This window comes from Coffea eugenioides, chromosome 4 (assembly GCF_003713205.1).
Source record: "Coffea eugenioides isolate CCC68of chromosome 4, Ceug_1.0, whole genome shotgun sequence".
Lineage (NCBI taxonomy): Eukaryota > Viridiplantae > Streptophyta > Magnoliopsida > Gentianales > Rubiaceae > Coffea > Coffea eugenioides.
The window spans coordinates 25,030,966-25,175,144 of NC_040038.1; the positions used below are offsets into that span (position 1 = coordinate 25,030,966).

At 38.9% G+C, this 144,179-nt stretch overlaps 2 protein-coding genes, 1 long non-coding RNA gene and 1 other non-coding gene across 14 annotated transcripts in view; 2 read left to right on the forward strand and 2 right to left on the reverse strand.

Moving 5' to 3' along the window:
• Positions 1 to 33,801: 33,801 nt before the first annotated feature.
• Positions 33,802 to 33,908, reverse strand: LOC113769689. The gene has a single exon (XR_003468237.1). It is a non-coding gene; the product is annotated as a small nucleolar RNA R71 (small nucleolar RNA).
• Positions 33,909 to 55,668: 21,760 nt separating this feature from the next.
• Positions 55,669 to 62,828, forward strand: LOC113768300 (phytochrome-associated serine/threonine-protein phosphatase). Of its 2 annotated transcripts, XM_027312588.1 has the most exons (10): positions 55,681 to 55,970; positions 57,268 to 57,414; positions 57,511 to 57,578; positions 58,485 to 58,542; positions 59,372 to 59,482; positions 59,594 to 59,644; positions 60,823 to 60,966; positions 61,032 to 61,127; positions 61,221 to 61,292; positions 62,275 to 62,828. In XM_027312588.1, the coding sequence occupies exons 1-10, from the start codon at positions 55,881 to 55,883 to the stop codon at positions 62,356 to 62,358; spliced, it is 921 nt and encodes a 306-aa protein (XP_027168389.1). In that variant the 5' UTR covers positions 55,681 to 55,880; the 3' UTR covers positions 62,359 to 62,828. The 2 variants fall into 2 exon arrangements, with proteins under 2 accessions (XP_027168390.1, XP_027168389.1); XM_027312589.1 differs by lacking the exons at positions 60,823 to 60,966; positions 61,032 to 61,127; positions 61,221 to 61,292; positions 62,275 to 62,828 and adding an exon at positions 59,995 to 60,815 and having other exon boundaries at positions 55,669 to 55,970.
• Positions 62,829 to 69,046: 6,218 nt separating this feature from the next.
• On the forward strand, positions 69,047 to 80,092 carry LOC113767571 (DEAD-box ATP-dependent RNA helicase 35-like). Of its 10 annotated transcripts, none has more exons than XM_027311712.1 (6): positions 69,047 to 69,122; positions 69,707 to 69,769; positions 69,867 to 69,918; positions 73,954 to 74,043; positions 76,323 to 77,245; positions 79,077 to 80,092. In XM_027311712.1, exons 5-6 carry the CDS (start codon positions 76,338 to 76,340, stop codon positions 79,939 to 79,941), a joined length of 1,773 nt encoding a protein of 590 aa, XP_027167513.1. In that variant the 5' UTR covers positions 69,047 to 69,122; positions 69,707 to 69,769; positions 69,867 to 69,918; positions 73,954 to 74,043; positions 76,323 to 76,337; the 3' UTR covers positions 79,942 to 80,092. The 10 variants fall into 10 exon arrangements, with proteins under 10 accessions (XP_027167513.1, XP_027167511.1, XP_027167512.1 ...); XM_027311710.1 differs by lacking the exon at positions 69,047 to 69,122 and adding an exon at positions 69,164 to 69,607; XM_027311711.1 differs by lacking the exon at positions 69,047 to 69,122 and adding an exon at positions 69,164 to 69,512 and having other exon boundaries at positions 73,926 to 74,043.
• Positions 80,093 to 141,341: 61,249 nt separating this feature from the next.
• The window catches only part of LOC113768850, a 3,233-nt gene continuing 395 nt past the window's right edge, over positions 141,342 to 144,179 (reverse strand). The window contains exons 3-5 of the long non-coding RNA XR_003468150.1: positions 143,781 to 143,850; positions 142,343 to 142,408; positions 141,342 to 141,696 (exon numbers count right to left, since the gene is read on the reverse strand). This is a non-coding gene — a long non-coding RNA (uncharacterized LOC113768850). The remainder of the gene's footprint in view (positions 141,697 to 142,342; positions 142,409 to 143,780; positions 143,851 to 144,179) is intronic.

Here is a 144,179-nt window from a genome sequence, read left to right on the forward strand (position 1 = left end):
GACCCGAACAGAAATTTAAACGGGACTGACCCGAACAAGAATTTAAACGGGACTGACCCGAACAAGAATTTAAACGGGACTGACCCGAACAGGAATTTAAACGGGCCTGACCCGAACAGGAATTTAAACGGGACTGACCCGTGTTCATTGGTGATACAAATGAAAGAAGTGAAATGAAGTGTTAACGGGACTGACCCATGTTTGTTAATAATGCAAATGAGATGCTCGCTAGTGGGACTGACCCACGGCTAGCGGCGATAAAAAGGAAATGCACACTAGTGGGACTGACCCACGGCTAGCGGCGATGAAAATGCAATGCACACTAGTGGGACTAACCCACGGCTAGTGGCTAAGTAAATGAAAATGCTCACTAGTGGGACTGACCCACGGCTAGTGGCTATGAAAAATGCAAGGCACACTAGTGGGACTAACCCACGGCTAGCGGCTATGAAAAATGCAATGCACACTAGTGGGACTGACCCACGGCTAGTGGCTAAGTAAATGAAAATGCTCACTAGTGGGACTGACCCACGGCTAGTGGCTATGAAAAATGCAATGCACACTAGTGGGACTAACCCACGGCTAGCGGCTATGAAGATGAAATGCACACTAGTGGGACTAACCCACGGCTAGCGGCGATGAAGAATGCAATGCACACTAGTGGGACTAACCCATGGCTAGTGGCTAAGTAAATGAAAATGCTCACTAGTGGGACTGACCCACGGCTAGTGGCTATGAAAAATGCAATGCACACTAGTGGGACTAACCCATGGCTAGTGGCTAAGTAAATGAAAATGCTCACTAGTGGGACTGACCCACGGCTAGTGGCTATGAAAAATGCAATGCACACTAGTGGGACTAACCCACGGCTAGCGGCGATGAAAAATGCAATGCACACTAGTGGGACTGACCCACGGCTAGTGGCTAAGTAAATGAAAATGCTCACTAGTGGGACTGACCCACGGCTAGTGGCTATGAAAAATGCAATGCACACTAGTGGGACTAACCCACGGCTAGCGGCTATGAAGATGAAATGCACACTAGTGGGACTAACCCACGGCTAGCGGCGATGAAGAATGCAATGCACACTAGTGGGACTAACCCATGGCTAGTGGCTAAGTAAATGAAAATGCTCACTAGTGGGACTGACCCACGGCTAGTGGCTATGAAAAATGCAATGCACACTAGTGGGACTAACCCATGGCTAGTGGCTAAGTAAATGAAAATGCTCACTAGTGGGACTGACCCACGGCTAGTGGCTATGAAAAATGCAATGCACACTAGTGGGACTAACCCACGGCTAGCGGCGATGAAAAATGCAATGCACACTAGTGGGACTGACCCACGGCTAGTGGCTAAGTAAATGAAAATGCTCACTAGTGGGACTGACCCACGGCTAGTGGCTATGAAAAATGCAATGCACACTAGTGGGACTAACCCACGGCTAGCGGCGAAAAATGCACACACTAGGCTAGGCTAGTGGCTAAGTAAATGAAAATGCTCACTAGTGGGACTGACCCACGGCTAGTGGCTATGAAAAATGCAATGCACACTAGTGGGACTAACCCACGGCTAGCGGCTATGAAGATGAAATGCACACTAGTGGGACTAACCCACGGCTAGCGGCGATGAAGAATGCAATGCACACTAGTGGGACTAACCCATGGCTAGTGGCTAAGTAAATGAAAATGCTCACTAGTGGGACTGACCCACGGCTAGTGGCTATGAAAAATGCAATGCACACTAGTGGGACTAACCCATGGCTAGTGGCTAAGTAAATGAAAATGCTCACTAGTGGGACTGACCCACGGCTAGTGGCTATGAAAAATGCAATGCACACTAGTGGGACTAACCCACGGCTAGCGGCGATGAAAAATGCAATGCACACTAGTGGGACTGACCCACGGCTAGTGGCTAAGTAAATGAAAATGCTCACTAGTGGGACTGACCCACGGCTAGTGGCTATGAAAAATGCAATGCACACTAGTGGGACTAACCCACGGCTAGCGGCTATGAAGATGAAATGCACACTAGTGGGACTAACCCACGGCTAGCGGCGATGAAGAATGCAATGCACACTAGTGGGACTAACCCATGGCTAGTGGCTAAGTAAATGAAAATGCTCACTAGTGGGACTGACCCACGGCTAGTGGCTATGAAAAATGCAATGCACACTAGTGGGACTAACCCATGGCTAGTGGCTAAGTAAATGAAAATGCTCACTAGTGGGACTGACCCACGGCTAGTGGCTATGAAAAATGCAATGCACACTAGTGGGACTAACCCACGGCTAGCGGCGATGAAAAATGCAATGCACACTAGTGGGACTGACCCACGGCTAGTGGCTAAGTAAATGAAAATGCTCACTAGTGGGACTGACCCACGGCTAGTGGCTATGAAAAATGCAATGCACACTAGTGGGACTAACCCACGGCTAGCGGCTATGAAGATGAAATGCACACTAGTGGGACTAACCCACGGCTAGCGGCGATGAAGAATGCAATGCACACTAGTGGGACTAACCCATGGCTAGTGGCTAAGTAAATGAAAATGCTCACTAGTGGGACTGACCCACGGCTAGTGGCTATGAAAAATGCAATGCACACTAGTGGGACTAACCCATGGCTAGTGGCTAAGTAAATGAAAATGCTCACTAGTGGGACTGACCCACGGCTAGTGGCTAAGTAAATGAAAATGCTCACTAGTGGGACTGACCCACGGCTAGTGGCTATGAAAAATGCAAGGCACACTAGTGGGACTAACCCACGGCTAGCGGCTAAGTAAATGAAATGCTCTTGACAATCGGACAGTGGGATCAAACCCGAGCCTGCCGTGATGAACTTGATTTGATTTTTGATTTTTGTTTGGTGATTTTTCTTTCCGCTTTTCTTTTCGACTTTTGAGAATCTTTCCAAAAAATTAATTTGCCCCAGTATGACGGATTTTTGCAACTTGAGTCCATAGTTGATTCTGTATCGCCATGCTGTTGCACCTTTTGATCAAATTTGCTTGCAATATTTTCGATTTGCCTTTGTTCACCAGAGGACTCCTTCCAACACCGATTCCAGTGCGAGGTGTGATTGTTTCCGTCCATGCATGGAATTTTTCTGCAAAAGAGAAAAAACAAAAGAATTGCCACCATCATTTGATCCGTTTGCCTTTTGAGAATCGTGTAAACATAAGCCCTTTTGATGCCTTCGTCAAAGTTGGCCGCGGCATCTGACTTGGTTGGATTTATCACTTCAAATGTCTCTGCTTTTCCAGACTGACCGGATAAGCATTTTGCCATATTGCAAAGCCTTCGTAATTGGCTTGGCTGCACCTTAGCCCTTTTTAAGAGATGACTGAACCCAAGTATGCTTCGAGTAAACCACGGGGGTTGTCATTTACCACAATTCAATGATAAAGAATGAGGTATGCAAGAAAAATTCACATGTCATGTAAAAATGAATATGCACAAGAATGCACTCACAACTATTTGTGCTTAAATTCTATAAAAATGCCATGAATGCAAGAAATTTGGTAAAAAAAATGAATTTCCTAAGAATGTATTTGCCAAAGAATGTTTTACAAAATGACACAGCTTTGGCCAAAGGATGCGTATTCGAATCTCTGAATATCCTTGTTCTGGAATTCAATATTGGCAGAGGTATGACAAAAATGAGGAGAAGTCCAAATGGACCAAACTACCAGTTGTTCCTCCTTGTGCTTGCTCATTGCAGAAATCCTACCTTGACGCCCTTTCGGGTTTTCACCAAGGTTCCCCCCCACTCCTTTTCTTTTGTTTTGTTTTTGTTTTTGTTTTTGTTTTTCTCTTTTTCTTTTCTTTTCCTTCTCTTTTGAGGTGCCCTTTCGGGTTTTCACCTAAGGAACAATGGAAAAACTCAACCATAATCGACTCAGGAGTATGAACTGAAGATTGCTGACATCAGTAAAATGCGCTTCCCTTGTAAGATTAGGCGAAGGCATTATGGACATCACTTGCCAGTTGATTAGCAAATTGCCTAATAGAAAATACGGCAAATGACGAAAGCCAGGACTTTGGGCTTTTGAAATGAAGTCAGGTGGGGTGTTTTTCAAGAAAAGTTGAGGCTTGAAAGCAAATTTTGATGAGAGGGGTGTGAAATAGCCTGAGATTGCATCATTTTGAAATTATTTCCAATTTTGAACGAAACTGAGGAAAATTTTGCCCCAGTTTGATTGGATTTTCTTTCTTTGCATTTTCTTCATTGCATTCTTCTTACTTTTGCATTTTTCTTCAAAAACTAAATTTGCCCCAGTGTGGGGTTCTTTTCCTTTTCATCTCTTTTCCAAAATAAATTTGCCCCAGTATGGGGTTCTTTCTTTTCCTCAGATCTCTTTCAAAGATAAATTTGCCCCAGTGTGGGGTTTTTCTTTCCTTTCTGATTATTTTCAAAATGAATTTACCCCCCCAGTGTGGGGTTTGCAATTCTCAGGGGTTGCCAAACGAAGATTATTGTTCTGATAGCTCAAAGGGGATGACTAGGGATGAAATATTTTGATTGGAAAAGAAGATGGCCTGACTTTTGCCTCGTCTCTTGCATCATTTCCTAGAGGGCATTTGCATAATCAAATAAAGAACTTCTTACACACGTCCGAGTTGATAGGCTGAAGGAACGTCTGTCTATCCGCCTTTGTTAGGACAAGTGCTTCGCTCGGGAGCCCCTTTTGAACGACAAATGACCTTGCCAGTTTGGAACCAAATTCACCTTTGACCTCATCTTGCAATGGCAACTTCGCTTTAGAGCTTTGTCCCTTTTTTAAAGGGTCGCTGGTGGACCTTTTTGGGCCAAGTGTCTTCGACAGCTTCGGTCACAGCACATGGCATTAAACTGCTTTTCATCAATCAGAATCAATCGTTTAATGATACTGCTTTAACCAATCAACTTTCTATTCGGCAAGAAAGGGATTTTCCTTATGAAGGGATTTTTAATGAAGGCTTTTCTCAATGAAGGGATTTTTTAATGAAGGCTTCATCGGATTCCGGAACAGTGATATTCAAAGGGTCAAATAATTTTATTTTTGGCCACCGAAAGAATTTAGAATGAAATTGAAAATGATACTCAACCAATATAAACAAAATGATATCAAACAAGCAAGCAAAAACAATGAAAGGATATAATTATGCATGCTATTGACAACACAAGAGCTTGATAAAGTTGTTTTAGTCAAAACTTGAAGCTGACAAAGCTATTTACACAAAACCAGTGAAAACTTTCATGAATTTTTGGCCAATGACAATCCCCAGATTTACGAAAGTCCCTTCAAGAGGAAAAACGCTCGATCATCCAAATTGCGCAAAGCTCCTTTAGGACTTTCAAATTTCGTCTTTGGAGGTGGATGCTTCAAAGGCGCCTTTGTGTTCGGGAAAAGGATTCGTACTTATGCTCGGCCCTTGTTCTGCATTTCTTCTAATCACTATTTCCCCCGCCTCAATCATTTCTTGGACTTTCTGTTTAAGTGCTCGACAACCAGTAGTTGGGTGGCCAGGTGCTCCCGAATGATAGGCACAAGTATACTGTGGATTGTAGTCAGAACGGACGCCATGAGGATAAGTTGGAGGGGGAATTTCGTTGATTTTACCGGCGGCTTTTAATTGTTCATACAATTGGTCCAAAGGCCTGCCAAGATTGGTGAATGTTTGAGAATGATTTTGATCGTAGGCTTCAGCATGTTGGGGATAGTTGTAGGTGGGTCTGTTTGGTGGTGGCATTCTTGGATTGAGTGGAGGCCGATGACGGTTTTGGTGAGGATTTGGTTGAGAAATTTGGAAAGGGGCTAAAGGCGATTTGGTGTAGTTAAGGTGAGGTCGAGGACGAGTGGTATTGGTATGGTAAACAGGATGAGGGTTTGGATAATGGGGGTAAGGGTTGGAGTAGGTAGGGTTTTGTCGAAATCTGGGTTTTGGGGTAGGGTTTTGATCCCAAACAAAAGCAGTTTCCCCCTCTTGCTTCTTGAATTGTTGCCTCTTCCCATTACTACTTTGGCTTTGCAAAACTTCCACTTGAGTTTTCAGGGCAGACACATTAACAATCTTTCCAGCCTTCACGAAGTCATCATATTCCTCCAGCTTATTGACAATAACGGCAAATGAGCATCCAGTCATGCGAAAAATTTCCTCAAAGTATGGGGGATCGTGCGCCTTAATGAAAGTTCGTATGATTTCGTCCTCAGTCATTGGTGGCTCAACTTTGGCAGCTATTTTCCTCCATCTCTTGGCATAAGTCTTGTGATCCTCGGAGGGCTTCCTCTTTGTCCCCTCTAGTGTGGTCCGTGTCGGAGCCAGCTCGCAATTATACTCGTACTGCTTTACAAAAGCGTTGGACAAGTCCAGCCAGGTCTTTGCTTCTTCGGGTTTCAGCTTGGAATACCAGTCGAGTGCATCCCCCTCCAGACTTTCTGGGAATAGCCTCAAAGGCAGATTTTCATCATCTGTTGGCCTACCCAACTTGTTGGCGAACAATCGAAGGTGTGTCTTGGGATTGCCCGTTCCATCATACTTGCTGAATTTCGGGGTTTTGAACCCTTCAGGCAATTGCACATTTGGGAAAAGACAAAGTTCATCGTAATCCAGGACTCCTTGCTTGTTTAAGCCCTGACTTTTCCTCATAAACTCATCAAATCGGTCCAGGCGCTTAAGCAATTTCATATCAATTGGAGCAGAAGATTCTCCCATTTCTGGCTTGTTTTGGAAAGTGTGCTCCGGTATCACAGGCTCTGCGGTAGTTTGATAAAAAGCTGGATTCGGGTGTATGTTTGGGTCACCTTGAGGTGGAAACCCTTGCCCGTAAAGAGGATTGAATGGAGGATTTTGAGTGTAAGCATATTGCGGGTTTTCAAACGTGGTTTGATTTGGAGGAATAACAAATGGTAAGGTGGTTTGAATCGGAGGAATAACAAATGGTTCGGATTGTGGCTGTGTGGCAGGCCCAAGCTCAGGTTGCACTCCGCTACTAATGAGCTCATTGATCAATTTCTTTTGAGCGGCCATTTCGGATGCCATTTCTCCAAATCTTGTGAGCAATTCAGTCAACTGAACCCCAGGACTTGCGGCTTCCGGCTGGGTAGTTGCAACGGCCTTATCGGATGATTCTGGCGGAGCACTCATGTTTACACGATTCCTCTGTGCTTGAGTACGGGATCGCGTTATGATGGGGCTTCGACGAGAAGCTATGTTTAAATATTACCTGAAAATTTTGAAAGATTGCCTTTAGATTTAGCCGTCGTTTAGCTATTCCAATAAAAATAAAGAAAAGGAAAAGAGAAAGACAAGAGTTAGTAAATATCCAAAAGATTCGGATGCATGTCCTATGGGGGAGCCCTTTTTGTGCCAAGGGTAGGCCTAGAATGAAGATGCAATCCTCTGAGGTAGGCACCATACCATACCTGATGGATCTGATCAACTCATTGAGTGAAAAATAATTTTTTGAAAGAATTTGGTCAACGAGAGATTTGTCAAAATGAGGACAACGTCCGAATAGATTGATCACCTTTGATTTGCAAAACGCACGGGTTTGACCTTGACGAACCTCCTATCGAAGAGATTGGAATTCGTTGACAAATTTTCTCAGTGAAGCATGAGTCAAAACCCCAACTGATCAAATAGTTGGATACAATGGATGGTTTTCTCAAAAATCGACTAGATTTCCCAATTTGGAATTCGACATTGAAATCCTGATTGGTCAAATGGGTTGAATGAAATTGACAATTTATTAAAAATCGACCGGATTACCCTAAAAAGGGAAACAGGTCAAATGAATTGAGTGAAATTTAATTTATCCAAAATTAATCAGATCACCCTAAAAAGGGTAAATTGATCAAATAGATTGAACGAAACTTTATTTATTCAAAATTGGCTCGGTTGCCCTAAAAATGGGTAAATTGGCCAAATGAATTGACGATTTATGCAAAATCGACCAGGTGACCCTAAAAAGGGTAAATTGGTCAAATGAATTGGTGATTTATTGAAAATCGACCAGGTGACCCTATGAATTGATGACTTATTGAATGAACTGGCAAAATGGATTGGTTGAATTGTCCGGCCATTGATTATTTCAAAATTATTGAGGTGCATTAGGCTATGACCTTCTAAAAATCAAATTTTGGCCTCAATTTATTTATCGTCTCAACAGGAGGAATCATTTGTGAATTTCTTCAAATTAATGTCCTTCGCGCAAGGGATTTTTACCAATTTATGATAAAATGGCCAAAAAGTGATTATTAGATGCTCATATTCCAAAAATTGCTTCATGAAAATGATCGGATCTTTACCTTACCTTGTGCACTACCCCTTCGGACGGTACGAGAAAGGTAAACGTGCAAGTCTCATTTGGATTATATATCCGAGACATGGGGTGGTTTATTCCTAATACGGGATCCCCTATGTGGCATTCCCTTTCTATGGTTTATGCATGATGCCAATTATTAAAGCGATGTAAATATGTGACAAATATGGCTTAAAGGACATAAATAATGCAACGGGGGAAAAAGGTCTAAACATGAAATGTATTTACTGAAAAGTAAGTGCAAAGACTGAAATTTAGACATGTGAGCTATCTAGTGGGTGAGTCACTAAAAGAGTGCCCAAGAGGCCTCTTATTGCTAAGGCACATGAATGCAAGCCAAGAAAACAAAAGAAATGGTTAGTGCAGTTGATAGTACACATAACACATTGGGAGCAATTAAAAAAAAGAAATACAATAAAGCAGGTAAAAGGGGTGGAACCCCTTCCCTCGTGCCTAATGTGCTTAAAATAGGGTGAGGCTGACTCTAACCTAGGAAAATTCTAATATGGATGCATGAGGCTGGGGTTCACTAATGCCTAGACTCGATAAAGCTTCGGTTCCCAAGCCTTCAGACCTAAAGGCGAAGGGTCATCACTCCCAGGGCCTTTGGTCGGTGGCTCGAGTGATCCCTTAGGTAGCGCTATGGGCGCAGAGCACACCAGCCGCCTACCCAAGGCAATCGATCCTAATCCTACAAGGCGGTGTGGGATGGCGCCCACGAAAATAAAATAAAATGGGATAAAGCAAGTAAACGTGCACGTATGAAGTGCTCCCCTATTTTGAGGGAAGGGGTGAGAACCACGCGAGGCTCTAAAGGTGACACACCCCCCCAAATGCAATGCAAGCGCGAGATAAACAAGTAAACAACATCCAATCAACCAATCACACATACGTGAGTGAGGGAATAGTTGGATACGCGCGCGAGGCAAATGACCCTAAAAATGGAAAATGCAAGCCTAATATCCAAATGCAATGCATAAAAAGGGTAGAAAAAGGGAAACGAATGGCTAAGTCAAATGCTTGGACCCACTTAGGAAGTCCCCAGTGGAGTCGCCAACTGTCGCGCCCCACTTTTTGAATGAATGAATGAGTTGTGTGCGAAGTGTGGTGTGTGGTGTGCAATGTGAAAAGTAAAAGGCCATGGGACTTATAATGCGACGATTTGGCCAAGTGAAGTTCAAAAGGGTTTTTTGTATCAAAAATGGAGTCGCCACTTGGTATAGAGTTAGGGTGTACCAAGTCACCCAAAAATGATTTTTGTTTTTGAATAAAAAGTAAATAAACCCTTTTTGAGAACTTTTGGGTCTGCGTAACCAAAAGAGGGATCGGGGGTCACATTTGACGAAGGGGAAGGCAAGGATAAAAATCCAAGGCACCCCTTCGACCTAGCCAAGGCTAGTTGCGTGACTTAAACCAATTTTCCCTAATTTTCTACCCAAGGTATGTATCGCGTGTTGGATATGTCTATATGAATGCAAAACCCTAGACCTAGGGGTATTGGGGGAAATTTCTCTTCAAAGGTTGAGTGGTGCCAATCACATTAGTTGTGAAGCCCAATAATGATCCTTTTGGAGAGGTCACACCTAAACCTAAATGACGTAAAAAATGAGTGGAATGCATGCCATGTGAAAGTGTGAGTTTGTGTGAAGTGAGAAAAATGATAAAAGTAATAAGATAAGAGTGAAGGTGTGCAAATGTAGATGAAAGTATTCGTGTGCGAGTGAAGATAAAAATGCTCGTGTGCAAGTGAAGATAAAAGGGTTCGTGTGCAAGTGAAGACAAGAAAAGTGTTCGTGTGCAAGTGAAGGTGATAAAAAGGTGCATGTGTGCAAATGGGACAAAAGTGAAAGTGTAATGATAGAGTGGATTGAGAATGCATGAGCTTAGGGAATTTATGCATATTGGGTACGGGGAGACCTAAATCGTGACTCAATTTGCCCTTTGATAGAGGGAATACAAGCGTGCTAAGGCTTAGAAAAAGCCACACTCGTCTATATCCCATATTTAAGGGGACTCTTCAGGCAAATGTACCCTAACTAGCATGAGATGCAAAGAATCCTAAAATGAGGGAAAAGGGGCTCGAGGAGCATGCCAAATGATAAAACTAAGAAAAATGCATGACATGTAGTGAACATGCAAATATGTACTAACAAAAAGGGATGGCCTAATGAGCCACAACTAGCATTGGACTAGTGTGGTGACGTACATTCATCCATTCCATTCATTCATGGTTATGAAAGCAAGTAGACATGCCAAAACGCTCGTAAACACGTAGCACGAAGCACTTAGCATGCTCGACTAGATGCAAGAGCCTACTAAAGCAATTAAACATGTAGCAACCAAAAACAAGCAACCAAGGGGAAGGGGAAATGGACCAGATGCTCTACGAGCCCTATCTATTACAAGCCAAGAGGTGTACACATACCCCATAAAAGCATAAAGGGGAAGGGAAAATGGACCAAATGCTCTTCGAGCCCCTATCTATTACAAGCCAAGAGGTGTACACATACCCCATAAAACTTAAATAAAAGTAAAAGCAAGTAAATGCATGCAAGGAGGTAAGGAAAGCGAAGTAGACATGCATTTTCACATAACACATAAGATCACATAGGAGAGACAAAAAAAAGATAAAAGAAGTTGTACCTTCCCCCCGTGTGTAATGCTAGTAAGGTGAACAAGACTCAACTTGGGCTATAGTCGCTAAAGAAGGAGCTAATTTGGGCTAAAACCATTCAAAGGAAAGGATTAATGCACCAATGTAATGATAAAAGACAAATATGACAATCGGAATCCATCAAACATCGAATTCGTCCTCACTTTGCAACTTAGAAATGATCAAATAAATAAAAAAACAAATTAGACCAACCGATCATCTAAACCATCTCAACATGAATATTAACAACCCCTCAAGTCCAATTAATTATTATAGAATTTCAAGGGCCCAAGATCAAATACGGGTCAATGAGTGGTTTCACTTGCATTTTAGGACCCAAAAGCAACCATCAATCAATCAAACCAAAACCAACTAAAACGTTTTAAGAACTTTAAAGGTCCAAAAGCAAGAAAAAGTCAAGTAATCAACTTATTTTAGGGAAATTAAGGGAAATAGGCAATCACAAGCTCATTTAGACACAAGGTTCACTAATCCATGCATTAAGCATCACCTTAGCAAAACATGGTAACCAATGAAAGCAAACAAGCGATTGAATTAAAACATTAATGCTACCAAATACTCAAATGTGAACACTAACCAAACATTCAAACTTAATTAAACACTTTTAGGAACTTCAAAGGTCCAAAGGCAAAGAAAAGGTTGAGGAATGGTTCAATTTCAACTATCATAGGGTCTTATTGCAAGAAAATGGAACCTAGTTGGGTCTTCGTAGCATTGCTGCAAAAACATAGGGCCCCAATTGATTAATTTTTCTAATTATTTGGGCCATAGTGAGTCAAGGGGAAACTTGGGGGGTCAAAATGCAAATTTTCTTTGGTTTTTCATGCAAGTTCATGCAAATGACGTGAGAAACACATTCTGCAGCAGAAATTTCAGCAACATATGAAACTCTCGGCAAGGTTTTGCAGCAACATTTTTCATGCACAAGGCTCCACAATTCCAGCCAAACAACTTCAACAATTAGCTTTGCAATTACTTCAATTAAAACATAGCTAAACATCTCTTAACAAGGCAGCTAGTTTGGAAGAAATTCATGCAAAGTTTTCATGAAGATACAAAGGAAACAAGTTTCTGTTATAGCAAAGGAAATTCCTGGTCACTAATAAAGCTACCGCAAACTCCACACCGTAGTTCAAACAGACCAAATGACACAGCTGAAACCAACTTTCCCCACCCCTTAGCATCTAGACATTTTGATTACCCCAAACCAAACAAACAAAACTCAGCAAAACATCATGCAAAAATTCTAAAAAACATGCGTGCAACACTGGTTTGACAACTTCAATCATTCATTTTCCAGCAAGCATTAGATCCTAAATCAGGAACTCTAGCCCCCAAACATGTGAACCCAGCATCAAACTTCAATCTAAACCAGAGCCTACACTTCTCATTTTGCATCATAAAAAATTCTGGATATCGAACACAAAAATTAGAGAAAAAGGAATGCAAACATCGGAATAACATTCTGAAAAATTTTCCAGCCAACGGCCCTTTTCCTTTCCATGGTGCAGACCAGATTTTTTTATTCAAATACAAAGCTTCGATTAGATGTTTTTCAACCCAACATCATAACTTTAACTAAGCAACAAGCTACTTCAAACAAACACGAACAATGAAGGAATTAATGCATCACAGAAATTCTGGACAGGACATCCATGTAAAAGGGTTAGCAATCTGAAATCCATTTTCCAGCAAAGTGTTGTTTTTTAGACCCAAACTTGCAAACTCAAACATCAAACTCTCATTCCCTCCCTTCAACATAAGATTAGACATGCAAATCAAGTATGAAAATTCAACAAACCAGCCACGGAGAAAAAGAAGAGCACAAAAAAATGCAACTGCCCTTGTTGTTGCTGCGAAATTTAGCAGCTATCGGTTCATGTAGATTAAAATGTCGAAACACTGCATTAGACTCACCATTTATCTACCACACTCACACATAACTTCAAATTTTAGTCGACCATTAGTTCATCATGGCTATCCTCCCCCCCAAGCTATTCCATGAAATTCAGCCAAGGCATCGAGATAAAAAAATGCAGCAGCTCTTCATCATTCAAACCAGAATTCCAGATTTCCATTTTTAACTACATCTAATGATGAAGCATGATATGAGCAAGGCTTAAAACAGTAAGGATGACCCCAAAATCATAAAAACAGCATGAGGGAAAGATATACGAACCCATGACACTAGCTTACGGGGAAGGCCCCAAATTTCTATCTCAAAACACAAGCTGAACCAAACCGCCCATCAAAGTTAGAAACTTTCGGTCATTTTCTCTCGGCCAAGACACCAATATGCAGGAGGCCGACTCCTTACTCAAACCCCCAAACTTAGCAGTACTCAAACAAGAACCATTAGCTATATTGAAGCAAGACCATAACCAGTAACAACATAGAAATGCAAACAAACAACTAAAGGAAAGAGCTTTCAACTTAAAGGAAGAAATCAATACCTGAATCGAGTAACGGAGAACAGGCTCAGGTGATTCGGCCAAAACCTTCTGGCCTTGCTTTCCTTCAGCAATCCGCAGCCCCCAGCAATCCTCCTTTCTCTCTGGTTTGGTTGCTGCTCCCCTTCTCTTTCAGCCGTAGCCTCTCCCCCCCTTTTTCAATCTATCCCAGCTTCACTCTCCACTCTCTTTCACTCTCAGACCTCAGCTCAGATTTCTCCCCTTTGCTCTCGGTTTTTTCTTAGCCCCGAAAAGCTTCCTCTCTTTTTTTCTGTTTTCTTCTCAGCCGCTAACTCCCTTCAACTCCCCGATTCTCTCTCTCGCTTTCTTGGATCTTCTAAGCCCTTTTTCTTCCTACCACCCCTAACCCCAGCTCTCTCTTTCAGTTTTTCTCTCGCTGTCCCTACTCTCAATCCCTCAGCTCTCAGTTTTTCTTTTTTTTGCCGTTCCTTCTATTTTCTCTCTCCAAAACCCCTTGCGGCTGACCTCCCTTCTCTATTTATATCGACTTCCCAAACTCCTAAACCCTTGCTTGAAAGGTGAGGATGAGGGACAAGGACAGGCCCTCACATCCAGCCCTCCAAAGGGCAAGCCTGGCCGTCCTTTGCACGCTGCAAAAAATTGCAGCGTGCATGCTGCGACAAAAATTTTCTTTTCTTTTTTTTTTTTATTTTTTAAAGAAAACTAATTGATTAACATTGATAATTAATTAACAAAATACATAATAATAAAAGAAAACTTAATGAAGAAAAGCTAAAGTAAAATGAAATGCCAACGCTAATTATCTTTTTTCTTTTCCCTCTTGTTTTTTCCGAATTAATAGATGAAATGGTAAAATAAAGTAAAAAAACAATAATTTACTTAATCATCAAGTGAAAATGAATAAACTAAAAATAATAAGCGGCAAAACTGCTATTTTCTATTTTTCGCTTTCATTTTTATTTTCCACCTTCATCGTTTGTTTCTTTGCTTTTTTTTTTTTTTTTTTTTTCCTCTCTTTTTCAACAAATTCTATGATAAAACTTAAAAATAAAAATAAAACTAGAAACTAAAAACTAAAAATGAACACAACAAATAAAAACTAAAAATGAAATTTCACCAAAAATTTGGTGTCTACACTTGGACTTTCTTTTTTTCTTTGTACATCAATTCTTTCCTCTTCCATTCCTTATTCATTACTTGAGCTTTCCATTTCTACTTTTTGTTTCCTTGTTCTTTTGATACAATTGGGAGCTATTTTGATTAAAGTTTGATTGAACTTCCTTGATAAAATTTCTGATTTCTTCAAAGGAAACAAACAAGTGGTTTGAGCAGTGAATTGGTGAGATCATTAGAGTGTTTTAAACACTTGAGCAAAACACGAGAGTGAACGAAATCTCACTAGGGGAAAATCTCACTTGACACCCAACTAGGTCAATCCATTATGACACTGGTAGGTCGAATCTTCTCGTTCATTTCCGACTCATACCTAGCACTAGGATTCCATTGAATTACATAAGACCATCCATGATCTTAGTTATGCCTAAAGTAAGAAATAAAATAATTACGCAAGAAAATACTTGATATACAAGCCAACTTGAAACATCAGAAATAACAATAATTAACATGTATTTACACTTCAAAGTTCATACAATTAACAAGTCATGGGGCATTTGCAAAATATAGCACACAAGTGCCACAAAAGTACTTTTAGTCGTTACGACCAAAGTAGAGCCAAGTGCCTCAAAAGTAGGCCACACAGTTAAGCAAAATACAATGACCTTGGCACTAGCATCACCCCATCTATTTCTAGCTACAAAAGTCAAAAGAGAGTCATCACTCTAGTCTAGTCCACAGTAAGGCTATCAAGTGGAATCTCCTCCTCAGGATCCTCCTCGAAAGGCTCCTCCTCAGTACCCTCTTGAACTGGGCTCTGTACAACCTCCATCACCTCATCAATCAGCATAGTAGCGTCTGCCAAGATCCCAGAAGCCCTATCTCGGACCTCCTCACCTATCCTAGTCAAACGAGCTCTAACCCTCCGAACCTCATCACGAGCGGCCTCAGCCCCTAGCTCTCTTGTCTACCGTCGTCCCTTCGAGCTCAACAATCCTAGCACCCTGTGCATCCACCATGGCCCCTTTATTCGGATCAAAGTTACCTTTTCTTGTCAAATGGAGACTTTAAATTTCACATTACAACTCCTAGTTCAAGTTTGTAACATCTCAGCCAAATCATACAAAGACTATTGGGTTCAAACTTGTTCTTCAAAAACGCCAAAATTTGAAACCCTAGATCCAATTTCGGGTTTGCTGCTTGATAAAAAAAAAAAGGGAAACATCAGCAGCTTGATTCATATAAATAAGTTTTTAGGAACCTTAGTCTTGAGCCTTGTATAAAAAAAAAAAAAAAAAACCCAATAGCAAGGGAACGAAATAACCAACCTTCTCCAAGTTTCCAAAACGTGGTCGATGTTCAACTCCTCAATCTCCTGATGTAAAGATTTGTTGGTATTCACCAACTGACGACGCTCGTCGTCGAGGCATAGTACGAGGTCATTAGGGTAAGTGTATAACACCCTACAAGGACATCGAGGAAACCTAGTAGAAGACGAGTAACGCACACTGTAAGGATCGAAGACAACCTAAGAGGGGGGTGAATTAGGTAGTTTAAAAACTGGCCAAATTGTGTGTCACTTTTTTGAGTGCTTGCCATCTTTTTCTAAAAGACCACACAATGGAGCAATTGATGAGAAAGCACAAGTGCTTGTGAATAGAAGAGATGAGCAATTTATATATCAAGACAGTAAGTAAAAGAGATAGAGTATCATACCAAGTACCAAACTCCTCTTGAGTTTGAATATCACTTTATAGAGCAAGATTCTTCAAGTTGATCAACTTACAATCAATCTTTTGTGTACAAAGGAAGGATCACTTCCTCCTTGCCCCAAGCCACACTTGGTCAAGTAAAGAAGTTTTACTATCACTCGGATAACCCTCACAAAGCTACACTATTGAAGTAATTGAATCACACTAGAAAAACTTATCGAAAATTACACAACTAAGAGTACAAATCTTCTTTGAAGAGTATTTTCACACTAAAATCACTCTAGATCTCATGTAGTCTCAATGTACAGAGTTACTTTGAAGTGGTTGACTTTGTTCTATTTATATGGGATCAAAAAGTTCCTCAATTAATTCTTCCAACGAATAGAAGGCAGCTAAAGAGTCAACTAGCCGTTGGTAGTGTCGGACGTCCAGTAGACCAACTTCTTGCATCCGAACGTAGGCAGTGAGCTCAAGAAATTTTTTTGAATTATTTCGGATGTCCGGTACCTTCAATGTATGCGTCCGAAGGTAGGAGGTGAAACTGAGAATTCTTCTACAATTCTTTTCGGACGTCCGGTGCCTCCAAGTGTGAGGACCTAAAAATTTACTTATTTTAAACTCATATTATTGGCTTATTTAAATAATTAATTGCCCATTTTCTCTGAATAATTTATTTCAACCCTTTTGGAACCATTTACATGGAACTATGACTTGCATATATTTTAAAAATGTCCAATTAATAAATTTAATTTTTGGAACCTCATTTAGCGAGATTTAGTGAATACGCGTTTGGAGGCAATAGTCGATTTGAAAGTACAGTGACCTTGAAAATTTGAGAACTCAGGTGTTAGTCTTAAAATAGGTATTTTTATGATTAATTACCCTAGTATTAGTTAGTTATATTATCATTACAAAAATTCTTAGAAATTGTACTTTATCGCGCATAAGTCGGAAGTTCGCGTTTTCGCGCGCGCGACTAATTGAAGGACTTTGAAAAATTATTGTCAGACTACTAAGAGTGGATAATAATAGTATTAAAGGAAGTGCATTAGAGGTTTAGTGCACAAGTGAAACAAACCCAAGAGGAAACGGGCACGAAACGCGCGCGTACGCGCACTATTGAGAGTTGACTTTTGTGCCAAAATTTGAACTACAACTACCAAGCTTCTTTGCTTCCAAAAGAAGCTTCGGCATCAGCAAACCCTCTCTCTTTTCTCTCCTATGCTGTCCGAAACTCCAAATGAGGAAGAAGGAGCAAGTTCATCTCATTTCACCTCAAATCATCCAACCATTTCACTCCAAAATCATCACATAAACCCACAACAACTTGGAGACTCATTTGGACTAGGAAGAGAGCACCTTTCTCACGGTTTCTTGGAGCTCTTAGTGACCAAAATTTGTGAGTTTTCATCATCCAAGAGGTGATAATCATCTAACCTTTTAAACTTGGTTCTAGTGAGTTAAATTTGACTTGGAAGCTTGTAGTTTCATGTGGGTATCTTTATTTGGCTGAAAATCATTTGAGTGGGCTCTATGAAATCCTACAATGGAAATTTAGACTGATATGATGATTATGGGTGTTATTTATGTTGATTAAGTGTTAAACAAGTAGATATAAGTTGAAAAAGTGGAAAGAAAATCAAAGGAAAGTTGCATGAGAAGCTTAGCCGATTCTGCCCTGTTTTTGCAGAGCCCTTGGTTACATTTTTTTGTGATCAAATAACCTTAAATTTTTTGTAGATATGTTGTAAAGGTTGTGTGGAAAGTTTCCATAAAAAATTACTTGATTTGGTTAAGAAAAAGTTGAGTTTTGAACAAGAACAAACTGGAAATTCGCGTATCAGGGGTTCTCTGGCAGTGAACTTTGAACGATCATAACTCTTTGCTCCGATGTCAAAATCAAGTGCCATTTGTGGCATTTGAAACTAGACACTTCCAGTTTTCTAATGGTATAAAATTCATCCCCTGATTCGAAGTGACTGAGCAGTACTAGTTCACTAAAGTTACCTGTTCTGTTTTGTTGCTCTGCTCGAGAGTCAGTGATGTGCTGGGACTTGTTGCTTGAATGTGAGCTAGCGATGAACTGAATTTCAGAACTCTTTCTTCTGAGGAATTGTAACCTTATGAATTTAGTTTCCAACGCCACTGACCATGCTTAATTTCAAGTTAAATTGACTGAGTTATGGCCAAATTACAGAAGTGCACCAGTGATAGAAAACCCTAATTTTGGCTAGCCGAATGGCCTAGCTTGACTTGGGACTTGTTGTTTTGCAAATTTCAATGTCAATCACCCACGAATTATATATTAGATGTTTCTTAGACTTTTGTTTCATAAATGAGCTAGATTTTAGTCGTTTTCATTGTACAAAATGTTTGAAAAAAGGAGAAGAAAGCAAAAGACAAATAATCTTGGGATTTTATTGAACTTTGGTAGTTTGGTACACTACCTTCCCGTGTGCATTTTCAAATGAAATTTGGTAGAGGAGTAGTCCTCATATGTAAGTTGAGTTGTACCAATTTGGGTATCAAACCAAGACCATTTCGATACCCAAATGATGGTCCAAAGTCGTTTTTCCAAATCTGGAAAATGTGCAATCTGTCCTTATTTTTAGCTAACTTTGGACTGCTATATCTTGATGATCGAAACTCTGATCTTAGTTCCGTTTGTTGCGTTTTAAACTTTGATTGTAACTATAATTGAGTTTCACATTTTAGAGTCTAGTTCACATTCTGTGAATTTTGCCAAATTTCCAAAGTTTGCCAAAAATCAACCCCGAATCTGTCTTGGAAGTGTAAGTTAGCAACTTTAAACCAAAATTTGAGTGTCTTCCATTTAAAATCATGGAAAAGTGTCTTCTAGGAACTTTTAGTTCTTGGGAATTAGTTTCTAACGATACCAAGTTTTCCAATTTTGGACCTACAGAGAGTGAGATATGATTTTTCAAAAATTGCACCTCAAATCTGGAATTTCTGAACTTGAAGGGAATTGAGTTTTTAGAAACTCTCCATTACCCTTCGATATTGCTCGACCATTTTACACTTGATTTTCAAAGATGAAAATTAGTTTTTCCTTGTATTATTAAACCCCACTTTTGAGTCTCGATTTACGAGTAATTAAGACTCTCTTTCATGATATTTTCTTAGATTGTACAAGTGTACAATCTCCCTTGTTAACTAGGGATTTTTAAACAATGGTGTATGATAGTTAATTATTAATTGCTCAGGCACTCAAGAAGACCTCAAGAGAATCTCACAAGGGTCGCCTAAATACTTGATTGTGCACCACTCTTATTTTGACTAGGTGAGTGTCAAGTGCCTGTTTTGTTGCAATTATGTGAATTGCTTCTCATGAACTGAAAATTGATAACTGCTGAGTCGAGTGTGTACTTTATCGCACTCGTTCTCATTTAAATGAATCATAATTGAATTGCCTGAATTGAATTGGATTACCTGACCTGAATTGAATTGAATTACTTGACTTGAATTGAATTGAATTATATGCTATGGCTGCATATGTCGTTGGAGTGAAACTCCTCGACTCACACTTGACCTGGGGGACGCCCAAATCTCATCGGCCGATCTTGGTCTCGAGCCGGCACGGGTTTGGTCGAGAACCTTGGTAAGTCATGAGAAAACCTGTATAAGTTTAATCTATTGGAGAGATCTTGCTTTGCCTACTCGTGCAGTAGTGCCTTTATCGAAGTTCGGGCCCGGTGGGGTATGTATGGTGGACGGAGAACGGGTAAGTGGAGTTTCTATGGATTAAATACCGATCCGGCTGACGGAGTGTCATCGCGGGGAGGTAATTGATAGTACATTGACAAAGCAAGTGGAAATTAGCTCCTGAGAGCTCCCATATCATTGAATTGTTTCTGTTTACTTTTCTCACTCGAATTGTAATTAATTGAATATTACTATTTTACTTGCTAAATTGGGATTGCTACTTGAACTATGTGTCTGCATGTGTGTTTCTTGGCCTAACGAGCAATCGCACACCCCGTAGATTTATTTTCCTTAATAGGTGGATTGGAAGATTTTGGAAAAACCGACTAGGTTATATTTTTGTTTGGAATCTGGGTTGTAAATGTTTAGTCGACTGTTAATGGTTGTGTTTTGGGACTTGATATATCTTTTGAGAACGTGATGTAAGATTTGGATATTCAGTTAAAGAAGTGACTTTTCTTCATTTTAGACTTGTATTATTTTGGTATGTACCGTTAAATTTGAATTAAATTGTCTTGAGTCCTGGCGAGAGTTGGGCAGGCGTCCCATGGATACCCTTCGGTTCGCCCTTGGGAGAAGTGGGGGTGTCACAGTTGGTATCAGAGCACTAGGTTAGAGACCTAATTGGAAGATGTGTTAGGGACTTTACCCTTAAAATTTGAGATGAGAAGACTTAGTCATACCCTAAGTTATATTTGAGCAAATTCGTAACTTTAAATTTCTAATCTAGAAATTTGGGTTGTTTTGCAGGGATGGAGAATGGGAACAGAGGACCTGCTGTCATGTAGAGTCTCTTAGATCCATTTACTATAGCGCACGGGGCGGAGGAGCTTGTGTACGCTACTCACCCTCTAATAGGTTCCTCAGATATGTCTGTAGGAGGACACATGCTTATCCGAACCACCTTGTATCCGTCAGTTGGTGGATGCCAACCGAGATCTACTCCAGGAGGTAGAGGAGCTGAGCATTATGGTGAATGCTCAGAGCGCTAGGATTGCTGAGGTGGAGGGGACACTAGTGGACGAGGTGGTTAGGGCTGAGGCCACCCGTGATGAGTTTCAGAGAGTTAGGGTTCGACTTACTAGGATAGGTGAGGAGGTCCGTGATCGGGCTTTCGAGATCATGGCCGATGCCACTATGTTGATAGATGAGGTGATGGAGGTTGTCCAGAGCCCAGTTCAGGAGGAGGATCAGGAGGAGGATCCAGAGGAGGATCCTGAGGAGGAGGTTCCACCTGATAGCCCCTGAGGACTAGGCTTAGAGTGACCGACCTTTTGACTGATGTAGTTAGAATTAGTTGGGGTGATGCTAGTGCCAAGGCCATTGTATTTTTGTTTGACTGTGTAGCCTACTTTTGGGGCACTTAACTTTACTTTAGTCGTATGTGACTAAAAGTACTTTTGTGGCACCTGTGTGCTATATTTTTGTAATTCACCCATGACTTGCTAATTGTATGAACTTTGAAGTGCTAATGAATGTAAATTATTGTTATTTCCAATGTTTCTCGATTGACTCTTGTTTTGAGTATTTTCTCGCGTAATCACTTTTATTTTTGCATTAGGCACCATTAAAATTATGGACGGACGAAGGAGTGGGCGAGGGTCTAGGCAAGCCCAACCTCAAGGAGATGACCAGGGATCGGCAACTGGACCGACCTAGAACAAGAAAATTTAGAGGGTAATCAAGTGGCTACTGCCATTAATAGGATGATTGATATCCTTGAGCGGTTAGCTGAGAGACAGGGTCCAGGACCACTTAACCAACCTGGGGGCCAGGATAGAAGGGAAGATAGGGCTTCGGAGAGGTTCCTGAAATTTAACCCGCCTAAATTCACTGGAGAACCCGACCCCGAGGCCGCGGAGAATTGATTAGAGAGAATGGCCAAATATTCGCCGCCTTAGACTATACCGAAAATAGGCGAATGAATTTCGCTGCTTTCCAATTTGAGGGAATCGCACGTGCCTGGTGGGACATGATAAAGGGAAAGTGGGAGAGAGCCCAAACTCCTTGGACTTGGGAGAATTTCACGAGGGAGTTCAACGAGAAGTTCCTTCTGCCTCTGATCCAAGAGAAACGGGAGGACGAGTTTATAAAGTTGAAGCGAGGAACTCTTAGTGTAGCGGAGTATGAAGGGAAATTTACTAAGCTTTCTAAGTACGCTCCCGAATTGGTGACCAACGAGCAGAAAAGGATAAGACGTTTGTACAAGGACTTAATGTAGAAATCCAGGAGGGCTTGGCTGCGGCCCAAATCTCTACATTTACTAAGACTCTAGAGAAAGCGTAAAGAGTTGAGAGTGCAACAATACAAGTTAGGGATTTTCATAATAAGAAAAGGAACTTTTCTAGTCATACTTCTGGATAGGCTAGTAAGAGTACACACCCTTCCAAGATAGGAAGAGGAATGGGAGGAGTAAGGACTGCTAGAGTTTCAAGGGGAGCTTTACCCAGAGGAGGTCGTAGTGGGCCAGTTCAAGTGAGAGGAGTACCTTCTAGTGGTTCGGCAGTGACACCTCAAGTTACTTGTGGTTACTGTGGTAAACCAAATCACTCAAAGAATGATTGTTGGAGGAAGTCGGGAAAGTGTTTATTCTGTGGTAGTACCGAGCACCAGCTCGCAAATTGTCCAAGTAAGCTGAAGGTAGAAGGTAGCAATCAAAGGCCAAAAAAGTCAACCTCTAAGCAGACTAGTACTGGAGGGAGTCGACCAAAAATGTCTGCTAGGGTTTACGCACTAGATCATCAACAGATACCCGAAACGCTTAAGTTTCGAACCTTAGTTGATTTCAAAGCTCTTAAACGATGTTTTATCGCAGATTTGGACTCCAAACCAGGAGTAATACCTGAACGTGATCCGAAGAAGCACTAAATCTTTGGTGAGTGCTTCCAAATACCTGATTGAACTTGATACTTGTTTTCAATACTTGACCAATGTGATCGAATGATATGTGATTGATTTGATCGGGTAAGGGTGTACTTTATCGCACTTGCCCTAATATGCTATATTCTTGTTCATTGATTGAAAGTGAATTGATGTACATGCATATGATTCGTATCTTGTCTGGAATTCCAGAAACCCCGTGGCTAGTTAGTCGAGTCGAGCCGGCAAGGGTTTGGTCGATTCAATAACGAACCCTGGGTCATTAGTTTTGTCGAGTGGAGTGTTATCTTCTCGACTAATCGGTATACTCGAGTATTACCACCAGTGTTTATCTTGGAGTGCGGGCCCGGTAAGGGGTTTGGTTGGTGGACAGGGGTTGCAGTTAAGTGGTGTACTACTGGACTAGTTACCTTACTTGAAAGATGACGGAGTGTCAACTACTATACGATCAAGCTGTGGTGGAGTTAGTTTACAAGAGCAACTGTATCCTTTTACATGAAATGCTGAATATTTAATATTTGGTCATCCGAAGTGTTATTGCTCATTTTCTTGATTTGTTAATGCTCGCTACTTTACTATTATGATATTGTCACTTGTACTTACTGGTCAACTTGCTATTTGGAATCTCACTAAGTTTTAGCTCACTCTATTAGTTTTGTTTTCCTTACAGGGGGTATGAGCGAAGCGTGAGACTGGTACAGGCTAGCATAGTCTAGTTTTTGAAACTTTTACGATTATATTCGCACTAGTCGCTCAATTAGGGTTGAATGTATTGAGAACTTAAATCTTGTGATATATTTGGGATTGTATGGATGTTTGAGATAGAAATGATTGTATTTGTACGTTCCAAACTTGGAAATTGTTATTTCTTTTATTCCTGAGGTTGCACCCTATTTTCTTGACGTGAGTGAGTGAGTCCTAGCGAAAGTTGGGCAGGCGGTCCGCTAAACCCTGGGGTAAGCCTTAGAGGGAGATGGGGCTATCACAACATCGCTCCAATCGACTTAGGATTGTTTATAGTTTTGAGTCGACATGAGAGGTACCTCCCACCCAAATCGGTGTGGTACATATTATCGCTCCGAGAACCAATTATAGCACTGAGACGGTATGAGAGGTACCTCCCACCCAAATTGGTGTGATACATGCTATCCGCTCAGGGATCACGAGTTAAATATATTCATGTACAATTACCAATCATATGTACAATTACCAATTATTGTTTATGGTTCTGAGTTGACATGAGAGGCACCTCCCACCCGAACCCGTGTGATACATGCTATTGTTCAGGAAACCGATTTTAACACTGAGACGGTATGAGAGGCACCTCCCACCCGAATCGGTGTGGTACATGCTTCCGCTCAGAGCTCACGAGTTAAACGTGTTCATGTACAATTACCAATCATATGTATTCAAGTATTAAGTACCACGTAGTTCAGAGAGAGAGAGAGGACAACGGCGTCCCCACAAGTAAAATACGATTTGTCGATAAAATTTACTTCGATCGACATCGAGTCAACACAAATGTAATTTGCAATGGCGACACTTCACTTAACTCACATAACAATTCACTTCACACAATTCGAATATCAATTCATATAGTACAATTCAATTGTAGCATCACTTAAGGGAGAACGAGTGAGATAAAGTACACACTCATCTCGATAAGTTTACGTATCATGTATAACACTTTTACAATTCACATTTTAATCACATAAGCATTTAACATGCACTTGACACTCACCGATTCAAAATAAGTGAGCAAACAAAGATTAAGTGTCCGCACCGAGATTCCCTTCAAAATCTCCTTGAGCGCCTGAACAATTAACAAGTATTTCTCACTCACAATCACGTATTAATCAAGAAAGAAGGTACACTCATTTAGACTAGTCAATACCTCAAACAAAGAACCTTAGCCACTCAAAATAAAGATTCAAAAGTGAGGTTTTATTAATACAAGAAAAACTGATTTCCTTCATGAAATCAAGTTTAAAACGGTTAATCATTATCAAAGGGTAGAAAAAAGTTTCCAAAAACTCATTTCTCATCAAGTTGGAAAATTTCAGTTTTACGCATCGAACTTTGGAAAATCAGAACTCGCACTCTGTAGGTCCAAAAATGGAAAATCTTACACCGTTGGAATTTTGGTTCAAAGTACTAAAAGTTCCTAGAAGACACTTTTCCAAGATTCTAAACGGAAGACAATGATTTTTCAGCTCAAAGTAGCAAATCTAATAAACAAGGCAGTTTCAGTCATGTTTTTTGGCAAACTTTGAAAATTCGGAAAAATTCACAGGAAGTGAACTAGCCTCTAAAATTCATAACACATTAAGAATTCCAATCAAGTTTTCAAACACAGCAAATGAAACTAAATTCGGAGTTTTGAGCATCAAGATATAGCTGCTCAAAGTTGGCCAAAATCAAAGACAGTTCAGTAAATTTTCCAGCTTTGAAGAACAATTTTGGCACATCATTTGGGTATCGAAATGGTCTTAGAATAACACCAAATTTGGTACACACCTCTTCCATATGAGAACTACTTCACTATCAATTTTCACACAAAAAATCATATGGGAAGGTAGTTAACAAAACTACCAAAGTTCAAGAAATCTCCCAAAGCAAATCTGTCTTTTTTATTTTCTTTCCTTTTCAAACATTTTGCCCAATGAGATCAACTCCAATTTGATTCATTTTTGAAACCAAGGTCCAAGAAACATTTCCTATGTATTTGACAAGCAATGGACATCAAGATTTTCGAAACAAAACATCCCAAGTTAAACTAGACCAGTCAGCTAGCAAGAAGGAAGAGTTTTCCAGATTTCCAGCTTTGCTGCGGTTTGAAAATTGAACCATATCTTACTCAATACAACTTGAAATTGAGAATGGTCAATAGCTTTGGAACTAGAATCATAAGGCTACATTTCATTAGAACAAATTGTTTTCAAAATCAATTCATAAGTGAGAGAAAATAGAGCCACAAAGTGCAGCTTCTACCTTTCTCTCGGATAGGCCAACAGAACAGGGACACTCAATTTTGATGTCTGTACAAAAAGATATGTTCAATCAAAGGGACACTGTTCAAGCTGTCCGAACACATTTTCCAGGTTTCTTCACATTTCGAAATTTCAAGTTTTACTCAACCAATTCAAATGATTTTTGGTAGAAACTTTCTACACACCATATACAACATATATACATCAGTTTTACAGTCATTTGAGCATCAAAAATTCGAAATAAAGGCACGGTAAAGACAGGACAAATTCGGCCATCACCCAAATGAAATCTTCCTTTGATTTTTCCTTCGTTTCTCTATCCATAATCATCTTAAACAATACTTAAAAAACTCAAACCAAACATTATATCATCATATCAGCCCATACAACCAAGGTGGAAATTCATAGAGCCCACTTCAACCAATCCAATCCAAGTAATAACAACAATAATGAAGCTACAAGCTTCAAAGCCAAGGATAAAACCCATTAAAGCCAAGAATGAAAGATTAGATGGTGTTGGATGGTTACCTCCTAGCTTTGAGAGAAACCAGAAATTTTTTGGCACCAAAAACTCCAAGAAAACTGCCAAGATGAAGTCTTTCTTCTAGTTTAAATGAATTCCCAAGTGGTTTGTGAGTTGGATGCAAAGTTTGAGATGAAATGGAGGAAAATTGGTGCAAGAATGAAGAAGCTTTTCTTCCTTTCTTTTCTTTGCTGTTTGGTCGGCTAAAATGGAGAAGAGAAGATGAGGGTTTTGTGTTTTGTGAAGCTTCCTTGAGAAGCTTAAGTGATTGGTGGCCAAAATTCCTACAAAAATCAACTAGGAATAGCGCTCGCACGAGCGCGTTTCGTGTCCGTTTTCTCGCGGGTTTGTTTTACTTGTGCACTAAAGTTTAATTGTAATTCCTTTAACACTGTAATTATTCACTCTTAGCAACCTAGTATAAATTTCTTAAATCTCCATTTAGCCGTTCCGACTCGATTTACGTGAACTTCCGATTCGCGTGCGATAAAGCGAAACTTACAAGAAATTTATGTAACGGTGATATAATTAACTAACTCTAAGGTAAATAATTATAAAAATAACTATTTTTGAGAATAAACATGAGTCCTCAAATTTTCAAGATTATTGCACTCTCAGATCAAATTTTGCCTCGAAAAACGTGTACTTATTATTCCTTACTAAACGAGCCTCCGAAAAATTAAATTTGCTAACAGGATGTTTTAAAAATGTAAGTGAGACATTGTTTCGTATAAATGGTTTTAAAACGGTTGAAATAAACTATTCAATGAAAACGGGTGAATAAATATTTAAATAAGCCAATAAATAAGATAAAAATAAGAAAATTTTTCGGGTCCTCACAATATACAATAATCATAATGTAAGAAAAGCAGAAGACATACAAATACCAATGAATAAGAGAAACGATTAAAATAAATTGAATCTCATAGTTGTTTGTAGAATCAAATCTTCAATTTATCCTTTGACTGGAAAGAAGAACTTAGCCATGTCTCATGAGAAAAGTGGCTAAGAAAAATATTGATGTTTTTATTTTATTGTGAGAAAAAGAGAAAAAAACTACTAACTATAATATTCTACGATGATAATCTAAACAGAGAGCCAGAGTTATATTGATGTTTCCCACTCAAAAGATATCTCCTAGTTTTCCTATAATTTATCCTATTAGAAATATATTGTTCTTTAAGTTAAAGCAAAAGTTGGAGTGAAAATCATAACTAATTATCTTAAATGAAAATAGAGTTTTCCAATGAGAAATAGGATTCTTGGTTTCTTCCCAAAGTTGCGGAGAAAAATCGATCGATCTTCTGATATTAGTCTCGAGTCTTGCACTTCTAAATTCTGAACCACATGCACCCCTGCTTCACATCAATTAATCTTCTCAGTAACCCTTTTTAAGCTCTTTTATTCCAAATTCCTGAAATATCAATAAAACACAAAACCTTAATAGAATCCATACACTAACGAAATAATTTACTAAAATAAAGAGCGAATTGGAACAAAATATATATCAATTTAGCACCCTATCAAACTCCCCTCATATCTAGATAATGCTTGTTCTCAAATCTAAAAATTACAATCAAAACAGTAAGTACTTCATAGAATATTCTACCAACAGAAGTACCCCATCTCTTTCACAATTTCCCCATCTCTTTCACAATTTCTTCAAAATCAAGATGTGCAAGAATTAATAAACCTCACAAGGATTTTAGTGTATACACACAACACTCAAAAGTGTTTAGGGGTTAATTAACTCTCAAATCAACACAATGAAATGATATTACCATAAGCTTGCAAATATATCATATCTTCGCCACTACATAATAAATTTAAATGCAAAAATCCAAGGGTCTTTACAGTGGGTTGTAATGGGGCTTAGGCAAAGGTTAGATAAAGAAGGAAAGGTGTAAATATGTCAAGGGAATATTAAAATTCATTGCATAAATTCAATCATCATTTTCGTACACATTCATTGTCCATGACACTTCAAAAACTTCATTACACTTGTAAGTGCAAACATGGCAATTCATAACTACCACAACGCCACAAATATCTACATAATCACTGCACAACATTTTTTCCTTTTTTTCCTTTTTTCCTTTTTTGACATTTTATTCAAAACTTTTCATTTTTTTCAATAAGACATAAATGAAATTGAAACACACATACTTGGTAGCTCTACCAATTCACCTTGCAATAGTTCTCATAACTTTTAATGCATACAAATTAAACACCCATTTGATAAAAGGTTCAAAAAAGAGAGCACTAACAAAAATGTTCAGGTTATATTTATGGCTAATAAACAACAAAAAAAAAAGTTAAGGCTCAAAAGGGTTTAACAAAGGTAATTAGAATAATGCTGAGCTTTTTAAGAAAATCAAAAGAGGTTAATCCTAAAGTGCCCTTGTTTAATGCATTGAATCCAACAAAATGTGGTATTGACATGCATAACAGAGCCACTCCTAGAATATTATGTTCATGTTAATAACTACTAAAAAAACCATGAGCATAAATGATTAATGAAATGCTCTACAGGTTCAAAAACTCCCTCAATGGTTAAACATGTATTAATTTTGGCACATCTATCAATTGAATTAATTGCTAAGAAAAAAAATACTCATGCCAACAAAATTATACCAATTATATTTGCATTTTGACTACATTTTCACCAAAAACAATGAAAAAACTAAGAAATTGTAAAAATTAAAAAATTTTCACAGAAATTCCATAGAAATATCCCCTTCCCCACACCTAAATCAGACATTGTTCTCAATGGATGAAAATAATGAGCAAAATAGAACAAGAGGACTCCCCTGATTATAGAACCAAAAATTGAGGAGGGGTAAAAGGGAAGCTGAAATCTAACGTGGGCAAGGCAGGTGGTGTGGTTCTGGGCCATCATGGAATTCTACTCAAGAGGAAGGTCATCAAGCTCGCCACTAAATTTGGGTACAGGTACTTTTAGTTGGTGCAATCTTTTGGATGAGCTCGCATTGCTTTGGTTCGAGAACGGATGGAGTGGGGGTGTAACTGGAATTTTGGTCGCCTTCATGGCCCTACTTGACTTTGCCATGGTAAAAAGTGCAAACTTAAAAGAAGAAACAATTAACCCATGAAAATGTTCATCCCCAAGTAACAATCAAGCCAATGTAGAGACAAAGTTTCACAAGCTGGCTAAGGTCAATGATGAGAACAATTCACCAGCAATCACAAAGAAAGGAGATCAGGGCTTTCTCCTTCGGGTTCACTCCGGTACCTAAGTCAAGTACTTATTGGGAAAGGTAAGTTTAGATAAGTAATGTTACATATATCACAAGTTAGCAAATGGCCAGTATTTATATCAGTGCAGCTTAGGGATGAAATCATGAGATCTAGTATTATAGTTTGATCTCATGGAGTAGAGTAGAGCAATGGTATTAGAAGTAGGCTTGAGTCATAGGATGGCTAGCTATCATATAAATCATGTCAAATATCAATGGAGTATTCACCTTGGTCACAATTTTGGCTAACCATGATTTCAAGGGACAATGACATTATAGTGACCTTGGACAAGTTATGAAAATTTCAAGATGAAGTCTGATTTGGGATGAACTAGTTGAAGTGTCCACAATCCTTCCAGACAAGTTGGTAGACGTATATGCCGACCAATTGCAAATGGGCCTAATAATGTTGGTATCTTGATTGTTTCGAGACAATTTACGATACTAGAGGACTCAAATCATACAATTAACCCCAAATGCTATTCAGGCTTTAGTGGGGTTTGAGATGTTGTGTTGAGAGCCAGGAATTGTTCCCACTATAGATCCCTTCCAGAGATTCTACACTGTGAAGAATAGTGGGAACAAGAAGGGCTTGTTCTATTTTGGTACCCGATTCAATAGGATAAAAATACTAGTAACTGATGCGCCTACGTCCATCAAGAGTTGGGAAAATAATTTTTTGTTCGTCTCTGCTGAAGACTTTCCTAGGGGATTCTAGTGGAGGCTCACTAATGTACCTACTAATCCTTCAGGAGAGGTTGAGGAGGCAAACTTTCAAAAGCTCAAGGGGTCGAGCCTTATGATAAACAGTTGGTTCTTTCTCGAGATAGTTTTAGTAAATAGGGGCATCAGTCTAGCCCTAATATACCTGAGCAAAAACCTTATCACTCATTTAGGCTCGGCAAGACTTGTAAATTCCTTTTTTTTACTAAAGTGATTTTAGTATTCCAGCAATGACTAAGGCTCTGTGGTGAAGAGGCAAAAAATGCAAGGCCATTGCCCAAGTTGGAGATAAGAAGAAACAGTATAAGAGCAACTCAGCCCTTACCCAATCTACTCCCATGGTGATTACTTTCAAGGGAACCTCAGCCCGCCCCATATACATTCCAAAATGCATCTCGACCTGAGGGTTACGATATCTTCTTCGTGTTACGAAAGAGGGTAATCCTTGCAATCCTTCCTCTCAGTCACATTGGGGCCTCCTTATGGAATAGGTACCCTGTTCCACCGCTGAAGCCCTCCAATATTGAGGTCAGACATATGGGGGAATATTTTTGCCCACCTTAGGCCCTCTACATCAGCAATCGATGCATGAACTTGCAGACAACTAGAGACCTTCTCCTCAATTCTGTGCTGCCTCGGGACGCAAACTACACAAAGCAATTATCCAGGCCAGAACTCAGTGACTACTTAGCCATAGCATAGGTTTCAGCCAGTGCTTTCATCACTAACATGCTCCACAAATACACTAGTGATTAGCATTTATTTTACCTAATCCTAGTTAGGTTTTAGGTAAGTTTTTGGTGTGTTTTAAGTTAAAATGAAAGAATTGAATTGTTTTATAAGTTGCTTATCATGCAAGTAATGTTAGTTAACCAAAACATGTAAAAGTGTGGGTTAATATGCAAATTTGTGTTGTTTTTGTAGGTTTTGGTATCCTTTAAATTGATTCAAGACAAGAAGAGATTGATAGCTTTGACACATCTTGATATTTTGGCTGTATCTTTAGCTACATGTATCGAATTGAGATGATTTTTAAGCCATTTTGAAGCTAGAACATAGCTCTACAATTCCTATAAGACATTGAAATCCTATTCTTTTATTTGCTCGGTCATTGAAATATAGTCAGAAAAATTTTTGTCAAAATCTGAAACACAGCATCAACCAATTAGGGGTAGTTTTGTCATTTCTCAGTATACAGAGATTCAAATGAGATGATTCTTGATTCATTGGAAAGATAACTCAAAGAGATATAACTTTAATGTCTTGTGTAAGACTAATTCGGCTTATATCATTAAGAAAAATCCAATTGAATTTGGTACAAAAACAGAGCAAAGTTCAGATTGGAGTAGAAAGTGCAAAACTGAGTACAAAGCAGAACCTCATGGATCTAGGCTCGTAGATCCTTGAAAAATAGCAACAACTTGATTTTGCAACTTACACTCATTTCACACTGCTTTGTGGACCAATTTTTATGATAGAATATGATTAGAACCAGCTAATCTTGAGTTGTAAAAGTGAAGAATAATTTTATAACCACATTATGAGCACATTTTCTCATCAAAAAACATCTATAAATACCCCTTGTATCTCATTCATTTCAGTAATCTTTTGCAATCTTTTAGCATCTTGTAGTTTGAAGTAGAGTAGAGTAGAAGTAGAGGTAGAAGTAGTTTAGCTTTAGTTTTATATTGAGAGCTTCTTTCTTAGTTTGAGAACTTTGAGAGAAAGGTGAAAACACTCTTGTATCAAGCTTATTTGAGAGATCAACTTGTGAAAGAATTCAAAGATTCAAACTTCAAGACATTGAATAAGAATTTTTCTTCCTAAACTGTCTCTTATTCTTATTTGTCATGTTTTGTTACAAGTTTGATTCATGCTTATATGTTCTTAATATGATGTGTAACTAAACTTTTTCCTATCTTAGGGTAAAGATGAACTTGTTATAGTTTTGATTTGAAGTAGTTAGGGGTTGATTATGTTTTTTCATGATTTGTTAGTTTGAAAACTTGTGCTTATGCTTTATAGTTGTTTGGCCACCAACTATGAATGATTTGATAATTGTTGAGCAATGAAAGTTGCCTTCAAATATATCTAAATTCTTAAATGTTAGCTTTATTCTCACCAAAGTAGTGAATAATGGTTGGTTGAATTCATATAATAACTTCATTGAGCTTATTTAACTTGTTTCTTACATTTTTCACTACGAACGTAGGTGAAGGATGATTCAAGGAGTTAAAGAAATTGATGAAAATAATTTCTAGAGAAATTAGTCAAGGCGGTTTCTCTCTAGAATGTCTATTGGTGAAAGCAAGAACATCCATTTGGAAGTTATTCCTTGACAATTCATGGAAGAATAAATATAATCACCTTAACTAACTTTTAATCTTGATATAACAAGAGATTCTAATCCCTAGGATTCTCTCTCTAAATCTTTAAACAATTCTGATCTAACTTGTCTTTACTTTTATTTACTTTCTTGCAACATACTGCCTATATGATTGGTTTTACCACCAATGGTCAGTTTTATATTTATTACTTATGTCATATGGCCGGTTGTACCACCTAAACTAACATTTTCTATGGTCGATTGTGCCACCTAAGCTAACATTTGCTATGGCCGAGTTTACCACCTAGTTCACTTTCTTAGTTTTTACTTTCTTAAAACTTTGATTGTCTAGATAATAAAGTAAGCAATTAAACTCAAGTGATTGCCATATTCTGTCCCTGGGGCATTGACACCTATTATCCCTATACTCAAGAAATGAACTGTGCAGTTGGAAAAAATGGGATAATAAGGTTTTAAAATTTGTAGAGTGCAGAAAGACCTTATCAATTTTTGGCGCCGTTGTCGGGCACTTAGGTGCAACACTAGAGTTAAATTTTTATTAATCTGGACTTCGTTACTTTCTCTTTATTTTGCTAATTTTATAGTTTCTATGTTTTAGTTGTAATTTTGGTTATTTGTAGGTACTAAATTCTTCATGAAAGGCACAATTTGCCTTCAAAAATTAAACACGGTGAGAAATGGAAGAAGACGTGCCCAACAAGAAGAAATTGAGGTGGAAAATATGGGTGAAACTTTCTTCAAAATGGAGGAGCAAAGGCTAAGACCTTTGAGGGATTGTGCATTGCCAAATGAATCGGGAGCACAAACTAGCATCACAAGGCCAGCAATTAATGCAAACAACTTTGAAATCAAGCACTCACTCATACAAATGGTTCAACAAAGTCAATTTGGAGGAAATGCAGTGGAGGATCCCTACACTCATCTAATCAACTTCATGGATTATGTGGTACAATTAAAATAAATAGAGTAAGTGATGGTGCAATTAAACTAAGGTTGTTTCCTTTTCACTTTATGATAAAGCGAAGGTATGGCTTAATTCTTATTCACCTAATACTTTCACTTTTTGGGGTAAAGTGATAAAAGCATTCTTGAATAAATATTTTCCGCTTGAAAAAATGGCTAAACTTCGTATGGATATTACAAGTTTTACTCAATATAAAGGCGAGTTGTTATATGAAACTTGGGAGAGATTCAAGGATCTTCAAAGAAGATGTCCCCATCATAGCCTCCCCGATTGGTTGGTTGTTCGAACTTTCTATAATGGACTCAAATACCCAACCCAAATCAACATAGATGCCGCCGCTAGTGGAGTTTTAATGAAAAACTCAACCGAGAATGCTCAAGTTTTGATAGAGAAAATGACTTCTAACAACTATTAATAGGCAAATGAAAAAGATAACTCAAGAAGAGCGGCCGGTATGTATGAGATTGACACTTTCAACTTTTTAAGTGCTAAATTAGAAAAAATATTTAATTCTTGAATGGATAACGTTGAGAGGTTGCTAAATAAACAAGGAAAAAATGGGTCAACTTCTCATGTAAGTGTTGCTTATTGTTCAACATACGATGGTAATCATGATAGTACTAATTGTTTTCACATGGAGCATATCTATAATGGTAATGATATGCTCCTCGATCAACGCGTTTCGAGACACGTAGCACGTTTGCCCAAGGATCTAGCGAGGTTGTCCAACGTTTGGTTTGTGAAACCCAAAACTAAGACGGACGACACGACTTGATTGAAGGTGGTAGAACAACGACTCCAATCGAGATGAATACTCTAGTGGATAGGTCGGTAGAACAATCAAGGATAATCACGAAATTGCTCAAGAACCCTTGCCAAAAGCAAGTAGAGGATCAAGTTTCTCACACTAGAGAGAATCGAAATAATGAATTTTATTGATAAAACGTCTAACCCTCAACTCATACAAAGTAACCCTTTATATAGACTCACGACTAAGAAACCCTAATGCTAGGGGAAAAAGGGAAAGGGAGGTTCGGCCATCCCTTGGACTAGGTGGGCCGAATCCATGACTCAACTAGTAGCTAATCTAAACAATGACTTGACAACTCAAGACTTTGAAGGCCCAACAGTTGGCCGATTCTACTCAGGGGACCCGTGGACTCCACTTGGCTCTTCATGGGCTTGGAGCAATGTGTAGACAACTAGATTATCACTTTTCAATCCTTCAATCATCCGATGGACTCCTTGTTGGTCTTGAACATTTCGCATAAGGTATTGAAGTGACTCCTTGAATTGCTTAACCCGTGCACGTGTGACTGGGCCCAACGACACTCGAATTGGATCATTTGGATCATTGCGTGGGATAAGGTCCTTGCACACATCAGTCCCCTCCACTTGAGAAGGATTTGTCCTAAAATCTGGATGATCTCCCTCAAGGAACGGGCTCAAATCCGCGACATTGAAGGTCGCGCTAACATTATACTCCCCAGGTAGCTCCAATTTGTAAGCATTGTCATTGACTCGTTAGAGCACTCGGAAGGGTCCATCACCCTTTGGGGATAGCTTGCTTTGTTGTTGCTTAGGAAATCGTTCCTTCCTTAAGTGTAGCCTGTGACGCCCCGAAAAGAATGAGTGTGAGAACCCGAAAATTTTCTAATTTTCTAGGGTTTATTTTATTTAATCGCCCGCCTTTTCTACATTTTCTTTATTAGAAAAATTCCCCAGATAAAGTTTATGAGCAAAGATAGTTTAAAAATGATTTTTCTAGTATCGGTTAGTTTTTGAGAAATTAAGAGCGTATTTTGAACGTGGGACCCGCAAGTGCGGTAAATGCATTATATTTTTGACAACTTGTTGGAATTTTGTATTAAGTGATATTATTTTACAAAGTGTTAAGATATTTGTATTGGAGAGACAAAAAGATAAGTTTTAAACCAAAAAGGTGACAAGTGTCACCTTGTGATTTAATCTTGGACTTTGACCATTTGACTTTACCTTTACCTTTACCAAATAAATACGAAAAAAAATTGATCAAAATAAGCTTCATTTTGCAAGCTTCTTGGCCGAATGTTCTTGCTCAAGAAAGAAAGAAAAGCTCTCAATTTCTTCCTTCTATTTCTTGCTCAATCTTCAAATCCAACCAATAAAACTCCAAATCATTCCATAAAATCTCTTTGCTAAGTGGTCTTGAGGTGTTTTGTGGAGTTGTTTGGAAAGCTAAGGTGATTTGTTACTCTATCTCTTGTATGGCTAAGGTGAGTTGCGAAGAACCACTCTCCTCCCTTAATTGATGTTCAATTCATGATTGGTGGTGGTATAAGATGCACTTTTATGGATTATATCTTGATTTTGGTTGAATTGGTGAAGTTTTATAATTTTTGGGGATTTTTCTGTTTTCATATGGATATGATTATGGGGTCATGTATGATGATTGGAAATGATGTTTAATGACTCTAGGAGGTGGAAAAGGTGATTAATTACAATCAATTTCTGTTTTGGAAGGAAAAGTGGAAAACTAGGTTTCAATGTTCTTCATTCTGTCCGAATTTTTAGCTCATAGATAGAGGCCGAATTGGCCTTGGCTTAAAACATGAAAGTTGTATAGAATGATATTTTAGAGGTGCTTACAAAATTTCAGGTCAATCGGAGTAATGTAGAGTGAGAAAAGTCAAAATTACTATTGCTGTTCTGGTTTTACCCGAATGTAAGAATTGCGCCTGTAATTGGTTGTTTTGGCTGGAATTGCTTCCGAATTGGTTGTTGAGGCCTTCTGATAAAATTTATCCCTGTTTCTTAGCTTTCAGGTGGTTTTGGAATTTCTGGATTTGGACTTGGATAGCCTGCTTTATGATGTTTCCGCTAGAATGCGTTCTGTGAATCTGTTTTTGTGATTCTGGTATGGTATCTTGCATTTTTGACCTGGTTACACTCGAAACTGGGTTGAGTGACCTTCTGAAATATTGTAGCCCTGTCTCTTAGCTTCGAAACGGTGGGTCTTGTACCTTCATCCGACAATCGTAGCGCCTTTGGTACCATTACCGCAAAATGACGTCAAAACCTATTTTTCTGGTTTTGAGCTTAACTTTCATTTCCGGACTTTTCCCTAGCTTGACTTGTACTAGTGGAGCTTGCTGAATGGCTATTGGATGAACTTGTTGTTGTGTGTGTACCTTTGGGTTGGAATGAGGAAATAATGAAGCCATGATGGCTGGAAAAGTTAGCAAATTCAGGGGAAGTGCTGTCCGAACTTTGAAGGGATTTGTTTGCATTGAATTTGTGATCTAAGACTTGGATTTGAGCAAGGCAATGTTATATGCTGGATGATTTCTGAGCCGTGGAGGTGAGTGACCCCAAACTATTGTTAAAGCTTCTTATGAAATGTTTCTTGCATTATTTACTCGACTGCATATCATGCGTGCTTGCATGTGAGTTCATGACATGTTTTGGCTTGAAATGAGTACTTGGGGAGTCTTGTGCTGAACACCAACGTCTCCTCCGTGTGTTTATGTTCATGTTCATCTGGAGCTCAAAAGGGGCTCCCTCTTAATGTTAATGTTAATGTTAAATGATCTATTTGAGCGTTGGGTGTTCAAGTGCAATGATTTCACCGGCTCATGAGAGCAATAAACGTACATTTGATTTCTGAATCATGACATCATCGAAATGATCGAAATGCATTATTGTGAAATATATTTGATTTCTGATTTTACTGGTTACTCGCTGAGCTTCTAGCTCACCCCAAAAATATTTTATTCCCCTCCACAGGGCTCTTGGCGAAGGAAGGCTTGTTGTGATTTTATTGTTGTGGAATTCCTCTTGTATAAGAATTGGGATCATGGATCAGAGTGGCGCAGTGGAAGCGTGGACGCTTCGCTTTTGATATGTAAATGTTGGAACATTTGATATAATATTTGAGTTTTATCTTGTAATCTGTTTGAGGAAACGACTGAGTCCCGGCGAGAGTTGGGCAGGCGGCCCGCCGAACCCTCTGGTTCGCCTTAGGGGGAGGTGGGGCCGTCACATAGCCAAACCCAATCTCCAGGCTCGAAAGTCATCTTACGACGATGCTTGTTAGCTTGCTGGGTGTATTGCTGAGTACGCCTTTCGATGTTTGCTCGAACAGGTTCATGTAACCTGGGCACAAAATCAGCTTTCTTTTTCCCATCTAAGCTTGTATGCTCAGAGGAAGGTAATGGTGCTAGGTCAAGAGGGGTCAGGGGGTTAAAATCATAAACAATCCCAAATGGTGAGTAGTATGTTGCACTATGAACAGTTAAGAACAAGTTAGCAATGTGAGATGCATCATCAGTTTTGTGACAAGGGATGAAATGAGCCATTTTAGAGAATCTATCGACTACTACATAGATAGAATCATTACCCCTTGGTGATCTAGGTAGGTCCAAGACAAAGTCCATAGACAAGTCTACCCAAGGATAATGTGGAATGGGCAATGGGGTATACAAGTCATATGGATTTGTTTTAGACTTGGCTTTGTGGCAAGTGGCACATCTACCAACCATGCGTTCAACATCCCTATGCATATGAGGCCAGTAAAAATGCTCTTGCAACATTGCTAAAGTTTTAACAATGCTAAAATGTCCCATGAGACCACTACTATGTGCCTCTCGAACCAAAAGATCACGAATAGACGAATTAGGCACACACAATTTATCCACATAGAACAGGAAACCATCATGCAAAAAGTACTTTTCATGTGGACTCTTAGCACAGGAAGCATATATATCACCAAAATCAAGATCATGTGCATACAGTTCCTTAATCATCCCAAACCCTAACAACTTAGCATCAAGGAAAACAAGCAAGGAATGTCTACGTGATAAGGCATCAACTACTACATTCGTTTTGCCAGTCTTGTACTTAATGACATAAGAGAAGGTATCAATGAAACTTACCCATTTGGCATGTCTCTTGCTCAACTTTGGTTGCCTCTTGAGAAACTTCAATGACTCGTGATCAGTGTGTATCACGAATTCTCTTGGGCGGAGGTAGTGTTGCCATGTCGCCAATGCTCTCACAAGTGCGTACAACTCCTTGTCATACATGGGATAGTTCAAGGCAGCACCTCCTAATTTCTCGCTAAAGAATGCACAAGGCCTCTTGTTTCGCATGAGAATAGCGCCAATACCTACACCAGAAGCATCACATTCAATTTCAAAGGTCTTGTTAAAATTTGGTAATGCTAAAACAGGTGCATGTGTGAGTTTGTCCTTGAGAGTAAGGGATGCTTGTTCTTGGGTTTCTCCCCAATGAAATTTATTGTTCTTCTTTGTCACGGCGGTCAATGGAGCAGCAATAGTGCTAAAGTTTTTGACAAATCGCCGGTAGAAACCTGCCAATCCATGGAAGCTGCACAGCTCAGGGACGGATTTTGGTGTCAGCCATTGCTTGATGGCCACGATCTTGGATTCATCTACCTTGATGCCCTGTGAACTCACAACATATTCTAAAAACACAAGCTCGTTAGTACAAAAGGTGCACTTCTTAAGATTAGCGTATAAACGCGCCTCTCGAAGTGTATTAAGAACTAATCTCAAATGCTCCATGTGTTCTTGTATGTTGCGACTATAAATCAAAATGTCATCAAAATAGACAATCACAAACCTGTCAATGAAATGTCTCAAAACATGATTCATTAATCTCATGAACGTACTAGGGGTCTTAGTCAACCCAAAAGGCATGACTAGCCACTCATAAAGACCATGTTTTGTTTTAAAGGTCGTTTTCCACTCATCGCCTTCTTTCATAATAATTTGATGATAGCCACTCCTTAAATCAATTTTAGTGAAAATAACAGCACCATCAAGTTCATCAAGCATATCATCTAGCCTAGGAATGGATGAATATATTTAACAGTAATAGCATTAACGGCTCGGCAGTCAGTGCACATGCGCCAAGTACCATCCTTTTTAGGGACAAGTATCACGGGCACAACACACGGACTCAGACTTTCCTTTACCCAACGTTTACCTAATAGGCCATCGACTTGCCTTTGAAACTCCTTTATTTCCTCAGGACCCATGCGGTAAGCGGGTTTGTTGGGTAGTGGTGCTCCAGGAATCAGGTCTATCTGGTGCTCAATCCCTCGAATGGGTGGTAAGCTATCAGGGATCTCATCAAAGAACACGTCCTCGAATTCCTGCAAAAGAGCAACTACACTCGAAGGCAATGCCTTATCGAGCTCATCAACATTTAGCAGCACGTGTTTACAAATCATGAGTAATACAAGCTGGTCAGCATTCACAAGTTTTCAAACATTCTTAACCTTAATTATCATGTTTTGCTTCCTAGTGTTTGTTTTAGTCAATGCATGGTCATATGGTACACTAGGTGTGCTCACTTGACCCTTGGTCGATTGCTCACTTGTGGAAGTGGAGCAAGTGCCAGGATCGACCGTCCTTTGCTTACTCTTTTAACGGTCTAAGTCACATTCTCTTTGCAATTTTAGTTGGTCCTCATAGACTTGTGCAGGTGTAAGTGGTGTTAGGATCAACGTTTACCATTGTGCAAAAGAGTGTACTTGTTTGCCCTACCATCAAATGTGACATGTTTATCAAATTGCCAAGGTCTTCCTAAAATGACATGTGTCGCATGCATGGGGACACCATCACACACAAGTTCATCGATGTAGTTGCCAATTGAAAAGGGAACACGTACCTGTTTGTAGATACGCACTTCTCCTTCTTCACTTAGCCATTGAAGGCGGTATGGGTGTGGATGTTTAGTTGTAGGAAGGCCCAAACTTTCAACCATGAGTAAGCTTGCAACATTGGTGCAACTCCCACCATCAATGATGAGACTGCACACCTTATCACTTACTTTACATCGAGTGTAAAATAAGTTCTCCCTTTGCAATTGCTCGTCCTCCTTGATTCGGGCGGTGAGCACACGTCCTGCCACCAAACAATCGATTTTTCCTTGCGTAGGAGAGCATTCTTCCTCAGCCGAGTCGTCCTCAAAGCAATCACCCATGATCAATCCAGGCATATCCTCACAATCATCATCATCGGACACAATTTCTCCATTGTGAGTAACTAACATGACCCTTTGGTTTGGACATTGGGACTAATGTGTCTAAACTCTTGGCACTTGAAGCACTTTATATCTCTACTCCTAGTCTTAGGAGTCTCATGAGGGGTCTTAGAAGTGGACCTGGATGCATCAACTAGCTTGTTAGGGGTAAATTGAGAATTTCGGTTAGGAGCACTACCTTGAATTCGACTAGAAGAAGTTGGTGTAGCCGAAGTTCCAGCTTCATGGTGATACGCTCCTCGATCCAACTCAAATAAACTAATCCAGCTTTATTTGAGTCACTCGTTTCGAGACACGTAACATGTTTGCCCAAGGATCTAGCGAGGTTGTCCAACGCTTGGATTGCGAAACCTAAAACCAAAATGGACGACACGAATTGGTTGGAGGGTAGTAGAACGACGACTCCAACAGAGGTGATTATTCTAGTGGATAGGTTGGTAGAACAATCAAGGACAGTCGCGAGATTACTTAAGAACCCTTGCCTAAGCAAGTGAAATGATCGAATGCTCTCAATAATTGGAAGAGAAACAAACCAGAACACTCCTTGGACAAGGTGGGCCGGCCCATGACTCAAATAAACTAATCTAATCCAACTCTAAACAATTGAACCTAACACTAAGGCCTAAGGCCTAGTCGACCAACCCTTCATAGGCTTGGATCATCATGTAGACAACTTGATTATCACCTTCCAAGCCTTCAATATCCCGATGGACTCCTTGTTGGTCTTGAACATTTTGCACAAGAGTTTGACGGGATTCCTTGAAGCGCTTGGCCCGTGCGCGTGTGACTGGGCCCAATGGAACTCGAACTGGATCATTACTTGGGTTAAGGTCCGTGCACACATCAGTCTCCTCCACTTGAAAAGGATTTGTCCTCAAATCTGGGTCCTCCTTGCCAAGGAATGGGCTCAAGTCGACGACATTAAAGGTCGCGCTAACATTGTACTCCCCTGGTAGCTCCAATTTGTAGGCATTGTCATTGACGCGTTGGAGCACTTGAAAGGATCCATCACCCCTTGGGGATAGTTTCCCTTGGCGTTGCTTAGAAAATCTTTCTTTTCGCAAGTATAGTCACACCCAGTCGCCAGGTTCAAAGGTCATCTTGCGACGGTGCTTGTTAGCTTGCTGGATGTATTGCTGCGTACGCTTCTCAATATTTGCACGAGCAGTTTCATGTAACCTGCGCACAAAATCAGCTTTCTTTTTCCCATCTAAGCTTGTGTGCTCAGAGGAGGGTAAGGGTGCCAAATCAAGGGAAGTCAAGGGGTTAAAACCATATACAATCTCAAATGGTGAGTAGTGTGTTGCACTATGAACAGTTCTATTGTAAGCAAATTCCACATGTTGCAAACACTCTTCTCAAGATTTAAGATTTTTTTTAATCAAAACCCTGAGTAAAGTCCCCAGTGTGCGATTGACAACTTCAGTTTGTCCATCGCTTTGTGGATGACTTGTGGTTGAAAACAACAATCTAGTGCCGAGTTTAGACCACAAAATCTTCCAAAAATAACTCAAAAATTTCACATCTCGATCGCTAACAATGGTTTGAGGCATACCATGCAAACGAACAATTTCTTTAAAGAACAAGGTAGCAATGTGAGATGCATCATCAGTTTTACGACAAGGAATGAAATGAGCCATCTTAGAGAATCTATCAACTACCACATAGATGGAGTCATTACCCCTTGGTGACCTAGGTAGTCCCAAAACAAAGTCTATAGACAAGTCTACCCAAGGATGATGTGGAATGGACAATGGGGTATACAAGCCATATGGGTTTGTTTTAGATTTGGTCTTGTGACAAGTGGCACATCTACCAACCATGTCCTCAATATCCCTACGCATATGAGGCCAGTAGAAGTGTTCTTGCAACATTGCTAAAGTCTTAACAACACCAAAATGTCCCATGAGACCACCGCTATGTGCCTCTCTAACTAAAAGATCACGAATGGAAGAATTAGGCACACACAACTTATCTACATGGAATAGGAATCTATCATGCAAAAAGTATTTTCCATGCGGGTTCTTAACACAAGCAGCATATATGTCACCAAAATCATGATCATGTGCATAGACTTCCTTAATCATTTCAAACCCTAATAACTTAGCATCAAGAAAAATAAGCAAGGAATGTCTACGTGATAAGGCATCAGCTACCACATTCGATTTGCCAGTTTTGTACTTAATGACATAAGAGAAGGTGTCAATGAAGCTTACCCACTTGGCATGTCTTTTACTCAATTTTGGTTGCCCCTTGAGAAACTTCAATGACTCGTGATCAGTGTGTATCACGAACTCCCTAGGGCGGAGATAGTGTTGCCAGGTCTCTAAAGCCCTCACCAGTGCATACAACTCCTTGTCGTACGTGGGGTAGTTTAAGGTAGCACCTCTCAGTTTCTCGCTAAAGAAGGCACAAGGCCTCTTGGCTTGCATGAGGACGGCGCCAATACTTACACCAAAAGCATCACATTGAATTTCAAAGGTCTTGTTAAAATTTGGTAATGCTAAAACAGGTGCATGTGTGAGTTTGTCCTTGAGGGTAAAAAATGCTTGTTCTTGGGTTTCTCCCCAATGAATTTATCATTCTTCTTTGTAACGGCGGTCAATGGAGCAGCAATAATACTGAAATATTTGACAAATCGCCGGTAGAAGCCCGCCAATCCATGGAAGCTGCGCACCTCAGGGACGGATGTTGGAGTTGGCCATTGTTTGATGGCCTCAATCTTGAACTCGTCTACTTTGATGCCCTGTGAACTCACAACATAACCTAAAAACACAAACTCATTAGTACAAAAAGTATACTTCTTAAGGTTGGCGTATAGATGCGCCTCTCGAAGTGTATTAAGAACTAATCTCAAGTGCTCTATGTGCTCATGCTCATTTCGACTATATATCAAGATGTCATCAAAATAGACAATCACAAACTTCCCAATGAAGCGTTTCAAAACATGGTTCATTAATCTCATAAATGTACTAGGGGCGTTAGTCAACCCAAAGTGCATGACTAGCCACTCATAAAGGCCATGTTTAGTTTTGAATGCCGTTTTCCATTCATCGCCTTCTTTCATCCTAATTTGATAATAGCCACTCCTTAAATCAATTTTAGTGAAAATAATAGCACCATCAAGTTCATCAAGCTGATCATCTAGCCTAGGAATGGGATGACGATATTTAACAGTGATTGCATTAACGGCTCTACAATCAGTGCACATGCGCCAAGTACCATCCTTTTTGGGGACAAGTATCACAGGCACAGCACAAGCATTTAGACTTTCCTTTACCCAACCCTTACCTAATAGGCCATCAACTTGCCTTTGAAGCTCCTTTGTCTCCTCAGGACCCATGCGGTAAGCCAGTTTGTTGGGTAGTGATGCTCTAGGAATCAGGTTTGGTGCTCAATCCCTCGAATGGGTGGTAAGCCATCAGGGACTTCATCAAGGAACATGTTCTCGAATTCCTGCAAAAGAGCAACTATACTCGAAGGCAATGCCTTATCGAGTTCAACAACATCTAAAAGCACATGTTTGCAAATCATAAGAAGTACAGGCTGATCAGAATTCACAATCTTTCTAACGTCCTTAGCCTTAATGACCATGTTTTTCTTCCTAGTGGTGGGTTTAATGAGTGAATGGTCATGTGTAACACTAGGTGTGCTTGCTTGACCCTTGGTCGATTGCTCACTTGTAGAAGTGGAGCACTTGCTAGGGTCGGCCGCCTTTTGTTTCCTCTTTTGGCCGTTCAATTAACACTCCCTTTGCAATTTAAGTTGGTCCTCATACACTTGGGCAGGTGTGAGTGGTGTCAAGACCATGCATTTACCATTGTGCAATAGAGTGTACTTGTTTGCCCTACCGTCAAATGTGACATGTTTATCAAATTGCCAAGATCTTCCTAGAATGATATATGTTGCATGCATAGGGACAACATCACACACAATTTCATCAATATAGTTGCCAATTGAAAAAGGAACACGTACCTGTTTGTAGACACGTACCTCCCCTTCTTGAATTAGCCATTGGAGACGGTATGGATGTGGATGTCTACTGGTAGGAAGGCCCAAACTCTCAACCATCAGTAAACTTGCCACATTGGTGCAACTCCCACCATCAATGATGAGACTGCACACTTTATCACTTACTTTACAACGAGTGTAAAATAAGTTTTTCCCTTTGCAATTGCTCGTCCTCCTTGACTCGGGCGGTTAGCACCCGTCATGCCACCAAACACCCTATTTCCCCTTGAGTAGGAGAACATTCTTCCTCAACCGAGTCATCCTCCAAGCAATTGCCCCTTGATTAATCCAGGCATATCCTCACAATCATCGTCATCGGACACGATCTCTCCATTGTGAGTGACTAACATGATCCTTTGGTTTGGACATTGGGACTGGATATGTCCAAACTCTTGGCACTTGAAGCACTTAATATCTCTACTCCTAGTCTTAGAAGTCTCATGAGGTGTCTTAGAAGTGGACCTAGATGCATCAATAATTTTGTTAGGGGTAAAATTGGAATTTCGGTTAGGAGCATTACCTTGAATTCGGCTAGATGGTGTTGGTGTGGCCAAATTTCCAGTTTCGTGGGTCGCTCTCCGTGGTTGGTTGCCCCTCCATGAAGTCGAGTTGGAAGTTTGGAAGGTACGGGCTCCTCGCCTCAGTTTCTTTCCCCTCTCAGCCTTGATAGCAAGTTCAAGAAGATCATGCATGTCCAAATAATGTTGGAACTCCAAGGCATCTTGAAGGTCAGGGTTGAGACCTCTAAGAAACCTCGTCATGGTTGCTTCACTATCTTCTTGAAGGTTTGCCCTCATCATGGCCATCTCGATCTCCTTGTAGTAGTCCTCCATACTCATGTTACCTTGAGTGAGGGTTTGAAGTTTGGAGTGGAGATCACGGTTGTAGTAGCTAGGAACAAAACTCTTGCGCATCAATGCCTTGAGTTCTCGCCAAATTCGGACTCGTGGTTCTCCCATTCTCCTTCTATGGGTCCTTACTTGGTCCCACCAAACTAGAGCGTAGTCGGTGAACTCAACGGTGGCAACTTTCACCTTTTGTTCCTCGCTATAGTCATAACAATCGAAAACCATTTCGATGCGGCCTTCCCAATCCAAGTAAGTCTCGGGATCACTTTTGCCTTTGAACGTGGGCACTTTAATTTTGAGTCCCTTGAGTTCGTTCTTAGGCGTGTCCTTTCTAGGCCTCTCGGCTCTCTCGTCATCTTCACTAGTCGAGTATTCATCACTATTTGCCTCCTTGGTGCCATGGTTACTCCGGTTGTGAGACCGAGAACGAGAGCCTCATATGAGACTCTTGGATAGCTACTCAAAGCGAGTGTGCAACTCCTCCTTTTGTTGCTCACTAATTCGCCTGAGCTCGTTCTGCAGGGCGGTGAACATCAACGAGTAGTCTGTGGTCGGTTGAGTTTGCTCCATGTCCCTTTTAATGCCCTGCAAAAAGTTAGTAACAAGAAAAACAACACAAGTATATCCTCACTTCACTCCCTTAGTGTATCACTCACTCTCTTGGGTATCACTCAAAAGCACTCTAATGGGCTTACCAAATACCTTTACCTGTTGGGTTAGGTAGTTGAGAAAGACTGCTCGAGTCCAATAATTGTCACCAACTTTTTTCACAAGAGTAACCAAGAAGGTAAGACACAAATGTGGGTGCAAAATGAAGTGGGAATGGAAGACTTTGGAGGGCCAATAGTGGCGGGCAGAAATGGAAGTGCGCCAATAGGAACACAAAAGAAAGAAATCCTAGCTTCCTAAAATGTATGAGTAGGTTCCTAGAATATAGGAGAGTATCCCTAAAATGTAGGAGAGTGTTCCTAAAATGTAGGAGAGAATGTAGGAGGGTATCCAAGTAAGAAAAGAGTTATCCAAGTGCTTTACTTAGTTTCCTAATTGACTTTGGAAAGCAAGTTAGTTTTGGAACCTTTTTAGAAAACCTTTTCCTTTCTCAAATAACTTTAGAAATTTCCAAATTCCTCTCCAAGAAGACTTGTAAAACAGATTTGGTTTCCATCTCCTCCAACCGAAATTTCAGATTTCCTTTCCTTCCCAAACTCCTTCACCAAGGTCGGTTGGGACTCTATAAGATGCCCAAGGAAAACCAACACCCTCACACACTCACAAGACCAAATGCAATCTAGATTTTCTGTTTTAGTGCTCAAACAGGTTCGGCCTATTGTGCAAGACAAGAAGATGGTGTCTCAAGAAGATGCAAGCAATGTCACTCAAGCTTCCCCCCAACGGGCTGCTCAAGAATTTCCCAAGAATTTTACTCCCAAACCAAGGAAGCCCTTCACCACTTCAAGAGAGTATAGAAAGATGTTTATTCAAAGGGTTGAACAAGTCTCCAAGACACAAGATGACCAGATTATTCAAAAGGTGGTACAAGTTTCCAAGACACAAGGTGATCAAGAACCTCAAGAAGAGGTAGGTCAAAACTTTTGAGTACTTTTCTTTTCCCTTTGTGTGATTTTCTGTTTTGGATTGAGAGCAAGATGTAAGAAACTGATTCGGCAATAAAGATTCACTTCCCTCTATCTTATGGTTTTATTTTCTTGCCACCCGAGTGTCTTTTCTCTTTTCTTTTTCGTTTCTATTTTTTTTTTGACTTAGCAACGTCACAACACTTGGCCGATAGGTTCAAAACCAGATTCTGGTCAACCCTCTATTTTCCCCACAAGCAACGTTCAAATCAGCAAGTTCTTGCAAGAACTCTCCAAGAAACTTTCAAGAACTTCAAGAGCTTCAAGATTGGTTTCAAGAAACTCAAGAAACCCTAGATTCTTGTAGGTTTCCTTCAAGATTTACAAGTACCAACAAAATTAACCACAAATCAGATTTGAAAATTAAGAAAACAACTTGGATGAACCCACAAACAACTTGGGCAGATTCGAAACAAGGGAACCCTAGCGCACACAAACCCTAGCCGCCAAAGGAAACCCTAGCCGCCGCCTCACTTGTTTTCTTGTGGCTCAAGCGATGACTAACTAACAAGGCAGATTTGGCACGCTTCAAACAGCATTTTGGACGCAACAACGGACATACCAATAACGAACAGATTAGAAACAAGACTCAATGCCAGTAACACCTAATAAGTGATGCGACAATGAACGAGCAACACACGGACAGAATTTTGTTTCTCTTTTGAAGAACACTAGCAACTCAATAACAAGGACAAGTGCAGCCACACGTGGAGATTACACGGACAGCATGCACGACACAAACCTACGAACAGAAATTGATGGCCACAAAGCAATAAACGACTCCGGACAGATTTGAGCCAAATGACTCACACGACAAGGGAGAACAAATGCGGACAGATTTTGTTTTTTTTTTTTTTTGAAACAAGGCAGCGGACAAAACACAAAAACCCTACGATACAACTATGAAAAACAAGGATATAACGAAAGATACCTCCACCTAAGCTCTGAAGCCAACTGATACGCTCCTCGATCAACTTATTTCGAGACACGTAGCACGTTTGCCCAAGGATCTAGCGAGATTGTCCAACGCTTGGATTACGGAACCTAAAACCAAAACATACGACACGAATTGGTTGGAGGGTAGTAGAACGACAACTCCAACAGAGGTGGTTACTCTAGTGGATAGGTCGATAGAACAATCAAGGACAGTTGCGAGATTGTTCAAGAACCCTTGCCTAAGCAAGTGAAAGGATCGAATGCTCTCAATAATTGGAAGAGAAACAAATCAGAATTTTATTATGAAAATTGTGTACCCGTTAACCGTACAAAGTGAGTCTTTATATAGGCTAAGGGGCTAATGAAACCCTAGGAAACTAGCTAAGGAGAGTCGGCCACTCATTGGACAAGGTGGGCCGGCCCATGACTCAAATAAACTAATCTAATCCAACTCTAAACAATTGAACCTAACACTAAGGCCTGAGGCCTAGTCGACCAACCCTTCATGGGCTCTCTTTGTGGGATTGGATCATCAAATAGACAACTTGATTATCACCTTCCAAGCCTTCAATATCCCGATGGACTCCTTGTTGGTCTTGAACATTTCGCACAAGAGCTTGAACGGATTCCTTGAAGCGCTTGGCCCGTGCGCGTGTGACTGGCCCCAATGGAACTCGAACTGGATCATTACTTGGGCTAAGATCCGTGCACAAATCACGTGGGCTGTCCTCCCTGATTGGTTTCCCCTCCATGAAGTCGAGTTGAAAGTTTGGAAGGTATGGGCCCCTCGCCTCAATTTCTTTCCCCTCTCGGCCTTGATGGCTAGTTTGAGAAGATCATGCATGTCCAAGTAATGTTGGAGTTCCAAGGCTTCTTGAAGGCTAGGGTTGAGACCTCTAAGGAACCTTGCCATTGTAGCCTCACTATCTTCTTGAATGTTTGCCCTCATCATGGCCATCTCGATCTCCTTGTAGTAGTCATCCACATTCATGTTGCCTTGAGTGAGGGTTTGAACCTTAGAGTGGAGATTGCGGTTGTAATAGCTAGGAACAAACCTCTTGCGCATTAATGCCTTGAGTTCTCGCCAAGTCCGGACTCGTGGTTCTCCCATTGTCCTTCGGTTAGTCCTTACTTGGTCCCACCAAACTAGTGCGTAGTCGGTGAACTCAACAGTGGCTACTTTCATCTTTTGCTCCTCGCTATAGTCATCGCAGTCGAAGACCATCTCAATGTGGCCTTCCCATTCCAGGTAAGTCTCGGGGTCACTTTTGCCTTGGAACGTAGGCACCTGGATCTTAAGTCCCTTGAGCTCATTCTTAGATGTATCCCGCTTAAGTCTCTCGGCTCTCTCCTCATCTTCACTAGCCGAGTACTCCTCATAATTTGCTTCTTTGGTGCCATGGTTACCTCTGTTGCGAGATCTAGATCGAAAGCCTCTTGTGAAGCTCTTTGAGAGCTCATCAAAACAGGTGTGCATCTCCTCCATTTGTTGCTCACTAATCCGCTTAATCTTATTTTTCATAGCAGTGAATATCAATGAATAGTCAGTGGTCGGTTGAGCCTACTCCATGCCTTTCGCCTTACCTGCAAAAGGTTAGTGAACAAGAAAATAGGACAAATATAACCTCATTTCACTCCCTTAGTGTTTCGGTCACTCTCGTATTTTCACTCAAAACACTCTAATGTTCTTACCAAAAATTCCTTTACCTATCGGGTTGAGTAGTTGAGGAATGCAGCGCAAAGTCCAATAATTGTCACCAATTATCCACAAAAGTAATCAAGAAGGCAAGACACGAATGCGGATGTAAAAGGAAACAAGAATGGACGCTTTTGGAAGTGTACTAGTGGCGGACAGAAATGGAATGGTGCACTAGTGTGAAAGGGAAACAACCAAAACCCTAGTTCTTAAAATGTAGGAGTGTGTCCAAGTGGAAGTGAAAGAAGTACCCAAGCTATCTACTTAGTTTCCTAGTTGATTTTGGGAAACAAGTTAGTTTTGGAAACTTTTAGAAAACCCGTTTCCTCTTGGAAACAACCTTTAGAAACCTCCCAAATTCCTTCCCAATTAGGTTTAGAAAATCAGATTTCGGTCTTCTTGCCCACAAACCCTTGTTCAAGTCGGTTGGCACCAAGCTATAAAGTTCACGGCCAATCCGCAACTCCCTCACACACACAAGAGCAATCGTTTCAACAAGGCAGCTTCGGTGCTCTCTTTTCTTTTCTTTTTTTTTCAAGAACAAGGCAATTTTGGTTCTTGGTGTCAAGATAATGGATGCTCAACCAAGTAAAGGAACTAACCCTCCTCGGGCTCCCCCCCAACAGGTTACCCAAGATACTCCCAAGAAATTCACACCAACACCGAGGAAACCTTTCACCACCGCTAGAGAGTACAAGAAGATGTTTGCTAGAAGGGTGAAACAAGTTCCCAAGAAACAAGATGTTCAAGAACTTCAAGAAGTGGTAGATCAAAACTTTTGAGTCTTTCCTTTGTTTTATTTTTCTGTTTTTGGGTAGGAACAAGATGTATTCAAACTGATTTGGGCAATAAAAGTGCGATTCCCTTCTTGTTTTTCTTGCCACCCGAGTTTCTTTCTTTCTTTTCCTTTCAATTCTATTTTTGAATTAAAGGAACAACACTAGCACTTGGTCGAAAGGGTAAAATTCCAGTATTTTGGTTCGGCCAAACAACAACACACGTAATCAATCAAGATCCCTCAAGAACGTCCAAGTAAGTTTCAAGTACTTCAAGATTGTGATCAAGAAATTCAAGAAACCCTAGATTCTTGTAGGTTCTCCTCAAGATTCACAAACACCAACGAATTTAACCACAAATCAGATTTGGAAAACAAGTAAAACAACTTGGATGACCTTCAAACGACTTGGACAGATTTGAGCGAAAGACACCCTAGCGCGAAACGAAACCCTAGCCGCCGCCCAAGTGGTTTTCTTGTTGCTTAGGCGATGACTAACGACCAAGATAGATTTGGGAACTCAACCAGAATTTTTGTACATTCCAAGTGTACACGAACCACGACAGATTTGACACAAAACAATGAGCAAGACTACGGACAGACTTGATGAGCAACTTCGACCAATAACTAGAACAAGTTGCGGATAGAATTTGATGAACACTAGCGACTCAATACAAGAACAAATTGCAGCAACACGTGAAGACTACACGGACAGCATGCACGACACAACACACGAACAGAGATTGACGTGACAAGGAACAGCAAAAGGTGCGGACAGAAATTTTTTTTATAACAAGGCAGCGAAAATATCAAACCCTAGACGAACTAGATGAACAAGGAAACGGATATACAGAAGATACCTCAACCTAATCTCTGAAGCCAACTAATACGCTCCTCGATCAACGCGTTTCGAGACACATAGCACGTTTGCCCAAGGATCTAGCGAGATTGTCCAACGTTTGGTTTGCGAAACCCAAAACCAAGACGGACGACACGACTTGATTGAAGGTGGTAGAACGACGATTCCAATCGAGGTGAATACTCTAGTGGATAGGTCGGTAGAACAATCAAGAACAATCACGAGATTACTCAAGAACCCTTGCCAAAAGCAAGTAGAGGATCGAGTTTCTCACACTAGAAAGAATCGAAACAATGAATTTTATTGATAAAACGTCTAACCCTCAACTCGTACAAAGTAACCCTTTATATAGACTCACGACTAAGAAACCCTAATGCTAGGGGGAAAAGGGAAAGGGAGGTTCGGCCATCCCTTGGACTAGGTGGGCCGAATCCATGACTCAACTAGTAGCTAATCTAAACAATGACTTGACAACTCAAGACTTTGAAGGCCCAACAGTTGGTTGATTCTACTCAGGGGACCCGTGGACTCCACTTGGCTCTTCATGGGCTTCGAGCAATGTGTAGACAACTTGATTATCACTTTCCAAGCCTTCAATCGTCCGATGGACTCCTTGTTGGTCTTGAACATTTCGCACAAGGGTTTGAAGTGATTTCTTGAATTGCTTAGCCCGTGCACGTGTGACTAGGCCTAACAGCACTCGAACTGGATCATTTGGATCATTGTGTGGGCTAAGGTCCGTGCACACATCAGTTAACAACTACAATTAGTCACCTCAAAATAATTCTTTTTCAAGCACTTACAACCCTAGTTGGAAAAACCATCCCAATTTAGTGTGGAGAGACCAATCAAATTCACAAAAACCTATCAATCCACCCGATTTTCAACAAGGCCACTTGTCTCGTGTGTTTCAATTTTGGAGGTCAATTTTGAAAAATATATTCATGAAACAAAAGAAAGATTTGATGATGTTAAAACAAGTATGAACAATATATGACCGTGATTAGGGATATGCAAGACCAATTAGGCAATATAGCTAATTCCATTAATTTGGGCAACCGGGTGAATTTTCAAGTAAAATCGAAATGAATCCTAGAGAACATGTGAATGAAATCACTCTTAGAAGTGGCAAACAATTAGATGATAATCACCTTGGTAAAAGTAAAAAAATGATGAAAATAGGGGTAATAATGAACAAGACGGTAAAAAGGATCATGTTTCAATTGAGTTTGATATGCCTTCTTCTCATATTTCTCATAAGAATGCTACAAACTCCGTTCTTTTCCCCGATAGGTTGAAACAAACCAATAAGGAGAAGAAATTTGAGAAATTTGCTCAAATGTTTAAACAAATTAGGATTTATATTCCTTTTGTTGATGCTATCTTCCAAATTCCCTTTTATGCTCGTTTCTTGAATGATTTATGTCAAGAAAGAGGAAAATTAAAGATCATGAGACAATAGCATCAACGGAGGAATGCTAGGCATGCGTTCAACACAAACTTCCAACAAAGTTTAAAGATTTGGGGAGTTTCACTATACCTTGTACCATTGGACATTTGAATTTCACTAATACTTTATATGATTTAGGTGCAAGTGTACACAACCTTCCAAAAAAGTTTAAAGATTCGGGGAGTTTCACTATAGCTTGTACAATTCGATATTTGAATTTCACTAATACTTTATGTGATTTAGGTGCAAGTGTATCATTGATGCCACTTTCAATGAAGTGACCAACCCACGAATAGTGGGAACAATATGTGGGCCAGTTCTCATACACCACATATTGCTAGAAACCGAAGTCATCATCACCTAACCAGACACGCTTAATAGGGGCACAAGCCATGTCCAACTCGATTAATACCCTAGTCACTGAGGGGCACTTCAAAGTTCCTGTGGCACCATCAAGACGTAAAGGGTGACCAAGAATAGAGGCCAGTTTCTCAAGGTATTTCCTTTCAAAGGAGGGGAAAGCAAGCCCAAACAGGAGCAATAGAGGATTCTTGCGAAGCCTTGAAATCTAGCATTCACTTGGATGCAACAATGGGAGAATTCTGAACAAACCAAGTCTTGCGAACAAAAATTCTAGTATAGTCCTCTTCTAACACCGGTCGGATGAGAATATCACTGACCCTTCAAACCAAGGGAAAGAAAAAATTTCCTGACTACATCCATAGAAGGCCTACGATAAGCAAACCTACCCACCAATGCATTCTTGAAGGGTTTAGAAATCAACAACATCTCTTGACGAGACAACCTTAACGCAGGCTCCCCCTATAGGACGTAATAGCGCCAATGTCTAGCATAGAAGAAGCAGAAGACATCGTGCTTGAAGTGACTACCACTACAAAAGATTTGGGAGGGAGAGGACTGCCGCCTCCTGTAAGGTGCAGCGGCTGAACAACCGCCATAGCCTCAAGTGTCAAAGACTACTAGGACCGACAAAGACTCCATAAGAAACAAGAGAAGCAAGAGGGAAAGGGTCGGAGGCTTCAGGGGGGGTTGTTTGTGGCCGTTTCGGTGCAAATTCAAACTATCGTTGTCTTTCCTTTCTACTTTTCTCATTTATAACCTACATTAAAGCAAAAAAAAAAAAATCCACCCAAATTTTCTTCATCACACCCATTGCAATTCCACAATTTTACAATTTTCTTTTTGGAATATCACTAATATTTTCATGCAAGGGATTTACTTGAATTAAATCTTAATCTTAGATTATTTTTTTTCCAAAAAAAAGTTAACTTTTTCAATCAAGCACATGAAGAGTGAGAAATCATAATAATTTTTCCAACACAATTTCTTGTGTGGTTGTTTAAGTTTTTAACTATTCCTCCCCTCTCAACTCCAGGAGAATGAAAAGAGATGCTAGCATGAAGAAAATATTTAGTGTTTGTTTTTCAGAATTTGGGGAAAGATCTCGCCTTCTATTATGATTTAGATGGAAAGGAAATTGGTGGGGATGGTTTGGGCAAGTTGGAGAGCAGGAGTAGCATCCTTTGCTAATATGCTAATTTTCAACTTTTTTTGGACACATGAACACTAAACTAATATGCTAATTTTTCATTTTTTTTCTGCACAAGAACACTAAAATGATGCAAGTTAGGTAGAGTCCTTCTTAGCCATTCATGTGGCACGATTTCATCCTGACTATAAACTATGCCAAGACATTTGTCTGGTAATCATAAGGGCTCTTGATCCTAATGTCTGTATTCATTTTTCAAGTTTTTATTAGAGAGAAATGCAGTTTTAGTCTCAAATGTTTGGCGCATGAGTGCTTCTAGTCTTTAAAGTTTGGGCAAAAGTAAATATAGTTCTAAATGTTCAATATCTACGCACATTTAGTCTTATGGATTGAATCTTGTAGCACAAGAACACTAAAATGATGCAAGACACTAAAGTAATCTTGACTGTAAACTACGCCAAGACATTTGTCTAGTAATCATAGAGACTTTTGATCCTAATGTTTGTATTCATCTTTGAAGTTTTTATTATAAAGAAATGTAGTTTTAGTCTCAAATGTTTGGGGCATGAGTGCTTCTAGTCCTTAAAGTTTGGGCAAAAGCAAATATAGTTCTAAATGTTTCAATAGCTTAGCACATTTAGTCTTATGGATTGTTTTGTAAATTGCTACAAGAATCTCATCTCATCACGTGTTGTTTCATACTAGCAAGTATTTTTTAAAAATTAAAAAAAATGAAATATTATTATTAGACAAATTTGTAGTGAATGAGAATTGTTGATTGGAATACTGATCACATGAGTAATTATTCTCTAGCCTAAAGATACAAAAATTTGGTTGACAAAAAATTTTTAGGTTAAAGACTAATTATTCAAGTGATCAATATGTGACAAACTTACTTTTAAAATTTTTAAAAATTAGTTGCACGTGATCTGATTTCCATAGTAACAGAAGAAAATCAAAATGGATATAGAAACTTAACATTTGGTACTACATTTGCTTTTCGTGCAAATTTTAAGAACTAATCAAAGCTACAATTTCTCTTTTTATTATTGCTAGGTGCTACCAATGTCATACATCAAGAATTTCCTTTCACCATTGTTTTTCGTGTTAAAGATTTAAGTGGACTTTGAAAATGTGAAATCAAAAACTATTCCGCCCAGTGACAAAACAAGAGCAAAATACCAAAGGAGGAAAAAAATAAAATAAAAAAGGAGAGAAATAAAAAGGCAAAAAGAAAAAGAAAAATCTTTAGATTTTCCCCGTCCGGTCCATTCTCCAGTCGAAAGCTTCATTGCGTCGACTTTCTATACTTCGTTAAGGCCTTTTTTTTTTTAATTATTCATTTTTCCATTTGCTTTCTCATATTTTTTTTCTCCGTCGTTGCGCTGCGGTTGCCCTTGCCTACTCTTCGCATTTCTGATTTTCTTTTCAAGAAAAGAGGAAAAAACGGAATTGAAATCGAAGAAGATGACGGTGATGGATTTGGATCAGTGGATAGCAAAGGTTAAAGAGGGACAACACTTGTCGGAGGACGAGCTCCAGCTTCTCTGCGAATACGTATTTCCTTTTTCTTTTCTTTTCTTTTTTTGGTGAATCTCTTGTCGTTGATTGCCTTCTTTTTAGGGCAAAAGATGCATTTTTCACTATTTTTTTTTTTTGTTGTGGTTACTTTTTGCTGCAATTAGTTGAATTTTCGTCGATTTTTTTAAGGTGGATTTTTTGTCAAGACTCGGGTTTTAGGTTTTAGGTTTCTTGGTAGGGTCGATAAGGATATGATTTTAGTTGGTGGCTTTTGGTAACTATTATTCTGCAAGAATTATTATTATAAGTAGTAGCGGTAGTGGAAGCAGAAGGAGAAGAGGAATAGCTTAGCGCATTAGGGGACATGATATTCTACTCGAATTAGAACTTGAAAATTGGTTTGTGGACATGTTCAATTTGATTTTCAATAGATGTTATTAAGATTGGTTGATGAGGAATTATGTCCACTCAGATTTAGAGAAGTGAAAGAGAAAAATTCGTTGGTTATAATGAGTTGGCTTAGTTGGGAATATGGGAACCAGGGAAGAGGAAGAAGTAGAGAAGAAAGTTGAATGACGAAGCATGATTAGTTGTTGATGGGTTTACTTTCTAGGTAACATCGCTGCCGGGGAGGAGGAGGAAGAAGAAGAAAGATGGATAGATCTTGTCAGCTGAAGAAGGATGATGAGTTGTTGATGGTTTGGCTGTGGGTAGGTGACAAAATGCTTTAAACTTATAAAAACTTACATGTTCACCAATCAAGTAATGGTGTTTGCCACATCCTGTGGATATCAGGTCTTTCTGTTTACTAGTCCTTATACCTGACCACTTGTCAGTTGCGTATGTTTATGTAACTTATTATTATAGCAGCTTCTAATTCTTCCAAGAAAAGGACCTGCAGGGTCCTATTGCTTTTCAATGCTCATTATTAAGGCTGCATGTGGTTTGCAACCTTGTGACATCAGGGTACCCCTGTTATATTGTTATCAGAATAATGCAATGCATGATATGTAAATAAGTGCAATTACGCATATATGTTTTACATATTTATATGGAGATCAAGCTATAGAAGGCCATGAGACATTAATGAAGTGCAGGCTCATTCTCAGAGTGTACATCTAGCATGTAAACTTTGCTAAAGATCTGGTAATAAATGCTGTATATAATGGAGCTCCCTGCCGCTGTTTAGGTGCCTCTGTACAGTTGATTATGTGCTAAGTTTCTTATTAAGTTTGCTGTCAAACTTTCTAATATAACAGGAATTTGATGTTTGAAATGAATCACCTGTTTCAGTTTGTTTGCTACACTGTCCTTGAACACTAAAACTTTTCAGGTGAAGGAAATCTTGATTGAGGAGTCAAATGTGCAGCCTGTCAATAGTCCAGTGACAGTTTGTGGTGACATTCATGGCCAATTTCATGATTTAATGAAACTTTTCCAAACCGGAGGTCATGTGCCAGAGACAAATTACATTTTTATGGTAAGTTTGTGCAGAATATGTGGTGTATGTTATTCTTGGTTTGTGGTTATTCTTTAGTGATTTAATGACTTTATAAACAATCTTGTGCATTATTAGGGAGATTTTGTGGACCGTGGATATAATAGTCTAGAAGTTTTCACTATTCTGTTGCTCCTAAAAGCAAGGTATGTGCAAATACAGTGGTAGCCATTGACTCTTCTGTATGATGCTTTTGGTTTTTGGTTTTTTAGTTGAGATAAAATCAATTTACCTCGTAATAAAGTACTCAATTATTTTATATTTGCATACTAAAGTAAGGGTTTGATTTGAGATTAATGGATTGATGTTAGTGATTATGACGGGAGATGTGTATATTGTGGACTGAGAAATTGGTTTTAGTAGTCTTAGATATCAATCATGTGGTACTTAGCGTTGCTAACTAGTTTTAAGGAACAGAATGAAATTTTATGATTATGTTGATGCCAGTACTCTGATGATTGATGTCTAGCAATTGTGAATACATGAAATATTTCTGAGTATTTGTACATATTAGCTTTCATCAGCCATTGGGATTATTATATTGTGAAAAGTAACTACTAACGATTTCAATAATGAGTTCATAACTCATGCCGAAACATTAGTTTGAGTATTATGTTTAGCTTCAGCTGAGGAATTTGCCAATTTTCCCAAGAATTGCTAAAGCTTTTCTACAATAATTTTACTGATTTTCTGTCTAGCTTTGTCAAAAAACTGCGAATACCCTAAAGTGGTACCACCAGAGACAGTTTTGACTAACTCTGAAAGATTTGACTCATACGAAAAGGATTACTGGAAAAGTCATAGACAAGATTTTTCATTCTGGGTTTAATAAGGGTTTGAGTTATGTCAGGTAATGTTTTCTTTTTCCTTCATGCACGCCCCCCCCCCCCCCCCCAAAAACCCAAACAACAAAAAAACAAGTGGACACTTTATCCTTCTAAGTAAGTTGCTGTAGTAAATTCTATTTCAGTGTTCCTGTAGTTACTGCTTGACTTAGTTTTTGACTATGACATGTTACTTATGCATTGGCATGATTTTTATTTTGCTGCCAGATACCCTGCTAATATTACACTACTACGTGGAAACCATGAAAGCAGACAACTAACCCAGGTCTCTCTCTCTCTGTCTCTCTCTCAACATGTATGTTTCCACAATCTAGAAGCATGGATTGCAGCCCCTGTTCTTGAACCACATCCATGCAAGATGTCTAGTTGAATTATTGGCTTGAATGTATAACCCCCCCCCCCCCCCCTTTTTCCAAAAAAAAAAAAAGAAAAAATCTTTGTTTGAGAGGTCGTTAGTTCTCCAGTGTTATTCATCCTATGACAGTGGATAGATGGAATGAATTCCATTGGTGTCTCATGATATGATTTTGTTGTATGTAATCCTGGATCTGCTTGATATGCTTTAGAGTTATGCTCCTTTTGAGCTTTTTAAAGTTCTTGGAAGACAGAAACCTTATATCTGAGGGAGATTATGATTTTTTTCCCTCTTTTCTAGTTTTTTATGGTCAATTTCTGAAGTAAAGTCTTATATCTCAGAGAGATTTTGGTTTTTTCCCCCTCTCTTCTAGTTTTTTAGGGTCCATTTCTGAACTAAAGTCATTGAGGAACATTGGGTACAAATACTAGAACTTTTTGAGAAATTGTTTGGGTTATCTGGTGTAATTGGCCTGGCACTTTGTTTCGCTTTCTCTGATGAAAAGAGTTATCTTTATTTGGTTAGGATGGTGGCTTCAAGGCTCCAAATAGATGATTAATCAAGTTGTGCTTTCTATCCTGATAGCTTGTTCATTAAATTTATCATGGAAAGTGTTTCCTTCGTTGTTAATCTGAGATGCATGTTAATTAGTGCTTCTAAAACACGTACACCCTATTTATAGGTATTTCACCTTCCTTTAGTGCAAAGTTCTGAGGACATTCATTTACCATCTTTATAGGTGTATGGATTCTATGATGAATGCCAGAGAAAGTATGGAAATGCTAATGCATGGCGGTATTGCACTGATGTTTTTGACTATCTAACACTGTCAGCTATTATAGATGGAACAGTAAGCTGGCTGCATCTCTCTCCCTCACTGTCTTTGTGGGGGTCTGCCTGTTACTGCTTAATGTATATTGATTATGATTTCTACTCTACTGAGAGTTTTCATGAATCCCAGGTACTATGCGTCCATGGTGGCCTTTCTCCGGACATTAGAACTATTGACCAGGTTTGGGTTCTGCAAACTCATCATACTTATTGTGCATATTTTCCTGCAGCTTCATGCTGCACTAGGCATGTCATGCATCTTTTTTGATGAGAAATATTTTCTTGGTTTTTTAAGCCAGAAAAAAATACTTGGCAATTTGCACGTATAGCACATGATATTTGTGCAACTTTTGTTTTACCATGCTTTGAAGTATCTTGGAAATCTTGCTTATTTAGGAAATAGATTACTTTAGTTTGATGATCCACCCCAATCCACAAGAAATAACTACAGAAATTATTGATAATCCTGTCATATTTTCTTGCTCTTTGTCTTGCTCTATATCCTCACGATCCAGTTGTTATCTTATGTAGGATGTTTTAGACATTACTAGGGCATCATTAAGCTGCCAATCCTGCAGAGAACAGAAAGAGAAAATTGTACTGATTATGAAATGGTATATTGTTACATTGTTTGTGATCATGCCACTTGTACTTTCGTGATAATATGATCAGCAACCCAATAATGATACAGGGCAAAGTCTAGTTATTTTCTGGGCTTGTTCTTCTCTTCATAGACATGTCAACAAGGCGGACCTTTCATAAATCTACTGAAAGGGAGGATTGTGAAACTCTGCCCCTCTCTTTGTTTTCATAAGGTCCGAATTGTTGGACTGTATTCTTGCAGTTATTGGTAAAGGGCTGGTTCAGACCAAACTTACCACCAATCGACTCCAAAAGATGAAGTAATTTGGCAATGGAGCAGAAGGTGTTCAATGGGCTTTTGTTCTGTCTTGTGCAATAGTCAAAGATAAATGCTTTCTTTCTCCAGAGCTTGCCCTTGAGTCAACAGCTACAACTTTTTTGCCACTTTTCATACAAAACTAGGAAGTTAATCGCTTTACAGCCTTTCAAGTCCTTTCCTGTTGAAGTTTATGGTAACCATGGAATTTTAGCAGTCTGTTAATGACATTTTACCTATTCTCTGCTTTGTTTACGTACTTGTAGTAGTTTTTTGTGGTATGGGGATTCTTTTGGAACTTTAGGACTATAGGATTGCTGATAAACTGATCTTGACAACAGTGGTTGATATTTTTCCCTAACCTTTTTATTATTGAAGTACGAGTTCCTGAAACTTTTCTCCTTCTCATAACTATGGTATGCTTAAAGAACTGACATTTTGTTTTGTTATTGGCCTGGCAGATTAGGGTCATTGAAAGGAATTGTGAAATTCCCCATGAAGGGCCCTTCTGTGACCTCATGTGGAGTGACCCTGAAGATATTGAAACATGGGCAGTCAGTCCAAGAGGAGCAGGCTGGCTCTTTGGATCCAGGGTTACTTCTGAGGTAAGTCGTGTGAATGTGTGCACTTTATCATTCATCTTGTGCTAACTGTTTGTCTCTTTCTCCAGTTCAATCATATTAACAAGCTTGATCTAGTTTGTCGGGCCCACCAACTAGTGCAGGAAGGCCTAAAATACATGTTTCAAGATAAAGGACTAGTTACTGTGAGTTCTTTTCTCATTTCTGCCACTGAAATTTTGACTTGATTCCGTAGTTTAGACTCGTGTCTTTACGTCATCCAATATATTTGTTTGCAGGTATGGTCTGCACCAAATTACTGCTATCGTTGTGGAAATGTAGCATCAATTTTGAGCTTCAATGAGAATATGGTACCAAATCCAACTTCTTATGCTTGTTTCCACCTCTCTTTTCTCTGTGACTGTCCATTTTAGTGATACATGTTTTTGGTCATAAGATTGGATCAAAGTGGTCATTTTTTCTTTCTAAGATCCATTTTCTTTCGGCTTTTCGACCAAATGCATAGGCAATGAAAAGTGATTTAACTTGTATGTGTAATTTTTTTTTTCCAAACAATGCCGAAGTTTCCCCTTCTTTTACATATATTGAACTTTGATTCTCGACTCTAATGAACATTCGAAAGAAGTTTTTTTTTTTGGGGGGGGGGGGGGGGTATAGAAAATTTGGTGATAATGAACTTGACTTGTGATAGTGGTGAATATTTTGGAGACTTGTTAGAAAGGACTCTGGACAACAGAAATGATATAAGAGGGAGTAATTTTTCTTCGTTAGAACCAAAGGAGCTATGGAAATTGTTAAAAGGATAAAAGAAATTTGGTGATTTAATGAAGTGGAGCATGATTTATAGAAAGCAGATGTAAAGGCAAAACATGTGATATCACTTTGAATACTTGAATCATACATTTGTTCAAAATTGAGAAAACAAAGAGAGTTGAGAAACGTACTCGGAAAATAAGAAAAGCTATTTGTATATAGACTATCAGCAGTTGACACATAAATAGAGACTTTCTTTGCGTATAACGGGAAGATAGTTTCTAACAATCCCCTGCAATACAACAATCATAGGAGAAAGGGGATACTTTATATTCTGATACGGGATTGCAGGGTAGTTAAAAATCGGCCCATGGTAGAACCCACTACCCAGTATGAGGATAGGCAGGGGGAGGTTTTGCTGTTAATTAGAATGTAGGCTGTTTTAATAATAAAAAAATGTGTTACTATTATGCAAATCATTGTTTAGATTGTTGTTTCTATCTAATGCTTTTTTTAACTGGTCAAAACTTAATGAGCTTCTCGTTTTTCTCCACAACTGTTCTTGATTTGTGTTTCCAGGAGAGAGAAGTGAAGTTCTTCACTGAAACTGAGGAAAACAACCAAATGAGAGGACCCAGGACAGGAGTACCTTACTTCTTGTAGTTGGATAGTAGTGCTTGGTTTATTGATAATGAGAATATTTTTAAGAGGTGGTGGTGTGATTTTCCCGGTGGGGATTACGAAGAAAAATGGTAAGAATGTTTCTCAAGTGGCGAGGATGGTAATTCTCAGAAGACGGCTACGCACCTAGGTGATTATTAGGCCGAAATTGCATTTGCATAGTTTGTGTTGTGTATTAGAGATGCTTGGAGATTGTTACTTTTCGATCTTTATAATTAAAAAATATGTAAGATGATTGGTACGTTGTTTCCATATGTGAGCTAGACTAATTGTTTGCCTTTGTGGCTTAGACTAATAGTTTTCCAAAGCTTTGGTTTTAGGCTGGTGATAAGTTGCCTATAGGAGAGCAATAATTTCTTCTTCAGTGACCAATGTTTTGTTGTTGATCTTATCATTTTGAGAGGATCCATATCTGGACTTAATTTCTGTAAAGTTTCGATTGTTCATTGTTATTTATTTTTTCTTCCCCTCTTTTCGTGTCTATATATCTGCATGTGCGTTTTCCTTGACTAAAACTTTTCTTTGTTTTTAGTTAAGTTTGCAGTTTCACTCCTGCGGCCGCAGATACACAATAGATAAACAATTTTAATTGTCTACAGATACATTTTTCTTAGGGGTGAGCAAAATTACTCACTAACTTGAAAATCAACCGTATTCATTCGATCCATAAATTAGGATATCTAATCTGTATTATTTGATTGGGTCAAAAGAGAATTGAGTACTCACTTAGATGTGCGGAGGGTTATGGTCATATAATTAAAAATTTGTGGGTACACGATTCGCTTTGCGCGTATATATATAAATATATATATATTATTTTTATATACATTATAAAATAATATTTTTAGACCTAAATAAACAATTTCATTGAATAAATTACGTTACAAATATGAAAGATCATAGTTTATTTACAAGATTCATTTGTAGAAGTCATGATCTTATATTTTATAGAAAAGAGTTTAATTAATGTGGAACATATATTTAAAAAAATGTGTTACTTATTTCAAATTTTTTATTGATTTTGAATTGTTTTTTATTTTTTTCCTTTTTCTTGTATATTCTTCACATGCTTGTTTCTTGGTGGGAGACTTTTTTTGAGAAAATTTTTTTTATTAAATGTTAGATAAATGTGTAAAATACAAAATTAAATTAGTATAAATCATATTTTTTAAAAATTAAATAATAAATGAAGCGGAGCGAATATTCGTTGACCCATTTCAACGGGTACCCAGTACCCTACAATTGGGTACCTGTTGATGTACGAAGCGGGAAAGGACCAAAAAATGGTTGACCCATAAGGTGCGGGTTGGATCAGCCAAAATGGTGGACGAGAGGGGTATCCGATTCACGTCTACCCTAGTTTTTCCGCGCCAATTTTATTGTATTTTATGGTCAGCCATAGCTTTTGTTGATTCATCATATACATCAAGAAGTGAGGGTAGAGAAAAAAACCTAATTGTTTCTTTGTTTGAAAACTCAAAATTAAGAAGTATGAACGAGAAAGAAAATAAGGTAGCCCACATGTGATAACCCATTGACTTGTTCAAGCTGTCCAGGTAACAAAGCCTAAGATTCACTTGTTTCTTAGCTCTGTTGAAGAGCATGAACTAGAAAATTAAAGGGTGGTAGGTTACGCCTGGACACAAAGAGAATTTTATCCAAAAAGATTGTAAAGGAGAATTCAACAATTTAAATTACATTTTCTTAAAATTGGAGTAATTGGCCACTTGAACATAACCCGCCCATATCGAGGCAACATTTTTTTTTTTTTTCTGAATCTTCCTCAAATTAGTGATGTTCTTAGATGTTAGAGAAAAGAAATTCAACATGGAATTTTCAAGTCTTGAGATTGTTAATATTTTATTAAAATTTTAAGACAAGTGGTGTAATTTGTACTCTACTTTGGAGATAGATCATAGTATTCTTGATGAACTATTTTGAAATGTATTATGCACACAAATAACTGACAAAATAAAATATCTCTACCTATTATATAAGAAAAAAGCCAAGTTACTATAGCACCCCATCTTTTTGACACATGTATTGCACATATTTTTGACAAGTGGATTCTTGGTCATTTTAGCTAAACTTTTCCTTCCCTTTTTTGATTCAATTGGGCCAAAATAATTAAAATATTTTTTCTCTGACCAAGTTACTATAGCACCCCATCTTTTTTACACATGTATTGCACATATTTTTGACAAGTGGATTCTTGGTCAATTTAGCTAAACTTTTCCTTCCCTTTTTTGATTCAATTGGGCCAAAATAATTAAAATATTTTTTCTCCTTCAGAAAATCAACTGTGTCGCTTCTTCTTCTTCTTGCGGCAAGTGCTGTTATTTTTTATTTTTTAAAACTAATCTAACTAAAATTGTTGCCATGTTCTTTTTTTTTCGTCGAGATGATTAGCTACTTAACAAAGAGAAGTTTTTATTATTTTTTTATCCCATTTTACATTTTCTTTTCTTCCTTTTTTTTCTTCATGTCTAATCTCTCATATTTGCTCTATTCTTCGATCATAATGTTATAGTCAACTGGCATTTGTTTGTTAAATTTATAGGATGATGCTATTATTTGGTATTTTTCATGGATAAAAGGTGAAATATTAAAATATGTAAAAAGATCTTAGAATTCATTTTATACCAATGATCATTTTCTATGAAGAATAGAACAATAATTCTTTCTTTTCTTTTCTACTCCCATGATTTGATTTCTTACTTCACATTTTTTTTCTTTTTCTTGTTTTTTGGTTACATTTTGTAATTATCTACAATTTTGTGTATTTTTTAAAGAGAAAAGATATATCATGTGATGCTTCCACCAAGATAAATCTAGTTAGGCATTCTTCTACCTCTGTGTTCTATAAGATTTTGTATATATTTAAACTAACGTTAATTTTTGTTTGTTTTTTAATTATTCAGGTTCTGTAGTATCAATTGGGTTGGCATATAAAAATTGTAGTTGGTGGTAGAAGTCACAATTAAAAATTGTTAGAAAATTAAATTTTGATTAGGAAGATATTTTTGCAATAAAAAAAATGGTTCAATTCTAATTTGTATATGTAGATCTGGAAACGTAGCAATTCATATTTTTTTATCTAACCTTGCTATTTATATTTTGGAGCTGCAGGATAATGTTGTCACCTTTAAACGGGATTTAAATAAATAAAGAAAGAAAAATGTGAAACTTTAGAGTAAGTTATATTGATGTTGAAGATTGTGACATGTCTTAGTGGCTTTCTAAATTTTTTCTCATTATTAAAATACTAGAAGCATTATGACTGCTTTTGATTTAGTTACAACTAAGACTATGCTGCTAATTAATACAGCAATGCACTTGTAGTGTATTGATTTTCTCTCTTCTGTGGGTATTATCATAATAATAGTTCAAAAATCTTTATTCAAATCACAATAAATAGGGGTATTGACTTCATAGATGGAATTTCTCTTCACAACAAATTTTGAGGGAAATTTTATTTATACTCCATATTTTATTAATTGTATTCCTACAATATGATAAAAATAATAGTGAAAATGTGATTAACAAAAATGAGAGTTCAAATAACATTTGTTAATTTTAATTGTTTTGAGGCCCAATTTTCTTCTATATTTCTATTGATTTATCATGTGCCAAAATAATTTGATGTTATGTGTTTGACTAAATTTCTAGGGGGCCCAAGCTGTGCTTTGCACAGCTCAAGTACCTCTAGTTACATCTTTACTATACTAAAAGCGTCAGTTGGCTTAGCTACAGTGAAAATGGGCCGGTTATAGCGTGATTTGTGTGAGCTTGAGCGGCGGTTTGGTCTTTTGCCATTCAGTGGTGGTGGCTTTGCTGGAAATTTCCTGCTATCCGCGTGGCTTTGTTGTGGGCGGTGAGTTTGTTGCTATCAGCTGTCTGCATGGCTTTGGAACTTCAATGCTGTCCGCGTGGCTTTCTTGTGGCCGGTGAGTTTGCCGCTATGAGCTGTCTGCATGGCCTTCGATTTGCCGTTGTCCGCGCGGTGGCTGTGTTCTTGCTCATTCTTAGCGAAGTAGTTAAATGTAAGTGTTCTGGACAAAGTGCAAGAATCGGTGCGCGCAGGCTTTGCAATCTCCATTACTGTGTCTCGTTCGTTTCTTAGCCTGTGCAAAACTAGCTCTCCGATTTTCCTGTGATCGGCAGAGTTTGAAGTGCCAACCTCATCGGTTTTGTTTGTCATATACCCATCTTCTATCCATCTCCTCCACTGAGGGCAATCTGATTTTGTAGTAAAGATATATACCTATCTTATATTTAATTCCCTCCACCAATCTCGTTCGTTTCTTAGCCTGTGCAACACTAGCTCTGCGATTTTGCTGTGATCGGCAGAGTTGGAAGTGCCAGCCTCATCGGTTTTGTTTGTTATATACCCATCTTATATCCATCTCCTCCGCCGAGGGCAATCTGATTTTGTAGTAAAGATATATACCTATCTTATATTTAATTCCCTCCACCGAACAATTTGATTTTGTTAATTCAATCCTTTCTCTGGATCTTATGAGACTTAATGCCCAACCAGTCTCGGTTTTGGGACTCTCCCCTAATCTTCGCTGCTTTGAACTTATCTTGTGTTAGATATAAGGTATAATTGGTCTGGTATTATTCTGCTTTTGTTGATTGTCGTGCATGTCTGTTCTCCAATCATTGAGGTTTATATAGAGGTTTATATAAATTAGAACGTGACCGGTATTTTATATGCTGTACTTTGGCCTATTTCCTTTCAATTCTTATGGAGCCTGCGCATGGGAGTAAGCTTTGTTTGTGGTTAGGTGGATCAAAAGTTATGGTACTACTCTTATTGAAACCTTCTTACTTGTATATAGCTGAGCTTCTTTAATGGGTCGTCCACGGAAATATGCAAGCTTGGAAGAGGCGACTAGAGAGAGGAATGCGAGGAGACGACGGCAGCGTGGCAATGCGAGTGCTAATGACAGTTCTGGAGAATGCCGAGGTGTGTGTACTATGATTATTCATATATTAGTTATCTTGGAGTATTTAGCATATTAGTTATCTTGGAGTATTTAGCATATATCGCTCTTTCCTCATAATGCTTCTGTTCTGCTGATTTGTTGAGGTTTTCGAAAATTACGATTGGTGTGAGGAATGCTGGACTTTAGATGTATTAACGATGCTAATTCAAAGATTAGTGAAATATTTATTCCTTTGAACAGATACTGCTGCGAGGACAAGACTTTCTGTACCTATCGAGCAACCTTCTAGCGGCCTTTCATCTGTGGAATTGAGCTATAAGGGGACGGTTGGTATCAATACTGAAGGAATAAACAATCGAGATGGACATCACGTTGGATCGACCTGTTTGCATTCAAATGGTAGTTCTATCAGTCATGTAGGTAACAAAAGAACGGGACAAGATTGTGCAGAAACATCAGTTAGACGAATGCATGAATATGTAGAAGAATCGCACGCAGAATCAACAGCTTTGCCGTTGACTTCTGCCAGTAATATTGCTGGTTATTCAAGGGATGGATGCTCAGGGCCTATCATTGCTGACGGTGGTGCTTTGTCTACGCTAGCAAGCAAAAAGTGTAGATCAGTTCGCCGGAGTGATGCAGGGCAGGAACGGCGTAAGATGTTAGCAACGGATCCATTGAGCGTGGTCGCCACTGAGCCTGATATATTGCCAAATATTTCGGATTGCCAGCATTGCAAAGCAAAGAAATTTCAGTTTGAACCACTTGGGTTTTGCTGTTCTTCTGGTGAAATCCAATTACTTCCTACTGAAATGCCGAGAAAACTGATGATGTTGTATCTTGAGGATTCTGAAGAAGCTATTGAATTCCGCAAATGTGTTAGAAGTTATAATAACATGTTTGCATTTACGTCTATTGGAGTGAACTGTGACAAGTCATTGAATGAGTCTTATAATGGAATATACACCTTTAGAATCCAAGGTCAGATGTACCACTTTATAAATCAGTTAATCCCTAATGATGGTGAAAAAGCAAGGAATGTGCAGTTATATTTTTTTGATACTGATCATGAAACGGTAAATCGGTTATCCATCTCTAATAGATTTCGGCAAAGCCTAATTACTAAATTGGAAGAGATCTTGAAGATTAATCCTTATTCTGCTTTTTTTCGAGGCTTACAGCCAGATCAGATATAGATTCATTCTTCGTACCTGGTTCAGCCTCACAACTCTTCGCGGGTTGGTAAGAAGTCAGTCTTCTTTGGCTTGGAGATTTCCTTTTGGTTGATGTCTCGGACGCTAAACAAGCTCAAATGCCCTTTTTCAGTAAGAAAATCTCGAGTTAAGACTTTGCACCACATTGTGCCACATGTTCGAAGGAGACTGAGGGACTTTAAAAAATTTGTGTTGAAATTATGGCGAATGTCAACTAAGCCCTTGAGTTTTGATTGCTTTGGCAAATAGTGCTCTACTATTCATGGGCATTTTTGTCTATCCAAGTGTTAAATGTCCACTAAGCCCTTCAGGAATAAAAGGAGGCCAGAATAGTTCCTAACTGTTGGGGGGTACTATTGTAATTTCGAATCATATCTCCCCCTTAGTTGCATTTGTTAGGGTAATAAAGATTTTTCTGGCAACTTTCTGCTGTTGGATCGTGTCTTAATCTAAGATTGATGCCTAAGAACCGTTGGATCATTCCTAATGATGATTAAAGAATTGATTGTTTTCCTTACCTGGAGAGTTTGCACGAACTGATGATTGTTATCTTCCTTCTCCCGTCTCTTCTCTTTTTTGGGTAAGTCTCCCCTCTCTTCTCTCTCTGGCTTCTCTATTTCTTCTTTCCTTTCTCTTCCCTTTTTATGCCTGACAATCACCGCAATTTCTTTCTTATTTTCACTGTAGATTTTTTCCTTTTAGGTATTTGTACTTGCAGACATGAAACCCACAAATTTTTTCATAGATTAAGTGTATACTTTTACCCTAAAATTCAGGGATTTTTTGCTCAAAAAATGGTCCCTTGTCTGATTCACTAAGCCCGTACGAACCCTTATTTCTCAACCTTCAGATCTTTGTCAACAATTTCTGACTCTAAATTTTACTCTCTCGGCTTCGATTTGATGGCTGCTTAGTAAGAGGGAAGTAGAATCAGTATTAAAAACCGGAGGAATAGAAAAGGGCGCTTGAGGTTAGAGGCTTTATAGGATATACATCTTATTTCATTTTCTCATAGGTGAAAAGAAAAATAGAGAGGTTTCTTGCCTTTTGGTGTATTCCTCTATGGTAAAGAAAATTTTAAAACTTGTTTGCTTTTTTCTTCTTCGCATAGCAGACACACGAATGCTACACAATTAGTGTTTTTTTTTTTTTTGGTATTTTCAGCTTTGTTTGGAAAGTGGAAAATCCTCGCAAGTGGTTTGGTGCCTTTTGTTCCCTTGCATCCTGGTAAATACATTTCTTGCCATTCTTTTTTTCTTTATTTTTTTTCACCACGGATATATATACTGATCAGTAATATTTTTTTTTTTTTTGTAATTTTCAGCTTTGGTCCGAAAATAGAAAAGGTTTTGCAGTAAAATTTCTGTTCATTCCAGGTTAGTTTACCTCTGATTTGTATCATTAATTTGCTGAAATTTTTGTTAATATTATATGGGCTGATATTTTAAATATTGTAATATTAGTGTTATGTGCCTATATGTTTGGCTATTTACTCTTATGATAAGTTTTTGCTTATGCTTCTTAAGAAGATATAGCCGCGCGTTACTGGTTTTATGTGGTATTTTAAGGCATCGAAATATTAATAAAGTGTATTTTAAAAAACATTCTTATTGGCCAAAAAAATTAGTGATTTTCCTCCCCAATTTATGCTTGGCCTTCCGATTTACCTTCTATGTACACTATCTCATCTCCCAACCATGCAATTCTTTTTTTTCCCAGAAAAAGGAGAGAATCAAAGAGGGGAAAGCACTATACATCTCCCCTCCCCACCCCTATTTGCCTTCCTAGCCAAAAACATGAAGAAAAACTCACACTTTCACATCAATTTTCAGCCATTTGATGAATTTATTGTTGAGTTTTTCTAGCCTTTTTTCCCCCAAAATTGACCTCCTAGCCGAAATGTTTGCTTTTTTTATTATTGATTGTTTTGTAAGTTTGAAAGAATCAAGAAGAAGCACAGCAAATTAAACATCCAGTGTTTAAGGTGTGTGATCATCTCTTACAATAGTAGCATGCTTTGTGTTTGATGATTTGCTTCTAAAGGTAGCTTTACCATTACACTGGTTTAGTTTTCTGAAAATTTACGTGTCCCATTGTTATGGAGTATTAGATGATTTGAGAGATGTTCTTTAGCTTACTGTTCGGTCCTAAACAAAAATGATTTTACTTTTCCCTTTGTGTTTGTATGCTGAATGATCCTTTAATGTCTTGCAATGGCTCGAACTATCTTTAAATTCCATTGGAAATAATACTTTGATAGACCTAGAAACATTAATTTCATCGATTGTTTTTGACTTTTACTGCATTGTCATTTTAGTGACTATCATACTTAGGACCAGACCAGTTAAAGAGTATTTCCCCAGCTTCTACTGTCTTGGTTCTAATTTTCCACATGTTATGGGGCTCAGCAAGTAGAATCTGCACTCAAATCACGATTTGTTTTATATAATTTGATTTCTGCTTAAATTTTGGTTTTAGGGACTGGTCATGCACTGAATAATTCCTGGCACAGATAACCACTTCTGAGTTCCATACCTTGGTTCATTGAAAGGGGATTGTTCAATGGACGGATCCTAACTTGGGGGGACAGAGACTTTTAACATACCTCAGTCTTCAATTATTTTGCAGCTTCCTTGTTATATTAGTTTCTCTGGTTTTGCGCATGGACATGGGCATTGCTTTAATTACCCTACTGCTATAATAGTTTGCACATGGACATGGTTTCTCAACATGATGACAATTAAGATCTTCCTTGTTCTATTAATTTTAAAATTGAGAGTTATAGGGAATTTTTCAATATTTTTTACACAACAAATTGTGCATTGGCTGTGCCTTGCAGAGCCAGAAAATTTCTATTTTACTTATAAATGCAAGTGTGTTTCTTTTGCTTCAGCTTTTTATTTTTTATTTTTTATTTTTTTTTATGAAAAAGCCATTTGAGATGTACTCTCTCATAAGTTATTAAATAAACTTTTGAGCTTAAAAATAAGACATAGAAAAGTAAATGAGAACACCACAAACAGAATTTATCTCATAAAACTTAGAATTTACTATTTTAAAGAACATGAAAATAGCAATTTTTTGTTTGTAGGGGGGGTATTCTAAAAAATGAATAAACTTTTATGTCATCTGAATTTTATTCCTAAAAGTTTGACTATTTGAAATATAGTTAACTTTTTAAAGACTGATTATACTAGCTAACGTCTTTTACTTTACAAATGTAATGTTTACCTACAATACCTTGCGCAAAGCAAAGATCAAATTCTTGAGAAAATATAATGAGTTTAACCACTTAATCCAATGATTGTTCTTGCTAAAACTTTTAATTTCAAAGCTGAGGAAAAAAAAAGATAAAAAGAAAAAGGGAAGAGGTAGAGTACGAAATTCAATTCAATCTACGAGTAAATGATGTCTAATCCAAATTACCACGTCCTTCAATTGTATATTAATTAAATTTCCAGAAATTTCAATAAAGCCCACCCCTCATAATATAGTAAATCACTGTCGAGCCTCATTATAACCCTAGACTAGTTTGGGAGTTTATGATAAAAAAGAAAAGAAGAGTAATGTAATGATAAGTTATTAAAGAAAACAAAAGAAGGGAAAGGAGAAGAAATTTTGATATTATTTGAGAGTTTTTAGAAGGGAACGATTTTGGGTATACATATCAATAAAGTTTCGTGAGGATAAAATGGACAATTTGAAAGAAAGTTCTGTAAGCTTCCCATGCGTTTTCCTTTGCCTTCCGCCCCTTTTTGGTCGGAAAAAGATTTACAAATTCATTTTCCTTTACTTTCCGCACTTGGGATGCTTCAAAATTCGTTCGTTCCATTTCTTTTCCGTCTCACTTGAAGGTCCCAAACATAACGTTTCCCTCCCTTTTCTTTTCTTCTCTCTCTCTTTTTTTTTTTTTCGTTTTCGTAGAAATCTCACCTTCTTTAATAATTTTTCCACTTCTTTCTCAAAGAATTTTCAGCTCTCCGCACATAATTTATTCAGACGCTACACTTCTTCAATTGCCTTCCTCTCCCTTGTGGCTGTTATCTCTTGTATCATTCCCCCTTTTTCTCCCTATTTCCGAAACAGCCCCAAATTCTAGGTTTTACGTTCAATTCGCTATGCCTTTCTGGTAATTTTCTTCCTCACTTTACTTTTCCTTCAGTCAGACGCCTCTATATCGCTTCTCCCATTCGTATGTAAATAATTATTTGTTTTTTTCCCTTTTTGTTGAGCATTAGGTCAGGGTTTAAATCAGTGTTGAAGTGTGCAAAATTCTTTATGCATGCATTGATAAATTTGTTTAAAAGATTTAATCTTTACTTGTTACAGCTGATTCTTGAGTGAATTAGACTGAAAATTGTACTTTTATTGATGGGTTTTGTTAGCTTCTGATTTTTTTTTTGATTTCATTTGACCTCTATTTTCAGTTCATGTGATCACCTATGTTTATCAAATTTTAGAAATTTGGCGTTTGATCTCTTGGTTGTGAAGCGCTATACGCATAATCTTTCTTTTTCTAGTCTTTTATCTAGGTCGATGTTTGGGATGATTTTTTTTTTTTGGCTGGGATTTTACACTTTAGTATCTGTTTCGAGTATGAATTACTTTTCGAGAACTGAATTCGATAAAATAGCCAAAAATTTAGCAAAAAAATAGTAGCTTATGACTCAATAGACAATTGTTGTGTTGTTTCTGTGGCTCCCTTCTGTGGTTTGGTGGCAACAAGAAAGCAGACATTGCTAATGAACTGGTAGAGCACATTCGAGAGTGCTAGCTGTGTTTTCCTGCCTTAAGAGAGAGAGAGAGAGAGAGAGAGAGAGGGGTTTGATTGTTACTTGCCTTATTTGTCCCTTCTGCCCTTCCACATTATCTTCCATGTAGGGATGTATGCGAGCCGAGCTACTTGCGAGTAGCTCGGGGTCAACGGGTTGGCTTGAACTCGGGTTGACCGAGTTCGAGCCGAGTCTCGAGCTACTTGATTGTCATTCGAGTTGAGTTTCGAGCCAATATTTTGAGGCTCGTGGCTTGTCGAGCTACTCGACGAGTCGAAGGTTTATTTAAATAATATATTTATAATTTAAAAAATATATATGTATTATAATTATAAAATGACCGTTATGGGTATAAGTTATACTGAATTTATGATATACTTTTCTTTATAATAGAATTTTATAATGGCAAAAAAGTAATAACATAATTGTAAAAAGACCTAAAAAGAAAAAATGTCTAGAAAAAGGGAAGAAAAGATGGAAAGTGTGTCAAAAAATTGTGAAAAATTCCAGACTTTAGTTTCTACTTTCTTCTCTGTTCGAAGAAAGTTGAGAAAAAATTCACTTTCTGTTCGAAGTACATCACTACCAACCACTGACTCTGAGTGATTTAGATCTAAACCCTATCTCCGTTACTCTCAGTCTCTCGCTCGTCGCCGACGCCGTTGCTCGCCGCATCTGTCAAACTCCATCGCCATCGCTACAGAGTGAGCTCGCCGCATCTGGTTACTGGTATGTCTGCCTCTGCTCTAATGTAGTATGATTGATTACCGCATCTGGTTACTCCAATCATATTGTGATGCCCCCTGACAAATATTCATGTACCGTGTTTGAGTCCAGAAGAGGAATCTTGATAGGAATACTCCTTTTTGGCTTCTGTTGGATATTGGTGATTTTGATAGCCTTAACATAGGGAACAAGCACCAATCTTGTTTATGGGTAAATTTAAGATGACTGGGATGCATGCTACATGTTTGTCAAAATGTGTAAGAGATGACAGAACGAACCTTATTAGCTCTGGAAAGACTGATACATGTCACAGAAAATCACTTGTTTTTTTTTTTTGGTAAGAATCACAGAAAATCACTTGTGATGTTTGCTTAAACCAAGTGACCGGGGAGACCCTATGAGCTGACTGCTATCTAACTTATTGTGCGGAGAAGCAGCTGAATCCTGAATGATGGCAGATTTTCCTTGGGCGTAAATCATTATGGGATGAAAGCTGGCCTTTTCTTTTTCATTTCTTCTTCCTTTTTTTTGGTTTAATTTTTGCAAGTTTTGATTATGGCTTTTTCCAATAGAAAGGAAAGGAAAGGGGACAATCTGGCAAGGGGGGCTTCTTTTTCTTTAGCCAAGTGTCAATTTAGCCAACCTAGTTTTAATTGACCTTTTTTGGCGTTGCTTGTAACTTTGATGTTGGTTGTGATCATTGGATCAGTTTGCAACAAATGGGTCCATCATTTTTATGCTTACTTTTCATTTGCTCCTTTGCTTTCTTATTTATTCTGTTCTACAGTACACAACGCCAAGGGGCCGAAGCACATGAAATTTTCTGTTTTCACTATGTCATACCTTCCATTTATCTTTTAATTGAAAAAGCACTTGTAAAATTAGTGATATTTGTGGGGAAAAGGAATTTCTGGATAGATCTTGGCATTAGTTTCTTGAATTGAGCTTGTGGTAGTTGGGATATTGTGGCTGTTTGAGATAATTGTTTGTCTCTCAATTTGGTGGCTCAGCTCATGTTTTGCTGAATTTTGGAATTTTGTGGGGAATTTTGGTTAGTTTGGGTACTTTCACAGGACTTAGGGGTGTTAAAGATGCTAACTGTGGGAGGTAGAATGTGGATACTTTTGGTTGTATTTGTATTGATGAATCATGGATTATATGCCTCATTTACTCCAACTGATAGCTACTTGCTTGCCTGTGGATCTTCCCAAAACGTCACCTTTTTTGGTCAGACTTATGTTCCTGATTCAGTTCAATCTTCAGTTGCTGTGAAAGGTCAGGGGAACTCTATTGTTGCAAACTCCAATTCTAGTGGTGCCCCTTTTCCAGTCTACCAGTCAGCTAGAATTTTCCCCAGTAGTAGTTCATATAAGCTTGATATTAAGCAAGAAGCAGACGGCATTGGTCGAATCGAGTCAAAAAGCTTGATTAGACTCGACTTGATAAGGCTCGACTAAAGGTCGAGCCTTATCGAGTTGAGTCTCGAGCTTAAAGGGAGTACCTCGAGTCAAGCCTCGAGTATCGTTTGTTTGGACTCGGTCGAGCTTGAGCCGAGCTCGAGCCTAGGTACATATGAGTCGAGTTGAGCTCGAGTATAGCAATACTCGAGCTCGACTTGGCTCGAGTACATCCCTACTTCCATGGGCATTTAGGTAGGAAGGTAGGATAAGATCGTTTAGTTTCTACTCGAGCTCGACTTGGCTCGAGTACATCCCTACTTCCATGGGCATTTAGGTAGGAAGGTAGGATAAGATCGTTTAGTTTCTTACTTAAGAAGTTTGATCTTTAAACAAAACACTTCACAGTTTGGGCAAGCTGGATTTACAACAATGGTGAGGTTTTTTGGCTACTAGTTGAGCTTTCTTTTTACAATAGTTTGACTTATAAAAGAAAAATCCATCTGACAAAGCTATCAAGTGCCATGACGACAGTAGTCTGGATTTTCTTATTCATGATTGGCATGGGTTGCATGGTGTCATTTTAGTTTCTGTATGGTGATATTTTACAGCGTGTTTAGTTTTTCTATGGTGATATTTTACAGCGTGTGCTAAAGTGTTACTGAGGTCATTTATATAACACTCCATGTTCACTGCTGATATTCAGAACAGCTGTCTTATCTTAATGGAAATCGGAATGCTATTCCTCTAATCGTCCTTGGAGGGAGGTAGAGCCCTATGAAGAATAGTGAATTAGATAGAAAAGCCAACATTTTTTTTTCTTTCCTTTTATAAAACACTCCATTGTTGTTTCGCAAATTCTTTCACTTATTTAGCCTATTTTAGACTCCACAGGAGATAATGATGACGGAGGAAGATGATGATTATGTTGAGTACATCCCAGTTGCAAAGAGGAGGGCATTAGAAGTCCAGAAAATATTGCAACGGAAAGGTAAATCTTCTACCCTGGAAGAAGAGGAAGCTGAAAAATTGAAGCTTGTAGAAGCAAAGCCTAGTTTGCTAGTAAAGGCCTCACAGTTGAAAAAAGAACAACCTGAAATTAGCCCTACTGAACAAATGGTACAGCAGGAGAAAGAGATGATTGAGCATCTCTCTGATCGCAAAACTTTGATGTCTGTTCGGGAGTTGGCTAAAGGGATTACTTACACGGAACCATTGTTTACGGGGTGGAAACCGCCGTTGAATATAAGGAGGCTGTCTAAGAAAGTGTGTGATGCAATAAGGAAGCAGTGGCATATTATTGTGGATGGCGAAGATATTCCTGCACCAATTAAGAATTTTAAGGATATGAGATTTCCTGACCCGATTTTGAAGAAGCTGAAAGCGAAGGGGATTGTGCAACCAACCCCTATTCAGGTTCAAGGTCTTCCTGTTATATTAGCAGGAAGGGATATGATAGGCATAGCATTTACGGGTTCTGGTAAGACACTGGTGTTTGTTTTGCCACTGATCATGGTGGCACTTCAAGAAGAAATAATGATGCCAATTGCCCCTGGAGAAGGGCCATTTGGTTTAATTGTCTGTCCATCACGAGAACTTGCAAGACAAACTTATGAAGTTGTGGAGCAGTTTCTTGCACCCATGAGGGAGTACGGTTATCCAGAGTTAAGGCCATTGCTTTGCATTGGTGGAGTTGACATGAAGTCTCAGTTGGAGGTTGTGAAGAAAGGAGTTCACATTGTGGTTGCTACGCCAGGAAGACTCAAAGATATGCTTGCAAAGAAGAAAATGAATCTTGACAGTTGCAGGTAACTTTGTTCTCCTTGGACTTAACTAGTTGTATGTTGTGCTTGGTATTTTTTGCTCTCTCTGTTTGCCTTGTGAATCACATATTATGAAGCTGTTTTCTTTCTAAGTACCAAGCTAATATTATCTGTATTTTTTGTGTTATATTTGGCACCAAATATAATTGGTGTCTGTTCTTAGTCCTTGTGATGATGACTGGTTCTGTGAGAAGTATATGCTCTTTAATGTCATCTATTAGTTTTTGATTTGCATGATACTTTTCCATGTTAGAGGTCAATCTTAAGTGTTGAGAGGATTTGTGATCTCTGTGTTCTATTGGAAAATAGAAGAGCATAATTTCTTTTCAGATATTGTTATGTATGAATGCATGCTTTGGTTAAATGTAGAATGTGTAGACATCAATTGGACATACAACCATTAGGACTTTCTAGACTGGTTACCTGTGTTTCACTTTCAGTTTTTGTGTTATATGAAACTTTCTGGTTTATAGCAGAGTCTATTTAATATCTAGTGACCATTTACATCTGTAAAGGGCCTGATTGGGATGTTAATGCAAGTTATGACCAATTTCTTATTGGTTTTCACTATGTTGCAAAAGTTTCTATTCTGAATCCAAGTGATGAATTAAATGATAGTAAAAAGAATGTTTATGTTGTAGTGTTGTTACTTTTTTTTTTTTTTCCCCAAAAAGCTTGTTTCTTGAAATAATGGACTGCTTAGGAAGAGTATATGTTGATATCATCATTATCTACACAAGATGCTACTGCTAGTATCTGGATTTGGAGGTAAATACACAATATAAAGCTACAATATGATCTTCAAAGTTGGTATAGATAATGTATTCTGGACATCATTGGAGAATTACTGGGAACTGGAAGAAAGATTTGAGACCAAAAGTTTTGTGTCATTAAAAAACTATTTTGGTATAATACAGCAGCATTTGACTTATGAAAACAGAAAAAGAGGTCCTACTTAGGTAGTGGTCATCTGAGAGCTGACAATTAGGTAGAGTTGTTAATCCACCTGACGGAATAAGCCTTTCTGCCTAAAAAGGAATGATCTGTTGAGTTGGGGATTGCGCTCTCCGCCAATCTATTCAATGCTGGAATTAGACCTGAGTCGGGTGGAAGAAGAGACGCGGGGGGTGGGGGGGGGAGCTCTCTGTTCCTGGTTCTCCAGTTTGAAAATTTCTATAAAAAGTTAGTAAGTAATCAATAGACAATGACATAATACTGGTGCAAGTAGTTGGAGTTGGAATCTGACCAACATGTAATCCTTCAGCAGCTTTAGACTATTTAACTAAAACTTCTACCTGATGTTTTAGACACTGGTGGCTGCATATGATTTTAGAAGATCAACGAGCTAACTAATATGATGTTTTTCTTGATTTCTGGAGAATTTAAATTTTCATGTCTGTCAAGGGAGTATACCTGTTGCTTGCAACTCCAATGGATCTTAGAGATGTCTAACGACAAAAACTAGGTGTATGGAAGCTGAAACTTGTACTTGTTGCTACGTTTATAACTGATGGTGTGTATGGTTGAAGAATGAGTTCAACTGACATTGATGTGGGGTGCTGGTGGTTAAGCAAATATAACTTTCTTATTTATTGGGTGTGGTGCTGATTTAGGATCTAAGTTTTTGAAAGAGTAGAATTCATAATTTCAAATGGGTGTAGTTTTTGCTCTTTGGATCTGTGCTATTTATTCTGATGGCACTTAAACTAGCAAGAACATACAGAGTTATGTTTTACACCATTGTTAGCTGCTTCTTTCTACTTTTCTATTCTCTTAAATATTGGACCTCAAACTTACCACTTTGTTTCGTATGCAGGTATTTAACATTAGATGAAGCAGATAGGTTGGTGGATTTGGGTTTTGAAGATGACATAAGAGAAGTCTTTGATCACTTTAAAGCTCAGCGTCAAACTCTTTTGTTTTCTGCCACAATGCCCACAAAGATCCAAAAGTTTGCAAGAAGCGCATTGGTTAAACCCGTTGTGGTTAATGTGGGAAGGGCTGGAGCGGCAAACCTTGATGTGATTCAAGAGGTGGAGTATGTTAAGCAAGAGGCAAAGATTGTTTACCTCCTTGAGTGCTTGCAGAAGACACCTCCTCCTGTTCTGATATTCTGTGAGAATAAAGCTGACGTTGATGACATTCACGAATATCTTCTGTTAAAGGGCGTTGAAGCAGTTGCAATTCATGGAGGAAAAGATCAAGAAGAGAGAGAGTATGCTATCAAGTCCTTTAAAGAAGGCAAGAAAGATGTGTTGGTTGCCACTGATGTTGCCTCAAAGGGTTTGGACTTTCCAGATATTCAGCACGTGATTAATTACGACATGCCAGCAGAAATAGAAAATTACGTTCACAGGATTGGTCGTACTGGAAGATGTGGGAAAACAGGAATTGCAACGACATTTATCAACAAAAATCAGAGTGAAACTACACTTCTAGATTTGAAGCATTTGCTACAGGAGGCAAAACAGAGAATACCTCCAGTGCTGGCAGAATTGAATGATCCAATGGAGGATGTTGATGCAATCACAAATGCTAGTGGAGTCAAAGGCTGTGCTTACTGTGGCGGACTTGGTCATCGGATCCGTGATTGTCCCAAGTTGGAACATCAAAGGAGCACACAAATAGCAAGTTCAAGAAGAGACTACTATGGATCTGGGGGCTATCGCGGGGAAATTTGAGTTTTTTCCTTTGGATTGTGCCAATGAGTTTGTAAATGGAAACTGTTTGAAGGTAGAATATATTTTGTTGTAGTTGTTAACGTAATGATGTATCACAATTTTCCTTCTCTTTTTTGCGATTAATATTGTGGAAGCCCTAGACATTGGTGCATCTTTATTTCCTTTTCCTTTTATTGTCAAATGGTAAAAGACCATGTTGCAAATCCGTTGAGGGATAATATTTGGGAACGGTTATGCACTCGCCCTCCTTTACATGGCGTCACGGACAATCATATACTCCCTTGCTGTTCTTGTACAGTTGAACGTTACGTGACTTAGGTGTAAAATGTCACTTTTTTATTACACACGAGGTAAGGCCACTAGACATTCAGCTGATCTCGTTCCTGACTCCTTGATGAAGATCATCTCTGAATTATGGGGCATGCTGAACTCGGGCGGTTTTGCTCTGCTCTGGAATATGTGCCTACAGTTTCATTTGTGAACTTTATGCGAAACACATCTTTTAGGCGCATTATGAGACGTTTAAGTAGAGGTGTTAAAATGGGTGACTTGGGCGGATTTGAATTGGGTAAAATGGGTAATGGGTAAATTAGATGGGTATAAATAGGTAAGTTAAAAAATGAATTGGATAACTCAATTACCCATTTATAACTCATTTATTTTAACTTTTTGTAAACTCATTTAAATTCATTTTTGCAAACTAAGTTATCAATTTATACTGCTCTTTGCACCCATCATTAGTTTTAAATATTTACTTATAATGCTCAATAAGCCTAATTACTATTTTTTTTCCATCCATACTCTATGTCGCAAAATTACATATTATTTAATAATTGAATAATAAGAATATAAACATTTGAACTAAGTACTATAAAAGTTAATATAAAAACTTAATCCAAAAATTTTGAACCCCTAACATTTTTTTCATAAATAAATTCAAAATTTCATTTTGGAAAGATAAGAAAAGAGGTTAAAACTTATCATAAATTAGTAATGCTGAAAAATGAGTAAGTTAACAAACTAAGATAAAATAAAATGATAAGATAAAACCAACAAATAATAATAATAATGAAACAAAAGTAGTTAACATCATGACAAAATAAAAAATTTGAAAAAAAAAGGGGTGGGGGAAGAGAGGAGACTTGGGGAAGAAAATTTTAAATGAGTTAATTGAGTTTGATTGGTTACCCATATACAAAAATTTAAGATACCCATACCCATCTATTCATGGGCGGGTATGGGTAAATTTAGTTAAATGAATTGATTTGCTACCTATACGTTTAAGGAGCATAATTACTTGATCAGATTGTTAATTAATAAGTCCATTATAGGTACAACGGATAGAAAGGAGAGACCTGGAAAGAAACTTGAGATCTAAGCTTAGTAAAATTCCATGGCCTTCGACAAGATTCCTCAAATTTATATGCCCGGGAGCTAGTCATATATTTAGCTAGGCCTTGTTGGAGCACTCAGGGTTCTGGTCAAAAGTGATGGATCAAAATCTTGGCACAGTACTTGTAAAAGGCCAGTCCTCTCCTTCTGTGCATGACGAAGAACAACCTAAAATTACTTATTGTTTGGGTAAAAGAAAAGACCAAGCATCAATTTGCAAGACATAGGAACGGTAAGGAAAACCCTGAGGCATCATTACCTTAATAGGTTCAATGGCTAAAGCCCATAGGAGGAAATATCTCTGCATTCTTCGCTATTAAAATCAAAATAATAATGCATATCTTCAAAGTGATCACGAACCTCAGTTTACACCTAAGGGAGGTTTGTAATTTTGTCTGACAACCTAGAGGGGAGGTTTGTGTTATTTTCAAATCTAGAAGGGAGGGCTTCATCTCTTTGACAAACTAACGGGAGCTTGGTCTAATTTATCCAAAAAAATTGAAAAAAGAGAGTCATGATTGTAGTATAACTTTGAAGTATATGTAATAAACCCTTGCAACTTCTTCAAAAAGTTGCTGCACTATGCAGACTAAAAAAAGAGCAGAAAAGGGAATGAAATGGCAGAGTATCTGTATCTTCAAGTACGACGCTATGCATGTAATGAAGCACACGTGACACTAAGGGAGAGGAAAAAAGAAGGTGAAGATATAGAGATAAGTGGCTGTACAATATATGACTAAGCTACAGATTTGCACAGGTTTTATTCTAAATACAAGTCCTTAGGTGATTCTTGCACTTTTCAACCTATATACTTCAAGACCATCATCCAGAAAAAAACACCGACAAATGACTTAATACAGGCTTGTGGTTTTGCAAGGGACAGCTGGGTGTACTTCGTAGGGTCGTCTTGAATTAAGCTACAGAAGAACATAGACTGCAAGCTTTGCTAGTTGACCGGAACTTCCACCGCCATCTTCAGATTAGCATGATCAAAATACTTGACAGCAGGAGTTTATCAAAAGGAACATGTCACCTACACATCCTACTATTTTTCAAAGAACATTTGCACACAACAAAAATGCACATGGTTTCACAACATATAGAAAAGGTGGATTAAGATATGTCAAACCATTACATGTTAAGGACTCTTCCATTATGTGTGGTTTTTGTTGTCAAAAAGGGCATTTGAAAAGTGATTGCTATGTGAAAAGAAATCTGAACAAAGGGATGAAATGCATGTGGTTAGTTAGATATAATGCTAACTATTATGGACCCAAAAATTAAAATGGGTACCAAACACTTTCTCTTTTCAGGAAAAATGCTCACACAAGTCCAAATGGTTCATTGATAGCGGTTGTTCAAGGCATATGACCGGTGATCCCTCTTTGTTCATAAAGCTGAAATCAAGATCAAGTGGAAAAGTGACATTTGGTGATGATGTGAAAGCTAAAACAATTGAAATAGGTGATGTTGGTAAGGATGGTGAAACTTTTGTTCATAATGTGCTCTTAGTTGATAACTTGAGTTATAATTTGCTTAGTGTTAGTCAATTGTGTGATAAAGACTTGAATGTGTTGTTTAGAAAACATGAATGCATTGTGCTTGATTCCAAATACAATGTTGTGTTCAAAGGTAAGAGGTTCAACGACATATATATTGTGGTTCTTGATAATATTGATTCTTCTAGCTTAACATGTCTTAAAGCTTCAAATGAAGATCCTTGGTTGTGGCATAGAAGACTTTGTCATTTTAACATGGAGTTACTAAAGGAAATTTCGAAAAAGGAGCTAGTTAGAGGCTTGCCAAAAATCAGTTTTGAAAAGGATAAAATATGTGATGCATGTCAATTTGGAAAGCAAACAAAAGTTTCTTTTAAACCAAAGAAGTGTGTATCTACTTCCAAACCTTTAGAACTCTTGCATCTTGACTTATTTGGCCCTACTCAAATCTCTAGCTTGGGTGGTAAGAAATACTGTTTTGTGATTGTAGATGATTATTCTAGATACACTTGGGTAATATTTCTTGCTCATAAGGATGATGCATTCAAGAATTTCACTTCATTGTTTGCTAAAGTGCAAAATCTGCTTGGATTAAAAATTGTTAGAATTAGAAGTGATAATGGAACAGAATTCAAGTATTGTGGTTTTCCAGAATTTTGTGATCATAATGGCATAACTCATGAGTTTTCTATTGCAAGAACTCCACAGCAAAATGGTGTTGTAGAAAGGAAAAACAGGACTCTCCAAGAGGCTGCTAGAACTATGTTAAATGAATGTAGGTTGCCTAAATATCTTTGGGCTGAAGCGGTAAACACTGCATGTTATGTGATGAATAGAATTCTCTTGAGACCTATCTTAAAGAAAACTCCTTATGAGCTGATTTTTGATAAGAAACCTACAGTTGGTTATTTCAAAGTATTTGGTTGTAAATGTTTTATTTTGAATCTAAAGGAACATCTTGGTAAGTTTGATAAAAAATCTGATGAAGGAATATTTTTGGGGTATTGTGAGAATAAAAGAGGATATAGAGTTTTTAATAGAAGGACTCTTGTGATTGAAGAAGCTATACATATAACATTTGATGAAACCAATGATGATAATTCCAAAAGTCCGTGTGAGGATGATGATGTAGGTGTTCGAGCAGGAATGGAAAAGCTGTCAATTGGAAATGAAGAAAGTTCTAAACCAGCAGCAACTGAAATGGAAAATGAAGTTCATAATGATCAAGAAGAGGAAGATGAAGACAAAAATGATGATTCACTCAAAATGATGATTTTGCACTTTCGGATCGAATTTTGCCTCGAAAAATGTGAACTTATTATTCCTTACTAAATGAGACTCCGAAAAATTAAATTTGCTAACAGGACGTTTTAAAAATGTAAGTGAGACATTGTTTCATGTAAATGGGTTTAAAATGGTTGACACAAATTATTCAGAGAAAATGGGTGAATAAATATTTAAATAAACCAGTAATATACGATAAAAATAAGAAATTTTTTTTTCGGGTCCTCACATCCTCCCCTCCTTAAAAAGAATTTCATTCTCGAAATTCACACTTAGGATAATATCATACCCCTTAATAGTCATGTTTATCAGATCAATCAATAACTAACACTCTCCAATCCATATCTCACAATTTCTATTCACCCAATTAGCAATCAAATTTTTATTCTATCTCATGAATCTAGTGTTTTGCAAAAGAGTTTGTCGTACTAGGGTCACTTAGAACCTTAGATAAACAATGAAAAGCAAGAATTATACCTTCAATGACCTTAGCGGGATCGGGAACCTGTTAACAGCCTAATGTATAAATCCTAGCCGGCGCTTTAGGTCGACTGCCTTCAGCACTAGATTGTTTAGATACTGACTTGTCTGGCCGTTGGGCACTACCTCCTTCCTTCGGTATACTTGGACAGTTCGTAATCTGATGTTCAGTGCAGCTACAATACAAACGGTAATACCCCGAAAATTAGGAGGTTGTTTGTAAAGAAAATACTAAAGTGTATTTCTTTGGGTTTGATTTAAAACCTTATTTTGTTTTAAAAGACTAGAACCCTAAAATTTTAATCAAAAACCCTAATTTACTTGTGACTAACCGGTTTTCTTAAATCCCTCATATTTTAATTGAAACCCTAATTTTAATCACTGAAATTGTAAAATTCCTCACGTTTTTCTTAAAAATGCCTTTCATTTGGAAACTATTCATTTTTTACGGCCCTAATACCCAATCATTCCTCAATAGGTGCAAATGAACCTAGGAAGTAGGGTTTCACTTTTCGTTTCCAAGTTAAGAGCTAATTAGGGTTTCACGTTTTCCCGTAGTATGATTATTCGGTACGGAGTGAGGATCAAATTTGATAGGTAAAAGTGACTTTTGGATGAGGGAATACTATATGACTAGAAGTGATAATAATAAGTTAGTGATTATAAGCTAAAAACCCTAGTATACGCGATTTAAGAGAAATCGCGTCAAACCGACGGGTATCGATCACTACCGATTGAACCCACCACTTGACCACCACTTTCTTACCACTACATACCCTTGATATTTTTGCAAAATATCCCCCCTCATACTCATCCATATGGCCAAAATTTGTGGCCAAAAATGCAAGGGAAAGAAAGAGAAATTTGCATGGCTTTGGTGGTGACAAGTGTCACCACCCTATGGCTCTTTGATTAATTGTTTATGATGAGAATATAAAGACCAAGGCCCATTCAAGCACATGGGGAATTGGAAGATTCAAGTGAAGACTAGTTGATTGCACGAATACTTGAGTTTAGTAGGATTATTTGATTTCCTCGTTGATTTTGGTTATTTCTCGCTTTAGAAAGTCTAGGTAATTAAGGTAGTTTAATTGCGGCCCATTTGTTAGTAAGTGAGGCCCAAAATCTTCCTTAAGTATGTAGGGTAGTTTGGTCAATTTTTGGATTAGGGTTAATGCTTGTAAGGGCTATAAATAGCCCCACTTCCTCTTTGTTTTGCGATCAGTTTTTGACTATTAAATACAATTAGTGAGTTTTCACTTTCTCTTTGGCAAGAGAGTTGCCTTTGAATACTTGAGAATCTTCTCAAGTTATTCACCCGAACTTATCAATCGAGTATCTCCTTGATTGTGGCGTTCTACTACCTCCAATTTGGTTCGTTAATTCGAGTAGTTACGGGTTGAGATAATATCAAAATTGTTCGTGACTTCTAGGGATTAGTTGGGTCAAATTTCCGCTGCCTAAGCCATGGTGTTTTGGTTGTCTAGATCGGGGTTTCACATCAGTTGGTACCAGAGCTAGTCGACAACCACCAGGTTATATCTTTTTTTTTTTCGTTTATTTCGAGTCATATATGTTTATCCCAATCTGTTCGTTTGTTTAGAACCAAAAAAAAAATTATTACTGTTCATCATACTGTTCACCGACGCTGTTCATCCGACTGTTCATGTTACACACTGTTCATAGTTACTGTTCATCCGAATACAAATCTGTCCAGCCTTGTTGTTTGTGTTATCCAACTTGTTTACTTGGTTTTCAAATCTGAATTTTGGCAAAACTTGTTGGAATTTTGTGAATCTTGAAGAGAACTTACAATAATCTTGAGCTTCTTGAATTCTTGACCACAATCTTGAAATTTCTGAAGTTCCTGACAACTTCCTTGAACGTTCTTGAAAGATCTTGGAGTTCTTGGTTGTTATTATTTATGGACTTCCTTGTTCTGTGTCGTGGTTGATAGTTGTAGTCAAAAAAAAATGAAGAAAGAAAAGAGGAATTGGTTGGCAAGAGAAAAAAAAAGGAAAGGAAAGAAAGGGGCAACCGAATTGTTTTGAATAGAGAACCAAATCTGATTTGTGCAATCTTTCTTGGAGTAGAATTTGGAAGTTACCAAAAGTTGTTTCAAGAAGATTACCAAAGGTTGTTTCAAGAAGGTTACCAAAAGTTGTTTCAAGAAGGTTACCAAAAGTTGTTCAAGAGGAAGAGGATTTTCAAAAGGTTTCCAAAAACTAACTTGTTTCCAAAATCAATTAGGAAACTAAGTAAAGCACTTGGATAACTCTTTGTACTCACTTGGACACTCTCTCTCCTACCTTTTTAGGAAATTTTCCTAAACTCTCTCATCCATTTTTTTTGGAAACTTTCCTAAATTCTCTCATCCATTTTTTAGGAAACTCTCCTAAAATTCTCTCATCCATTTTTAGGACCTTTCCTATATTCTCTCATCCACTTTATGAAACTCTCCTATATTCTCTTCCTAGATTCTAGGAACACTTTCATACATTTTCTCCTACATTCTTGTGATTACACTTGTGGAAAGGTTGGTAACGGTTGTTGGACTTGAGCAGCATTTCTCAACTACCTAACCCAACAGGTAAAGGTATTTGGTAAGTCCATTAGAGTGACATCCATATACACGAGTGCGAGTGGATACACGTAAGGGAGCGTGAAAGGCAATATCTTCGATTTCGTTGCTAACTTTTTGCAGGTTCCCTCATACGTCATGGCGAGTATAAGACGCATAAAAGCTAGCCCACAACATTGTCTTCCTGATCCTAAGGGAGTCAAAGAAGTGGCATTACGTGGTGTAGATGAGCAATTGGACCTCGTCAAATCTCAGTTGCTTGGTTGGTTTTATACTCGTTGCGGTGTCAAAGATAAAATTTGTAGCTTGGCCATTGATGGTAGTTGTGAAGTCAATCTTGCAAGTGCTATCATGGTTGAGAAATTAAATCTTCCAACCATTGATCATCTTCAACCGTACAAGTTGACGAGCACTCATAGGGATGTTTGGGTTACTAAGCACACACTTGTACCTATTCAAATCGGCAAATATGTGGATGAGGTGTTGTGTGATGTAGTCCCAATTCAAGTGACACATGTGTTGTTGGGCAAAGCATGGATGTCGAGGCGAGAAGTTAAAATTGATGGACATACTAATAAGTATTCCTTCTTATTTAATAGTCGTCGTCTTGCACTTGTATCACTTACTTATGACCAACTTTGTATTGATCTAGCATGCATGAAAAGTGAGCTTGAGCGTTATAGAATGGAGAAAAAGCTAGATGAGGGAATTGTGCCTGCAGAGGTAAAACCCGAGGAAGTTGAAAGTAATGAGATAAAAGGGTCAGCTGTTGAACTAGAAAAAGAGATGGAAAAATCTAATGAGATGGGTGGTAAAAAGGAAGAAAGAAGAGAAAGTGGGCTGATCTTGAGCAACCCGGTGAAGGCCTATTATTTTCTTAACAAACTTACCTTTGCTTTGTTTAGTGTTTCTTCTTTTATACAGATCAAACAAAGGCAAGTTGAGCTGATCTTGGTGTGTTCCATTCCAAAATCAATTGTAGACGTTGCAAGCCTCCATGGAGTTGGTACTCCAAGAGTTAAACCCCCTTGGTATCCATTCATGGAACAATGTCAACTCAAATCAGTCCACACCAAAGGGGAGTTGATTCGAGCTCATCTTGAAGGGAACACTCCATATTTTAGGGATGGTTGTGTACCAAGGGTTCGTTTAAAGAACAAGTACCTCAATGACCATTATGATTTTCGTCTTGCTCTTAGTCCACATGCAGCTCCAACATCACCAAATCCGCCTTGGTGCCTTGCAAGTGTGTTCGAGCCGGAGTTCGATTTCACGGGATACACTTCATACCACTTTGAGGACCCTTACCTCATGACCACAAACAATACAGTTGAGCATACATTGAAGATGGTTTGTGAGATTCAAAGTTCGACGAGGGTTATTTTCCAACTTAGCACATGGGCTTTGCATTGGATGCCATCTGTAGCCATCATAACAAGATTGAGTCTGTAACTCGTCTTGTCACCATTCGTGCTTCAATTTGTGGGAAAATTACTTTTAAGAGGAGGGGAATGATGAGAATATAAAGACCAAGGCCCATTCAAGCACATGGGGAATTGGAAGATTCAAGTGAAGACTAGTTGATTGCACGAATACTTGAGTTTAGTAGGATTATTTGATTTCCTCGTTGATTTTGGTTATTTCTCGCTTTAGAAAGTCTAGGTAATTAAGGTAGTTTAATTGCGGCCCATTTGTTAGTAAGTGAGGCCCAAAATCTTCCTTAAGTATGTAGGGTAGTTTGGTCAATTTTTGGATTAGGGTTAATGCTTGTAAGGGCTATAAATAGCCCCACTTCCTCTTTGTTTTGCGATCAGTTTTTGACTATTAAATACAATTAGTGAGTTTTCACTTTCTCTTTGGCAAGAGAGTTGCCTTTGAATACTTGAGAATCTTCTCAAGTTATTCACCCGAACTTATCAATCGAGTATGTCCTTGATTGTGGCGTTCTACTACCTCCAATTTGGTTCGTTAATTCGAGTAGTTACGGGTTGAGATAATATCAAAATTGTTCGTGACTTCTAGGGATTAGTTGGGTCAAATTTTCGCTGCCTAAACCATGGTGTTTTGGTTGTCTAGATCGGGGTTTCACATCATTTTCCTTGTTCTTTTATCCTTCATTTCAGCTTATTTTCCTTCATTCTTTCTGTCTTTTGGCTGAGCAAGGGAGAGAGAGAGAGCAAGAGAGAAAAATCTTCAATCCATCTTGAATCCAACCATTTGAGTGCAACCAAGGAAAACTAAACCGATTAACTTGTGAGTTGTGAACTTGGGAAGCTAAGGGAACCAAAAATTTCAAGAGGAGGTGAGTATTACTCTTACAAGCCCTTTTGTTGAGGTATAAGGTCTGACCCATGGCTTTGGTTCTTTTATTTTTGTTTAAGTTGTTGATAACTCATGTTTTGGTTAGATTAGTAGCTATACAAGTAGTTGTGATGATTTTGGGGTGATGTATGTAAGCTAGGGTTTGACTGATTTCCTTCTTATACTTGTTGTAGGAGTGGTATATAATGTATATAGGCTGGTATAAGAGGTTGTGGTAGTGATTGAATCAAGAAAATGAAGAGATTGCCCTTGAAATCCCAAAATTTCAGATTTCTGGAATTGTATGCTTCAGTTCTGTCCGGTTTCAGTGCCCTATGTTAGAAGCCGAATTAGGCTTGGAACAAAAAATAAAAGTTGTAGAGAATGATATTTTATAGATACCCACAAAATATCAGCTCAATCGGAGTAACGTATCCTGTGAAAAGACCAAAATACCCCTGCTGCCCTGTTTGTGTCCGAAAATGAAAATCAGCCTCTGTGAGTGGTTAGTTTGACCAGGAATATTACCGAATTGGTTGATAATGTCTTCTTAAGAATTATAGCCTTGTATCTTAGCTTTCAAATGGCTTTGGAATTACCTGAATTGGAGTTTTGTGTGCTGAGATATGAGTGAATAAAGCAGGACTGCTAGTTGATTTCTGCAGTGAATTTTGAACTGGAAAATCTGGAGTTGTTTTGGTAAATTTGACCTAGTTAGGGTGCGAAATGGACTGAGTGGTCTGCATAAAATTTGTAGGTATTTGTCTTAGCTTTTCAACGCCTCCAAGAACGCCTTAAACGGACTTTGGTAGCATGCGATATGGCCATTTAAATGTAGTACAGTTAATTAGCCGATTAGTTGGAACTTGGTTCTGGGAATTGGGAATTTGACTAGGTTACACTGGAATTTGGACTAAGTGGTCTTCAAAAAAATTGTAGCCCTCTGTCTTAGCTTCGAAACAGAATAAATTACATCCCAATCCGATAAGCGTAGCTTCGGATGTCTCCGTTACGCAAAACCCGTCAAATCTGTCTTTTGTTAAACGTCATTTCCGCACATGTCCTAGCTTGATTTGGTAATCATATGACATTGAGCCTATTGAGTGGCTATTTATGTTGTGTGTAATGTTGGGATTGATTGAGGAAAATAATGAAGCCATAAATGGCTGGGAAATAGGTAAATAAAAAGGGTGTGCTGCCCAAATTTTCGCTCGAGGGCTAAGTTTCTACTTGAACTTGTATATTTCGTTTGGCAAATACTATGACCGTTTTTCCATCTTAAAAAATGATCCTTCTTCAATTGGAAACTCCAAATGTTTACTTACCCTTACCCAAATAAAATGGAGGGGTTTAGGGTTTTCTTGAGTATTTTGTCCTCCCTTTTACATGAATTTCATTAAGACATTTAGTCTATAATATCTACTTGAATATGAGATGATTTTGAACCATATAAACGATTCCGAAAACAATATTTCTTAGTCTATATAGTTGGATTCCGATATGTCTTTGGTTCAAGTATTTTCCGTTGGAAATTTTATACCCCTTTTTGTTTGGTTTTGCGTTTAGTTTATGAAACCCTAGCTATTTCCGTCCACCGGTCCAAATGCCCTCGTTTTACTTTAAAGTCATTTCTATACGTTTTATTCATTAATTGTTGGGTTTCTTCGATTTCACCTAATTGTTTGTGTTAGATAGACTGTAATATTCTTTCTCATTTACTCTTAGGTTTTCTCGATGACTGAGGTAATATCCGGAAGGATATTTGCACGTTGTTTTGCGTAAATAGGTGAGTGTTCCTTGTTTGCTATATTTTTCTTGACTTCATGACTTGTGTTCTTGTTTGATAATGTGTTAAGTGCTTTCAAGGATTTCCAAAACGAGTTTTCTAGGCGAGCGTGTACTTTACCGCGCTCGACCTAAATGAAACGTGAAATTTTCAATAATTTAATGATTGCTACATTAGTTGCGCATGATGTAAGCCTTTTGGCTGAACCGGGCCCTGCCCTTCATTACCGATCGACTCGAGCCAGAAGCGGACTCGGTCGGGCGATATGGTGACCCTGGGTGAATTTGGTATACTCGAGTATTACCTTGTAGTCTGGTGGAGCCTGGCCAATTTCCAGGAGGGGGTGAACGTAACGAAAGAACGAACGAGGGTTTTATTTACCAAAAATGCATTTTATTTAAATGACCGGAGGAACAAGGGGAATGACAGGAGAACGAACGAATGAACGAATACATGGCTCCCTGTGAGCCCGTATCCTTTTAATGAATGTGTTTATCGCTTTATTTTGTATTTGTATCTTGAATTATTGGTTTTATGTAATGAATGCATTGAACTTCTTGTTGCCTATGTGTTCGGAACCTCACTGAGCTTTTAGCTCATTCCTTTAGTTTTGTTTTCCTTAACAGGGGACGGCGAGCAAGGACGAGAGCTCGGTAGAGTCTAGCCTAGACTGGTTTCTTTGGTTTTGTAATGGTTCTCGCCCTAGTGCTCGGCACAGGCTGGATGTATGGTGAATTGAGAACCTTTGTATAGTCGATGTTTGTACTCCCTTTTGAGATAGCAATGTATATAAGTTTTACTTTAAGTTTTGGATCGTTGTTATGTTTAGTCTTGTGGGTTTATTCTGGTTTCGATTGAGGATTGAGGTGAACGACTGAGTCCCGGCGAGAGCTGGGCAGGCGGTCCGCCGAACCCTTTGGTACGCCTTAGGGGAAGGTGGGGCTGTCACAGTTGGTATCAGAGCCTGCTTCGCGTGGTCTCTGCGCGGAGTGAGCTTGGGCTAAATGGTGAATAAGTATGAAGGACTAAGTGCTCGTTCGAGCATAAGCTATAAACCCTGAAGTGTTATAGGTCTTAAATCTTTCTCATGATATCTAAGGACCATAGATAGGTATGTCGGGTAGGAATTTTGATTTGTAGATGGTTTACTCTTGGGACTGGCCAGCTCGAGATGTGCATTATTTTATTTCGGATTCTTGTGCCCGAGTACTCTAGAGATTTGTATTTTGGGAACATGAACAGGCTTTGTTTGGCCAGAATGAGTACAAGAGGTCAATGGATGTGGATATTGTGGATAGAAAATGACGTGAGAGACCGGACGGGGTTTTTAACTGAGACCGGGACGATATCGCCTTTTCTTTTGATTTGCCTTATATCATTATGACATGACATTAGTTGGTGTATTTGTATATATGTACGAATATCTGTCTAATTTGATATGTATGTGTGTACTTGACTATCTGTTTTCTTGATATGTGGTGTGTTATGCGTGTATATGTCTATTTGTGTATCCGGTGTGCTAGAATTTAGTTAATCTAGTCAACTCACTGCGTTTATTCACTACATTACCTTTAGGGGAAAAGAAAATTTCGAGGACGAAATTTTTTGAAGGAGGGGAGATTGTGATACCCCGAAAATTAGGAGGTTGTTTGTAAAGAAAATACTAAAGTGTATTTCTTTGGGTTTGATTTAAAACCTTATTTTGTTTTAAAAGACTAGAACCCTAAAATTTTAATCAAAAACCCTAATTTACTTGTGACCAACCGGTTTTCTTAAATCCCTCATATTTTAATTGAAACCCTAATTTTAATCACTGAAATTGTAAAATTCCTCACGTTTTTCTTAAAAATGCCTTTCATTTGGAAATTATTCATTTATTATGGCCCTAATACCCAATCATTCCTCAATAGGTGCAAATGAACCTAGGAAGTAGGGTTTCACTTTTCGTTTCCAAGTTAAGAGTGAATTAGGGTTTCACGTTTTCCCGTAGTATGATTTTTCGGTACGGAGTGAGGATCAAATTTGATAGGTAAAAGTGACTTTTGGATAAGGGAATACTATATGACTAGAAGTGATAATAATAAGTTAGTGATTATAAGCTAAAAACACTAGTATACGTGATTTAAGAGAAATCGCGTCAAACCGACGGGTATTGATCACTACCGATTGAACCCACCACTTGACCACCACTTTCTTACCACCACATACCCTTGATATTTTTGCAAAATATCCCCCCTCATACTCATCCATATGGCCAAAATTTGTGGCAAAAAATGCAAGGGAAAGAAAGAGAAATTTGCATGGCTTTGGTGGTGACAAGTGTCACCACCCTATGGCTCTTTGATTAATTGTTTTTCCTTGTTCTTTTATCCTTCATTTCAGCTTATTTTCCTTCATTCTTTCTGTCTTTTGGCTGAGCAAGGGAGAGAGAGAGAGCAAGAGAGAAAAATCTTCAATCCATCTTGAATCCAACCATTTGAGTGCAACCAAGGAAAACTAAACCGATTAACTTGTGAGTTGTGAACTTGGGAAGCTAAGGGAACCAAAAATTTCAAGAGGAGGTGAGTATTACTCTTACAAGCCCTTTTGTTGAGGTATAAGGTCTGACCCATGGCTTTGGTTCTTTTATTTTTGTTTAAGTTGTTGATAACTCATGTTTTGGTTAGATTAGTAGCTATACAAGTAGTTGTGATGATTTTGGGGTGATGTATGTAAGCTAGGGTTTGACTGATTTCCTTCTTATACTTGTTGTAGGAGTGGTATATAATGTATATAGGCTGGTATAAGAGGTTGTGGTAGTGATTGAATCAAGAAAATGAAGAGATTGCCCTTGAAATCCCAAAATTTCAGATTTCTGGAATTGTATGCTTCAGTTCTGTCCGGTTTCAGTGCCCTATGTTAGAAGCCGAATTAGGCTTGGAACAAAAAATAAAAGTTGTAGAGAATGATATTTTATAGATACCCACAAAATATCAGCTCAATCGGAGTAACGTATCCTGTGAAAAGACCAAAATACCCCTGCTGCCCTGTTTGTGTCCGAAAATGAAAATCAGCCTCTGTGAGTGGTTAGTTTGACCAGGAATATTACCGAATTGGTTGATAATGTCTTCTTAAGAATTATAGCCTTGTATCTTAGCTTTCAAATGGCTTTGGAATTACCTGAATTGGAGTTTTGTGTGCTGAGATATGAGTGAATAAAGCAGGACTGCTAGTTGATTTCTGCAGTGAATTTTGAACTGGAAAATCTGGAGTTGTTTTGGTAAATTTGACCTAGTTAGGGTGCGAAATGGACTGAGTGGTCTGCATAAAATTTGTAGGTATTTGTCTTAGCTTTTCAACGCCTCCAAGAACGCCTTAAACGGACTTTGGTAGCATGCGATATGGCCATTTAAATGTAGTACAGTTAATTAGCCGATTAGTTGGAACTTGGTTCTGGGAATTGGGAATTTGACTAGGTTACACTGGAATTTGGACTAAGTGGTCTTCAAAAAAATTGTAGCCCTCTGTCTTAGCTTCGAAACAGAATAAATTACATCCCAATCCGATAAGCGTAGCTTCGGATGTCTCCGTTACGCAAAACCCGTCAAATCTGTCTTTTGTTAAACGTCATTTCCGCACATGTCCTAGCTTGATTTGGTAATCATATGACATTGAGCCTATTGAGTGGCTATTTATGTTGTGTGTAATGTTGGGATTGATTGAGGAAAATAATGAAGCCATAAATGGCTGGGAAATAGGTAAATACAAAGGGCGTGCTGCCCAAATTTTCGCTCGAGGGCTAAGTTTCTACTTGAACTTGTATATTTTCGTTTGGCAAATACTATGACCATTTTTCCATCTTAAAACATGATCCTTCTTCAATTGGAAACTCCAAATGTTTACTTACTCTTACCCAAATAAAAAGGAGTGGTTTAGGGTTTTCTTGGGTATTTTGTCCTCCCTTTTACATGAATTTCATTAAGACATTTAGTCTATAATATCTACTTGAATATGAGATGATTTTGAACCACATAAACAATCCCGAAAACAATATTTCTTAGTCTATATAGTTGGATTCCGACATGTCTTTGGTTCAAGTGTTTTCCGTTGGAAATTTTATACCCCTTTTTGTTTGGTTTTGCGTTTAGTTTATGAAACCCTAGCTATTTCCGTCCACCGGTCCAAATGCCCTCGTTTTACTTTAAAGTCATTTCTATACGTTTTATTCATCAATTGTTGGGTTTCTTCGATTTCACCTAATTGTTTGTGCTAGATAGACTGTAATATTCTTTCTCATTTACTCTTAGGTTTTCTCGGTGACTGAGGTAATATCCGGAAGGATATTTGCACGTTGTTTTGCGTAAATAGGTGAGTGTTCCTTGTTTGCTATATTTTTCTTGACTTCATGACTTGTGTTCTTGTTTGATAATGTGTTAAGTGCTTTCAAGGATTTCCAAAATGAGTTTTCTAGGCGAGCGTGTACTTTACCGCGCTCGACCTAAATGAAACGTGAAATTTTCAATGATTTAATGATTGCTACATTAGTTGCGCATGATGTAAGCCTTTTGGCTGAACTGGGCCCTGCCCTTCGTTACCGATCGACTCGAGCCAGAAGCGGACTCGGTCGGGCGATATGGTGACCCTGGGTGAATTTGGTATACTCGAGTATTACCTTGTAGTCTGGTGGAGCCTGGCCAATTTCCAGGAGGGGGTGAACGAAACGAAAGAACGAACGAGGGTTTTATTTACCAAAAATGCATTTTATTTAAATGACCGGAGGAATAAGGGGAATGACAGGAGAACGAACGAACGAACGAATATATGGCTCCCTGTGAGCCCGTATCCTTTTAATGAATGTGTTTATCGCTTTATTTTGTATTTGTATCTTGAATTATTGGTTATATGTAATGAATGCATTGAACTTCTTGTTGCCTATGTGTTCGGAACCTCACTGAGCTTTTAGCTCATTCCTTTAGTTTTGTTTTCCTTAACAGGGGACGGCGAGCAAGGACGAGAGCTCGGTAGAGTCTAGCCTAGACTGGTTTCTTTGGTTTTGTAATGGTTCTCGCCCTAGTGCTCGGCACGGGTTGGATGTATGGTGAATTGAGAACCTTTGTATATTCGATGTTTGTACTCCCTTTTGAGATAGCAATGTATATAAGTTTTACTTTAAGTTTTGGATCGTTGTTATGTTTAGTCTTGTGGGTTTATTCTGGTTTCGATTGAGGATTGACGTGAACGACTGAGTCCCGGCGAGAGCTGGGCAGGCGGTCCGCCGAACCCTTTGGTACGCCTTAGAGGGAGGTGGGGCTGTCACACAAACACTTTTTCGATTTCTTCCATCACTCATTCTCTGTATGATTAGGCTTACGACAATAACCACAAGTAACTTGAGTAGTTACAGCCTGACTGTGAGGACCCGAAAATTTTCTTATTTATCGAATATTACAAGTTTACTTAAATATTTATTTACTCATTTTCTCCGAATTATTTATTTCGACCATTTCAAAATCCATTTATATGGAACAATGCCTCTTTTATATTTTAAAGCGTTTTGTTGGAAATTCAATTTTCAAAAATTCGTTTAGTTCGGAATAACGAGTACACGTTTTTCGAGGCTATACTTGAATCGGAAGTGTATTAATCTTGGAGAATTAAGAATGATCAATAGTAGATAAAGAAAAGTTAATTGAGGAATTAAAGGTGATTGAGGTAATTTTCCGAAAGACGCGCTGATACAAATTTATTGGAGATTTGAGGAAGTAATACAAGACTCATGTGAAGACTCACAAAATTCATCTATTTTAAACTCCTAATTCAAGCTCATTTAATTATTTATTTGGCCAATTGCCCTGAATATTATTTTCTAACCTTTTTAGACCTAATTATATGGATTTATAGGTTATTTATATTTTTAAAGTGACTTGTTTCAAAATTTAATTTTTGGAAGCTCGTTAAGTGAAAATAGTGAATACGCGATTGGAGTCAATAATCGATTCAAGGATACAATAAGCATGGAAAATTAGAGGCTTGCACAATGGTCTTAAAATAGGTGTTTTTATGCCTAAGTATTCAAGTAATAGTTAGTGGTACTATCGTTATAATCATTTCTTAGAGACTTCGCGTTATCGCGCTTAAATTGGAATACGAGTTTTCACACGCGCGATTTAATTGAGGGAATTTAGACCCTTAGTTAGCGGCAAGTAAGAGTGGATAATATTTATATGAATATAAGTGCATTAGAGGTTTAGTGCACTAGTGCAACAAACTTAAGAGGAATCGAGCACAAAACGCGCGCGCACGCGCACTATTTGCGGTTGACTTTGTGCACCCAATACTTAACCATTAAGCTACCTTCAAGAAGCAAGCTCCATCAGATATTTCTCTCTCTCTCCTCACTCTCAACAGCCGAACCAACAAAGGAGAAAAACAACTCCAATTCCATCCTAATTCCTTCACCAAATCTTCTCCATTTCACTTCAAATTTCAACCACTCTTAGATAAGCACTTGGAGATTACATCAAGCTAAGAAAGAGGGCTGCTTTCCACTATTTTCTTGGGCATTTATTGGACCGAAAATTCTGTTCTAGTTCATCAAGAGAGGTAATGGACGATCAACCCTTTAAATCTTACTTTATGGAAGTAGTATTGCACATCTAAGCTTATGCATGCTTATGGGTAGCTTGTTATGTTGGAAAAATTGTTGTGTGAGCTCTATGAATTCCCACTTTTGTTGGATGGACTGATTTGATAATTGATGATGATATTAATGTTGGTTTAATGCTCAAATTGGTGGGATAATGTTGGGTTATTGATAGAAACTCAAGGATGGTGCAATGAGCAAAAGTGACCATTTTACCCCTGCCCTGTTCGTGCACTTTGGTGCAAACTTTTGAGGTTCTAATGGATTTTTTATGATGGATACATGTTATATGGATAGTGTAAAAAGTTTCGTTGAAAAATAACATGATTTGGTTGGTCAAATGTGTTGATTTCCAAAGTATGGCAGAACTGGAAAATTTTCCCGGATTGCCCAGGCAGTCCTGTTGTTTTGGCTATAACTTTTACTCCGATGTCGAAATCGAGTGCTGTTTGTGGCACTGGAAACTAGACATTCCCAGCTTTCTATTGGTATAAAATTCATGTCTTGGTTCCACTTGTGTGAGCCAAACCATTCGTTTGAAGTTTGCTGTCCTGTTTCATTGGTTCACTACAGGGCAGAACACGAACTACCACTTGATGCTCAAATGTGAGCTAGTTGTGGATGGATTTTGGAAATGGTTTCTTTTGAGAAAATGTAGATTAATGAAAGTTTTTTCCAACGCCACCAACCATGTCCAATTCCGAGTTGAATTGAGTGATTTGTGGCCATATTTCAAAACTGACTTCTTGAAGGAAAACCCTCCCTTTTGGGGCAGAATTGTTGCTAAACTCGAGTGAGACTTGTTAGGTTGAGATTTTTGGTGTTAATCACCATCAAACATATCTTGGATGTTTAATAAACATTTTCTATTAAAATGTACCATGTTTTAAAGGATTTCATGTGGCCAAAAGCCTAGAAAAGGACATTTTGTATACAAGGCAGTTTTGCCTTGAAATTTTGGAAACTTGGGTGATTTAGTTAACCAACTTTCCGTGCTTATTTATCCAGGAAATTTGGCAGAGATATAGTCCTTATATGGTAGTATCATACTGCTAATTTTGGTGCTAATCCGATGCCGTTTCATTACCTAACTAAATTTCCAAAATGCATGACTTGACTTTAGAAAACCCTTGTTTAACAAGGAAATTTGAGTAACTTTGAGCTACCATATCTAGGTGCTCAAAATCTCAATTCTCATTCCGCTTGTTCTATTCTAAATTTGGATTGCAACCCTAATAGAATTTCAAATTTCAAAGGCTAGTTCGAATTGAACGAATTTTGCCGAATTTTCAAAGTTGGCCGAAAACCAACTTAAATCTGTCTTGATAATGCAAGTTGTCAACTTCAAGCCAAAATTTGAATGCCTTTCACTTGGATTCATGAAAAGGTGTCTTCTAGAAACTTTTAGTACTTTGAAATATGTTTCCAACGGTACCAAGTTTTCCAATTTTGGACAATCAGGGAGTGAGTTATGATTTTTCAAAAAATTGCACCAAAAATTGAAAATTTGTGATCATTTGAAAGAAATTCGCGCGGGAACTGTTCACCAGAATCCGGCCCTGAATCCGGCCAGTTCTTGGCCGGATAGGCGGCCGGATTGGTGATGGAATTTGAAAAAAATGGAGGTTTGGTCTCTGCCTCCAATCCGGCCAGGAATCCGGATTGAATAAAATGAGATGATTGAATGATTGAATGAAATGAAATGGTATGCTATGGCTGCATACGTCGATGGAGTGAATCTCCTCGACTCTCAAATGTAAATGGGGGACGCCCAAACTCATAGGCCGACCTTGGACTCGAGCCGGCATGGGCTTGGTCGGGAACCTTGGCGAGCCATGAGATATTGAAACTCGACCTAATGAGAGGTCTTGCTTGGCATACTCGTGGAGTATCGCCTTATTAATGTTTTGCGGGCCCGGGAGGTGCACGGTGGACGGAGGGAAGTAAGTGGTGATCTACGGAATGGAAATACCGACCCGGTTGACGAAGTGTCATCGCGGGAAGGTATACGAATGACGTCGGCAGAGCAAATGGAACTTAGCTCCTGAGAGCTACTATATCCTTGAATTGTTTCTGTTTACTTTTCCCGCTCGAATTGTTATTTATTGCAATATTATTGCTCTATTTGTTAAATTGGGATTGTTACTTGAACAATGTGCTTGCATGTGTGTGCTTGGCCTCACGAGCGTTTTGCTCACCCTGTAGATTTGTTTTCCTTAACAGGATTGGGTATGGAATGAGACTTGGAGGAACCCCTTTTGATGCACTTTTGGCTTAGGGTTTCTAATGTATTTTGGGCTAGACCTCTTTTGGAAATCTGATGTATGATTTGGATATTTGATGTACCTGAATGTTGTATCTTTTGGGTATTGATTTAACTTATGGAAACCCAAGGTAAGGATTGGGTGATTGTTATATATCGTTAAGCTTGAGCGCTTCTGCACTAATTGTATTTATATTATCTGGTTGTGGGCTTCTAGCACCGCTATAAGCTTGAACAGAAATTGCTTGAGTCCTGGCGAGAGCTAGACAGGCGTCCCGCGGATACCCTTTGGTTCACCTTAGGGAGAAGTGGGCTTGTCACACTGACCACTTGGAGGTGTCTCCCTCGGTTGCCCTCGTCCATTGTGGCCTCCTCTTGATTGAGTCCTTTTTGGTGTACTAGATGTCTCTACTCCTCCCGTTCCTTTTTCCTTTTTAGAAGGTGGGGCACCCTTATCTGCTTGTCCAGGAGGATGACTAGGGGTGCCCCTTTTTTTGGCATGAAAATCCTTAACTTGCAACCTTGCACTTTCGACTCTCTGCGCTTTCTCTAGGGTTTCGGTGAAAGTAGAGATTTGGGCTGCTGCTAACCTCTCTTGAATCTCCACGTTAAATCCCTGTACAAATTGCCTTATCCTTCTCCTCTCAGTGGCTACCAATTCTGAGGCGTACATAGAAAACTTAGTGAATTTTCCCTCATACTCAGCCACGCTAGACGCTTCCTGCTTCATTTTTATGAATTCGTCCTCTCGCTTCTCTTGAGCCAAGGGCAGGAGAAACTTCTCGTTAAACTCTCTTAAAAGGTTTTCCCAGGTCCAAGGGGTTTGTACTCTTTCCCATTTTCCTCTTATCACATCCCACCAAACTCGTGCTGCACCCTCAAACTGAAAGACAACAAAAGTCACTCGCCTCTCCTCCGCATAATCTAGGGCGGCGAAAATGTTGGTCATTGTGAGAACCCGTAAATTTTCTTATTTTCCAGTTTTTATCTTATTTAATTGCATGCTTTTCTGCATTTTCTTTAATAGAAAAATTGTCCAGATAATTTTTATGAGTAAATATAGTTTTTAGATGATTTTTCTAGTATCGGTTAGTTTTTGGGAAATTAAGAGCGTATACCGGACGTGGGACCCGCTAGTGCGGAAAGTTCGGAAAAATTCGGCCAGTTAGGTTAAATTTTGGATACCGGATTTATTTTAGCAGGTGTTAAGAGATAACTAGAGGTTACTAAGTGAGTTGGTGTGAGAGGGACAAAAGGATAGCCATGCATTAAATGGAGTGACAAGTGTCACTTGGAGATTAAGTCTTGGACTTTGACCACTATTCACCACTTTACCAATTAAACAAAAAAATTGACCAAAAATTCATCACTTCCTTCATCCTCTTGGCCGGCCATCTCTAAGGAGAAAAGAAAAGAAAACTCTCAACTTTCATACCTCCAATCTTGCTCAATCTTCAAGTTCAACCGATTAAACTTGGATTACCTCCATAAAACCTTTTAGTTTAGTGGTATTAAGGTTGGTTGTGAAGTGGTTTGGAAGACCAAGGTGCTAGGTTGCTTCCTTTCTTGACTTGGTAAGGTGAGTAGCTAAGGAACCTCTCTTTTGTTCTCAATAATGTGTGTTTAGTTGCTTATATGAGTTAAAGAGATGGTTTTAGGTGTTATTTCATGACTTTTGGATGAGATTGGTAAATTTTTATATTTATTCATGATTTTTCTGTTTTTCCAGGCTTAGTATTGGTTGGCCATGGATGATGGTTGGGAATGGTCTAGAATGAAACTATCGTGCGTGAATTGTGACTATTTGCGGAAAATTTCCGCTTTGAACGGAAAAGTTTGAAATTAGGGTTTGAATTGGGGCTTTTCTAGGGTTTCAATATAGCAATTGAATTGGCATGGATTGAAGAGTTTTGTGACTCTAATAGGTTGTATAAAAGGGTTTATGACTTGTAGTGGTATTGTTGATTTCGTTTGGAAAGTATGGGTGATTGTTTATAGGTTGGAACTTGGAATTTTAAAGGGAAATGCTGTCCAAATTGCAAGGTTATATGTTTTCTTAGAGTTGGGGTGTTTTAGGGGGTTAAATGGTAACTCTAGAGTTGTCTCAACCTTTATCACTGAGTGTTTTTACATTACTTGCAAGTTTTACGCTTGGACATTGGTAATGTGTATCTTGGACGAATGACTCGTAATCGAGTCTCATTGTGCTTATTTGAATGTTTTAGGGCGTGATGGTGGTTCAAGACGCTCTTTGGGCGAAAGTGTATGAAATATCATTTACTTGCTTGGTGAGTGTACTACTCACTTGTTTGCTACTATGTGGCTTGGTTACACTTGAAATTGATGCCTTGAATGTTTATGTGCACCGTTGACATTGATTGAAGTGAGAGTGTACTTGATCACTCTCACCTTTATGTTCAATATGACTGTTTCCTATGTTACTTAAATGGTACATGAAATACTAGATTTGGTGTCGTTTGGACGAGTATCCAACGGCCATTACTGTTACTACTGAGCTCAACCACATTGGTAGTTGATTGAATCGAGCCGGCGAGGGCTTGGTCGTGAAAATTGACGAGCCATGGGGACTGTTATATGGAATCTTGTAGTATGAGACTCTCTATTCCGGTATACTCGAGTATTACCAATTTTAAACTGTTTGGAGTTCGGGCCCGGTTGGGGTATGTGAGGTGGAAGGAAAAGGTAGTAAAGTGGAGTCTACGGTTGGTTACTTTGTACATTGACGGAGGGTCAATGAGATACGATCAAGTATGGCAAGCGAGGAAAGGGGCTCTTGAGAGCCGTCCATATCCTTTTACTACTTGTATTGATATGTGACTTTAGTTGGTTTCTTCTTGAACGAATTTGGAATGATCGGACTTGTGCTTACTTGAACATTCTTGTTTGAGTAAAAGTACCTCATTGGGCGAAAGCTCATTCTATTCTCTTTTGTTTTCCTTACAGGGGTTTAAAAACCTTTTGGATGGCCTTGATACTTTGGTTGCCGAATTGAGCTTAACTAAACACATTTTGAATAGTTCTTCAATGTACAAAACCCTAATCGGATTTAGATCCGACCTTTCTTTTGAGTTGTAAATTTGCACCGTACATGTATAAACTTGTTGGATAGCTTTTGTATGTTATTTGGCTTGTAAATATTGAATTTCAAGGTGTATATGCTTGAATGATGTTTGATGGGATTTCGGACGGATTCGGTTTTCAAACGGCAAAAAGAAAAATTTTGACGGAAAGGGACTGGGGCGAATCCGGCTAGTTTCTGGCCTGATTGTCGGCCGGATTGCCCTGGGGAAAAATTGAAATCCGGCTTTGCTCTCTGGCCAGTATCCGGCCGAAAATCCGGCCGGTTTCTGCCGTGCCTGGCACTATTCATGTCGGCTCCGATTTTCATTTTTTTTTATTTTGTGATTTTGGCTTGTTTGAGCGCGCTTTTATTTTTCCCGGAACGTTTTAGATCGCGTGTATCTGCTCGTTAGTTCTGGCGAGAGTTGGGCAGGCAGTCCGCTAACCCCGTTGGTTCGCCTTAGGGGAAAGTGGGGCTGTCACAGGTGGTATCAGAGCCTAGGTTTGAATTAGCTTGGGTGTGTTAGACATGATTGACTTGAGGGTTATATCTGGTTATTTCTTTAAGAGTCCTTGAGTTAACTGCGTTTTTGGTGTAGGATGGACGAACATAGTGGGCCGAGTGGAAGCCCCGCCGGTGAGCGACCCCATGGAGCGCTTCCAGTGATTAAGTATCAGATCCGGTCGAGAGGGGCCGTCGTGCGTTGGAGCCCGGCTAACCGTCTCCGACGGTGTGAGTGTCGCCACACCTACGCCTACCCTAATGCAGATGTGTTGGCCGTGGTCGAGGAGCGAAAGGAGTTGGCAAAGGAGAACGTTAGGCTTGAGGCCGAAGTAAACCAACTGAGAGCGACCAACGAGAGGCAAGCTGAGCAGATCAAAGAACTAGAGTATGACGTGACTGTCGTGCCCCATTTTTTATAAGAAAAATAAATGGTTTAAAAAAGTGAATTTTGATTTGATTTTTGATTTAAAAAAAGGATTTTGATTAAAAGAAAATGATTAAAGGAAAAGGGCCTAAATGGGGTTTGTAATGCGACGATTTGGGCCCAAATTATAAGTTTAAAAAAGGGTTTTGAAATAAAAATCAGAGTCGCCACTTGGTATTTAGTTAAGGTGTACCAAGTCACCTAAAATGAATTTTTCGAAAAAATAGAAAACCCTTTTTAAATGACTCCTTAGTCTACGAAAATCAAAGGAAAGGTTCGGGAGTCACATTTGACGAAGGGGAAGGCAAGGATAAAAATCCAAGGCACCCCTTCGACCTAGCCAAGGCTAGTTGCGTGATTTAGTCAAAGATTTTCTTGTTTTAACCAAAGAATTTATCACATTTGGATGTACTATATGAATGCAAACCCTAAACCTAGGAGGGCATCGGGGGGTCAAAATATGCCTTCGAAGTTAATTGGTACCAATCACATTAATTGTGACGTCCAATAAAGATTCTTCAAAGATGTCACGAATAATGCAAAAATATGAGACTCTAAAAAAGGAAAAGGAACAAGATAATTATATAAACACAAATATATGTGACCTAAGGGAATGCATCATGTCGGGTACGGGGGACTAATGTTTGTGACTCAATTTTCCCTTTAATAGAGGGAATACGAGCGTGCTAAGGTTAGAAAACCAAACTCGTCCATATCCCATATCCAAGGGGTTTTCCTATCTAATCAAGCAAATGATTTATTTCTAATGCTTATATGAAATGGAAGTCTAATGTCATGTTTCATGCAAGAGGGGCAAGTAATATACATATAAGGGAAGATATGGGAGAAGGGATATACGTATAAGGAGGGATGTCATGCAAAAAACGATAAAAGACCCTAAAAAGTGAAAAAAATGCATGAGATGAAGTGATGTTATCACACAATCATGATCTAACGTGCGGATGGTTCCTAAGGGACTAGCGTTGGACTAGCCCTTATTTCTATTTTTTTTACTAGCATTGGACTAGTGAGAAATCGGAGGAAGACCATGACTAGCATTGGACTAGCCACGGTAACGTACATTCCATCCACATAATCAGATATAATACTAAAAGCAAATAGGCATGCAAAACACATAGTTTCACATAGCACGTAACACATAAGCATGCTTGTCTAGATGCAAAACCCTAAGAAAGCGGTAACACATAGCACATAGGCATGCAAACCACACAAACAAGAAATAAAGCGAATATAAACCCTAACTATTACATTTGAGGGGGGGCCTACTACAATCTAATGGGGAAATGAAATAAAATAAATAAACAAACCCCCTAACTATTACAACTTTGGCATCCAAGTGCCTTTCAAATGATCAAAATTGAACTAAAATCAATGTAAAATTCGATAACTAAAGAAATAAATAAAAATGAAATAAAACAATCAAAGTCATGCAATTACACACATAAGCCACGTAGATGCACATAGGATCAAATAAAATGAAAATAAGGAATAGAGTGTACCTCCCTTGAGTTGGAGTCATAATGGAGTGAAATTACTTATTTACCCTCCAAAAACAAAGAAAAGGTCAAGGCACCAATTTAATTTGAGAAAATTAAAGAAAATATGCAAACACAAACAAACTTGATCATAAATCCCTTAAAATCATGAATTAAGTGCAATTTAAACAAAGCATGGTAGTTAATTGAAGCAAACAAGCAATGAAAAGTTGTAAAATTAAAGCTGCCAAGGACCAAATTGAGGAAATTATTCAATTGGTTGGGTCATAGTGGAACAAGGGGAGACCTGGGGGCCAAAGTGCAAATTCCAGAAAGTTATTCTATGCAATTTTCATGCAACTACGTAGAGGATTAAGCTTTAGCAACAAATTTTGGCAAGCTGAGAAAACTCTTTAGCAACAAAACAAACTGCAACTTTCATTTCTATTGCGGATTTCAACCTTTAAACACAGTTTTGAGCAAAACCTCTTCAACAAACATCAAAGCTCCAATCAAAAGAACAAACTTATTGGAACTTAACATCTAACATGCAAAAAGGAAACTTAGGATAGGATCATGAAGCCAGTAGCTTTCTCCTTCCTGATTTCCTTTCATTACGACATGCGGCACTTGATAACCAACTGAATACATTCACTGAAGAGTATCATCTTTTAATCGAAAACACAATCACCACCCATCTCAACATGATGAAAAGCATGAGCTAAACATTTAACAAAAGAAACTCAGTGAATGCAAGACCTATCAATTCAACAAACTGAAAAGTGAATGCAAGACCTTTAACTATCCTTGCTGACGTCTCCTAGCACAAATATCTATCCCAGGGGATCAAATCAAAGCAGCCGAATAAAAAAAATGTAGCAAAGCAAAAGTGAAGCTTGCGGTAAGCCAGGATAGCTCATTGCAATCAAATATCAAGCAAAAATGAACATTTCGAGCAAGTCAAGAAACTTCAGCATAACACAGGAAAAGGAAACTATACCATGGTATTCTGAAAATGATTAGCAAATCAAAACCTCGATTGAACAAAATATCAGCGAGTAAAGGAAAAGAAAGGCTGCTCAAGTGTGCTGTTGCCACAAGCCGAAAACTTCATACTTGTTGCAGCAGACTCTAAAACTGATTCCTAAGGGTTCTAACAGCCGAATAAAGGATATCCAGACTTATTGTTGACCGAAACAAAAGCAAAACATTAAGGACGCATGGGGAAGAGCAGTTGGTTTCTGTTTCTGATGAAATCTATGGAAGTATCATCATCAAACATTCAAGATGACAGCCGTGACAAGGATCCGCCATCTCCCAAGATGCACAAACAAGGAAGGAAGAAAAACTCACAGCAAGTTGGCAACAAATCTTTTTCACATCTAGATGAAGGCCTGATGAATGAGGGAAAGGGGAACAGAAGGTTACCTTCGCTCCCTTGAATAGCGGAAAACAAAACAGCGCCGGGATGGAGGATTGACGAGCTTCAGCGCAGGCCAAATAAAATTGGGAAAAGTTTCCCCTTGTTGCTGCGATTGCCCTCCAGATTCTCTCCACTCCCCTTTCTGATGAGTTGCCCGCTTCTTCCCCAGCCGTCGACTGTTTTCACTTTCCTTCGTCACTCTCCTCTCAAGCTCCTCCTTTTTCTGGTTTTTCCTGTTTCTTTCTGCTTTGTTCGGCTTTTTCTCAAGCTCTCTTCCCTTCCAGATTTCCTTCTCTTTCCTTTCGCCTGTTACTCTCTCCGTTGTTCTTTTTCCTCTGTTTTTTCCCTGCTGTAAGCCTCACTCCCCCGCTGACTGTTATCCGATTTCCCTAGCTCTTTCTACCCAGCCGCCAACTATTCCCCTTTTTTCTTTCTTTTCAGCCCGTTTCTTTTGCTCTGTTTCCAACCCCCAAACCCTAGCCGTCACCTCTTTGCTTTTTTTTTTGTTCCCGTCCTCCTCCTCTTCTCCAAGGCCACGGCACTTTTCCTTTTATAGGAGCCAATCACCCCAAAACCCTCACCTCAGGTTTCCACCACAACTTGAGCCATCCGATGACCATTGAGAAAGAAAGAAACAGAAAAATCCCCCGTGGAAAAAAATGGTGGCGAAATGATACGTCTTCTGTAATTCCTTTGCATGCGCAGCCTCTTTTTCAATTACTTAATAAAAATAAAATTAAAAAAAATAACATAAATAAAATGAGCAAAACTAGGAATGAAAGATAAAAACAAAATGTTAAAATTTTTGTGAATGATTTCCTTTTTCGATAAATTTTATGCTAAAAATCTTAAAATAAAATTAAACGACTAAAAGAGTACAATAAAATATAAAAAATAAAAAATAATAAATAGTAATGATAATAATAATAATCTAAAATGCTATAAAAATGCTAGAAATGTCTAAAAACCAAAATCATGAGATTAACAAATAAAAACAGACAATAATTATCACTAAAATTAAAATAAAAACAAAAATGATTTAAAAATTTGGTGTCTACAATTTGCCCCTCTTTGTCTGAGTTTCGAAGAAACTTGAGACAAAGACGTAGACACCAAATACTTACCTGTGTTATTCGGCTGCGAGCGTCTCGAACGATTGACACTTTCTGAAATGGGGACTGACCCTTTTAACAAAATTTTAAATGAGACTGACTCGAATAAGAAATTTAAAACGGGACTGACCCGAACAATAATTTAAACATGGGACTGAACCCTGACCCGAATGAGAATTTAACCATGGGACTGACCGAACAAGAAATTTAAAACATGGGACTGACCCGAACAAAAATTTAAACATGGACTGACCCGAACATTTAACATGGGACTGACCCGAACGAAAATTTAAACATGGGACTGACCCGAATGAGAAATTAAACATGGGACTGACTCGAACGAAAATTTGATCATGGACTGACCCGAACGAGGAATTTTAATCATGGGACTGATCCGAACAAGAATTTAAACATGGGACTGACCCGAACGAGAATTTAATCATGGGACTGACCCGAACGAGGAAGAAGAATTTAATCATGGGACTGACCCGAAGAAGAATTGAATCATGGGACTGACCCGAACGAGAATTTAAACATGGACTGACCCGAACGAGAATTTAAACATGGGACTGACCCGAACGAGAATTTAATCATGGGACTGACCCGAACGAGAATTTAAACATGGGACTGACCTGAACGAGAATTTAATCATGGGACTGACCCGAACGAGAATTTAAACATGGGACTGACCCGCACGAAAATTTAATCATGGGACTGACCCGAACGAGAATTTAAACATGGGACTGACCCGAACAAAAAATTAATCATGACATTCTAATATACTTACCTGAAAAGGATCTCAAAGTTTTGCCCCAGTAGAGGTTAAGTCTTTGCATCTGAGCCTATAGTTGATTCTGCATTGCCATGTTGTTACACCTTTTGAGCAAATTTGTTTGCAACATTTTCGATCCGTCTTTGTTCACTGGAAAATCCTTTCCGATACCGGTTCCAGTGCGAAGTGTGATTGTTTTCACCCATGCATGAAATTTTCTGCAAAAGAGAAAGAACAAAGAAAGTGCCGCCATCATTTGATTCGTTTGCCTTTGAGAATCGTGTAAACATGAGTCTTTTGATGCCTTTGCCAACTTTTGCTGCGGCATCTGACTTAGTTGGATTTGTCACTTCCAAACGTTTCTGCTTTTCCCAGACTGACCGGGTATGCATTATGCCCTATTGTGAAACCTGCGTAGCCGGCTTTGCTGAACCTTAACCCTTTTCAAGAGATGACTGAACCCAAGTATGCTTCGAATAAACCACGGGGATTGTTATTCACCAAAATTCAATGACAAAAAATGATGCATGCAAAGTAACTTCACATGTCGTGCAGGAATGAATATGCAAAAGAATGCAAAACACAACCAACTGTGCTTAATCCTACAAAATGCCATGAATACAAGCAATTGAGGAAAAATGAGTTTCATAAGAATGTATTTGCAAAAGAATATTTTTTTTACAAAGTGAGACAGTATTTTGGCCAACGGTTGTCATGTTCGAATCTCTGGACATCTTTGTTCCGGAATGCGACACTGGTAGGAGTATTACGAAGAGAAATCCCAAATGAACCAAATCACCAGCTGTTCCTCCTCGTGCTCGCTCATTGCAGAACCCTACCTTGGCGCCCTTTTGGGTTTTCACCAAGGTTGCCCCCACCCTTTTTGCTCTTGTTTTGTTTATCTTTTTTTTTTCTTTTTTTTTTCTTTTTGAGGTGCCCTTTTGGGTTTTCACCTAAGGAAGCAATGGAAGAGCTCGACCATAATCGACTCAAGAATGTAAGTTGAAGATTGCTGGCATCACTAAAATGCGCTTCCCTTATAAACTTAAGCGAAGGCATTATGGACATCACTTGCCAGTTGATTAGCAAACTTCTCAATAGAAATACAGCAAGTGACGAAAGCTAGGACTTTGGGCTTTTGTAATGAGGTTAGGTGGGGTGTTTTCAAGAAAAGTTGAGGCTTGAAAGCAAAAATCTTGATGAAAGAGGTGTGAAATAACCTGAGATTGCATCATTTTGAACTTATCTCCAATTTTGAACGAAACCGAGGAAAATTTGCCCCAGTTTGATTGGATTTCTCTCTTTGCATTTTTCATTGCATTTCCTCACTTTTGCATTTTCCTTTGAAAACTAAATTTGCCCCAGTGTGGGGTTTTCTGCTTTCTTTTCTCTTTTCTCAAAAATAAATTTGCCCCAGTGTGGGGTTTTCCTTTTTCTCTCTCCTCTTGATCATCTCTCTTCTCAAAATAAATTTGCCCCAGTGTGGGGTTTGCAATTCTCAGGGGCTGCCAAAAGAAAATTATTGTTCTGATAGCTCAAAAAGAATGACTAGGGATGAAATGTTTTGATTGGAAAGGGAGATGGCCTGACTTTTGTCTCGTCCTTTGCATGATTTCCAAAAGAAATTTGCATAATAAAAAATAAAGAACTTCTTACACATGTCTGAGTTGATAGGTTGAGGAAATGTTTGTCCATCCATCTCTGCTAAATCAAGCGCTCTGCCAGGTAATACTTTTGGAACCACGAATGGCCCTTGCCAATTTGGAGCAAATTCGCCTTTGGCTTCATCTTGCATTGGGAAAATTTGCTTTAGCACTTTGTCCCCTTCTTCAAAAGATTGCCGGTGGACCTTTCTTGTTGTAGGCCTGGGCCATGCGTTTCTGATAACATTGGCCATAGCATTCAGACGCTTTTCATCAATCAGGGCCAATTGTTCATGACGCTGCTTTAACCGATCAGCTTTTTTCAACTTGGCTCCCATTAGAATATGCAATGAAGGGATTTCTCAATGAAGGGCTTTCTCAATGAAGGTATTTCTTAATGAAGGGATTTTTCAATGAAGAACTTTCTCAATGAGGGATTTTTCAATGAAGAACTTTCTCAATGTATGGCATCATCGGATTCCAGAACAGTGATATTCAAAGGGTCAAATAATTTCATCTTTGTCCATCTAAAAGAATTAAAAAAAAAATTCAAGACACTAATCAAACAAATTGTGCATTTCATGAAACTCAAATTAAAGCCGAAACAAGACAAAAACTCAATGGCAAAAGATGCTTTCATTAAACTATTCACATATGCAAGAAACAGTTTTTATGAACTTTAGTAAATGACAACCCCTAGATTTACCGAAATTCCCTTCGAGAGGGAAAATACTCGGCCATCCCAATTGTGCAAAGCTCCTTCAGGATTTTCAAATTTCGTCCATGGAGGTGGATGCCTCAAAGGTGTCCTTGTGTTTGGGAAAGGGGTTTGTACTTATGCTCGGCCCTTGTTCACCCTTTTTCCTTAGCACTATTTTCCCTGCCTCGATCATGTCTTGGACTTTGTGCTTAAATGCTTTACATTCGGCGGTTGGGTAGCCAAGTGCTCCTGAGTAATAGGCACAAATAGCCTGTGGATCGTATCCAGCAGGCATGCCATAAGGGTAAGTTGGAGGGGAAATCACACCTATTTTATCGGCGGCCTTTAATTGTTCATACAACTGGTCCAAAGGCCTGCCTAGATTGGTGAATGTTCGGGTACGGATTTGACTGTAGGTTTCAGTGGGTTGGGGATAGTTATATGTAGGTCTGTTTGGTGGGGGAAGTCTTTGGTGGTAAAGAGGTCGAGGACGAGTTTGTTGAAAATTTGGTTGAGATATTTGGAAAGGGGTTATAGGCGGGTTGGCGTAATTTGGGCGAGGTCGGGGGTGGGTGATATTAGTGTTGTAGACAGGGTGAGGATTTGGATAGTAGGGATAAGGTGGTGAATATCTTGGGCTGTGTTGAAATCTAGGTCTCGGTGTGGGGTTTTGGTCCCAAATAAAGGCAGTTTCCCCCTCTTTCTTTTTGAATTGTGGTGTTTTCCCCATTACTTCCTTGTCCTTGCAGAGCATCCACTTGCGATTTGAGGGCAGAGACATTAACGATCTTGCCAGCTCTTACGAAGTCATCGTACTCTTCAAGTTTATTGACAATAGCGGCAAACGAGCATCCAGTCATGCGGAAGATTTCTTCGAAGTACGGAGGATCATGTGCCTTAATGAAGGTACGGATAATTTCTTCTTCAGTCATTGGTGGCTCGACTTTTGCAGCTATCTTCCTCCACCTTTTAGCATATGTTTTGTGATCCTCAGATGGTTTCCTCTTTGTGCCTTCTAGTGTAGTTCGTGTCGGAGCCAGCTCGCAATTATACTCGTACTGCCTCACAAAAGCATTGGACAAGTCAAGCCAGGTCTTCACTTCCTCCGGTTTCAAATTGGAGTACCAATCGAGTGCATCCCCCTCCAGACTTTCCGGGAATAGCCTTAGAGGCAGATTCTCATCATCTACGGGCCTTCCCAACTTGTTAGCAAATAGACGGAGGTGCGTTTTGGGATTGCCAGTTCCATCGTACTTGTTAAACTTTGGGGTCTTGAACCCCACAGGCAATTGCATATTCGGAAAAAGGCAAAGTTCATCGTAATCCAGGACTCCTTGCTTGTTTAACCCTTGACTCTTCCTCATAAATTCGTCAAAACGGTCCAAGCGCTTGAGCAGCTTCATATCCACAGGAGCAGAAGATTCTCCTACTTCTGGTTTAGCTTGGACAGTGTGGTCTGGCAGGAAAGGCTCTGTAGTGGTGTGATAAAAGGTATGCGGCTCGGGGGGTATATTCGAAGTGATTTGGGGTTGTGGGCCTTGCATGTGACTAGGAAAAAATGAAGGATTAGGCGGATAAGTGTATGTCAAATTTACGGTGGTATAGGTGAAGGTTTCTTCGGGTGGAATAATGAAGGGTGGAGTAAAAGTGGTTTGGGTCGTGGGTATGACAAACGATTCTGGCTCCGGTTGACTGACAGGTGCGGGTTCGGGTTGAACACCACCACTGATAAGCTGATCAATTAATTTCCTTTGGGCCGCCATCTCGCTGAACTTAGCAAACATCTCGGTCAGTTGGACCCTCAAACTTGCAGTCTCAGGTTGAGTTGTAGTAGCAGACCTATCCGACGGTTCCGACTGTGAACTCATGTTTACACGATTCCTCTGGGCTCGATTACGGGATCGCGTTATGATGGGGCTTCGACGAGAAGCTATGTTTAAATATTACCTGAGAATTTGGAAAGGAATTGCCTTTAGATTTAGCCCTCGCTTAGCTATTGCAATAAAGAAAAGGAAAAAGAATAAGACAAGAGTTAGTAAATATCCAAAAGAATTCAGATGCATGTCCTATGGGGGGAACCCTTTTTGTGCCAAGGGTAGGCCTAGCATGAAAATGCAATCCTCTAGGGTAGGCACTATACCATACCTGAGGGGTCCGATCAACTTATTGACATTTGATTAGAAAGTAATTTGGAAATTTTGGACCAATTGAACAGCGGGAGATCTTCCAACAAAATGAGGACAAATCCGAATGAATGATTGGTTTTGGTTGGCACAAGAATTTATACAAATTAATTTAACTTTGACGAGCTTGTTATTGAAGAAATTTGAAATTTCCTAACACAGATCAAAACCCTAATTCATCCAAATCAAATAAATACAATGGGTGATTTTCTTAAAAACAACTAGGTTTCTCAATTTGAGATTTGACATTCAAACCCTAATTAGTCGACTGGGTTGGATGAAATTGATGATTTATTCAAAAATTGGCCGGATCCCCTTAAAAAATGGTGAAATGGTCAAATGCATTGAATGAAATTTGATTATTTATTCAAAATTGAATAGATAATCCTAAAATGAATTAAACTAATCAAATGAATTGAATGAAATCAATTGATTAAACAGATCGAGTGAAATGATGATTTATTCAAAATCGACCGAATTGCCCTAAAACTGGGCAAATGGATCGGACGAAATTGATGATTTATTCAAAATCAATAAGATTGCCCTAAGAATGGATAAACTAATCAAATGAATTGAATGAAATTAGTGATCTATTCAAAACCGACTAGATTGCCCTAAAATGGGTAAACTAGTCAAATGAATTCAAAATCGACTGGGTTGCCCTAAAAATGAACAAATTGATAAAATGGACTGGATGAAATTGATGAATAAAATGGTCCAATGGATTGAATGGAATTGACATCTTATTTAAAAAAAATCAATCTATCCATTGGTAGATTCAAAAATTTATTGCGATGCATTAGTCTATGAGCCTTCTAAAAATCAAATTTTGGCCTCAATTTATTTATCATCTCAATAGTGAGGAATTATTTGTAAATTTCTTCAAATTAATGTCCTTCATGCAAGAGATTTTTACCAATTTTGATAAAATAGCCAAAAAGTGATTATTAGACGCTCATATTCCAAAGATCGCTCTATGAAAATGATCGGATCCTACCTTACCTTATGCACTACCCCTTTGGATGGTACAAAATGTAAACGTGCAAGTCTCCTTGGATTAAGTATCCGAGACACGAGGTGGCTTATTCCTAACACGGGATTCCCTAAATGGCATTCCCTTTCTAGGGTTTATGCATGATGCCATTTTATCAAAGCGCGTAAATATGTAGTACACAAATGAAACGTGACCTAAAGGGAACCCCTTTTTGTATGCCGGAGTGAGCCTAAAATGAATTGTATTCATGTTACAAATGCGAAGCATTGAATTTAAACGTGCTACATCAAACGGGGTAGGCTCCAAGAGAGTACCATGCCAGGACTCTTATTTCCTAGGGCTGATGAATGCAATAGAGATAAAAACCAAGAAACGTTAGTTCAATAAATACACATAACACATTGTAGTAAAGCAATACAAAGAGGTAAAGCAATAAAAAAAAGGAATAGAGGGGTTGGATCCCTCCCCTCGTGAATGGTGTCCCTAATAGGGAAAGACAGACTCTACCCTAAGCAAACTACCATGGATGCATGAGGTATTGGCTCACTAATGCATCTAGACTCGATAGGTTTTAGGTCCCCGGGCCTTCAGACTTGGAAACCAAAGGTCATCAATCCCAAGGTTCTTTGTCGGTGGCTCGAGCGATTCCCCAGACACTGCTACGCACACGTCGTGTTACGGCTACATGTCTGAGTGAATCTATCAAAAGTCCTCAACCTTCGACTAAAAGTTACAGGCTATTAACCCAAAACTTAAAGCGGAAGATTGAGTGACCCCTTGGATCATGCTACGCACACGTCGTGTCGCGATCACACGTCCAAGTAGGTCGCCTAATCCTAATAGGGTGGAGTGGCGTGACAAGCCACTAAAAGAAAAATAAATGAGGGATAAATAATAAAGCGTATGCACGTATGCTAGTGCTCCTTTTTGGAGGGGAGGGATCGAGAACCAATGCGAGGCTCTAGGGTAATGTCCCCCACCCAAATGCAATGCAAATCGTGTGATCACATAGATAAACCATTCATCCATCAAATCAATCGTACGCGAATGTGTGAGGGAGTGAGTTGATATGCGCGAAATGCAAAATCCTAAAAAAGGAAAAATGCAACCCTAAACATCCAAATGTGATATATGGAGAGGTTAAAAGAATAAAAAGATTGACTAAATCAAATTTGCTCGAACTCTCTAAGTCCCCAGTGGAGTCGCCAGCTGTCACGCCCCATTTTTTATAAGAAAAATAAATGGTTTAAAAAAGTGAATTTTGATTTGATTTTTGATTTAAAAAAAAGGATTTTGATTAAAAGAAAATGATTAAAGGAAAAGGGCCTAAATGGGGTTTGTAATGCGACGATTTGGGCCCAAATTATAAGTTTAAAAAAGGGTTTTGAAATAAAAATCAGAGTCGCCACTTGGTATTGAGTCAAGGTGTACCAAGTCACCTAAAATGAATTTTTCAAAAAAATAGAAAACCCTTTTTAAACGACTCCTTAGTCTACGAAAATCAAAAGAAAGGTTCGGGAGTCACATTTGACGAAGGGGAAGGCAAGGATAAAAATCCAAGGCACCCATTCGACCTAGCCAAGGCTAGTTGCGTAATTTAGTTAAAGATTTTCTTGTTTAAACCAAAGAATTTATCACATTTGGATGTACTATATGAATGCAAACCCTAAACTTAGGAGGGCATCGGGGGGTCAAAATATCCCTTCGAAGTTAATTGGTACCAATCACATTAATTGTGACGTCCAATAAAGATTCTTCGAAGATGTCACGAATAATACAAAATATGAGACTCTAAAAAAGGAAAAGGAACAAGATAATTATATAAACACAAATATATGTGACCTAAGGGAATGCATCATGTCGGGTACGGGGGACTAATGTTCGTGACTCAATTTTTCCTTTAATAGAGGGAATACGAGCGTGCTAAGATTAGAAAACCAAACTCGTCCATATCCCATATCCAAGGGGTTTTCCTATCTAATCAAGCAAATGATTTAATTCTAATGCTTATATGAAATGCAAGTCTAATGTCATGTTTCATACAAGAGGGGCAAGTAATATACATATAAGGGAAGATATGGGAGAAGGGATATACGTATAAGGAGGGATGTCATGCAAAAAATGATAAAAGACCCTAAAAAGTGAAAAAAATGCATGAGATGAAGTGATGTTATCACGCAATCATGATCTAACGTGCGGATGGTTCCTAAGGGGCTAGCGTTGGACGAGCCCTTATTTCTATTTTTTTTACTAGCATTGGACTAGTGAGAAATCGGAAGAAGACCATGACTAGCATTGGACTAGCCACGGTAACGTACATTCCATCCACAAAATCAGATATAATACTAAAAGCAAATAGGCATGCAAAACACATAGTTTCACATAGCACGTAACACATAAGCATGCTTGTCTAGATGCAAAACCCTAAGAAAGCGGTAACACATAGCACATAGGCATGCAAATCACACAAACAAGAAATAAAGCGAATATAAACCCTAGCTATTACATTTGAGGGGGGGCCTACTACAATCTAAAGGGGGAAATGAAATAAAATAAATAAACAAACCCCTTAACTATTACAACTTTGGCATCCAAGTGCCTTTCAAATGATCAAAATTGAACTAAAATCAATGTAAAATTCGATAACTAAAGAAATAAATAAAAATGAAATAAAACAATCAAAGTCATGCAATTACACACATAAGCCACGTAGATGCACATAGGATCAAATAAAATGAAAATAAGGAATAGAGTGTACCTCCCTTGAGTTGGAGTCCTAATGGAGTGAAATTACTTATTTACCCTCCAAAAACAAAGAAAAGGTCAAGGCACCAATTTAATTTGAGAAAATTAAAGACAATATGCAAACACAAACCAACTTGATCATAAAGCCCTTAAAATCATGAATTAAGTGCAATTTAAACAAAAGCATGGTAGTTAATTGAAGCAAACAAGCAATGAAAAGTTGTAAAATTAAAGCTGCCAAGGACCAAATTGAGGAAATTATTCAATTGGTTGGGTCATAGTGGAACAAGGGGGGACCCGGGGGCCAAAGTGCAAATTTCAGAAAGTTATTCTATGCAATTTTCATGCAACTACGTAGAGGATTAAGCTTCAGCAACAAATTTTGGCAAGCTGAGAAAACTCTTTAGCAACAAAACAAACTGCAACTTTCATTTCTATTGCGGATTTCAACCTTTAAACACAGTTTTGAGCAAAACCTCTTCAAACAAACATCAAAGCTCCAATCTAAAGAATAAACTTATTGGAACTTAACATCTAACATGCAAAAAGGAAACTTAGGATAGGATCATGAAGCTAGTAGCTTTCTCCTTCCTGATTTCCTTTCATTACGACATGCGGCACTTGATAACCAACTGAATACATTCACTGAAGAGTATCATCTTTTAATCAAAAACACAATCACCACCCATCTCAACATGATGAAAAGCATGAGCTAAACATTTAGCAAAAGAAACTCAGCCACGGGATCCCTGCAACCCTCTGGGTTCAGTCAACTTCTTAATGGTTTCAAACTGCAGAAATGCTTTGTTATTCACCCCAAACATGTTCGTGTGAAGTAACCCAAGTAAGGCCTATCAATTCAACAAACTGAAAAGTGAATGCAAGACCTTTAACTATCCTTGCCGACGTCTCCTAGCACAAATATCTATCCCAGGGGATCAAATCAAAGTAGCCGAATAAAAAAAATGCAGCAAAGCAAAAGTGAAGCTTGCAGTAAGCCTGGATAGCTCATTGCAGTCAAATATCAAGCAAAAATGAACATTTCGAGCAAGTCAAGAAACTTCAGCATAACACAGGAAAAGGAAACTATACCATGGTATTCTGAAAATGATTAGCAAATCAAAACCTCGATTGAACAAAATATCAGCGAGTAAAGGAAAAGAAAGGCTGCTCAAGTGTGCTGTTGCCACAAGCCGAAAACTTCATACTTGTTGCAGCAAACTCTAAAACTGATTCCTAAGGGTTCTAACAGCCGAATAAAGGATATGCAGACTTATTGTTGACCGAAACAAAAGCAAAACATTAAGGACGCATGGGGAAGAGCAGTTGGTTTCTGTTTCTAATGAAATCTATGGAAGTATCATCATCAAACATTCAAGACGACAGCTGTGACAAGGATCCGCCATCTCCCAAGATGCACAAACAAGGAAGGAAGAAAAACTCACAGCAAGTTGGCAACAAATCTATTTCACATCTAGATGAAGGCCTGATGAACGAGGGAAAGGGGAACAGAAGGTTACCTTCGCTCCCTTGAATAGCGGAAAACAAAACAGTGCCTGGATGGAGGATTGACGAGCTTCAGCGCAGGCCAAATAAAATTGGGAAAAGTTTCCCCTTGTTGCTGCGATTGCCTTCCAGATTCTCTCCACTCCCCTTCTGATGAGTTGCCCGCTTCTTCCCCAGCCGTCGATTGTTTTTACTTTCCTTTGTCACTCTCCTCTCAAGCTCCTCATTTTTCTGGTTTTTCCTATTTCTTTCTGCTTTGTTCGGCCTTTTCTCAAGCTCTCTCCCCTTCCAGATTTCCTTCTCTTTCCTTTCGCCTGTTACTCTCTCCGTTGTTCTTTTTCCTCTGCTTTTTTTTCCCTGCTGTAAGCCTCACTCCCCCGCTGACTGTTATCCGATTTCCCTAGCTCTTTCTACCCAGCCGCCAACTATTCCCCTTTTTTCTTTCTTTTCAGCCTGTTTCTTTTGCTCTGTTTCCAACCCCCAAACCCTAGCCGTCACCTCCTTGCTTCTTTTTTTTTGTTCCCGTCCTCCTCCTCTTCTCCAAGGCTACGACTCTTTTCCTTTTATAGGAGCCAATCACCCCAAAACCCTCACCTCAAAGGTGAGGATTAAGGGTGGGTTTCCACCACAACTTGAGCCATCCGATGACCATTGAGAAAGAAAGAAACAGAAAAATCCCCCGTGGAAAAAAATGGTGGCGAAATGATACGCCTTATGTAATTCTTTTGCATGCGCAGCCCCTTTTTCAATTACTTAATAAAAATAAAATTAAAAAAATAACATAAATAAAATGAGCAAAACTAGGAATGAAAGATAAAAACAAAATGCTAAAATTTTTGTGAATGATTTCCTTTTCCGATAAATTTTATGCTAAAAATCTTAAAATAAAATTAAACGACTAAAAGAGTACAATAAAATATAAAATATAAAAAATAAAAAATAAAAAATAAAAAATAGTAATGATAATAATAATAATCTAAAATGCTATAAAAATGCTAGAAATGTCTAAAAACCAAAATCATGAGATTAACAAATAAAAACAGACAATAATTATCACTAAAATTAAAATAAAAACAAAAATAATTTAAAAATTTGGTGTCTACAGTAACCGAAGGTCAAGATAGGGTGGACGACCTTTGCGCTCAACTCGGAGAGGCACGTGAGCGTATGACCAAGAGGGCTAGGAAGGTGAGGGTTCGAACCGAGTCGATCTTGAACCTTTGCGACGACTTGCTTGAGGAGGAGAGCGACAAGGCGTCGTGTGCGAGGGCCGGGGTTAGAGGCGAATCCACCCCGTCAGGTGGGTCCACTAGCCCAACGACGGACTAGGCCATCACTTTGGGGTATTTTGGAGGCTTGTAACTAATGCATATAGGAAGGATAGGGAATGGTAGACTTGGGAGAGAACCTTAGCTAGCCGTTTTGTTGGGGCTAGCAATGTATATAGTACTTTTGGGTGATGCCGTACCCCTGTGGACTGTTTTGTTTTGTTGTACTTGACTTGACTGGTTGTTCATATGTATTTTGGTTGCCTTGTTTGGAATGTATATATGCTTTATTGTAAAATTTTTGGGTTTCTTACTTATCAGTATTGTTATTTTAATGTTCTAGTTACGTTGCCTAGATCGAATAGATTTCATGGAAGGCACGCTTAGTGGACGGGAACGTGGGCGCGGGAGTAGGCAACCCACGTCGGTTAGGAGCGCTGGGAAAACCTCGTCAGGACCTAACCCTGAACCTGGGGTTGACCCCAACGTTCAAATAGCTGCTGCCATACAGCAAATGACCAACTTACTGGCACACGTGGTGCAGCAACAGGGTCAAAACTCTCATCCTAACCCTGGCAATCACATGGAGAGTGACGACAGGGCTCTTGAGAGATTCCAGAAGTTTGCCCCACTGAAGTTCATTGGGGGGCCCGATCCGGATGTCACCGAGAGGTGCCTCAAGAAAATGGTGGATATTTTTACTGCTTTGCACTACACCGAGGAAAGACATGTGTCCTTCGCAGTTTTTCAGCTAGAAGGGGCGGCCCGTTCCTGGTGGAATGTCATTCGACAGAAGTGGGAACGGGAGCAGACGCCCCGGACTTGGGTGAACTTCATGCGGGAGTTCAACGCTAAATTCTTCCCTCATCTAGTCCAGGAACGGAAGGAGGATGAGTTTATCCGATTCCGCCAAGGGGCCCAGTCTGTCACGGAATATGAGAGCCAGTTCTCCCGTCTATCTAAGTTTGCCCCTGAGTTGATCATGACCGAGCAACGGCGGATAAGGCGCTTTATCCAAGGCCTGTACGTAGAAATTCAGAAGGACCTCACGGTAGCCCAGATTAATGCGTTTAGCGAGGCCGTGGAGAAAGCCTAACGGGTGGAAAGCGCTAGGCTGCAAGTATGGAATTTCCAGGCAAAGAAGCGAGGCTTTTCTGGAGGTAGTTCAGGGCAGGGGGATAAGGGTGCCCCTCCCAAATTCGGACGGGGAGCCGGGGGTGGTTGACAGTCGGGAGTTGGCAGAGGGGCTCAGTCCAGGGGTGGCCCAGCTGGGAGAGGTCACGGAGGGAGTTTCCAGAAGCGTTCAGGTTCGGCATCCCGTGGACCTTGTGGGTACTGCGGGAAACCAAATCATTCCGAGGACAACTGCTGGAAGAAAGAAGGGAAATGTCTGCGTTGCAGAAGCGCAGACCACCAGCTTGCCACCTGCCCAATCCTGAGGCAAGACGGAAAGGGGAGTCAGCAACCACCCAGGACCAACGCTGGACCAGCAAAAGGAGATGGGACGAAACCTAAAGTCGCGGCTCGAGTGTACTTGTTAGAGCCACAGCAGGTCCCGGATTACTCTGGGGTCGTAGAAGGTACGATCCCTGTATTCCACCGCTTTGCAAAAGTTTTAGTTCATCCCGGTGCCACTCATTCCTTCGTTAACCCTAATTTCATTTATGACATCGATATAAAGCCTGCTAGTTTACCTTACGACCTAGAGGTTAGTACACCCACGGGGGATCATCGTTTGATTACTAGTCTAGTTTATAGGGATTGTGAGGTTTGGGTAGGAGAGAGAAAATTATTAGGAGATTTGATTAGCTTGTCCATCAAGGGGTATGATGTGATTTTGGGCATGGACTGGTTAGCTAAGTATAATGCCCAATTAGATTGTAAGAAGAAGGTGGTGGAGTTCCGCATTCCTGGTGAGGCGACTCTAAGGTTGGACATAAGGGGAAGGTTAGCCTCATCCGCCCTAATCTCGGGCATTCGGGCTCGAAAATTGTTAAATAGAGGGGCGCAAGGATTTTTAGCCTTTCTAATCAACACCCCCATGGATAAGTTGAAAGTGGAGGACGTGCCCATAGTAAAGGAATACCCGGACGTGTTTCCTGATGAGTTAGTATCCTTGCCTCCGGAGAGAGAGATAGAATTCAATATTGACTTACTACCGGGAACCTCGCCTATCTCAAAAACCCATATCGAATGGCCCCTGCGGAGCTTAAGGAGCTGAAATTGCAATTACAGGATCTTTTAGAGCGGGGGTTCATTCAGGAGAGTGGGTCTCCATGGGGAGCCCCTGTACTGTTTGTAAAGAAAAAGGACGACAGTTTAAGGATGTGTATTGATTATTGGGGCTTGAACAACGTCACGGTTAAAAATAAATATCCACTGCCCCATATTGATGAGCTGTTCGACCAATTGCAAGGAGCAGTGGTCTTCTCAAAACTGGACCTTCGCCAGGGGTATTATCAATTATTGATTAGAAAAGAGGATATTCCGAAAACCGCTTTCAATTCAAGATACGGCCACTATGAGTTCGCGGTTATGCCCTTTGGACTGACTAATGCCCCTGCCGCCTTCATGGATTTAATGCATAGGGTTTTTAAGCCCTACTTGGATCGATTTGTCGTAGTCTTCATCGACGACATTCTGATCTACTCCAAGACACGTGAAGAGCATGAGCAGCACCTGAGGGTTGTCTTACAAACCCTAAGAGACCATCAATTGTACGCCAAGTTCAGCAAGTGCGAATTTTGGCTAGAGAAAATTTTCTTTTTAGGGCACGTAATTTCTCAAGAGGACATCTCGGTTGACCCGACGAAAGTAGAGGCCGTGACTAATTGGAAAAGACCCGAAAACCCCACCGAAGTTCGTAGTTTTCTAGGTTTAGCAGGGTATTACCGGCGTTTCTTCAAGGACTTTTCCAAACTGGCCGGTCCTCTAACGGATTTGACAAAGAAACATGGTCGGTTCATTTGGAATGCCAAATGTGACGCGAGTTTTCAGGAGTTAAAGAACAGGTTGACCATGGCACCAGTTCTAGTCCTGCCTAATGGAGGTGACGGGTTTGTCATTTATACCGATGCGTCACGGGAAGGTCTAGGATGTGTGCTGATGCAGAACCGAAATGTGATATCTTTTGCCTCGAGGAAGTTAAAACCCCACGAGCAGAACTACCCAACCCATGATCTGGAGTTAGCCGCAGTTGTTTTTGCTCTGAAGAAATGGAGGCACTATCTCTATGGGGTAACATTCGAGGTATACTCAGACCACAAGAGCCTTAGGTATCTTTTCTCCCAAAAGGAGTTAAATATGAGACAGCGACGATGGATGGAATTTTTGGAGGATTACGACTGCACTATCAACTACCATCCGGGGAAAGCGAACTTGGTAGCTGATGCCCTAAGTCGCAAGGCTCAAGTAGCAGGGTTAATGATCAAAGAATGGGATTTGTTAGAATTCGTTTGCGAGTGGAAACCCTACCTTGAGAGTCATAAGGTGGTTTTTGGTAATATTCAGGTAACATCCACCCTACTGGAACGGATTAAAGAAGCTCAAAATGAGGATTCAATGGTGCGGAAATGGGGAGAGAAAGTGGAAAAAGGGGAATCAACTGACTTCAACTTTAGTCCTGAGGGTATTTTAAAATACCGGAACCGCGTAGTGGTGCCCAAGGATGAAGCGTTAAAAACGGAGATTTTAGAGAAAGCTCATCGGTCCAAGTATACAATCCATCCGGGTAGTAGCAAGATGTATCAGGACCTAAAAGGAGCCTATTGGTGGGACAATATGAAGAAGGAAATCGCTCTGTACGTGCAGCAATGTCTAATTTGCCAACAAGTTAAGGCGGAACATCAAAAACCATTAGGCTTACTACAACCTCTTGAGATACCCGAATGGAAATGGGAAAACGTCACAATGGATTTTGTTTCTGGTTTGCCGCGAACGCAACGAGGACATGATGCCATTTGGGTGATCGTCGATCGATTAACCAAATCGGCCCATTTCTTACCGGTAAACATTAAGTACTCCATGGAGAAATTGGCTCAGGTGTACATTGACGAAATCGTAAGACTACACGGCGTTCCTGTGAGCATTGTCTCCGACCGAGATCCCCGATTCGTATCTAGGTTCTGGCAGAAGTTCCAAGAGACTCTGGGGACCAAACTCAACTTGAGCACTACCTATCACCCTCAGACAGATGGACAATCGGAGCGAACAATCCAAACTCTTGAGGACATGCTACGGACCTGCATTCTGGATTTTGGGGGTAACTAGGGTCAGCACATGACCTTAGTGGAGTTCGCGTACAATAACAGTTACCATTCGTCAATCAAATGGCTCCATATGAGGCACTATATGGATGAAAATGCCGGTCACCGATCTATTGGGACGAAGTTGGCGAGAGGAAGGCACTGGATCCAGCAACTATTCCATGGATGGAGGAGGCTCGAGAAAAGGTTAAGTTAATACGACAATGACTCCACACAGCTCAAAGCCGACAAAAGAGCTATGTGGACAATCGAAGAAAAGACTTGGAGTTCGAAGTTGGGGACCGTGTTTTCCTCGAGGTTACACCGTTACGGAGCATCACGGAGGGTAGACGAAAGAAACTCCAACCGAGGTTCGTTGGACCTTTCAAGATTCTCCAAAGGGTTGGTAAGGTAGCGTATCGCCTGGAACTACCGTCCAGTCTGTCCAGAATCCATGATGTCTTCCACGTCTCGATGCTTAAGAAGTACTACCCCGATCCATCTCATATCTTACAACCGGAGGAAATCAAAATAGATGAATCGCTCACTTACGATGAGAAACCCGTACAATTGCTTGACCGGAAAGTGAAAGAACTGAGAAACAAGCAAATTCCGTTGGTTAAGATACTGTGGAGGAACCATGGGGTAGAGGAAGCTACTTGGGAGATGGAAGAGGAGATGCAAAAGAAATACCCTGAACTTTTCACGAGTCAAGATGAGAAATTTCTAGGGCGAAATTCTTTTAAGGGGGAGAGAGTGTGAGAACCCGTAAATTTTCTTATTTTCCAGTTTTTATCTTATTTAATTGCATGCTTTTCTGCATTTTCTTTAATAGGAAAATTGTCCAGATAATTTTTATGAGTAAATATAGTTTTTAGATGATTTTTCTAGTATCGGTTAGTTTTTGGGAAATTAAGAGCGTATACCGGACGTGGGACCCGCTAGTGCGGAAAGTTCGAAAAAATTCGGTCAGTTAGGTTAAGTTTTGGATACCGGATTTATTTTAGCAGGTGTTAAGAGATAACTAGAGGTTACTAAGTGAGTTGGTGTGAGAGGGACAAAAGGATAGCCATGCATTAAATGGAGTGACAAGTGTCACTTGGAGATTAAGTCTTGGACTTTGACCACTATTCACCACTTTACCACTTAAACAAAAAAATTGACCAAAAATTCATCACTTCCTTCATCCTCTTGGCCGGCCATCTCTAAGGAGAAAAGAAAAGAAAACTCTCAACTTTCATACCTCTAATCTTGCTCAATCTTCAAGTTCAACCGATTAAACTTGGATTACCTCCATAAAACCTTTTAGTTTAGTGGTATTAAGATTGGTTGTGAAGTGGTTTGGAAGACCAAGGTGCTAGGTTGCTTCCTTTCTTGACTTGGTAAGGTGAGTAGCTAAGGAACCTCTCTTTTGTTCTCAATAATGTGTGTTTAGTTGCTTATATGAGTTAAAGAGATGGTTTTAGGTGTTATTTCATGACTTTTGGTTGAGATTGGTAAATTTTTATATTTATTCATGATTTTTCTGTTTTTGTAGGCTTAATATTGGTTGGCCATGGATGATGGTTGGGAATGGTCTAGAATGAAACTATCGTGCGTGAATTGTGACTATTTGCGGAAAATTTCCGCTGTGAACGGAAAAGTTTGGAATTAGGGTTTGAATTGGGGCTTTTCTAGGGTTTCAATATAGCAATTGAATTGGCATGGATTGAAGAGTTTTGTGACTCTAATAGGTTGTATAAAAGGGTTTATGACTTGTAGTGGTATTGTTGATTTCGTTTGGAAAGTATGGGTGATTGTTTGTAGGTTGGAACTTGGAATTTTAAAGGGAAATGCTGTCCAAATTGCAAGGTTATATGTTTTCTTAGAGTTGGGGTGTTTTAGGGGGTTAAATGGTAACTCTAGGGTTGTCTCAACCTTTATCACTAAGTGTTTTTACATTACTTGCAAGTTTTACGCTTGGACATTGATAATGTGTATCTTGGATGAATGACTCGTAATCGAGTCTCATTGTGCTTATTTGAATGTTTTAGGGCGTGACGGTGGTTCAAGACGCTCTTTGGGCGGAAGTGTATGAAATATCATTTACTTGCTTGGTGAGTGTACTACTCACTTGTTTGCTACTATGTGGCTTGGTTACACTTGAAATTGATGCCTTGAATGTTTATGTGCACCGTTGACATTGATTGAAGTGAGAGTGTACTTGATCACTCTCACCTTTATGTTCAATATGACTGTTTCCTGTGTTACTTAAATGGTACATGAAATACTAGATTTGGTGTCGTTTGGACGAGTATCCAACGGCCATTACTGTTACTACTGAGCTCAACCCCATTGGTAGTTGATTGAATCGAGCCGGCGAGGGCTTGGTCGTGAAAATTGACGAGCCATGGGGACTGTTATATGGAATCTTGTAGTATGAGACTCTCGATTCCGGTATACTCGAGTATTACCAATTTTAAACTGTTCAGAGTTCGGGCCCGGTTGAGGTGTGTGAGGTGGAAGGAAAAGGTAGTAAAGTGGAGTCTACGGTTGGTTACTTTGTACATTGACGGAGGGTCAATGAGATACGATCAAGTATGGCAAGCGAGGTAAGGGGCTCTTGAGAGCCGTCTGTATCCTTTTACTACCTGTACTGATATGTGACTTTAGTTGGTTTCTTCTTCAACGAATTTGGAATGATCGGACTTGTGCTTACTTGAACATTCTTGTTTGAGTAAAAGTACCTCATTGGGCGAAAGCTCATTCTATTCTCTTTTATTTTCCTTACAGGGGTTTAAAAACCTTTTGGATGGCCTTGATACTTTGGTTGCCGAATTGAGCTTAACTAAACACATTTTGAATAGCTCTTCAATGTACAAAACCCTAGTCGGATTTAGATCCGACCTTTCTTTTGAGTTGTAAATTTGCACCGTACATGTATAAACTTGTTGGATAGCTTTTGTATGTTATTTGGCTTGTAAATATTGAATTTCAAGGTGTATATGCTTGAATGATGTTTGATGGGATTTTGGACGGATTCGATTTTCAAACGGCAAAAAGAAAAATTTTGGCGGAAAGGGACTGGGGCTAATCCGGCCCAGAATCCGGCCAAAAACTGGCCAGATTGTCGGCCGGATTGCCCTGGGGAAAAATTGAAATCCGGCTTTGCTCTCTGGCCAGTATCCAGCCAGGAATCCGGCCAGATCCGACCGGATTCTGCCGTGCCTGGCACTATTCATGTCGTCTCCGATTTTCATTTTTTTTATTTTGTGATTTTGGCCTGTTTGAGCACGCTTTTAATTTTCTGGAACGTTTTAGATCGCGTGTATCTACTCATTAGTCCTGGCGAGAGTTGGGCAGGCAGTCCGCTAACCCCGTTGGTTCGCCTTAGAGGAAAGTGGGGCTGTCACAGTCATTCTTTCTAGCCAATTCTCCGCTAACTCGGGGTCAGGTTCTCCAATAAATTTTGGAGGATTAAATTTCAAAAATGTCTCCAAGGCTCTATCTTCCCCTCTATCCTGGGCCCCGAGTTGGTTAAGTGGCCCTGGTCACTGTCTCTCAGCTTACCGTTCATGGATATCAGTCATCCTATTAATGGCAGTAGCCACTTGGTTACCCTCTACATTTTCTTGTCCTTGGGTCGGTCCAATTGCCGATCCTTGTTCATCCCCTTGAGGTTGGTTTTGCCTAGTCCCTCGCCTACGACCTCTACCACTTCTTCGGCAGTCCATGATCCTAGTTATGCCTAGTGCAAGAAATAATATAATTACGCGAGAAAATACTTGATACACAAGCCAACTTGAAAACATCAGAAATAACAATGATTAACATGTATTTACACTTTAAAGTTCATACAATTAGCAAGTCATGGGGCATTTACAAAAATATAGCACACAGGTGCCAAAGAGATGCAATTAGCCAGACATGACAAAATTAGAGTTCAGGTGCCTCAAAAGTTGGCCACACAGTCAAGCAAATACAATGGCCTCAGAACTAGTATCACCCAAGCAAATTTCAGCTATACTAGGCAAAAGAGTTATCACTCCTAGTCTAATTCTCATTGGGACTATCAGGCGGAACCTCCTCTTCAGGGTCCTCCTCAGTGCCCTCCTGAACCGGACTCCGCACAGTATCCATCACCTCATCAATCAACATACAAGTATCAACTAGAATCCCAGATGCCCGATTCTGGACCTTCTCGACTATCCTAGTGAGTCGAGTTCTAACCCTCCGAACCTTATCACGTGCAGCCTCAGCTCTAGCCCTCTCGTCTACCATCGTCCCCTCGAGCTCAACAATTCTAGCACCCTGAGGATCCATCATGGCGCTCAGCTCCTCAACCTCCTGAAGTAAAGATCTGTTGGTATTCACCAACTAATGACGCTCGTCATCGAGGGATAGTATGAGCTCATTAGGGTAAGCGTATGTCACCCTACAGGGACATCGAGGTAATCTAGTAGAAGGTGAGTAACGCACACGAGTTCCTTCACCAAGAGTTCGATAATAAATAGGCCTAAGAGGCTCTACATGGCCATTAGCATGACCGTTACCATTAGCGGCATATCCATTTCCATTATCCATCCCTGCAAAACAACCATAATTTCCAGGTTAGAAACTTAAAGTTACTGACTCGCTTAAACATGACTTAAGGTGTAACTAAATTATCTAATCCCGATTCTCAAGTGTAAAGCCTCTAAGATATCTCCCCAAATAAATCTCTAAACCTAGGCCCTTTGCCACCAAATGCCTTTTAAGAAACTCTCAAGTACTATTTCTCTTTAACCACCGGAATATAATAGGTTAACATTCAAGTGATTCCCGCGGTCCGGTATCCTAAACTTTTAGCCTAAGATACACCACAAAGATTTGAAACCTAGGCTTTGATACCAACTGTGACGCCCCCATTTCTCCCAAGGGCGAACCCAAGGGTATCTGCGGAACGCCTGCCCAGCACTCGTCAGGACTCGGTATGATTCCCGTTCAAGCTTAATACAATAATAACTATTAATACCAGACGACGTAAGAAAAGAAGTCACTTCCATACATAGATATTCAATCTTACATTACAAGTTTCAAAATACATCCACTTTCCTAAAATCGACAACTTCCATAAGATGTCTAGTCAAGTACATTCCCAAAATTCTAGTCAAAAGAGACATCAAGTAGGCTTCTCCGTAATTCCTTCCATTCCAGCTCCTGTTAAGGAAAACAAATCTAACGAGGTGAGCGGATACTTGTGAGGACAAGAAATAAAAAAATAAAACATGCACATGCGAACACATAGTTCAAGTAACAAGTAACAATAACATATGTACTAGAATTGAAGCCAGAAAGTTCAAATAATTCACAATTTATGATATAACACACTTTTTAAGGATACGGGAGCTCTCAATAGCTAATTTTCACTTGTTTCGTCTAGGCTTGATCCGATTCCCCCTCGTGATGATACTCCGTTATCCGGGTAGGTATTAAATCTGTAGAAACCTCACTTACTACTTTCTTCATCCACCATTCCACCCTCTCGGATTCGTAACTAAACACGCATGAAAAGGGCGATACTACACAAGTATGCCGAACAAGATCTCAAAAGATCAAGTTTTGTTTTTAAGAACATGCACGAAAAGGGCGATACTCCACGAGTATGTCGAACAAGATCTCAAAAGATCAAGTTTTATTTTGTAATATTCTCATGGTTCATCAAGCTTCTCGACCAAGCCCATGCCGGCTCGAGTCGCAAGATTGCCCAATGAGATTTGGGCATCCCCTATGAGTACACGTATAATAGTCGACGAGATTCACTTTGATCAACATACAAGTCATGTTCACGTATAATACACGTATAAGTCAAATAAAGGAGAACGAGTGCGATAAAGTACACACTCGTCTCATCAACTTATGTTCACGTATACAAGTAAGATTAATCAAGTAAACCCGACAAATCATGCACTTGACACTCACCGATTCAAAATAAGTGAGCAAACAAAGCTTTAAGTGTCCGCACCGAGATTCCCTTCGAAATCTCCTTGAGCGCCTGAACAATTAACAAGTATTTCTCACTCACAATCACGTATTAATCAAGAAAGAAGGTACACTCATTTAGACTAGTCAATCCCTCAAACAAAGAACCTTAACCACTCAAATAAAGGTTCAAAAGTGATGACTTATTAGTACAAGAAAAACTGATTTCCTCCAAGAAATCGAGTTTAAAATGATCAATCATTATCAAAGGGCAGAGAAAAGTTTCCAAAAACTCATTTCTCATCAAGTTGGAAAATTTTAGTTTTATACATCGAACTTAGGAAAATCAGAACTTGCACTTGGTAGGTCCAAAATGGAAAATCTTATACCGTTGGAATCTTGTTTCAAAGTACTAAAAGTTTCTAGACGACACTTTTCAAAGACTCTAAACGGAAGACAATCATTTGTCAGCTCAAAGTGGTTGATCTAGTAAACACGGCAGTTTCAGTCATGTTTTTCGGCAAACTTTGGAAATTTGGTAAAATTCACAGAAAGTGAACTAGCCTCTGAAATTCAATCAAGGTTTCAAACGCAACAAACAGAACTAGATTTGGAGTTTTGAGCATCAAGATATAGCAGCTCAAAATTGGCCAAAATTGAAGACTGTTCTGTGAATTTTCCAGATTTGAAAACAAACTTTGGGATTTCAGTTGGGTACCGAATTGGTCTTAGAATAACACCAAATTTGGTACACACCATATTCTATATGAGGAATACTTTACTATCAATTTTCACACAAAAACTCGTACGGGAAGGTAGTTAACAAAACTACCAAATTTCAAGAAATTTCCCAAAGCAAATCTGTCTTTTTGGTTTTCTTTCCTTTTCAAACATTTTGACCAATGACATCAACTCCAATTTGATTCATTTTGAAACCAAGGTCCAAGAAACATTTCCTAAGTATTTGACAAGCAATGTACATCAAGATTTCGAAACAAAACATCCCAAGTTAAACTAGACCAGTCGGCTAGCAAGAAGGAAGAGTTTTTCAGATTTCCAGCTTTGCCGCAGTTTGAAAATTGAACCATATATCACTTAATACAGCTTGAAATTGAGAATGGTCAGTGGCATTGGAAATTAAATTCAAAATGCTACATTTCATCAGAAGAAGTCGTTCTGAAAATCAGTTCGTAGGTAGTTCGAATTCAAGTGACAAATCACAGCATCTCACTGCCATTCAAACAGAACAGGAAACTTTGGTTAATCACTACGGATCACTCAGTTCGAACTAGATGGTGCATTTTATACCGTTAGAAAGCTGCAAATGTCTAGTTTTAAATGACACAAACGGTACTCGATTTTGATATCTGTACAAAGAGATATGTTCGATTAAAGTGACACTATTCAGATGCCCTGAACACGTTTTCCAGATTTCTTCATGTTTTGAAAATTCAGATTTTGCTCAATCAATTCAAATGATTTTTGGTAGAAACTTCCTACACACCATAAACAACATATATACATCAGTCTCACAGCAAAACAACCCACAAAAATTCGAAAGACAGATACGAAAATCATTGGACAGATTCGGCTAGTTCTAGTTTCTCTCTTTTCTCAATTTTCTCTCCATTTCCAACCGTAGTTCCTCTCATTTAACACATAAACAACAAAAACCAAGCATTTAATCCTCAAGGAAGCTACCTAGAGTTCACCCCAAGTCTGCTAGCCTAGGAATAAAAGCGAAAAATTAAACACCTCAAGTCCGTTAGCCTAATCCATGCTTAGGGTAGTAAACCCTTGCAATCAAGCTCCAACTTCGAAGAAAAATGGAAGGATTCATGGAGATGAAAGCTACCTCTTGAGCTCTTGAAAAACCAAAAATTTTAGTCACCAAAGCTCCAAGAAAAACTGCAAGAAGGAGCCTTTCACCAAGCTTAAGTTGCTCTCCAAGTTATATGGAAGTTGTGTGATGATTTGTGAAGGATTTGGAGTAAGAATTTGCAAGATTGAGTGAAGCTTTTTCCCTTCCTCTTCCCTTGAAGGTTGGCCGGCCAAGATGATAGAGAAAAGAGAGGTTTGTTGTGTGGTGAATCTTCTTGAAGAAGCTTGAGGGTTTTGTGACCAAATTCCTACAAAAGTCAACTGAGAATAGTGCTCACGCGTGTCTGTTTTCTCTCTGGTTTGTTTCACTTGTGCACTAAACCTCTAATGTAATTGCTTTAACACTATAATTATTCACTCTTAGTAGTCTAGTATAAGTTTCTTAAATCTCCATTTACCCGTTCCGGCTCGATTTACGCGAACTTCCGATTCGCGCGCGATAAAGCGAAACTTACAAGAAATTTATGTAACGGTGATATAATTAACTAACTCCAAGGTAAATAATTATAAAAATAACTATTTTAAGAATAAACATGAGTCCTCAAATCTCCAAGATGATTGTACTCTCGGATTGAATTTTGCCTCAAAAAATGTGTACTTATTATTCCTTACTAAACGAGCCTCCGAAAATTAAATTTGCTAATGGGACATTTTAAAAATGTAAGTGAGACATTGTTTCGTGTAAATGAATTTAAAATGGTTGAAATAAATTATTCGGAGAAAACGAGTGAATAAATATTTAAATAAGCCAGTAATGTACGATTAAAATAAGAAATTTTTTTTTCGGGTCCTCACATCCTCCCCTCCTTAAAAAGAATTTCATCCTCGAAATTCGCACTTAGGATAATATCATACCCCTTAATAGTCATGTTTATCAGATCAATCAATAACTTACACTCTCCAATCCATATCTCACAATTTCTATTCACCCAATTAGCAATCAAACTTTGATTCTATCTCATGAATCTAGGGTTTTGCAAAAGAGTTTGTTGTACTAGGGTCACTTAGAACCTTACATAAACAATGAAAAGCAAGAATTATACCTTCAATGACCTTAGCAGGATCGGAAGCCTGTTGATAGCCTAATGTATAAATCCTAGCTGGCGCTTTAGTCGACTGCCTTCAGCACTAGATTGTTTAGATACCGACTTGTTTGGCCGTTGGGCACTACCTCCTTCCTTCGGTATACTCGGACAGTTCGCAATCTAATGTTCAGTGCTGCCACAATACAAACACTTTCCTGATTTCTTCCAGCACTCATTCTCTGTATGGTTAGGCTTACGACAATAACCACAAATAACTTGAGGAGTTACAGCCTGACCACTTGGAGGTGTCTCTCTCGGTTGCCCTCGTCCATTGTGGCCTCCTCTTGATTGAGTCCTTTTTGGTGTACTAGATGTCTCTACTCCTCCTGTTCCTTTTTCCTTTTTAAAAGGTGGGGCACCCTTATCTACTTGTCCAGGAGGATGACTAGGGGTGCCCCTTTTCTTGGCATGAAAATCCTTAACTTGCAACCTTGCACTTTCGACTCTCTGCGCCTTCTTTAGGGCATCGGTGAAAGTAGAGATTTGAGCTGCTGCTAACCTCTCTTGAATCTCCACGTTGAATCCCTGTACAAATCGCCTTATCCTTCTCCTCTCAGTGGCTACCAATTCTGGGGCGTACATAGAAAATTTAGTGAATTTCCCCTCATACTCAGCAACGCTATGTGAGAACCCAAAAATTTTCACATTTTCTCAGCAGTATTTTATTTCTTTGCTACATTTTATACTTTCCTTGGAAATATTAAAATTTCTATGCATTTTTACAAGCAAGTACAGTTTTAAATTCATTTTCCTAGTATGAGTTAGTGTACGTTAAATTTGAAACGCATTATCGATGTGAGACCCGCTAGTGCGATAAATGTGGTGATTAATGGTGAGTTTTAGATGATATTAAGTGTGTGATTAGAAGTGAAAATAATAAATTAGTGAATTATAAGATAAAACCCTAGTATACGCGATTTAAGTAAAAACGGGTTGAACCGACGGGTACCGTTTGTTACCGAGTGAGTGCACCACTTGAGCACTACTTTATTACCTTAATCTCCTTGTTATTAAGTGATTAATATCAGCCCCAAAATATCCCTTATGGCAGCTGAAATTATTGACTCAAAAACAAGAGAAAAGAAAGTAATTTGAGATGGAAATTGGTGGTGACAAGTGGCACCAATCCAAGACCTTTGACCAAGCCAATTTTCTTTGCTTCTTATCTTCACATTGGCTCCATTTCTTCACCATTTTTCCCTGGTTTGGCCGAGCTTAAGGGAGAGAGAGAGAGAGAGCAAGAGAAACAATTTCAATCCATCTTGAGTTGAACCATTTTGAGTGAAAACAAGAAAAACTAAACCGATTAATCACTAGTTTGGGAGCTTGGGAAGCTTAAGGAACCAAAAATTTCAAGGGGAAGTGGAGGATAACTCTAGCAAGCTTTGTTTTGAGGTAATATGGCTGCCCACACTTTCTTTGTCCTTTAATCATGTTGGAGTTGCTTAGTAGCTTGTATTTGTGGTTATAATAATGCTTATATCAAGTGATTTTGGATGATTGGAATGATGCAATTGAGTTAGGGTTTGAATGATACCCTCCTCATACTTATTGTATGGATGGTGTATGATGTATATATGTTGGTATAAGAGGTGGTAGTGATGGTTTCAAGTTAAAAATGAGATTTATATCTTGATTGTAGCAAATTTCCAGAATTGAAGTTAGTATGTACCCTGTTTCTACCCGGTTTCAGTTTACCATTTTATAGGCCGAATTAGGCTTAGCATAAAACATGAAAGTTGTAGATAATGATGTTTTATAGTTTACAACAAAATTTTAGCTCAATCGGAGCAACGTAGCCTGTGAAAAGACCGAAATACCCTGACTGCCCTAGGTGAATCTAGTGATCAGTTTTGAATATTTCACCAATCTGGTCGTGTCTTTTCCACCATGATATGTACTGAATTAGCCTTTGGCCAAAACATATAAGTTGTATTTCTATGTCTTAGCTTTCCAATGCCCCTAGAATCACCTCGATTGGACTTTGGTAGCCAGAGTTATTGTCGTTTAAACATAGTGCGGTTAACTAGCCCGAATGTGAGATTCTGGTTCTGTCATTTGAAATTTTGACCTGGATACATTGCAAACTGGACTTAGTGGTCTTCATCACAATTGTAGCCCTCTGTCTTAGCTTCGAAACGGTATAAATTTCACCTCAATCCGATAAGTGTAGCCTCAGTTGTGTCCGTTACGCAAAATAACATCAAATCTGTCTTTTGTTTCTTGACTCAACCTTCATTTCCGCGCATGCTCCTAGCTTGATTTTGTACTTGTATGACTTGGAGCCTATGGAATGGCTATTAAAATGAGATGATTTTGTGTATGACTTTGGGATTGATTGAGGAAAAGAATGAAGCCATAAATGGCTGGAAAATAGGTGAATACAAAGGGCGTGCTGCCCAAATTTACGCTCGAGAACTAGGTCGATACTTGCGACTTGAGTAAAGCTTGAGAGCAAATACCACGTGAACCATCTAGGGTATTTACGTTTTCTTTGCCACTTCGACTCAAATAGCGATTTTAAAGTTTTACAAGTGAGCATAAGTTTTACAAATATTTTACTTATGTCCTTTGGTTTAAATGTACTCTTTTCACTACCAAAACCATATTTATACTTTGTACTAGTACGTATTCGAATTTTCTTTGAATCACTTACATCTTTGATGGTTGAAGCATAATGTGTTCTTTTGATTATATTAGGATTCCTTGGTGATTGAGGGTGTTATCCGGAAGGATATTTTGGACGTTATTTTGCGTAAATAGGTGAGTGTTTCTTGTTTGTTATAGTTTCATTGACTATGTGGCCTGTTCTTGATTATATGACTTGTTATGAACGAATGATAACATGTTAAATGTTTTCAATGATTGCTTAAAATGAGTTTTCTAGGCGAGTGTGTACTTTATCGCACTCAACCTAAATGAATGTGAAATTTTCTATGATTAAGTAATTAAATGCTAGTTGCACATGAATGTAAGCCGTTTGGCTGAACTGAGCCCTTGCCCTTCGTTGCCGGTTGACTCGAGCCAGAAGCGGACTTGGTCGGGCGATTTGGTGACCCTGGGTGAACGATTGGTATACTCGAGTATTACCGTGTAGTCTGGTGGAGCCTGGCCAACGTCCAGGAGGGGGTGAAATGAAATGAATGAACGAATGTCAATGTAAATGAGGAGTTTTACTTATCAAAATGCAATTGCAAACGAATGGAGGAATAAGGAAATGAAAGGAGAATGAATGAATGAATGAATGGCTCCATATGAGCACGTATCCTTTTAATGAATGTTATTATTGCTTTATATTGTCATGTTTCTGGAATTACTTGCTATCTATGGTTAATGTATTGAACTTATTGTATGTTTATGTGTCTGGAACCTCACTGACTTTTAGCTCATTCCGTTAGTTTTGTTTTCCTTACAGGGGATGCTAGCAAAGGTGAGAGACTTGTATAGAATAGCAGAGCCTAGTCCTTTTGAAGATATCTTTTGCAATTGTACTCGCTCTAGTGCTTGGTTAGGGTTGGAAGTATTGGGAACCTAAAGCTTTTGTACATTTGGGAATGTATTACTTTTGAGATAGAAATGAATGTAAGTAAGCGTTTCAAGTTTGGGAATCGAGCGGAGGCCTTGAGAACAATTTTGTGAGGAATATTGGAGGACAAGTTTGAGTGAACACGAGCGAGAGGGCATACACGTGAGGGAGCGGGTGAGGACAACACTTTGTTTTCTTTTCTTGTTTTGCAGGTTAATCCGCTATGTCACAAGGAGGAGAAAGGAGTAATCCTCAACCAGGTGCCCTTCCATTTGACATTAAGTTATTGGCGAAGGCATTGGAAGCGAAATTCAAAAGGATGTTGGATGATGCTTTGGAACCTATTCAAGGCGAATTATCCCGCAACAGAGGTTCCCCGAGTACACCCCATAGTTCTCGCGGGAAAGCTAAGGTTGTGGAGTCCGAAAGCTCCAATGATGAAGAGGAGTTTATTAGGCATCCCAAAGCTAAGCCACGGACCCGAGAAGAACCTTCCGACCCTTTCAAAGGTATTAAGATGAAAATTCCAGAATTTAAGGGAAGGTCGGACCCAGAAGCATACTTGGAGTGGGAGTCAAAGGTGGAGATGATTTTTGCTTGTCAAAACTATACGGATGAGCAAAAGGTGAAGTTAGCCGTGATCGAGTTTAGTGAATATGCGGTCGTTTGGTGGGATCAACTTACCTCATCTCGACGAAGGAGTAGGCTACCGGAGGTCATGTCTTGGACCGAGTTAAAGGGCATGATGAGGACTCGATTTGTGCCTAGCCATTACTATAGAGATTTGTACCAACGGTTACAAACTCTTACGCAAGGCACTAGGAGTGTAGATGAATATCACAAGGAGATGGAGATTCTCATGCTAAGGGCCGATGTTCGAGAAGACAAGGAAGCAACCATGGCAAGATTCTTAAATGGCCTTCGACTTGAAATTGCCGAGAAGGTTGAGTTGGAGCATTACCTAGAGCTCCACGAGTTGGTGGCCAAAGCTGAAAAGGTGGAGCACCGTCTTAAGAGGAGGGGTAACACACGGACTGGATATTCTTACTCTACCCCAAATTCAAGGCAATTCACCCCAAGGAATGAGCGAAGGAGCGAGGACCGAGGAGGCTTCAATCGTGCCAAATCTGGCTTTCCTAGTAAAGCAAGAGTCGAGCCACCTAAGGGGGACAACAAGGGAAAATTGGTGACCAACCAAGCCAAAATAGGAGGAAGAGACGATCTATGTTTCAAGTGCCAAGGGCGGGGACACATTGCCAAGCATTGTCTTAACCAACGGATCATGCTAGTCCTACCTAATGGAGAAATCGTCACCGATGATGAAGCCGAATATGTCGATAAGCCACCATTAGCTGTGGATGAAGAGGAAGAACGTGCACTTGATGGTGAAGTGGGGTTCGAATTTGTTGCACGTCAAGCCTTAACCGCACGACCCCTAGAGGATGATGAGCAATGAGAAAACATCTTCTATACACGTTGTGTGACAGCCCCACCTCCCCCTAAGGCGAACCAAAGGGTTCAGCGGACCGCTTGCCCAGCTCTCGCCGGGACTCAGTCGATCACTTCCATCCTCGAGCAAAAACCAGATCCAGCCCATACGAAAAATATAGCAATGATCCAAAATTTTAAACGAAAATATACATTACGATCTCAAAAAGAAGTACAACCATCGAATATACAAAGGTTCCAAATCCACCATACAACCAGCCCGTGCCAAGCACTAGGGCGAGAACTATTACAAGAAAAAAAATCAAAAGCTAGACCAGCTAGTCTATACAGAGCTCTCATCCTTGCTCGCCTTCCCCTGTTAAGGAAAACAAAACTAAAGGGATGAGCTAAAAGCTCAGTGAGGTTCCAAACACATAAGCAACAATCCAACCCATACCTTAATATAGAAATCAAGAATTCAAGTAACATGTACAATGGAAAGCAATAATAACACATACATTAAAAGGATACGGGCTCACAAGGAGCCAAATGTTCCCGCGTTCGCTCGTTCTCCTGACATTTCCTCCTTCCTTCAATCTTTTGAAAATGCATTTTTTTTTCTTTTGTAAATAAAACCCGCGCTCGTTTGGTCATTCATTTCATTCACCCCCTCCTGGACATTGTCCAGGCTCCACCAACCTCTACCAACCTACAAAGGTAATACTCGAGTATACCAAAACCTTCACCCAAGTCACCATATCGCCCGACCGAGTCCGCTTCTGGCTCGAGTCGATCGGTAACGAGGGGCAGTGGCCAGTTCAGCCAAAAGGCTTACATTCATGCACAAGTAACATTTCAATCATTGAAAATTTCACAATCATTTAGGCTGAGTGCGATAAAGTACACACTCGCCTAGAAAACTCATTTTGATAATCATTGAAAGCACTTAACACGTTATCAAACAATAACACAAGTCATGAAGTCAAGAAGTCATGAAGTCAAGAAAAATATAGCAAACAAGGAACACTCACCTAGTTATGCAAAAATAATGTGCAAAATATCCTTCTGGATAGTATCCTTAATCACCGAGAAAACCTAAGATTCAACGAGAAAGAATATAGCACAACCAATTAGGTGAAATCGAAGAAACCCAATAAAGAATGAGTAAAACGCATAAAAATGACTTTAAAGTGAAACGGGGCATTTGGACTGATGGACGGAAATATCTAGGGTTTCATAAACCAAACGTAAAACTAAACTAAAAAGGGTTATAAAATTTTGCGGCAAAAAAAAACACTTGGACCAAAGACAAGTCGGAATCCAACTAGCCTTCAAGTAAAATTTCGGCAGCAAATCCCTTGTGGTTACCTATTTTCCAACCATTAATGGCTTCATTATTTCCTCAAATCAGTCCCAACATCTCATACAGAATAATCTCATTTTCAAAAGCCGTTCACTAGGCTTAAAGTCATTCAAGTACGGAGGTTAGCTAGGAAAATGACCGGAAATGAAAGTCAAACCCTAAAAGAAGCACAATAAGACTCAATTACAAGTCATAAACCATGGCCAAATACTACCGAAAGAGAGTTCCATAAGCATACATAAGCATTAGAGGAAACCAGAAAAATCAGGAAAAGATTTAGCTTTAACCCTGAAAAAAATAGTTTTTGACATCATTTTGCGGTAATGGCACCAAAGGCACAACAAGTATCGGATGAAGGTGTAAGACCCACCGTTTCAAAGCTAAGAGATAGGGCTACAATGTTCCAGAAGGCAACTCTGTCCAGATTCGAGTGTAACAAGGTCAAAATGCAAGATACTACACCAGAACCGGAAAAACAGATTCTCAAAACACATTCTGGTGTAAACATCATAAAACAGGCTACCTAAGTCCAAATCCAGAAATTCCAAAGCCAGCCGAAAGCTAAGGAACAGGGATACATTTCATCAGAAGACCTCAACAACCAATTCTGAAGCAATTCCAACAAAACAACCAATTACAGGCGCAATTCTTACATTCGGATAAAACCAGAACAGCAAGGGTAATTTCGACTTTTCTCATTCTACGCTACACCGATTGACCTGAAATTTTTTAGGCACCTCTAAAATGTCATTCCCTACAACTTTCATGTTTTAATCCAAGGCCAATTAGGCCTCTAACTAGGAGCTATAAATTCGGGCAGAATGTTTCCTAACCAAACCCTAACTTTCCAAAATTTCTTCCAATTCAGCAATTGTTTGCAATTAACCACTTTTTCCACCTTCCAGAGTCATTACATACCATTTCCAATCATCATAGATAGCCACACAATCATGTTCATATTAAAACAGAAAAATCCCCAAAAATAATAAAACTTCATCACTTCAACCACAAATCAAGAAATAATCCATACACTACAAGAAATTTGGTCTTCAGTGACAAGCCATTTTTGTCACAAAAAAATAAAAAGTCGTCACTGATAACTTTTATTGACAACTTTCTAGTTGTCACAGAGTCGTCACTGAAGGCTCGTCGGTAAAAGTATATAGTGACGACAATAAAAGTCGTCAGTAAATGGAACTGTTTTGTGACAACTGATGTCGTCAATAATTCTTGTAATTTTAGTGATGACATTTTTTTTTTTTTTTTATATAAGCACATTTTTATTTTTTTTTAAATTTTTCTCTGGTCTACCTTTTATTATTGTAAAAAAACCCAAACAAATCCAGACTAAACCACATCAGGCGAAAAGAAAATAAGGAGTACTTACTCCCTTACAGTGAGCATACCCAGACAATCTGTGCCTCTACTCTCCTACACCAACACCCAAAAACGACGGAGGGACCAACAGACCACCTAAAGGCTGCTAACCTAAACATCCTCACTGAACCACCGCACCCCTGGCACTCCCCATGAATCCAATAAGATGGCAGACCGAACAATCGCCGGCAGTTGGTGACCCTGATCAAACATAGTATCTTGTCAATGATATACAAATAAATGTTGTCACTAAAAGTGATATGTAATTGTCATTGGTATAGACTAATTACTGACGACTTTTGTTGTCACTAAATACTTTTTAATTCTATGACCGCAGATTGTTATTAATGGAAAATTCTGATTCAATGATAACTCTTTATCACCATGAAAATTGAAAATTTTCCTACAACAATTATATCTATAAATGGAAAAAAAATGACAATGATTTATAATTAGCAAATGAATGCATCCATTGCACTACGAAATGTCAAAATATCATATAAGCATTCAAATATCATAATGAAGTTCAACAACACCCTATAGATAGTTTGATAAGTGGTATTTGGCCTAAATTTCACATATAACTCGAGGTAGCTTTACAAAACAAATCCAAGTCCCAAATTTCAACACAGAGCCGCTTCAGCAACACTCAGCTCCTCCCCTCAACACTCCGCTCCTCCCCTCAGGTAAAAGATTTGTAAGGCAGTTTCCAGCAATGGCTCCTAAAGCTGACACCACAAAAAAGCTTGATACAAAGGCTCAGGCAGCCAAGGTTGCCAAATTTGTCAAATCTGGGACAACTTTTAAGAAGAAAGCCAAGAAGATCCGGACCAAAGTTACCTTCCATCGTCCTAAGACATTCAAAATCAAAATCAAAATCAGCCCCAACGAAAATCAAAATCAGCCCCAAACTAATGCACCAAATTAGCTCAAGAAATAAGTACTTCTATTAAACTTCAGCCTCAAAGGAATAATATAACAAGTTGATAAGGCAACAAGCACTACTATAACAAGTACTGATATAAGTACTGCTATGAACAATATAACCAGTTGATAAGATGATAAGCACAACACTAAAGGAAAAGCAACTCCAGTTCACTTGCTTAGCTAAAACATTCAAATAAACTAAACTAAACTAAACCAAAACAATCCAAACTAATGCACCACAGAGGATACAAGGTGTCAAGTATGATAACCAAAGTAATGTCGATCATGATATAAGGTGTCAAGTAGGAGCAATGTGTACCAACATAACTAGAATGTTTCTTTGCCATTTAAAAGCAAAAAACAACTTTCTTGTTCTAGATCTCTGAAATTACTTTTGCTGTTTGTCATGGTGTATTAATTCCATAGAAAACCAGCACCCCTTAATATTGTATTCCAATCAAACTAGTAAGTTAGGCAAGTGGCGGGACATTGCAAAACATTCACAATGAAATTTACTTCAAGAATGGCACCAAAAATGGGAACCATTCATGTGAAAAGAAAAGGTATTACCTCAAGGAATGCCTTCAAAACCCACATAAAAGTTAGTATTATTACTCCGTTAACAGAAAATCCAACCTACATCCAGCAAAAAGTTTGTGATTATATAGTATAAAATAATGCTATATGGAGAACAAACTACCATGTAAGACATGAAACTATCAATAATTAGCAATTAACTGTGGCAAGATGTACACTTCTCAATTTAGCATTATTCCAAGTAGAAGAGGCAAAGCCATATTAATTTGAAAAGGGACATATAGATAGCTGGGGGAGATGGAAAACAGGTTTTATAGTGAATATTGGGTTAACAGATAATATGATAGCACTTAGCAGAGCTGTGGGGAGTACTCAAAAGGATAAAAATGGCTTGGAACTCTGGAGAAAGAAGAGTGATTCTAGACACGAATTGCAAGGCAGCTTTCGAACTAATACAAAAAGCAGGACAGGAATCACCACTATACAATCTAATATGTCAGATCAGGAATGTTTTAAGCAGGGATCGGGAATCCTGGCTACAACATGTTTGGAGAAAGAAGTAAGTGTGCAGACTAGCTAGCTAAAAGTAGTGTCAACAAAGAATCTGGGATGCAGATTATAACAGAACCGCCACAGGAACTTAGTGAATTGCGTGGTGCAAATATTTTAGGGGCTGCGACCCTATGTTTTGTTTCTGTTTAAGAGGATTGACCTCTCCCTTGTAAACTTAACAAAAGGAACATACTAGGCAGAGAAGTAAATGTGGTCAACACATTTGCAAGCAAAACATTTTGGCCAAAGCACCTTTGCCCTTAAAAAATAGTGAAACATGTGAAATTCAGCACAAGTAAGGCTAACAAATATATTCTGGAGAATCATGGACTCTCAAAACATACCATAAGAAGCTGTCCATGCTGTTCTAATAACATTCCTAGTTCATGAATTTTTACGGAGGAAGATCTTTTTTCACATCAAAACTAATTGATGAGTTTTGGTCCTCTTACCAAGCTCTTCCAAAATGATACTAGTACAAGTCCTTAAGTAGACTTGAGATGCAGCCTTAGAACTCTATCACCAGATTTCTCAGTCACTAGATGCAACACCTTAGACTTGAGATGCAACCTTAGAGGTTTGTGTTCTAGAATGAATTTATAAGTTAGCAGAAAAAAAAAGTCTACAGTATCTTAACTTGCAGGACTACATCCATAGCTAATATACAGCTTTTAAGGCAAAGTACAAATGCAATGATTTGGAGCAACTTGTCCAGGTTTCTAAAAAAATAAATAAATGGAAACAAAGGAAATGAGAGTCGATTTGTGAGTGTGCACATTTACACAAAGATAGAGCACTTCCAACAGGGGGGATGTAATACATTTCATTCAGTTCTCCACAGAATCGAAATTAACTGCATTTCTGGTCATTAATTAACCACACATTGTACCAACTTTCTTTGCTAAACTTGTCATAATACCTGTTACAACAATGACGATAAAGACAGCCAACGCGATACTTCCACCATCATACCATCCTTCTTTTATACCCTGGAAAACAACATATTAGACTATGGCAAGACCAAATCAAAATTAACCAATCAAAACATGTCAGCATTTTCCCTTTTCCACTCAGATTAGCTAGTAAATCACAAGTATATTAAAAAATACTTTAATCTATAAGAATTTGATAGGGACAGATACCATTCTTGTCAGAAAATCAAAAGACAAGATTTAAAATTCATACAACTAACAAAATCATGATCTCAAACATATAGTAGTACAACAAAATTATTAAACAGAAAAAACTTTATAGGGCTTACAATTCTCAATTCAAAATAAGTATTAAGAGTGAACTTATCCTTAAAATTAAAATAATA

What these genes read in the sequence shown, in the direction of transcription:
- LOC113768300 (XM_027312588.1), top strand. Translation starts at nt 55,881, where the DNA reads ATGACGGTGATGGATTTGGATCAGTGGATAGCAAAGGTTAAAGAGGGA. An exon ending in GATCCAGGGTTACTTCTGAG is followed by an intron (nt 60,967 to 61,031) that starts GTAAGTCGTGTG and finishes CTCTTTCTCCAG; the next exon opens with TTCAATCATATTAACAAGCT. An exon ending in AAGATAAAGGACTAGTTACT is followed by an intron (nt 61,128 to 61,220) that starts GTGAGTTCTTTT and finishes ATTTGTTTGCAG; the next exon opens with GTATGGTCTGCACCAAATTA.
- LOC113767571 (XM_027311712.1), top strand. Translation starts at nt 76,338, where the DNA reads ATGATGACGGAGGAAGATGATGATTATGTTGAGTACATCCCAGTTGCA. An exon ending in ATGAATCTTGACAGTTGCAG is followed by an intron (nt 77,246 to 79,076) that starts GTAACTTTGTTC and finishes TTTCGTATGCAG; the next exon opens with GTATTTAACATTAGATGAAG.